The sequence below is a fragment of the Opisthorchis viverrini genome (genome assembly GCF_000715545.1).
Source record: "Opisthorchis viverrini unplaced genomic scaffold opera_v5_52, whole genome shotgun sequence".
In the NCBI taxonomy this organism is placed as follows: domain Eukaryota; kingdom Metazoa; phylum Platyhelminthes; class Trematoda; order Opisthorchiida; family Opisthorchiidae; genus Opisthorchis; species Opisthorchis viverrini.
The window spans coordinates 904,029-1,048,207 of NW_008751708.1; the positions used below are offsets into that span (position 1 = coordinate 904,029).

The window sequence follows — 144,179 nt, forward strand, 5'->3', positions numbered from 1 at the left end:
TACTGGACTTTGCACAAAACCCAAATCAATCCTAACTGACATGCAAGTAGAGCATGAAAAACCAAATGACCTTGTTGACAACTAAAGATCTGCATTAGTGAACGTGTCGATGAAAATAAAGTTGGTGAATCACGTGGTTGCATAACAACAGCAAAATTAAGAGTATTAGTTGACCTAAGTTAAATCATATTCATAAAGTCCGGTGCAGTCACTAAATACTAGCGTTTAGCCTATATATGAATCAAACCAAACTTTAAAGTGAACTTACCAATAGCGGACCAGATAACGAAGCGAAGCCAAGTTAGGGGCTCCATGCTAGTGATCAGGATGCCGTTAGCCAGAATTGTTATACACGGAGCAACGGGCATGATGGGTGTCTAAAATAAAAAGTGAAAACTGTCATCTTTCGGGAGTTTGAGACTATTTGCCGGTGAAGACTGAGCATCCAGATCTATCAACAAAGTAGTTAACTGTACCTAACTTCACACGCGCACTACTTTCCAAAAGAAGAAAACAGGACTGGAGCCCCTGCCTAGTTTAAACTGCTATGTGTGTGCAATGAACGGGATTGTTCCACATAAGCCCTGATGATATTCTGACAATTTGGACGTGGTCCGTTGTGAGTACGGAAGCAGGTCCAGCTTTCGGACTGTCTTTGAAATCATTCATTCCATCGCTCCACTGCCTATCTCGAGGTTTTCAGATGGTCGTTTATCGTTTTCTTCGGTTTCTTCGTGCGAAAGTATTGTCACATAAGCTTCCGGTTGAAACAACTGTTATAGTAGTTGGTGCAAAAAACCTGGACACTGGTGGATTGAAATAAATACAAATTTGCTTGATCTGTTGGCCAAACACCGATAAGACGAAGAATAACACCTAAAATTTCCTCACTGCTACACAAACTGGTTGATGGATACGTGGTATTCCCGTAATCAGAGAAACGCGTCTGGTCCGTTTACACTTATCCGGTGAAATGCAACAATGACCAACCACCCAAGCGACTTTTTTTAGCGGTTTTTCAAATTTCCACATTGGGCGGCGGAATAAAGTAGTAGCAGAGCTCAATATAGCAAACAGATGAATTACCCATACTGGTAGCGGTTCAAATCCCTGCATGAACGTTCAAAACAATTTCAGACGGACATTAGTGGGAAAGACGTATGAATATTTGGATAAAGGTGTATTGGATGTTCTCCTCTTGGTGACATTAAATATATCCACTTCCTCTTTTCCCAAATCAGGGTCAAATTTATCTAAGCAGTGTAATACCGTGCTTCTCCATTGGAACCACACTCAGTCCCTATATTGCAAACAGGCAGACGAATAATATGGTCACCTGAAATGTTCTGCTGTACGTTTGGCTATATGGAGTTGAAAAAACTCTGCCGATACAGAAAATGGTCCATACCAATTCAGTATAAAATGATACCAGATTGTATGATCCGATATGGAAACTGGCTTTCTGTGCCAACAAGACACAGGGTAGCATCGGTGAGAGCTCGGATTTAATAGAGCATTTAGTGGATTCAAGACCGATTTTTTGCACTGAACCCTTCCAACAGCAGTGGTAAGTTAATTAACTCAGCAGTAAACGGTAGATGCATGTCCTAATCATATTTTTTACTCGGCTATTGGACCGAGTGGACAGAACGATGGATTACCATTTTGGCAATCGGATTTACATGCCCCACAAGCCCCAACAAAGTGACCGTCTGCTTTCATCCTGATAATCCTCACAGTCCTATCAAAACTAAAAACGAAAAAAAATTAGCACAGTTCATCTCATCTACAAAGTAACCTAAACCGAATCTTGGCTGAATTCTCTGTTTGTGGTACACTTCATATGGGCCTCCTCATGTTTCAGTTACTACGACATTCGAGGTAAGAAAGTACAATTTCTTCGATGGGTGGTATTTAAGTAAAAACGGTTGGTAACTCTAGCACTGGTGTTATTCTATTCCTCGACTACCTCAGGCTGAGTTGAAGTGTTCAAGCATTCATTTCAGCATAGAATTCATGGTTGAACTGATGCTGATTTTAAGCAACGTTGAATCAGCCGTAGACAGCCTGTCGTTTTTTTCCAGCTTATTTGGACACCACTCAAAGGATCTTTGCCAGGCCAGAACCTTAGATAATAATATGTGCTATGTCGATAAACCGCCTATATGCATCCATATCTGGATGGTATAAATGAGAAATGAGAGGTCGCAAACCAGTAGGGTCTCGAAGTCAAGTACAGATTGACCTCACTGGCAATGGGGTCATGCGTTCAATTAACGGTGTTTCGAGTCCATCTCTTTCTCTATAAGAGACACTTGTCCCTATGGGGTATTGCTGCTCCGATTGGAGTTTCCTAGCCCACTCAAATCGCTGCTACCTACTTTCACGCCTACTAAGCCCTGATGTTGGTCATCGGTGCTATACAATTTATGTCATTCTGGCCTTTGTAAAAGAAAATTTCTATGAGTTAGCTTATTCACACATGTTCCAGACGGGTAGAAACCAATGCTTGAGAAATCGTTCCGTCTTATATGGTATTTTTCCACGTTCACGCTTGCGGGAAATTTACTGATTGTTGTTCAGGTAACAACTCTATCTGGTTTTCACGTAAAAAAAGGTAATAAGCAAGGGCGTGTGAGGAGAGATGAAGGCCTCCCCTGAAAAAAACAGTAATGATCTGTTGAGTTGAAGTAGACAAATGCCTGAACTATAACGTCAGACTGATGAAGCAGTTTGGTTGGTGGAGAATACGCAGTGTATAAAAAACCACGAAATGAATCCATGACCTGAACATAACCCTACGGGATAGAGACTCTACTGGGGCACGGTAGGTGAATACTAGTTTTTAGTTCTACGAATAAACTTTTGAGGATCTCTGGAAAAGCTCCTGCTGTTTGCCAGGCAACGATGTTGGCAAAGTGCTGCAGAACCTTCGGCAATGAGGGAACATTAAATCACAGTTTATGTGAATGTTTTGACTAGATCACACACGTAATGTTGTCACGAGAGAATTTATACCTGCCCGTTCACGGAGTAGCTCCAAAGTCTTTGTTCCTCAGCTTTTATCAAGCTTTTACCTTCCTGTAATAAGTGTTTGCAGGAAATTGCGGTTGTATTCCAACTAGCCGTTTCATCGAAATGACCGGATGAGATTTTCTGAGGAATTCAGTTTTTCAGCAATGATCAACGGCAAGCATATAAGGAGATTTTGAATGTACTTGGCTGATGAAATCTTCTAGGCTCAATGGTTTTGTGTGAGCTTCTGTTTAAAATCTTGCATCTTGACAATCTGTAGATTTCCCCCTGTCATGCTTAAGCTAAAGGCTCAATTTCGAACACTAACTGAATGACCCATATAAGAACGGCATCATATCCCGTAAAATCACTCGTTAATTTGGGTCACAATCTGCGTAAATGTCGTTGCGTGATATAAACGGTGGGAAGCTGCATTCTGTGAGATCTTGTGTTTTCACGTAAGCTGTGGAGAATCAACAGGAATTTCCTAAGAACACAGTGGACACAGACAGGGCGAATTCTGACAGACATGTTCTCGTTGTATGACAAAGAGACAAATCCATTTTCGGTTCTCCTTAAAATGTTAATCCTTTGTCACGAATATCGTGACAGTACCTTACTTTGTTGCATGTATCTTTCCTGCAATCGCGTTTGTTGATCACTGCGGAGCATCAGACATCTATGATTTCTGTAAGCATGCATGGTCAGCGGGGTTATGCCCCGTGTTTCAGCCGGCATGGCGGAAACATTGAGTGCAGTTTGGAAAATTCTTCAGTGATGACTAGACCGATCCTGCTAATCTGTGAAGTCAAAAATTCCACACATCCGTGACCTTCAATAAGATGAATCTGTGTACTTGAATGAAGCGCACATTGGGCATTAAGGAGACAACTAATGTAGTTGGGGTGAGTGCAACTTCGAGATACAACTTTAGATATAACGTTTAGAAGTGAAATTAGATATATTTAATGATGAACGTTTTTTGGATCAAACATATGAGAGCTGCAGAAACAGGCTGGAACAAATCACTGCCAATTTCTGCTTGCGTTATATCAAACTACAAATGTTATATTAGAAGAATAACGTGACTACGAATACTGGTTTTCCTTTGTACGTAAAGGCACCTCCGAAACAGGATGTTCCATGAGACCCACTCTCCTAATGCGTTTAGTTTCAGTATGTCTCACCAAACTGCTGTTGTGATAAGCCTGAAACGAGATTCGCCAGTATGGCTAGAACATCTGCAGCACATGTGTTACCCACCTCACCGCATGCACTGTTTCTCTTAAAAGAAAAAATATCTAGACTAAGATACGCTCACTGAAAAAGAAGCCACACCATTTATGAACATCATTTATTGTACCTATTACTCTAATTCGATCTCATCATCAACCTAATTTGTGGTCAGTTTCTGTCCTCTGTTGTTTAGTTTCAGATTAAATTCAACGCACAATGAGGGCTAGAATATAATGAGCCTGAGAGTAACGGAAGTCTCTTTCCTTCTAGATTGCCTGGCACCTCAGCGGACTGTTTTCCGAGAGCGGGAAGCAATTTAAACTAATGATTACAGTTATTGAAGAGATCCAGTAGTTTTCGACAAAGATTTTATACTGCAAGTGATGTATATTTACGCGAGAAAACAAAGAAGCAGTTTACATCTAATTTAACTTTGCTGGAAATCACCAGCAATACAAATCCCAAAAGCATCTGGAATGGTCCAAAACTGCCACATTCCTGTTGGTTGGTGAACAGTATAAAGTTGGATAAAGAGTGGCTGAGTATTGGTGTGCCTTAATTAGCCCACTTTCCGGCTACACTGTCATGCCAAAAAGGGAGATGCGAGAAGTAAGTTTGCTAGATGGAAAGACTGGTAGTTGGATGGCCCTAATCGTTTTTAGGTTGGAGATTTTGTATGTATCAACGGTGCTATCGTGGCAAAGTTCAAAGGCATTTCAGGCGGAATGGCTGTTACACCGTTCCAGTGAGTTGGCACCACGCAAACAGAGGGAAGCAAGAGGGTTGTAAATAAGAGGCCCAAATGAGAGCGTTCGAGCAGGCAAGCAGGTTGGCCTCGAGATCTGCTCTTGTCAGTGAGTAGAGCAAAATATGAAATTCTTGGTCAAGAAATAACTTGTCCTTCTGATTTCGCTTGTTTTAGGCGCCCCTCGACCTATAAACGTGCAAAAGTTGAGTAATGCATTGCCCTATGGTCGTTTCATCTTGTTCTTCATTTGCCACGGATTCTACCAAAGAAGGTACGAAGACATCTTATTCTTGTCTCCTCACCTACTGTTCAGAATCAGTGATGACGAATTCGGTGATTACTTTACCACGTTCAAAATTACCCTAGAGATTGTAGTGACATAATTGTGTTAGATTTCCTTGGACAGGAAACAATAATCAGTTGTCATCTGTGTGAACAAATTTCTTTAGACTGTTAAATTGACTAAATGAGACAAGCCTATTGAAAAATTCTGGCAAATAGTCCGGCTACGTAGACGTGAATGTTGATGTCCACCAAAATACTCCAAGTGTAGAAGTAGTTTTTTGATTTTATCACACCCAAGCCTTGTTCCAAATACATTCCTAGTGTTCAATAATTCACAGAATGCGATAAGATACCAGGCTAATTCACACGATGACACAAACTTTTGAGTTGCACTGTACTAGCTTAAGCTTACTTCGAATCCTTTTAAGTTTCTGTGTGGCTGATAGAAGCAGAGTAATACAAAAGTGAAGAAGCAGATAGCCCCGGATATTCCACACAAGATCCAGACCCAGTTGATGTGGTTTTTAACAGCGACATTTAGCGTGATTCCAACGAAAATAACGGCAGTTGTGTAGATGAGTAGTAGTGTGTTAAAATTTTTATCTGATTCGAGGTCACGTAAGCACACTGGAATATATTTGCGAAGACGCACGGTGGATGGTTTTGGATCGACCTTGAGTGATGGTTTCTCATCAAGAGAGTATTCATGTTCTGCATTCTCGACTAGAATCTCGGATCCATCATCTGTTAGGTAGTGCAGTTCACTAACCAAGTAACGTAACACCATAAGGTCGAGACCAATCACAAAGTAACAAAAGATGATCCCGACCGAGGTGAACTGCGCCAATGCTTTGACGTTGATGAAAGTGGCCAGGAGGATTGTGACAATACCGCCAATAAGTAAACTCCAGAGGGGTACACCCGTTCTCTTCTCCACAAATGCCATACATCCAAACAGCAGGCCATCATGTGCGATGGAATAGAACATACGTGGAATGACGTACATTGCGACCAGTTTTGTGGCACCTGTAGCCAAAATGGTAGCAAATGCTGCAAAACCCATCATCCCCAAATTGTCCACTTGGGCAAATCCCGACACATAAGGTGACTCGTAAGATAGGCTCTTTGGTGGTACCAGATAAGCCAAGCCAAGTGACGCAGTGATATACAGCACCGCACAAATGATCAATCCGCCAAACAAAGCTATCGGTAGATCACGGCGTGGATTACGAGCTTCTTCACTGGCGTTTGCTACTGCTTCGAAACCAGAAAATGCAAACACTGCCAGTCCGGCCCCACGCAAAAGTCCGTCGATTCCGTATGGTAGAAACCCACCGTAGTTCGTTAGGTTTGATGGACTTCCAAGCAAAAAGCAGGCGATGGTTATCACAATTAAGCTTGCAATTTGTAGGCCGGAGAGGACAGCGTTGATTGTAAGGGAAATATGCGCGCCGGTAATTGTGAGGAGAATCAAGATTAGGATGAATGCGGCAGCCACAACGTCAGGAGTAGTGTCGAACAGCTCGGTATATGACATTTTGACAAGGTGTTCTTCTGACCAATTTCGAATAGTGTTATTAGTTAGAAGGTTGATTGTGCCGGAGAGGGCTTTGGAAATGGCAGCTGTCGAGACTATGACATCAGAGATCATGGTCCATCCGATGAGAAACGCCGGTAGCTCACCAAACATCAGATAGGTATAGATGTAAGCAGAACCTGCGCGGGGGAATAAGGTTGTGAATTCTGCGTAACAAAGCGCTGTGAAGATGGAGGTCACCACAGAGATCAAGTAGGCGAGAGAGGTTGCCGGTCCTGTATAATCACGAATCAGCTGGCCCGTTAACACATATAGCCCAGCTCCGACCATGTGAGCTACACAGTAAAGGGTCAGTTGGGGGGCATTCAGACATCGTTTTAACTTTGTGTCCAACGTGGTGTCTTGTGTCACCTTCCTGGTGCGTATCAAACGTCGACCGAATTCCGAACATGTGATGCATTGATATTTCATGATGGTCTATATACATATTCTGCTTTATGAAATGTGTCCATTAATCTAGGATTATCCTGAAGTTGTGAAAGCGAAGCAGTCAACTACAAAGACCGCAACGATTGCACCATTATCACGTTCTTATCATCCTTCAAACAAATCGACCAATCACCAGCTCGACGTTACAATTGGTGCACAGAGCACAGTGAGCAGTGGCTTCAGATGAAGACATTTGGTTGTATGTAAACTTCGTAGGACGGCTGTAAGACCAACTAAGGTCAGTGGTCAAGGATACCTTATTACTCCAAAAGCACACAGTCCCTTTTATTCGTTTTACTCTCAATTTTCCAAACAATAGCACCTCTGTTTTGTATCCGTGACATGTGCAGCACTTTCTCAGGTCATTATGCTTAGTATAAGGGTGTGCTCCACTTGGGTCGAAACTAATCAATAAGTGGTATGCACATGACTGTAGGTCAATAATTTTCGCACTGTTTGTCCATTGCAGTTTATTACCTGAAAGCTCACAACGTTTTCTGTTGTAAGGGAGGGAGGATGCAAGTTAAAGCCGATCTCAAAGTAGAAACGTGGTCATAGATGATTGAGACGATTAGCTTGTGTGAGTAATTTCTTCTGTAGCTGATCAGGCACATTTAAAACAAACAAATTTTCAGTTTAATGTAATTCAGTCGATGATCTGGTCAGACAGCGGAGTGCTGCAACTTGAAGGCATTTCTGCAATATGCCATTTTGGAACAAATTTCCGTGCCCTATACACAGCTCTCAAATAATCTAGGGTAACCAGGAGTTCCCAGTTCTTTGACTTTGTGAAAATTTCTATCCTTCGAAAGGCGTATCATCGACTGAGCAACGTCAGTAGTCCATATTCCGTCACAAGAAATTGAAGCAAGACGTAGTGGAATAAGATGTCGTAGTCCGACGTTTCGATGACCAAGGGTTTCCGGAATCAGTTGAATACGAGTCAAATGCAGCGTCATTTTGTCATGATAACGGATGTGAAACGCTGAGAAATCACCTAAACCCCTCGAATTCTGTAATGGACCTGACTTGGTTTTTATTGCTGTGGACTCTCATATGGCAATCTGAGCGAAGTTCGCGAATTGTGACCCAGAACCCCATAAAATTGAAGTTTGTAGATTGGTTGTTTAGGCCAGTCGCCTCAATCCCCGTAAGGCACACATTGTTCTCCCAAAAACATTACTTTGATTTTTGAAACTGCGGAACACCCGTAAAAAGATACGTATTTCTGCAGAGTCGTATTTAGGGAGTTTGGAAGAAACTCCACGACGGTTGCGATTCAAAATAGTGCTGCACTACTTGATTGTTAATCAGTGCGCTGAGCTTGACAGCTCACAAACGTTTCAATAGCAATCTAGGTGCCATCGTCATTGAGGGGATGAATGAGCAAATTTTTTTCAGCCTGTGCAAACGTAGTTCTTAACTTGTATCTACTAAGTGCAAAGTGATTTGATGGTCCCGATGTAGTTTTCGTGTGATTTGGTTAGTCAGCTGGGTGTCTCGGTTACATTGTTATCTTATTACATTTTATCCGATAAGTTCGTTGAGCGTCTTCATTTCCACAGTTATGTTTCTAAAACTACGCTAATTCTCCGTCAAAATTTGGCTCCAAAAAAGCAGGAAAATTCCGTCAACAACTTATAAAAGTTTCATGGGAGACGTAAGAATAATCTTAAGTTGCAAGACTACCTGGTACACGAAGCATCGTTTTCTGCTACCATAGACGGTGAGTGGTTAACGGACAACTGCGGTGTCGTGTCTGAACTACACGAAGGTACGGTCAGGAAGTGGCAAAGGACATCAAGTTACAATACCGTTTTTTAGTGTGGGATATAAGCCAGATGACCAAAAATGTTCTGGTAGCATGACTGGAAAAGAGGGAACCTAAATTGAAGAGCGAATGTTTTTTCCTGGAGCTCTTTTCCGAAGCTTTGTGTAACAGATATGCACAAATCTTGGACGGCTTTGAGACCTCCAGTACCACGCTGAAAGTGTATTGAAACAGTTACGAAGATAGATAAAGAACAAAGTGCTGTGGAAATCTTGAGATAAGTGAAAGAATAATGCAGCCAAATGACGAGCTAAATCTTATCTAGCAACCACTGAGAGAGAAAAGTAGAGCAATCGTTTTGAAGGATATTATCATGGAAAAGGAGGCGTTTGGCTACCCTAGAGAAATCGATGAGTTCTGGCAGGATTTTCAAAGACACGGTAACTTTCCCGTCGAAAACGGACTCTATTCAGAACCATCACCATCTTGATGCTACACAAAACTTATTGAATTTTAATGATCACTCGCTGTCCCATCGTTCGCGTCTCACGCCAATGATTATTGGGCATGTCAGAAGTCAGTAGACAGCAGGGATCCACATGCTGCAGATGGGGCACTGCGACTACGTCTGTGTTGTACTTAGTCTGTTCAGCCGAACGAATCGCGCGATGAACTTGTACTGTTCGGTGGTTTAGCCCATTATAACGCGTGGTTAACTGTTTGCAGCGCGGAAACTGTGATTGTGACGAGACAGCTGGGTTTCTTGTCCACGTTTCTGCAAACAATAAAGCCTGCTACCGCTATATCACTGCGGTTATGGCTTGTGAACATCACCAAGCGAAAAAGCTATCTCAGGTTCAGATAGCGGTTAAACGGTGATACTACTGATAGGAGGCACGCGAGTAGTATGCGTTGTTCATGGAATTTCGCTTTGCGTCTTTTGAAAAGGGGAGATCTGCTGCGGAATTCGTAGAGTCACTTTTTAATATTTGCTTGGATTTGAGCGAGGAATGATTGGAGTCAATGAATCTGCAGGAATGTCCAAGGAGACGCGTTCATGAGAAGATGGATGTCCACTTTTTGTAAATAAGATGCAAATTAGAGTTTTGCTTCCCTGTCCAATGGTCTGTAACCGGTCAGTTGGCATTTCCCAATAAGTAACTCCGCCGGGAGGGCCTTCTCCATTTCACCCGTAGGTTCACCTCTTTTTTTACACTGGATTCCCAGTTCTTCAGTAAAAGATATATCAAGCTGGTAAGGAGTGAGTGCCAAAGTGATTTAGAGGGTCCACAATGGTTTGACTGGTATCAGCGAAGCAGACTGTTCGCTTCTATCACATCTGACAACGTACACCACGGAAAAAGCTGCAAAAGTAGTACTGTTTTGTCTTTGCCTACCACAACCCCTCTTCGATCCCACTGTGACCACCTGTTCATTTCTGCTGAATTTCTTCACCGTTTTTGCAGTCGTCTTTAGACGTCTACCTATCTCGTCTCCTCACATAAAGTACATATTTTCAACATCTATCTCACTAACACTGCGCACAAGAGTTGATAGTATAAGTCAAATGGTTACTATAGCATTGACCAGATGGCTTTTGTCCGTTACACGACAGCCTCACTATTCATTGTACTTATTTCGCGTTTCATGTCATAGGCCAAACAGATTGAGTTAAGGTCAACATGTGTATTGTATTGTATTGTATCGTTATATTAAGAGAGAAAATATTACTTTAGTTGTATTTTGTACAACAATGGCAATAGTAAATAACGGCACTAACAAAACAACACTGAGACGCCACCAAAATATCGACGTGACCAGCTCCAAATTCGCTATTTTTGTTATGACGACCAAACCGAAAATAAAGGGGCTCTGAGTGGCCAAAGAAGATGCTAATCTAGCTATCAACCAAGAAACGAACATTGACCGTTCTTATAATAAATCCCAAAGCATCTTTTCAACCAGTTTTCACCTAATGCTTTTGAACTTTCAACCCTTTAATTTGCCAAACAAAAGGGATTCGTCTAAATGCGGAGACACTAAGAAGAAACTAGAATAGACTTCAGAAAAAGCATGAATTGTCATTTTCCACAAGCTACGATGTAGCAAGTGGATTTCAATTAAATTGTGAAGGACTTAGGGACTCCTGAAATGTGGTCCGTTTGAATGAACTTTGGTTAGGCAAAGTCAGATTTGGGTAAATAATGATTCGTATCAAGGTGTGAACCAGTCCTGTCCACAAGCATCTCTCTTTAAATACTCTTCGTGGACAGCGACTATGTCAAGCTGCACAAACGCATCAGCACTAAACACAGACTGATGTAACCTATCATGCTGTTATGTTGCTTGAAGAAAGACTAGTTGAAATCTTTTTCGCCATTTTCAATTGCCCAGGGACTGACTTGATGTTGCAAAATCCTCTATCGTGAGACTTAAGCAAGTAGGAAATGAATACCATGGAGTTGTACGAAACTCACGTAAGTTCACCCTTGGAGAGAGGTCATTTAGAACACGCCGCCTGTCGTAGAGATCCGGATAGATTGTGACGCTCACTGAAAAAATATTTTTTAAACATCTCAGTGCAAAAAATCTCTAGCAAAAAATTTAAACTAGACAGAAAAATCTATGCAGTCGGTTGATTGCTTCAGTATTTTCATGGAAGTTACCTCAAGTTTTCCAACCTTACACTTGAACAAGCGAAAATTGTAGGAAATGTTTAAACGCAATATCTGAGATCGATTCTGTTTCATTGCTGGTCAAATCCTCCGAATATTCTCAACAAATTCGTTGAAATCAACTTCAGATTCATTGTTTAACTAGAAAATAACCGAAAAATCGTCCCCGTGAAATCTCCATACAATAAATAGTTGAGGCGGAATGCTAAAAGTGTCACAGTCATCGATCTGTTAACTGATTCTCGTCTTGCAACATAAATGTTGCATTTCACTTAGAAGCAGAGGGGCGTTTTTGTTATTTTCTCATCATCCATGAATTTCGCTAAAATTTAGTTATCTTTTTCGAGATCACTGGATCAAATTTTGTGCAAACATGTCTTACGGATGATGCCATCAATCCGGGGCGCAATTTACACTTTGGCAAGAAAAGGGTGGCCTTGAAATAATTCTATCGCCGAATGGATATAGCGCTGCGTCAAAGCTGTATTTGACCGGAAAAAAAACGACTGCTTTATTGTGCAAACATGTCTTACGGATGATGCCATCAATCCGGGGCGCAATTTACACTTTGGCAAGAAAAGGGTGGCCTTGAAATAATTCTATCGCCGAATGGATATAGCGCTGCGTCAAAGCTGTATTTGACCGTAAAAAAAACACAGGACTGCTTTAAAATGCCATCTCATGCTTCTTGTCATTCGTTGGGGCTGGAAACTAGCAACTCGAATTGTCTGGCTTTTAAGTGTGGTACGCATTTACCATCTGCTTGCAGATTTTGAGCTTTGTAGGTCAAGCACTCTATGCGAATTCCGAATTTTGTTTTCCTTACTCGAACCCACCCTTACGCTCACTACTAACGTCTAATCGATTAGTCACAGCGGTTACAATGCACTTGCCAGGGTCAGTGAGCAAACCACTAACCAGACACCGCACCTGATCAAACTGTGTAACGGTGGATACTACTGATGGGGGCATGCGAGTAGTGTGTTTTCCCGTAAATCCGCTTGGCATCTTTTGAAAGGTGAGATCCATTACGGAATTTGTGGAGTCGCATTTGCTTGCACTTGAGTAACACTCAATGAATATTCGGGAAAGTTCAGGAAGACGCGTTCAAAGAGAAGATGGATATTCAGTTTTTGTAAACAAGATGCATATAAGAGCTTTGCTTCCCTGTCCAGTTTTCTGACAAATAACTCCGCAGCAAAGGTTTTCTCCCTTTCACCCGTGTTTCATGACGTCACGATCGTCCTGGCCGCACGGTATGATACCCTGACCAGCTGTTGGTGAAAACTAACACTTAAAGCGTTTGGATAAGCAATGCCTAAGACAAATAATTTCCATTAACTGAAACAAACCAGCGCAAACCACAGAGCTGTTCTGACGGACTGTTTTTGAGGGGATGGTGGACGCGATCATAGTCAACCATTTACGTTATCTGGAACGTTTCCATATGGAGGGGAATAGCATCCCGAAGCTGTCTTCCTATGGATGAATGAAAACTAAGACAAGCAACAGCGGCGTGAAGTAGTTTTTCTCGAAAATCTGAGGATTACGAAGGGTGATTTGGCAAAATGAGTAGCGGAAGAACAACATTAGGTGGCACGGAGAGGAATGATACAAACCTATGTTTGCTCATTCAGCAACCAACAGACTTGACTTCGAGCGAGTGGAACGTGTGAGACGAAAATTTATCCCTGGAGCCGTTAGACTCGGAGGCAAAACAAGCTGAATATACAGCTATTGTGGTCGTGTTTGCCTTCAACTGAGTTGCTTCCAGTAGCCGAGAAGTGAGCCATAAGCGAAAGGCCGGAAGATGAAGTAATTATCAGCTAATCAGATAACCAAACCCGTGACCATGTTGGAATTGAGTTTGTGACCATAACCGTATGCAGAAAATAGAACCACACAATGGAGCATCATAGAACGAGATTTGCGTGTAAACTGGTTCCATCTTATTAGTGATGCAGGTGGACAAAATTGGTTTCTAATGCTAGGCTGCTTCCATGTAAGTCTGTGAAGACCTGCCCTACCAATCTGGACATCCTGGAGTGTTAAGCCCAAAGCGGTTCTTAAAAATGGCTTTCTGTGACCAAAGTTGTACGAATCAAGCTGATGACTGGCTAGCAAAAGCTACTCAAATGTGTTGCTTTGAGTGCGTCTCATGAGTGGTGTGGGTTGACAGGCTACCCTTCGGTACATTCCCACCCACATAAGTTGAAAACTAATGGCCACTAACTAGCTGTGTATGCTTTGAAACTGTCACCTCTATTTAAATTCCAGTATTATTCTTTAGGTTGACACAGCGTATAGGGCGTTCGACTGTTCGCACGTGAGGCTCAGCAAACTGTATATTCCACTACCTATTGTGCGCGGAAATGCATAGGCATAGTGCAAGTTGGCAGCTGAATGCAGAAATGGAGACCAACTCAAGGTGCTGTTACTTCGAAAAGGATATGTGGACACGATCCAGTTTCAACGAGTAGTGTTTTGAAGAAGTCAAGCTCGAAGGTGATGAATTCACCTCTGTCCAAAATCTCTTAAGGTCTATGACAAAAACGCACAGTCGACGTAATACGCTACCTGTGGACTGCTCAAAAACGGCAGAATTCAGGCGGGGTTTGATCAAAGCAGCTGTCAGATTTCAACTACGTGACGAAGAATTCTGCGGCAGAACGTTATTTCCTCTCTTGAGCAAGCTTTGTGGGAATGATATTGATTATTGCCAAAATTGCTAGACTATGCGTTAACTTGAAGTGGAAGACTTCCTATGGACAACCCTATTATAACTCATCGACATGGGTATAACAATCAAGTAAGAATCCCGTACCGTGACAAACGCAGGTGTCAAAAGCTAAATTTCAAAGCCTATTGTTTCTTTTACTGGAGGTAACCCTCATTTGGAGCTGAAATTTTCGAAGAGTGTACGATTTCAGAAACACTTGAAAAATAAGAGATTTAAAAAAAATTGGAATAAATTACTCGCCCTCTACCAAGATTACGGAGAATTTTACCCAACCGCCCACACCGAAGTTGATTTCACTTGCTGGCTGATTATTTGCAAAACCAAAAGCACGGAAGTTGCCGCAGGAAGGATGGCAGAACGAGCACGGTTCCCAGACCTACTTTGCGCTGTTTATTGCAACAAATCAGTAGGCCAGGATTGTAGTGCAGTCTGGCACGAAGATAATCCAGCGAAAGATCACGTGGTAACTGAAACTGATATAGTCACGTGTTGGCCGGCCCGATATTGGCCGCATAGCCTGTGAACGACAAATTAGGGTACTAGATTTCAGTCCTGATTGTTTGGGTTCCACTCCCGGCCTAACTAATTTGTCCCACCAAGGATCGTCCGCAAGCAATAAAAGTGGGAAAATGTAGATGCTTGATAATGATTCTTCATATAAAGCGTCATCCAAAATTCACCGAACAGATCGGTGAGAACGGAAACGACGTTCAACACTGTGTACGACAAGTTGACTGATCATGAGTGGCACGAGTTAACAAAATTTTTGCGCACCTTGATTCCAACGAGGAATCGGTGCCTTGGAATTTGTGTTAAAACACTCGCTGAAACCACCAGTGAATTTGAGGATGAGGTCGAATACCTGGGAAGGAAACTGATTGCTACCGATGAACGCCTGAATTAAAGTTTTCTTTGTGGGCTATATAGAAGTGGGAGTAATCATTACTGGAAATATCGAAGTATAAGCCCAAGTTTTGACCGGAAGTGATGACCGAAGTAACAGTGCATTTTCGCTTGTTAAGTGAGGTATGTGAAATATCAATAAGTGCCACCACTTTGCCAGAAAAGTGATTGCCACGAATGTGCTCAATAGACTGCTTGGGGTTAATCCATCTGTCTGTCCGTTGGCGAATCCCTCAGCAAGAAATCATGTCTAGCGTACATTTACGTACTTTTAGCCTGCATCAGCCACTGAAGTAAAACTAAAAATACCAGTCAAGGAACATTAGTGTTTTTCTATGTATTCCTCTGGTCAATACACATCGGGGAATTGTGAAACTAGAAGCGAGAGATCCATACAAGTGGAACAAGTATAGAATGGATTCTGGGGGGTAAAGGTGTGAAAACTGTTTACGCGAAGATCGACTGATTTGAGTGGGCAGCGGTCATGTGAGCAGAACATGGAAGGCTCGAAGCGTGTATGGAAGCTTTCTGGCACATTTAGAATTCAGATGCGTCCACTGTGCACCGGTGGATTAGTGGTAACACCCTCGCCTCAGATGTACGGAGTTTAAGCCCATTATGGCCAAGGATGTACACTCCTGGTGAGCTCTAATAAGAACGAAACTGTAGGCCGGTGTTTCCCCCCTTTGGTGGTTGTCGACACAACCGTTGACCCATCGCTATGCACCCTAACAACGCACTGATGATGTCACCTCGATCGATGATGAAACGTTTACAACCGAATCGCCCAGCTCAGCGAACAAACCAGTGACTATCTGCGCTACCTAAGCTACTAACATCCCCCTCTATAGCAGATTATAAAAGAACTTCATTGTGAACGTTTAGAACGCATGCAAACGGAAAAATATGTACAATATTCTCGGCTTTACAGTTTACTTCGTTTCTAGATGAGACTGACAAATTTGCATGGTATAGTATTTCTTGTACACGACAAACAACACCTACATATTTGCCAAATCATAATGAGTACTCAGAACTTGCACTTTAAGCTGTATAGGTTTAACCCTTTGGTTTGCAGCATAGTCCTTGACCAGAGATACTTCTTTGTTGAGCAGTCCACAAAAGATTGGATACAAATTTATCTCCCCTAACCTACGTCTCTGCTACTAATCAATTTATTCACACCTTTGTTTCGATTCAGTTAATGTATCTCAACGCCCTTAAGGTACTCATATTCTTGAAGTTCCAACTGTAGCTCAGGTTACGGCCGTATTTTTCAAAGGCAAAGTATGTCTAGGCGATTCAGGAGTAAATGGTAGATATCAGCCAAAAAGTAGGGCACAGGAGGGATTTCGTTATAATCCACCATGCTGACCCTAGTTGAACCTTTTAGCAAGAATTCAGTTGCGTGAACAGTGATAGACGTCTTGCATATGATAGCGTTCAATCTAAACTGCAGTGCAAAGGCTTCCTTTAGTCTCAGTTGGGCTGATACCCAAGATTCATTCTTCTGTTCTATGTCTACTGTAAATTTAAATCAAGGTAAAAGAAATGCTTACAGATGGTGAAACAGTTGAGCACGTTGTACCCAAAAAGACCGCATACCATTGTGACTTCATACTAGACACCGTCAACTTGGTAATTACACAGCAAGGAGTGTTGTGCCGTGAAAAGCCAGTGGTAATACGAACGTTGAATCTTTGCAGGAAAGTCCACTACATTTTGGTTATGTGACCACCAGGAGTGGGGGGTTGACAGCTGAATTTCGACGGATTCACATGGTCACGTAGGTCACATAGGATGTCCCATAATCGAACACCGAATGTCACAGACAAGTTTGCAAATGGATGTGGAACGAGAGGTTTGCTCACACATGGTGGGGGGTGGTTCTATGGTGTCACACGCGGCATACAGGTTGCTTATGCATGCCTCACCAGTACCGCAAGACCGAATGTCACAGACAAGTTTGCAAATGGGTGTGGAACGAGAGGTTTGGTCACACCTGGTTGGGGATGGTTCTATGGTGCCACACGCGGCATACAGGTTGCTTATCCATGTCTCACCAGTACCGCAAAGTCTTATCTAGCTTAGCATGCACACAAGCCATCCGATGCATTGTTAAACTGTTTACTGACATCTTGCAGGCAAACATCGATAACACGTCGGTGGGATGGGCATTTCAGTGGGTGATTCTCGGCCGTTACGAATATGTATATCATCGTAGGATGTGTGAAAAATTTTCAATTTGAATTGGGTCAATCAGATCCAGTTCTGTTTGACCAAATCCACCTTTCAGTACGCCAATTTGATTCGAACGGGGACTCAACACACTTGTAGCTGAATCTCTGGTTTACGGTGTTCTTCATTTGGTACGATACTCGAGATGTCGCAGTACGTTATCCAGAGGAAACACACAGATAGTGGACTGCCGATGGGCTTCAGCAATCGTGAGAGTGCGTTCGGTCTAGATTGTCGGTCAAGTGTGATGGAGTTCGTCCCCGTAATTTGCGCATTTTGCTTCTTGTTGACGTAAATCTTACTCGTCATTTTAGAGTTAAAGGATGCTCCAGATTCAAACGTACAACGGAAACTGGGCAAAATGAGACCCGGCATGCTCATGCTCAGACCGCATGTGACAGAAATAACGTTTTTAGGTCATATTCATCCGTATTTGTCGAGTTTCCAGCATAGTGAAACTGGTGCTCCAATTGGTGTACGTCATGTCTTCTTAGGTAATAATCTTTCCCTTCCAGAACTAGTCATGTTCCACTAATTAATTTCCCTTTCAAGTTGAGCAAGACCACTGTATCTTCAGTATAATTTGGTCCACTTTTAGATAATTCTCGAATAACATTAGTGAAGAAACAACATCTACCTGAGGTATAATATTCAACTTAAATTAATTATATAAGCCCATCGACAGTGCATTACCCGTTAATTAAACGTGGGTCATACCTATATATTCAGATTTTCTAATCACAGTTTTGGTACTGTTTATTTTAGGCCAGTAAAACCGATATACGGAAGCAGACTCGCTTTTTAGATTTGGCTGAAGGAACATCACAATATGAAATTTCATTTAAGTTGACCAAGAAAATGACTTCGGGTACGGATGCTTCAAACGGCATATGGTGATACTCTTTCTCGAGTCGGCAAAGCACAAAGTCAAACAAGATATTTCACTGTCCTCTTGATAGTTGGCAGGGAATTGAGGGAAGCAACTGAAGTGGAACATGCTATCCATCCAACGCAGTATGTGAAGTTTTGCATTACTGCCATAGCCCCCTCTCTAGTTTTCCAATTACCACCATCGCAGTTAGAAAAAGTATTCCATAATATTATTCCTGCACCTTCTTAAGATGATAAATTCTACCCCAACTAATATTTCTTTTCATTCGGCTCCTGAAAACCGAAATTCGCATTACCTTCTGTGTCAAATCTAAGAAAAAACAATGTCAGCCATTTTGAAAAGTGCAGCGTTCAAAAAAGTAGAACACTACACTACTACCAGTGAGAAGATCAAACCCACCTGAAATGCCCCATAAAATTCGTTTGGACGGTAAAGACAAAGCAGCGCCGCAGTGATGAGAACAAACACTTCGGATACGCCAGCTATAATCCACGCAGTAGTACCTTGAGTTAGACTGATGACACCGCCACTGACAAGAACAAGTCCTACGAACGTGGTCAAGATTCCAACGAACCAAGATTTCCCCTCCAAGCGAGTTAGAAATGTTGGTACGCCTTTTCGCATAGCACAAACGGATTTGGACGATTGGGTTTTTGTAAGTGGCTTTTTTGTCGGTAAACCATGCTCGTTGTTGTCGTTGTCGACATCGATTGCTGTTACGTCTTCTTCAAGCACATAACGAAACAGAAACAGCTGAACTCCAACTAGAAAATAAGTGAGGAGCGATGCAAAAGCTCCTGTATGTACGAAAAAAGAAAGGTTGAAAAATCCAGCTAGAACAATCGATATCACACTTCCGACAAGCAGACTCCATGAAGGTACCTTTGTTCGCCCGTCGATGGTAGCCAAACAAGGGAACAGTAGGCCTTCTGACGATATGGCGTACAGCATCCGAGAGATCGTATACATCGCCACAATTTTTGAAGGTCCAATGGCCAGAATACAACCAATCGCTGCTAATATTGAGACATATGGCTCTTTCGTTAGATTGAAGGCGTGTATCAGAGAAAGTGAGTCACTTATTTTCCAGTGTGGCAAAACGTATGCTATTCCAAATGATATTAGCAGATTTGCCATTGTGCACGTGAGAACACTCAGTACCAGGGCAATCGGTATATCTCGACGTGGATCTTTAGCTTCCTCGCTTGCGTTTGCCACATATTCAAATCCGGAAACAGTAAATATGGAAAGCATACTTCCTTCGAGCAAGCCTTTAAATCCGTAAGGTAGAAAACTGTCTTCTCCGTGAAAATTGTTCACATCTCCCAGTACAAAACAGGATACTGACAAAGCTATAAGTATGACAACCGTTAAGCCCGAAAACACAAGGCTGGCAGTCATCGAAATGTAAGCGCCACTCAAGGTGGCTAAGGCAAGTAGGATCAGGAATACCATTGCCAACAAATCAGGGGTGGAATCGACGATTTCTGAATTTCCCAGACTGGGTAGATTAGCATTGCTCCAGTGACGAATCGTGCCATTAGTTAGCCGGTTAACGGCATCGGAGAAAGCTTTTGCGGTGGCGCTTGTATTTATTATCATCACGGAGACCATAATCCATCCAGTGCAGAAGGCGGCACATTCACCAAATGTAACGTAGGTGTAGATGTACAGTGAACCCGCCCTGGGCATAAGTGTGGTCAACTCAGCTAGGCATAATGAAGTGCTCACTACTGTGATGCTGACAATTAGATAGTTGAACACAGTTGATGGTCCAGTGTACTTTCGCACAAGTTGGCCAGCTAAGTCGTACAACCCTATGCCAATGATGGACGATACACAGAAGGCAGTGAGATGTGCAAGGCTTAGGCACCTATTCAGTGGAGTCTTCAGTGTCGTTGCAGAACGCAATGGCTTTCGTCTGATTATTCGGCGAAAAAATTCCGGAAGGGAAATTATCCTGAACTTCATTGAGGCAGAAGGGCTGGTGACCTGTACGCGTACGCATTATTGCAAATATTTTTATGTTTAATTTTTTCTCGGTAGCCAATGATTACTCTCTTATTCTGATTGTGTCTGCCCCACAGCTTCGGCCTACCAGGATTACTAAATATGTTTTTTACTTGCCTACTTATGGTAGTGTTCAGCAGTATAATTTGAACGAGAAGCGCGTTCAACCCAAGGGGCAGTTTGTACCGTCGGTGAATTTAGCGTTCAGTATGGCCAGCTAACCCGTGATTTGAGGGCAACGGACGTGAGCACCTTATCTCATTTCCGGCGGCATGGGCTGTCGAGGTCGACCCTGGTCCAACGACTAATAAATAAGTCCTGTTCAAGAGCTGTTTACATACTGCAGTCTAGAAGATCGCACTCAGTTGCGCCAAGGCCCTCTCAAACAAAAGCCGAGTGACTCTAGGGACGCAAACTCTGACATACCCCCAAGAAATTCCATGAAGGGCTTCTTACCGAATACCCTTTACAAGCCAAAACCTCCCCTGTAAACGATGCACCATCAGCTTTCTAAGTGGCTGCGGTGACTGAAAAGCAGACTTGGAAACCCACTCTTGGAAAACTCGTTTATGTTGTATGTTGAAGTTTAGGGACCCTCAGAACGTAGTAACATACATCCCCTTCAAGAATGTAAGGTGGGTACAAACTGTTTGTCTAGACCCGCCATCTGGACACGTTTCTTGCAAATTAAGGTACCTAAATCAGCTAGTTCCTTCTGCCTATACCATTGACCCATAGAATATTTCTATGTAGTATGGTGAAGTCTTTGAGTCTAATACTTGAGCTCCTTGTGCGCTAATGTCACTGTAAAGTTGATTAGCTCTCTACTCAACTTCACTGTCCTAACTTTGTACACAAGAATGCAAGAAAAGTAGAAAAGATGTGTTTGATGAGAGTTTTCAAGCAGTGTTTGGTAAACACCAAAAGCTGATGTGAGAGCAGCCGCTTGTAAATAAAATACCGGCACCAAACTGTGTGATACCGCAATCAATCTTTGGTCACAATGCTCTCTAAACAGACCACACTCTAACTGGATCTAGAGAGGGCTTCAGCGTAAGGAAATCTCGTTCTTTCAGCAGCAGAAGCAGAGAGCCAAGAAGGTTCAGGTCTCACCGTCATACAAGCGAGCTCCACTCGACAACTCGTCTGGAAAAGCAGCGTTTTGAGAACTACAATGTAGTTCTTCTACAGTATGCTGCTAAGTGTGCATTTCTACCCGAAACCATTTCTGAAGGCTCCGAAGCGTGCCTTTTAGCGCCGGACGGTGTCAGTAAACACTGGATGCTGCTGCAGCAGTGTGACTCCTGTCTTATTTCGACAGAAGGACTGAATCCCACAGTGAACCACGAAGCTGTCCAGCGAGCAAAACTGCCACGCACTCTGACGGCAAGCAACCCTGCTCTCAATGGAATAGCAGAATCGCTACCGGAAGGATATGGTGACCGCTCTGAGAGCTACACCAAATGTCAGCAGCTGTGTGAAGCTACTTCTTCTTTTGTGGCTATCGTGCGGAGAACGATAAATTTGTCACTCCACTTTACGTATCTTATCTGATGTAGTCATTCCCGACACTAGCGAACCAGTTTCACGATGGGTTAAACATTTTACGTAACACATCGACTACACTCACAAATCTATGTACGTCCCACGAATCATCTTACGGCTCAAACTGTAATCATCCAGGGAAAGCACGAACAATCAAAATCGTTGATCGATTGAAGAGTTATGCCGGAACAAACAAAGAATGCTTGATCGCCATTCGCTTCTATCCCCATAATTTGTTCTGCTCACACTAGGACAGCAAAATTTTTCCAACAACTTGGAGCACATAAAATTTTTTGCTTTTCCGCAAAAGGAGAGACGGTCGGTTAAATATTACCATGGTAATACAAGTTTTTTTGCTCTTGCATATTTAACCTCCTTTCTTATGAATCACTCTGAAAGCTAAAGACACTTTCACAACAAAACAAATCAGGGGAGTTTTCGCCCAGGAGGATTTTGTGCAAACTAAATCCTTGCTTCGCGCTGTGTCCGAGAAAAAACGATGCAAATATTAACGGTGAACTGTTAGTTGGTTCTTCGGCCTTGTGGCGGCATTCGACTTTGTAGATCTGAAAGCATTGTGAACCGTATTGGAGTCGGAAGATTTTACCATGAAGATAATCAGCTGTTGGGTGAAGTGTCCGGGCTTGTGAGGAAGGATCATCAAACTTCAACTTGTTTTTGAGGTTCGATAGGGCTCTCCACTGACTCCTACGCAGTTGACCTGGCCTATGAGTGATATTATCGCCTTTCTGCCAAAGAGACTGTGGGTCCGGAATAGGAACCGTCGTTCTAAATCCCAGTGACACAAAAAACTAACCTTTTGCCTCATTAACACCCAACACTTACCGTAAATGAAAGGCACCTGAAAATGTCTGTGAGTTCAACTAGCTGCCTTAAAACTTTCCTCCAGTTCAAGGACAAGGTGACCATGCGTTTAGATAATACTCAACAAGCACTCCCAGTAAACGAAGCTTGTACTGTGACGCAGAAGAGGATTAGGTCTTAAGTTCTAGTCCCAAATCCATTCGTCTGCCATCCGATCTGTTTCATTTTACACTTGTTACAGCTAGGTAAATGACAGCCAAAACCGGGAGATATTGGTCCACTGGCGTTTGAGGCATCATTTCACATACGTGCTCATCAACGTTTAATGAATAAAAAGATTTGCTTTCTCTCAGTCCTAGCGGCTAATCCGACCAATTTCTTCCTCGATTCGGACACGTTCTTCGCTTTCCACATATGGATATCATCACAGCTGTTTTTTCTCCTAAAGTACGGCAGGAGTGGTGTTGTCTTCGAAGTTGCCGGCTACAAACCTGATTCGACAGTGTCAAGGCTGACTTCGCTCCCTGGGGTCCACGCCACTGATCTGCAACTGCCTTACAATCAACAACCCTGCATGGGAAATTACGATTCAAGCACTTAAGAAGCCGACATAATCGCGCGCAAGATGCGGTGTAGGCGGGTATTTTGTGGGTGTTCTATTAGAGTTGGTTGAAATCACTACCTAGGTGAGAAAACAGGTGCAATAATATTCAAGACATTGTCACACACCCGCCCGGTTATTTAAAGACAGATTCGGGATTATTTATCTCGAGGCATCAAGGAGAATTTCAAAGGCAGCTTGATGTCAACTGTGCCAATTTATCAGATTTGGACAGCTAGAAAAGCGCCATTATTTCTTCGTACAGCCCTACTGGAAAGTCAGAATTATTTAAAAATCTGTGTTCGCCTTCTATAGAATCTAGGAATTCGGAGACTTGACAGTAGCTGAATGTTTGTGTTTCCGTGAGAGAAGCAAGATCCGGTGGCGATAAACTCGCAGCATGACGAAATTAAGGCCGATCGATTGAATACCGCAAGCAGCACACAAAAGCGGCAATTACCCAGAGGCCCTCGTTCGCTAAAATATTACCTCTTTTTTCTGTAGTCTGACAATGTTATGCATATAACCTTCATTGGTATAATTCCACCAAAGGCAAAGATTTTATTTTGATTGCCTTGTTTTTCTGTTTTGTATAGGTCACACTGACTTATTTTTATTCGTCAGCGATGAGCTCTTTTTCCCCCGACCTTTTGTCACGCAACTTGGAATAGTAATTTCCATTGAATGTGCTGCACATGCTCCTGATTTTTCACCTTCGTCACGGCCTCCTGGTATTTACAATATCGTTTGAAAGTTACGATCCTTTGTCCTCTTGGAGTAAGATTACCGTCACATTCAGGGAGCTTGGTGGGACGGGGGATCGAAGGATTTCATCCATTCTATACAGACTGCTTACAGTGTGATAGAAATTCCAGTTGACTATTGCACATTGGTCTAGTTACTTAGCCTATTCGCTTGGTTTGGTAGTCCGTTTGCAGATGTTTCACCACTATTCGACGAAACTTAGACCGGGATGTGTTGTTTTGTCTCATGCCTTCGTTTATACTCAGTTTACCCTCGTCATAAAGGCAACGTAAAAGTTTTCGGCCAACAAGGATGTTGGTAAGATAAATCCTGCTCTCCACAACCAGTGGCTAGGAAACACAGGAGGGAAGATAGGGTTGAATGCCTAGGATTATTTAGTTCGTTTATTCTGCTTGTATAAAGGTGCTCGTACGCGCATTGTTCCACAGGCTAAGCAAGACACTTTGAGAACCCGATACTGATGTTCTGAAATCGCAGGTTTCTCAGAAGCCACGAATTCGACCAAATCTTCCAATCCCATATTTAGTCGTGTTAAGTATTTTGAGTGTTGTGCTCTTCTCTTTCATTCCAGTGAACTTCTTAGCCACTAAATTTTGCCCGGATGAGAACAGTATTGTAGGCTAGGCAACGCTGAAATTGTGGTGAATTTCAGTACCTGTGAGGGTGCTGGACTTCTGTGGCATCTTACAGTTCAATAAATTGGATGGGTCCTCCAGAGCTTATCTCTGTAGTCTATTTCACATAAGTAACATTTGACAGAATAGTCTCCTGTAATGGTATGTGAATGAGTTGCATATCCCACCGTCAGTTGGTTGAAATAAGGTGACCTTGTTAAAGGTAACATACTCTCACATAATGGCTGGCAGCAAGACTAAAATGCTGACTTGTAACATGCCTCTTCATTCCAGCTGTCTTTCTGACCAATCAAACCGCACACTGTTGACAATCCCACAAATGCTGAGACGTTTGCAAATGAATGGCTAAACTCGAGGAACAGATAAAAAGTCACTTTACTATCTAACGAGTCTCGTCATTAGCTCACACACTGAAACCGCTCGTTACGATTGCACACACGTACCACTGAAACAGCCAATCATTGATTTCGCCAGTTGGCTTGGTCATAGGGCGAAGGCATCAGACCGCAACCTTGCCTCTAAAGGAACAATGGTGCGCGGTGTGTGAAGCTTCATGTTCGGATGTCGGACACTGTGCAGAAAGAAAAATACGATAAGGAATATTTTTTCAGGAGCCTGAAGGCGCTAGTGGGCGAGGGCACTGTTCTGACCAACATCAATACTAACAGGTTAGACATGGAAACGTGACTGGATAACGTTAGGATCAGTATTCTGTTAAACGGTGATCCTTTTTTGATCTGTGTTGTCCTGCGCTGTCTTTACAGTTGCTTGTCAGCTGTTTATCGCAGGTCATCATCTTCATTGTTTTTCTCCGTGTTTTTTGAATGCTTTCGTCGATATGTGCTGTCTTCTATTCTGAAAATTGTCCCAACTGGTTATCCTGCTTCGTTCTGCTATTGGTCCACTTGACCTCTCTGGCTCCTTGTTGTCAGAAGCATGTCTCCAGGAAGTAAACGATGCCAGCTGCCTACGATATAATCGGCACTCCTGTGTTTGGGAGTGTCTGCTTTTACTAATGAGTTACTTAGTCTTGACGCATGAAAAGCACATCTGAGGCCGTAACTTGTCAAATGTGAAAATTTGTAGGTGAAAAGAATATTAGTAGCTCAGGTTGTACTGATGATCGTCAGTTTGTTCACTGAACTGGCCAGTCTGGTTGCAGAATTTCATTACAAGGCAAAGTGATAGCATCGGTGCGTTATGAGTGGAAGCGCGCTTTAGTCGGGCGCGTCACTTTCAGTCATAGCGCATCTCCAAACATAACTATGGTGATGTCACCTCGATTGGTGATGAAATGTTCGCAACCCAACTGTCCAGCTCCACGAACACATAAAGAGCCGCCATTTGTGATTGCTTCACAGGCTTGTATGTGATTTGCCAGTATGTGAAAGGAGATTTTCAATTACTGAAGATTCTTTCTATGTACTTTAATGTTCAGCAACAAATCTTCTGAGCTTACAAGAAGGGGACGTACGAGGGGATTTCGTCAAGTGTAAGGATATTTATAACTAAACCTAAATACTCCTTTTGAAAAATAGATAAGTTTATGAAGACAGCAAGCAGGTCATAGGTGACAGAACACCTGACAGTCTCCCGTAAATTTTGTGTTGTTGAACTAGTGGAGCTACAGCCAATCTAGAACAAATCTATTGATAAGTCAATCCGACTAAATCCAGTCCGGTGTGTCAAGAATACCCTCCAGTTTTTCGGGACTTGTTTATTTATATACCTGAAAGCTTAGCCAGCGTGAAGCCTTTGATGTTTTCAAAACTGATGTACAACCGGATGCAATCCTCAAAGTGGTTTTTTAGTCCAAAAGATGCAATGAACCTTTCCATGATATCCGACCATTTGGGAATTTGACCATCCACGAATAGGATCTGATAAATATGTAACCAATGAAATTTAGATTTGATGATCATAACTTTAACGGCAAGTTATCGTCAGTGCCGTTCAGAACTCATCAGGGAGGATTCGATTTGTACAGCTACAGATAACTAAAAGCGGACATTAATCACACATGCACAAATGTGAATCAAACCATTATCATCTATCTCTCCACGCAGTGAGATGTCCGGCACGTTTGGACAGGAGGTCACACGGGATGGATCTTGATACACCAGCTCGATGATTACTATTTGAGGTAGAAATTGCAGTACGTTACCTCTAGGACTAACCACTCTTTTCTATATATTCGGGGACACCATCTGTACACTTTCCATCCATGTTTCCCTTGAAAAATTAACAGGTTCACCTGAAGTGTCCATGAAATCTAGTGTCAAAATCACAAAGCACCATAAATTTGGGTGATTGTCTGTTAACATGTTCGTGGAGCCTTCACAGATACTATCGAAATTCTAACAGGGCAGGAAAAATATTTCCCGGTGTTTTTCAACCCAAAAAGGTGACTGTAATAGGCCTGTCTGGTTTAGAGTGACAAAAGTCTGGCTCAACGAAGCGCAGATGATTGGTAATTCGATTACCGGAGCCAGAGGAACACCCAGGCTCATGCACATTTGCGATTCTTTATTCCATGTTTTTTGTTTAATTCGAACCGATTTGTGGACACAGTGTGAATTCGATATCATATGTTGACATCTTGCTATAGTTATACTTCAATATTTGCCAATTTAGGACCAAAAGCAAAGTCTGTCTGGATACGAAAGGCGGACTGAGAAAAGCAAAAAATGAACGCAGTTGCTTGCACGCAATCTTGAATTATTTGTACTACACTAAACTACACGATTTACTGAAACTCCAGCAGTTGGGCCACAAGAATAGGAGGTTTGCGGATTTTTATTGGAAACTTCATCCTACGCTGAAATCCAAGAGAACTGTAAGGCGATTTGACCACCAGTAGTGCGTTCCTCATGAAACTATGGGGATTTACGAGCGTGTGAACTCCCTGCTTGTGGGTTGAACATGTAACCGTTCGGTCAAGAACGGCTTGTCAGCAGTATGATTAGCTTGCCGCTCATTCTCCTGGGCTCCTCGTGCCTATCGGCTCTTTAGCATAGGTTAATTTCACTTACACCATGAAACTTCCATGAAGAATAGAGCAGCTTCTTTGAAAGAATGAGTGAAGATTTAGGAGTAAATTAGACAGCACTCTTCTGTTCGTTGTATTGTTATCTAATTGAATTTTTAACGTTCCATGCTCACAGAACCAAGAAACAGCCAAGGTTTACGGAATTTCTTAAAAGGTGCAAAAATACGCTTCAGAATATGTCCCGGAGCAACAAGCGTTCGTAATTCCCTGGTTGCGAAAATAATCGGTCTGATAACTGCTTTACAACGGCGCAGAATATGTTTTTATGTTATTTAATGTTCTACAAAGAAACGCTTCCAAAATGATAACAGCCAGCTCATTTTGCCTGATAAGTTCTACCTGAAAGTCCAAAGGCGTAAAAAAAGGTTCATACAAGTAAAACTTTGACACGTCAGTGAAGTTGATACTGGTCATCTTATCGAAGAATTGACTTTGAAGATCCACCGAGCACCCTACCTCATTTGAGGTGCTGTCCAATACTTACAAGGGCACGCTGTATGTTTTCGCTTGTTTTAAAGAGAATGATAGGCAATGCTCACTCTAGAGGACCGTCACCCTGGATACTAAACGGTTCAGAAATAAAACTTTGTTGGATCTCTCGGCCAAAAGTCGACTGATTTAACTGATATATTTCGTGTCTTTTTTCATTACCGAAATTCACCAAAAGCAAACATTTTATGCGAACACAAAGATAATTATATTACTCGAATGATCAAGTAGATATAGCAGTAAATTCATGCCTATGTTTGGTCTTAGCGGCGCGAACTTAGTGTTAATTGGCAATCAGTCGCTCTCACCACTCAGCTGTCTTGTTCATAAAATCTGCACCGGGTCATTTAATTGGAAAACCGAGTGAAAAATTTGCAGGTGTAAAACTTTTCTATTTTGGCCAGCTCTACTTATTTATGCATGAATTTATAACCTGATAACTAATATGAAAAATATCCATTGATAGATGAGGTGTACAATAGCGAATAACGGTTTTCTCTCAGTGCTTTCATTTGAGAAGTGTGATGACTGTGGTATCGAAGCCGTCCCCAAAATGCTGTACATTTTACTACCTCGTGGTGTCTATCAGTGTGACTCGTAAGTAGCGGATGCAGGTCTGAATCTCCTAATATGATATGAAGTGGACAGATATGATTGGATCTCTCCGACCGCAAAAGCAGTTTGTGAATCAATTTACAAAAAAAATTTGATAAATTTCCCATATGAAAGAACCGTGATGTGCGTAACCCTGTAATAGGCAGATTCTTTTCTCCTCTCAAAAACAGAAAAATCTTGTGTCATCGGAAAACGGTACACACATCGTTCATGTTAGTCCTGAATGTTTAATACATACAAAGCAACTTTTACTAATTGGTATTATAAACATCCAAATAAAAAGTACCACTAACCTATGATCTTAACATCACATCAAGAACTAGAAAAAACTAATCGGTCAGAACAATAAAAAGAGGTTTTATCGTCCGATATGCTCCAAACACAACGACTTCTTCGCCTGGGAATAAAACTCGCGAATGTGTGTGGTATCCCGTCACAATGAAACCTAAACGTGGATCCGTTCAATCCTTCAAATATGTATTTTGCTTCTAATGGATTCACTCTATACTGGTATCCGAAGAACTGACAAATAAAATTATCGTTGCTGCTTCTTTTTTCACAAAATTAAATTACTTTGTGGCAGTTATCGTCTCGTTTTTTTCGCGGTGTCGTGTCAGACGTTAAAGAAACATCCAACTTGCAACCCTCACGTTACATGAACCTGATAATTCACTTTGGATGCAATTAAAAAATTGTCATACGGTGACAAAAACTGCCGAAAAGACAGGTAATTAAACACGGTTTTCTTAGGCGGATTTGAGGGATATATTACACCGATTTCGACAATCAAACTATTCAGAAAGGAACATCATTTTCAGGGGAAGCTTTTGTGCCTCAAGAAGGTTTTATTGCCAGAATGCACAAGAAGTTGACACCAGTCAAACAATGAAACCGGATTTCTGGAAATTCGTGGTAAATAGTCTAGGTTCTTGGATAGAGAATCTTGTCAAAGAAGACAAGTACCAGGAAACAGTTAAAGGTGCTTACTAAGGTTCCAAGGGAGAGCAACAAGCTCCTCCATTTTGGATTAATCAAATCTCAGACGAGACCGCTTTTAGTTTAACGATCGGATCAGGCCTCCATGATTAACAATCTCCCAAAAGAGGTCGTTTCAGTCTGCTTCAAATGTTGCCTATCATGGGAGGTCCATTGTAGTTGTTCCAAGAACAGATCTACCTCGAATACAATGAACGTATGTATCAATATTCTTTTACTACCTGTAAAAGACCCAATCATCCGACTTAAAGAGAATGAAAAGCATGGGTGTCTGATAGCAAACAATTATCAGATCGGTGTTGGTCAGATATCCTACATAAAAAGCTTACTGGGACAGCCAGGTAAGTCGCGGCTGGCAAGAAGGAAATTCTCAGCTTGCATTTGATGAACCGTTTGAATATTCATATGCGAGTTTTGGTGGCGTTGATGGTGGATTGACTCAATAACGTATAAAGACCATCAAAAAAATAGTGTGTAAGGAANGGCGTTGATGGTGGATTGACTCAATAACGTATAAAGACCATCAAAAAAATAGTAGTGTAAGGAACACGGAAAGTTTGAGAGGGAACTGTGAGTCAACCAAAAATATTTGATGGTTAATAAACTTTTTGTATGCTTGCCCATATATCTTTAAAACTGTCTCAGAGCAAAGATTCGAGTGATTATTTTTTCACCATATGAAACATACTTCGAGATTATTTTTTTTAATATTGCCATCGAGGCAAGCTCCAAACTTCTCCGTTTGTATTCTGACCCTAGTCAACAATAACAGAGTTTGTACAGGAAGTATGATATAGGAACGTAAAACAAGAAAATGGTATTGTTGAAGAAATGTGTGACCACTCGCAGTTTTTTGCACTTCGTTATGTCAAGCCCATTCGGGTCACCAGCAATGGAATTGAACAGAGTATTCTGCTTCCAGCACCGTCTGTCAGTCAAAAACATACCCATGTGTTCAAATGGAGACCGGCTTACCATAAACTTTGGCTTTGTGAAATGAAGCAACCGATTTCGATCGTTTTTACATTTATGTTTTTCTATACCTTATTTCAGGTTCTCCCATAGTTTTCAAAAAAATAGTTGAGATTTGAAAAAAGATTTAAATGAGAGATTAAGGAGCACAAATAATTTTGCCAGAATATTACCAACGCTATTCGGGTCTAATGCATCTAGACACAGATCTTCAGGTGAGGCAGGTTTTTAAAGTGGACTGTGATACGCATAGGTTTCCTTTTTTAAAAGTTTCATGCCAAGGTATTCCAAAAATTGAAAAATTTCCTACGAATCCCGGTGTCTGATAGAGGAAGGATATCTCGATTCGAAATCGATCGTTGTAAGATCGCCTTTAGTATCTGAATGGGACATCTTTACACCTAAGAAAAATAAGCAGAGTCCTTGACCTAGCACCGAGTTGAAAAAGGGTTCTTGCTGCAGCTGCTAGACTTCTGGCTTTGAAGCGACTGCATGGCATCCATCTTGAATAAATTGGATAGTAATAATGCTAAACAGTAGGTTTGTCCGCTTCGTAAGCTCTCCCCCATCCTCAACCTTGTCTGGAAGGGACCATGTGCAACAGGCCTGAAAGATAGTTGAAACAATAGAAGCTGTAATAAGAATCTGATAATTCTGGTCCCATCGCCCACCAAAGATCTCCTCCTTACTGGAATCGGTGATGGATCTGGATATTGGGGGAAAAACTTTGCTCATTGGTTATCTCTGGTTCACTTTGGGTGTGACCGAGAAAAATCGAAGCGTAGATGAGCGCTATCGTCCGCTTCATCCCTTGTAACAGACAAAAGGTGAAGTCAGGCAACAGAAGCGAAAGCAGAGTATATGGCATTTTGAACAACATCCAAGGAATATACTTTCATCGTTGTGTCATTACGTCTTTTCGGTGTTGAAAAGCTCCAAAGATGATAGAGCTAAGGTCGGTGGAATTTCAATTCCATATTCAAACGAATTAACTCAAGAGGCAAGGATGGACACCGAAAACCACCAGTTCAGTTTCTCCTTTCTTTAGCATGAGTTTGTGGGGCGCCTTGGCCCATGCAGACTGTCATCCCAATCAGCTGCATAAACTATACCGCTAAGTTACTTGTTTTGTCATCGCCTCACACTCTAACGAGACCCACATACCCACTTCACCCCAAGCCTGCACACATTATCCGGACGTCACCATACACCACTTTGTCGTCCGCTTGGTTTTTTTTCATTGTGCATGTGAATATAACTTTTAATGCCCATTGCCCTGAATTCGGATCCCATGAAGTGCACCGGTCGGCTAATACAAAAATGCCATCTTGGCAAAGTAATTTCTAATTATTAGAGTGACTGACGCACTTTCCTGTTCAACTATGAAGATTTCACTACAATCTACAAAGCAGTACCAGGCATCTCTCCTCTATCGCATCACATTTCTGGCGGATCACAGGTCTTAGCCATCCATCAAACAGCGGGCAACCTGGAATGCAAGGAAATACCGAGTCAACAGTAATAGTTCCTATTACATAAATTACAGGGAATATGACTGGTCAATAGGCAGAGAATTTGGGCAAGATATGGTTAGCGTCGCGGTCATTTGGTTGTAAGCTGATAACCAATTATATAGGCCATAGATTGATCCCGTCTGTATGCTGACATGCATAAAACTTCATCCAGACTTAGCCTTGAGTGGTTCCTTTTCTACAAGTGTCAACACCGGTACTCTTTACTTTGATTTGCCATTTATGGCCTCGAAAAGACCTAACTGAAGATGAACAAACGAATAGCCGTTACATTTCAGAGGATCGCAGGTCAACGTCAAAGTATTTGCTCCGGGAATAGCTTGGCCTATTTTGGCCAAAGTCAAATATTGTTGATGCTAGCGGCATATCTGGATTGAATACTCACAGAAATAATGCTCGAACTTAAAAATGAGGTCTATAATTTAACCCCAAATTTTTCCACAGTGAACTACCCTGGTCACCACGTGGTTTGAAGCTCATATGAAGTGTTTTACATTTGCTCAATGTGAGAGTAGTTTGCTTGCTTCTGGGGACGTTCAGCATGATTCCGTCTATGAGTAATGTAAACTTTATAAGCAGAACTAAGTTGCTGGGGGCCTGGGACAATTGAAATTCTATTTAACTTGATGGTCACTACTTTGAAGTAAATGGCCGATTGCATACGAAGATAGTGTAGAGAAATGACAGTAGGCAAACTACCCTCATGTCGGTTTTTAGTTTTGCTCGTATTCGCTGTGATATGTTTGAACATGAGGTTATTCTCTGAGTTTTGGATCGGCTTATACAAATTGTCTGGTTATTCATTCATTAAACAACTATAGTCAAAAGAGCTGATAGACACACGAGTCCAGTTGTACGTCAGCTGACTATCGTTTGAAACTGCCCAACACTAATGGGCAAATAGCAACGGTAAGACAGAGTTAGAATCTAAAGTCATTCGCGGATGACAAGAGTAGTGTGTCACAGAGAATACCGTGTGCCAACCTAGGCCCCTCATAAAGTGCCCCCTGTAACAAAAACCCATCGGTGAGTAGGGATTTGGGACGCCTATAAATCAGGTGGTAGACAAGCGACTGGAAAACAGTATTAGTTCACAAATGGGCTCATCCGTCCCCACACTACGCAGCCATCGGGATAAAAACCCTTACCTGGGTTGATTCACCCCTCTGCCCCTTTACCAGCTTGCAACTTGAGCAAATGCCACTAATGACTAACACTGGAGATTCATCTACGTTTCTGACATCGTACCTTGCTTAAGATCAATGCATTAAACCTAACTAAAAATGAATCAAGGTATTCTGACCTAGATGTAAAGTAAAAATAGTTGAATTTTCTAGGTTGCCAAGACAACCACTGGATATAAAATAGCAACCGCATGATCTGCGACGGAAAGCCCATCTGGTACTGTGTTTAAGATTCTCTGCGTGGAATGTTGATGTAGTTGATCGACTGAAATAAATTGCTCATTTGTTATAGCAGTCCCCTTGTTGGACCTCAGGCAAAATGATTTTTACTTTGCGTTTACATGTGGTTACACAATTAGCAAATCAGAGTTACATAATTTGCTTATGCTGTGGAGAAACTTCGTGAAACGGGCTCTTAGGAATGAAAAAGCTTGCTTTCAACTGAGTGAGAACAAATGAAAACGTCCAAATAGGGGACAAACATAGGAAAACAGCGTCGAAGAGCGTATTATTTGATGCGGTTAGACGAGCCATCAATGCAAAGTGAAAAACGCCTGCAACAAACATTGAATGGAGATTTTGTCCTGTAAAATAATCCAACCTGTGCTGAGAAAACCGGAAAGAAGAAATTCATTTGCAAATGCACTTGATGTTTGCAACAGACTCAACTGAAATTCACCTTAAGCTGCAACCTTCAGAACTTCATTTGAAAAGCTGCATAAACTCCGTCTCCTGTTATGATGGAATACCCGTCTCAATCCTGTTGGGTCACATCAGTTATACCTATTCAGTGGGTCTCCATCAGTCCTGCCAGCCAGATCTATCAACACCAACTTTACTTACAAAGGACTTCATCGTAACATACATATAATTTGATGTTCAAGTAAGAAAAGAGCCTTAAATCTTGCATTATCACTTTATAAATTGGCGAAAAAGCAGCTGGGATCCATAACTTGAGCGGTCTGCCGTGTAATTCTGTTACGATTCAGTTAGTCATGAAATTCCAATTCATTCCACTAAAATGCATGGTACTCTCCTACAAAGCACAGTAAATTGGGGTCCTGACTGAGGATTGCATATCTTTACACAGACTTTGATCACATTGAAATCTGATTCAAATTCAATCACCCGAAAAAAATGTTTCAGTGCCAAATGTGACGGCAAAACTTATCCAACCATCAATAGTTCCTCAATTCTTTGCCCAAGCTGAATATATTCGTTTCCCTACGGTGAATATTCCTGTACAGAAATTGATTCTGTATCATTTGAGTGGACCCAATCAAAAATTTGTACAAGGACCAATCTCGAAATTCTATTTTGACGAATATTGTCCCTTAGCTGTCTTCAATCTAGCTAGTTTGGATCTATCTGGCAGTGTGTTGTCATCACTTGCGAAACTGTTGCACGTGTCCCATCACTTTCGCAAACGATCTAACTTAACCATCTTTGATTCTGTCTTTAATTTTGACTGGACCTTCTCAACCTAGAAAACAGTTAGTGCGTTCCCCAATGATTCTCTTCTCAAACTAGGTGTACTTCATGTTAACTTTTATACTACGCGAGTCTTGTACAAGTTATATCAAAACACCAAATTCAGATGAGTAACGACAGGAATGCTGCCGTTAAGAATATGGGCAAAAACATTACGACAAATATATTCACAACTGTTAATCATGGAACGATGTATTGCCACATCACATTATCACAAAAAGTAAAAAGCTTACCTGGAATGTTCCATAAAATTTATTCGGACGGTACAGAGTGATCAATCCAAATGTGACGAGAATGAGCGGAATGAATATGCCGGATATGATCCAACCCACATCATTCTTGTAGTTCGGTAAGGCCTGTAGCCCTACACCGTAGAGCAGCACCAATAGCACAAATGCAATCAGAATACCTTTGAACCAAGTTTTATACCCAAAGCGGGCGAGGATAGCTGGAGTGCTAATTCGCAAAGGACATGTAGATGTCTTATGAGTTGCTGCGGGCAGCTTCGGGATCGGTAGAGCTTTTTCGTCAGTTTCATTGTCGACTTCGATTGCTGTTAGATCTTCGTCAAGCAAATATCGGAACACCAAAGATTGTATCCCGATTAGGATATAAACGAAGCTTACGGTCAGCGATCCTACTTTGAATACCACAGCCAGCTGGAAGATCCCACTTAATGATGACAAAATTAGACCGACAACAAACACACTCCAGATGGGCGTGTTAAACCGTGAACCAGTGGTGGCGAGGAAAGGAAATAGCAATCCATCAGACGATATGCTGTACAACAAACGAGAGATTGAGTAGACCGCCACAAGTTGGGCAGGTCCACTTGTCATAATGGATCCGAGCACAGCTACTATCGCAAAAGATGGCTGTTTGATCAAGCGGAAAGCGTTTATAATCGGAAATGAGTCGGTGAGTTTTGAATGTGGCACAATATATGCTATCCCAAAAGCTAGCAGCAGGTTTACCATTGTACAAGTAAGGATGCCCAGCACCAAAGCAATTGGGAGATCTCGTCTAGGATCGATAGCCTCTTCGCTTGCGGTTGCCAACGTTTCAAAACCAGACCCAGCAAACAAAAGGAGTGCGCATCCCTCGAGAAATTTTCCAAAACCGTACGGCAAAAAGCCATTGGCTTCCTTGAAGTTGTCTATATCTCCCAGCACGAAGCAGGATATCGCCAGTACTATCATTATGATAACTGTCAGGCATGACAGCACACCGGCAATGCTCACTGTGCTAAAAGCACCACTCAAAACAGCCAGTATGACGATGATCACGGAAAGGATTGCAACCAGATCTGGGGTGGGCTCCATAATGTCTGAATTCTCGATGTTGTAAATATTAGATTTGCTCCAAAGAAGAATCGTGTTATTACTGATGTAATTTATGACTTTGGAGAATGATTTGGCTGTAGCAGCTGTGGAGGTAGTCAGCTGAGAAACCATGATCCACCCTGTCCAAAATGCAGCACATTCACCAAGGGTAACATAGGCATATGTGTACAACGACCCAGCTCTTGGGATGAGTGTTGACAATTCGGCAAAGCACAGTGCTGTGCACACTGATGAAATAGAGACAAGTAGGTAGGCAAATGCAGTTGCAGATCCGGTGTAGTCCCGTACAAGTAAGCCAGACAAATCTTGAATTCCTATTCCGACAATGTAAGATACACAAAAAGCTGCGAGCTGAGTGAGGTTTAAGCATCTCTTGAGCGGAGTTCTCAACGAAGTCACTGAGCGCAATTGTTTACGCCTAATCGTTCGACGAAGAAATTCGCAAAGTCTCATTCCTGTACAATAACAACCGTTGTGTGTGCTTTTTTTATTCTTATATGACCTGAAGCTATTCTGTGATAATTTGTGAAGACCACCAATCACCGTCGACATCTGAGTGTCTACCATACAGCATTATTCTGTGGGAGTTACCATTTTGTTTTCCAAATTTGATCTACTGAGTGTTTGCTAGCAGTATAGTCCAGCTGCTTTTCGGTGCTATTCATAGCCGCTTTGCATCCATTGAAGTATGTTTTCGCTTTTCTGCTGAGAAGCAGCTTGTTTTTTTTTCTGGTGTTAATCCGAAATCTGCCCTCTGTACGTATCCGTATTTATCTACCGAATCTTTGGGAATAAAACCCAGTAGGACACCGAGTCATCATCTACTTTGTAAATAACTTAATGCAAAGCGGTCTTTGTGGATTCATCATATTCCTGTTGTCCATATCAAAAAGGCCACTGCACCAATGTGCATTCTCAGGCCCCGTTACAATTACAATAAGAAGTCCGGTTTTTGGAGTGACATTTGGGTTTGCAGTGTGTCCAGCCTTCTTGAACATCGTGGAATCCTACCCAGTTCAAAGTGTATCAGAACGCTGGAAGCGGGAAAAACGCAAATTTGTTTACCGATTTGATCATGTAGAAACTACGGAACTCACTCCTGCCTCCTCAGTTCTAAAAGAGTTGATTGAAATCAAACTTCTGATCTGTGGATAGACTCTCTTTCAACACAATTGAAACCTCAGTCCCCTCCCATCTAGCATACATAAAGTGATGCACCATAAAAGGGACATCGGCTAGCGAGGTCTTGCATAATTATCCTAGCGATTGCCCGAAAGGCAATCGCCACTGTACAGTTTCTTTTATTGATTGTTTTTATAGGTAGAAATCGCGTTCCAAACACCGTACACGGTCCAAGTATTGCCAGAGATAGATATCTTATATGGATTTTTTCTCTGCACCAGTGATACAGAGCGGTAGCACAAATCTATCCAAACGTAGCTGCATCCCGTATTCACGGGTATTCAACATGAGATTCGCTTGAATCAGTCACTCTCACATGAACGTGCGTGATAGACACGTAGTAGTAGTAGTCGAAATTAGATCCCTTTTATGGTTGGAACAGACTTATCCTGGTCCATTGGCTTTCAGTATCAAAACCAGGTTACGTGCGATTAAATAGAAACCACAACTGAACGAGTCGCGTCATCTACTGACCTCGACTAAACCATAGGTCAAACAGCTGAGCACTCGTCCGACTGGGAAACCTATACCAACTGATTTGAACAAACCGTAGATTTGACGACGTTCAGCCTGGAATCCGACCCTGACAATTTTCTCGCTTGGCCCTTATCCGAAGAAGGAATCCGACCCTGACAATTTTCTCGCTTGTGTTGACCTTTTGGCCCTTATCCGAAGACTACAGTCTAGGATATAAGTAAGTAAGTAAGTAGCTTTTGGACCTCTACGCATGGAAATCTTGCTCTCGGCTCTGTCGCCAACAAGCCCACCGTGGGCCTGGCCGCAGAAAGCAGATTCACTGACCTAACTAAGCCGCCATCCAGAACTTATACCAGCGAAGGCGGAACGATCTAGCGTGTGCTGTGCTCGAGGAGTCATAGATGTAACTATAAAACAAAAACCATGGCCTAACTTTGGATGCGCAACAGCTGTGGATACAAGTGCTCTATGATGCGGAACAAGTGGATAGCCGAGTCTCGCAGTTCTGTCATCGCAGTTCTGTCACTCCAGGTTGCATTCCTATTTTGAGACGTCTGTTTGATAGCTACCTCTTACACCGTGCTTCAACACTTTCATCGACTACCTCTTATTTCACATTGGCCTTTGCTGATGTCTTCAAAGCTTTTGATTCGGCTGAATCAACCGTCATATCTATCAAGAATTTTGAGGAGTACAGTTTCCTAAGGAACAGGTCCGTTTTTCAGGGGAGGCGTATACCAAAAGTCGTTTATATACTGAGTCTTTCCCAGTGGTCTTGCGAAAGAGTACAACCACTCTAAGGAGGACATATTTTCGGAAATTCCAGTGACCAAAACTGCCTACTAATAATGTTCTAAGTGTGCAACTTCTATCAATATTACAGATATGTCAAAACAATATAGCTTGTCGATAGAATGAGGAGATTTGAAAGGCCAAGTCGAGATTCCCTCCAGTAAGCGAAGCCAAGCTGTACCGAAAAGTCGAGAAGCACTGTGCAGCTGTTTCACACTTATTGTGAATCTCCAGGGTGATGCGAACCCACCACATTCGGACTGTCAGTGCTTCGTCAATCTGAGGTATCTGCTGTTGACCCGCTCCAGCGCCTAGCTGCTGGGAAAAAAGGCTCACAGAAGGGAACACAACAGCTATATTTCGAGCAAGCGAGTGCGAGATCGTGAGTGCGTGCGAGTGCGAAGAGTACAACGGTCTCAAGCTATTTATTGGAAGGACACTGAACTTAGTCCAATGCTGACGCACACGTTCTGGCTTTGGTACGAGGTTGTGACGTGCTGCATATTCCGGGGGCGTTGTCTGACCTTGATCAACGCTGACTTGCGCTGTCTGGGCTGCGACGCGCTGCATGTTGAGGGGGTGTTGTCTGTCTGGTCAACATCTAGTGGAGCTGAGTTTCGTTATATTCCGGGCATTCGGTGGTTGCCTTCGGGAAGCTGATCTTCCTGATAGCTACACACTACACCGATCGGCCGCGAGCGACTGATCAGTAATGCGATTAATTTCAACATAGACAAGATATATCCGCACTCATTCTTCAGTCAAATAGTTACATGTTCACCGGCTGCTTGAGTGGTGACTTGGCGTACAATACTCGCTCACCTTGTAATTTTAACCAGTTCGACTAGAACCGTATAAAATCTACCAGAAAGTTGAGCTATAACCAACTAATTAGCTCATTAACTGAGCATTATTCAATCTTGAGGTTCTTTGAGGTTCTAAAAAGGCTTTTTTTTACCTTCATAGTGGACTGGACTTTCGGGATGCCGGTTTCTTTATCGAGAACAGTTATCCCTCTCTGTTAAGCTTGTCTCGAATGCTCTGTTAACCTTCAGCCTGGTTTTCAGAAACCTAGTAAAAGGCCTGGACGGGTAAATACAGCCTTGTAGCTTTGTATGCAATGACATACATTTAAGCTCATCCACTTGGCTTCTTGGTCATAATCCATTCTATGTAATCGCCATTGCAAGAGACATTATTGGAGGGTTGTTGAAGGTTCAAAACATGAAGCTTTACAAAAAATCGTAATGTCCCAGCATTTTGAGAAATGGTCAGCGTTGAGGCGGTTTGTGTCAACTGGTAACCGAAGTGACTCCCGAATCATCATGGCAGATTTTGAATCTCAGCTGCTCCAACTCATACTCCAATGCTTCTTGATTTGACCATCTGCATCACCTACTGATAGCTGAAGCAGCTGCGATCCAACCAAGTGACCAACATTCAGATGTGCTTACTTGGCCAATGCGACACACCAAACCCGATGCAGCCATGATCGCACACGGCGTAGTGTAGCGCTCGACATGAATGCTGCTGCACACGTACTGTGAATGTAACAGTGATTCGTTTTGTTTCGTTTACCTAACTTTTGCTCAGGATGATTTCACTCTTTTTCTGTCGGGATTGTGGGGTCAGGAGACTCAACAGCATGCCACTCACATCTAATTTGTGAAAATACATAAAACAGGTACAACGCCCACACTGATGCGTACTCCTAACGCCGGCGCAGCCTCGATCAGGTCATCCTGCGTGTACACACATCACAACTTTACAGCACCTTGTCTATCCGACATTTCGTGTGATAATGGCCCTAACAAAACACAACGATGCGACAGGGTGAATGACGACAGGAGACCAGGCTGACGAAGCAAGGAAAAGGAGACTATTGGTAATTTGTTGCACTGCAGAAACAGACGTATTCGAATAATGCTAGTGTGCAGTTGTGGTGGATACGCATGGCATTGCTATCATCACCATAGATAACAACTCACCAGTAGTGGAAATTGGTGATTAACTGCCATGAAGGAAGGATCAAGGAAAAGCAGGGGAGCGTGGACTTACTGGAATAAGCCATAAGCCCCTTGACATAACGGTTATGATTGTGGTGCCTACACCTTCGAAAGCCGCTGAAGTAAAAAAAAAGCCTTGGCGTGTTGTTGAGTAATATGGCCTACACCTTCGAAAGCCGCTGAAGTAAAAAAAAAGCCTTGGCGTGTTGTTGGAGTAATATGCCAATAGCTAGATAGACCCAAATTTCTTTATGAATCTCATCCAGCACAGACCCAGCACACAAAGACAGACGAGCGCTGGCTAGGTAGGTCGAATTAGAGGCGGCAAAAAACCCACCAATGGGACCACCTGGGTGGCACATCCTGTAGGTTTTCCGAACACACTCAAGGAAAAGCACGTAGACCTCATCCAGGAGGGCACGAGGATCCCACAGCACTCAACTTGACAGTGGTGATTTTCGTTTCACGTTACAAGGTCAACACTTGTCCCCAGTAAACTTTCCCCGACGGCTTTGTAGTTGAAAACAAATTTTTCTTTCATAGACGGTGATCGAGCATAAGCAGTACATGCTCAAACCACCTTAATTTAATAGACCGTATCAGTTGTCCTGGCGAATTCGGCTCGTTATCTAGTGCTCGATTATGGGCCGTTTTAATACGTGCATGCTGCAGGCGGTCGACGACTGCAATATCACCGAGACGACTAATCAAACGGCTTAGGTCATATGGGGTCTTTAGTTTCACCTCCTGAAAGTAAAACTTCTCTCGTGGTAATTTTGTAGACACGGTCTTTAAGCCTCAATGGCACTTGGTTCTGACACCGAAGATGGCGTCAACTGATAAAACTGCTACATATGGGTGTTAGAATTCCTGGAGTAAGACCTTGCTGTTTGAGGGTATAAACTGCCTGCTGAAGAGGGGACCGTTTCTGGTAGTATTTCCAGGGTCGTTTGTGCAGCGCATGGTGTGAATTAACAGATAAGGTCCCTAGCATAATCTGAGTATACCGAATTTACTCCGGGTATGCTTTCTGCGTCCACATTCTCCCTCGCTTGGATAATACATTCCAAGATGATGTTGCGTGATGAGTCCTGGATAGCCCACTGTAAACTGGAATGCAACCACAGGCATGGAGGTACGCAGCACAGAGGATATTCAAGAGTGTTCAGAGGGTTTCTCGTGAGCCAAGTATGTGTAGAATAACCTGTCCATTCAAGGATTCCAAGGCTTCCTGAAATTTGAGAAATTAAGATGAAAATACAGTTGTACAACATGCACATTTTTATTTTCCCTGAGAAGAATAATCAGTGAACACGCAGCAGCTATCGATATGGTAAACTAAGATTATGATACGAGTCAACCGTGATTTGCACGCTCTGATTTCCGGGAGGGATTCTACAACACGTTTGAGCGGTGTAAGCGTTTGAAGACATTTACATTTAATCCACTAGAAGAATGTAATGGAATAAAAAAGGTCCCTGTGTGGGGGCTTACGGGTTAGGAAGAAGACGAGTTAGAAAGCTGTAATGTTGCTGTTTAGATGATACAGTCGTAAAAAAATCAATAAGTAGATACAAAACGATTACTGACCAACCGGCTACTCTGCGTTTGGTTAGTTCGTCGTTTCAGTGTGAGTCAGCACGTATCATTCGATGTGCGCGTGTGTCTAACCAACACATTCACGTGTCAGATCAAACGCCATTTGTATGAACTTTTTTAGGAATCGCATTGGAATTATTACTGGGGCTCCCATTCGCCGTAAATGTCGTGTTTCGATGGATTAAATGTTCACGTAGCGCTATTCTCTCCGCTTTAATTTCACCTGCACATGTTGGTATTTCAGACATGCGTGTCCAGAGGTAATCCACTGGTGTCTGACTTTCAGTCGTGGAATTTGAGATGCCCATTTCGTGGTTTCTTCCTTGTCGTCTGACTAAGTTCAGATAACACAGAACTTCCGCTGTGAATCAGTCTTCTCGGTGCTCAGCTACGCATGTGACCACGAAACTGAAGGACAAATTCTGGTTCATTTGGGCAGAGTTCCCGAATTTCGTCCCCATAGGGCTGGTCAAATTCGTCCACGAACCTGGCGTTATGTTAACTCACATGGGCAACAATAAACTTGGTGCTGAGGGCTGTTCCCATTCTCTGCACAAGAGAAGGCACATTTGGTGGGTAATTTAAGAAACCAGGATAAGAAAGTGATTAAAAATGATGATTACTCTTTGCAAAGCACGCGTACTTTACGCAGCAAAATGTGAGCAAACAAATTACCAATGAGCATACAACTGCATTGGACTGATTCCAAGAATCCCCAGCTAACGCGAAGTTTACTTTTTCAAGCATCCGGTGAGAGGTACAGTCATGCACCCGGTTGCTGTAGACATGTTTAAGGATACGTCTTGCTGATTCTTAGTTCTATTCCTCACAGAAGTTTACTTTCTCCGATACAGCGTAAAACAAAACTTGCTTGTTTGATGAACCAGGACTTCTTGTTAGAGAATGAAATTGTTCTAAGTCGGTCAAAATCGGTAGTTCTCTCCAGCGATTAATTGATAATGTAACCTCTTGGTAACACTACGTGAGGAAAGAAACAGCTCTGTGACAAACATCAGCTTGCATTCGGTCTAATCACAAGTCCTACCTCTGGCCTAACAATTCAGGAAATGACAACCAGAGGGATGCAAAATGAGAATCACTACTTACTTTCCAATCTGCTAGAAGTACTTCATACAAACACGACGGAGAGACGCATTCGTTCTGGTCCGAAACCGAAAAAGGCCGTCTGACGTTAAGCAATCGTTCCAACTTTCGAAACGGTTTTGCGGATTTTTTTGCAGTTAGTGAATTTGTCTGCAGCCAGCGATGAACCTGGGGTAGTTTTATATGGACATGGTGGAATTACGAAAGAATCATTACTTCATTACTTCTTCATGGTAATCGAGAAGAGTATATCGTTAGACGACTTCATGAGAAGATTACTCTGAATTTTTCCAGCAGTGTGGTCTCATCGCTACATACCTTATGGGGTGAATGATTGGGAAAGCGAAGTAAGATTGTGGCACCCCAGCATCATAGTGTGAATAGAATTGTGGGTTTTTGACTGATATAATCAAAACTATGTCGTCAGAGTGACGTAGCCTGGTTCGTGGTGGACGGACAAACTCAGTTAAGGCCTTAGTTTCAAGATTACGCATCTATGGTTGATAGTCATCAGCCCTTAGCAACATCGCCAGTTGGTTCATTGAATTCATCTTGAAATTTGAACCCAATGAGGGTTGGACACAGCTCAATACCAGTAATTACGTCAGCGGAGGATAAGATAATTGTCTGTGCTATAGATAAATCGTCATGCAAAACTACAGGACGGAAATCATAAACAATCTTTAATTGATACACTAGTATTGGCAGCTTTTACGCCAAAATTGGCTTCCATTTCTTCAATACATAGCAGATAATGTGATATCAAAATTAGTTAAGTGTTTAATGTGTTTTTATGCCACGTGTTCAGGTCTGAAATCGACTAACATAACTAGACGTCGGTTTTTGTGGAACTTTTATGGTATTTTTGTGTTTGCACTTCAAACACTGTTCTTTGCGAAAGGAGCGAACTCTTTTAATATGATCTTGTAGCTTAGAAAGCAATGGCCTTTTTAGAAAAACGTTCTCCTTTGTGTGGATATTTTTGGACTGTAACCCATTATCGAAAGGCAATACAGTCTGAAGAGGCTTTCTTGTATGATTGAAGACCTCATTCAGAAGCTGAGACTGAACAAAGCTTACTGTGTACCTCGATTTAACTTTTAAGTCGATTAAAGCCTGAACGGCCGAATACTCGCTACAGCTTTCCTAAGTTCATCAAGTGGGCGTAGTAGATCAGTCTGATTTCCTATTTGGACACCGGTTGTGAGTAACTTATGGTGACATTAACAGCTCATCCTTTTGATTCAGCTACGATACTGTGAATCTACTTTGAGAAAATGAACGCGTCTCATCCTGGTCACCGCCATTTCAGTATTGTTAAGTCGAATTTCTCTGCCTCGGGTGACTTGCATACCAAAATTGTTGTGATCCAACTGCATAAGGGGGAAACAGCCTGTGAGTTGCATTTTTGCACACCGTTTTTTGTTTATACATGCATTCAATATCCGTACCTTTGTTGAAACTATCATCCGACAAACTTCTCGTCACTGTTTTTTGTCGACTGATACATCCGTAGAATTACTGAATGAATCGTTTGATGATTTCATCTTTCATACAATAACCTACGCTGAGTTGCTTGTAACTAAGCGACTAAGTTTAACAAGTTGGTTGTGTGACAATGTTTGGTGTTTATTTTGTTACGTTTGGAAGGCAGGTCATGTGTATCCAAATTTCGCTGGCATGATCGACCGCTCATGATATTCCAAGAACCATTTCACAGACTAAACTCAAACCTACCGTGATCTGCATATGGTCTCGGCTTAAGAGCATCACCGGATATCTGTGATCAGTCGTCAGTACTTGCACGGTGGTGCTTATATGACAGTTTGATGTTTGCCTCGTTTTTTTCTCATACACAGTACTATTCCCCGCGTGAAGCTGAGGGAAACATCCAATGCTGTGCTGAGTACTTGCATTGCAAGAGTTGTAAATCAAGGCAAATCAAGGTAAATCAAGGTTATATTGGTCTAAAAAGCATTTTGCTTTACAATGACCAAAGGATATTGGTGTGTGTGTATGTATACAGATAAACGGAATGATATGACATATATGTTCTATTGTTTGTAATCTGCATCTCAAATGTTGATGAGGGAAGTTGGGTGAGATCTTATGTATTCGTCAAGCGAATGTTTGAAAGTCTCGAGGTTACCACAATCCACAACAGATGTTGGTAGTTTGTTCCACGTGACGGATACGCGGACTGAAAAAAAGTAGCGCCGACAGTTAATGCGGGAACATGGAATGTCAACGGCCAATGGATTCCGTCGGGTCTGTCGGGCCAAATTAACTGTGAACAAATGTTTTAAAGGGTGATTAGGGGTGTTTATTATCTTGAACATCAGGATGAGGTCTCCTTGTATACGCCGATAAGTTAAATCAAACAAATCGAGTTTACGTAGCCTTTCACTGTAGGGAACGTTTCGGAGGCCAATGACCAGCTTGGTCGCGCGGTGGTAGATACGCTCTAGCAGTTGTGTATCCTTTTGCAGCCATGGAGCCCAGGCTTGGATCGCGTATTCCATTGTCGGCCGGAGATATGTGTTCATGATAATAGGGAGAGCCACTGGACACATTTGCACTTTTATGATTTTTTGTACGTCTGGGTTTTTGGCATAAAATCGGCTTGCCGTCCTGGTTTCTATGTTCAACTATAGGGGCGTGTCCTATCTTCATTGTCTGAACTAATCGAACATGTGATGATAAAGATCGTCGACAGGAACTCGTTTATTGTAATAAACAGTACTTGTTTAGAGATTTGACTGCCGACCGATGAAAAGCTCAATGAACTAGGTCTGGTTATCCAGTTTTGTAACCAAGACTACCGGTGCCTTCCTAAAAGTCTCGCACTTTCGTGTCAGTCACCCCAGTGTATGAAATACGTTCATTAGCCTGTTAATCAGGAACGAGCACGTTAACTTTGAGAATTACGATATGTAGGTGCATCATCTTTCGGTGGAAAATTCTTTCAATTGACTATCAAAAACAACCTCACCAAGTCTTTCATCGTAGTGAAACACATCGAATGAGCTCACGGCGACAGGTCACATGGCCATTTGGTTGTCAGTCTCAGGTTGTTGGCAAAAGAGTTACGTGATTTCTGACCATTTTTCAAAGTTGGTGAATATGATTTGAGTGGAAACCCTCGTTGTATCAGCCGTATACTCACTGAGACACTTTGACCAACAGCAGGCACTCAAGTCTTTACTGACGGTTTTGAACTGTCGGAAATTTACCAATCCGTGGACCCGGACCGTACATTTAATTCAGCTACTTCACAGGGATTGATGAATATGAAGAGTAAGCCCCAGAGTCAAGTCTAAAATGCATAAGAAGCATCAGCTAATTGTAAGCAGTGAACTGGTTGCTTCCGACTGCTTTCATCTCGCTGGTGGTTCTGATAAATATGGTTTTGTGTTCGACAGTGAAAGCTGTGGAACTTTTCAAGGCAGTCAGTTAAAAGTTGTAGCCAACGAACAGGAGCCAAGAATTCGAAGAAATATAAAAAAACTTACCTTTTCTCCAACTGAATAACGACAATCATTAGGGAACACAAGTTGGGAATGTTGAGTGCAATTTCACGACTGGCTTTGTTTTATTTTTGAAAGGATACCGACTACGAATACCAAAGGTGTACTGTCACTAAATACATCACCGTGACGATGAACTTTGGGCGAATCGAGCGAATCTTCGAAATAGAGGCTAAGCTAGAAATTCCTTCTAGAGTTTGGTGAACGCAACAGATGTTGAAGAAAGCATAAAAGTGCGTTGGTCCGCAGTTTTAGTACATGCACTTTTAAAAAATATCCTCTAGAAACAGAGCCTTTCAAAAATACTGTATTTTGAATTATAAGCGCACACCCGAAAAATGTTTTATAAATTCACGTCCGTTGAGTCGCGTGTTTCAGGACTTGGTAGAATTGAATCCTTCTTGCTGTCAGCTTCACTGAACCATATGCCGTAACTGAAGTAGAACACGAGACCTGAAGGGAAGAGGTGGAACAAACTGACAATTCGAGGTCTGAAGTGAGTCGATCAGGCCTTACACAGCACTGCGACTTTTGGCAATAGGCAATATCTAACTTAGGTCTGCATGGAGTGTAAAACAGAACGCTGTGCAAACGATGCCGGTTGCATTCGGCCTGGGGATAAATAATGCTTACGAATTCAAAGTAATTTAAACTTAAATTATGTTTAAATTTAAATTTTAACTTCAAAGTCAATTTAAGGTCTAATGCTGTGGCATCGGATCAGTCACCTGGAGAAATCGGCTCAGGTGAGTGACAACAATCAAACTGGTACAAACCGTGCTTATTTGGGCTATATGTGCTACCATCAGGGTTACTACAAATAAGTGGTGGATCGAGGTGGCCAGATTTTGAATCCATGGAGGGAGAAATCGGCTCAGGTGAGTGACAACAATCAAACTGGTGCAAACCGTGCTTATTTGGGCCATATGTGCTACCATCGGGGTTACTACAAATAAGTGGCGGATCGAGGTGGCCAGATTTTGAATCCGGAAAAAGTAAGAAGATAGGAACAACCTGCAGATCAAGGTATATCAGGGACAACGGCTACCAAATCGGTGACATTTATTAGGTTCACTTTAATGAATATGACTTGCTAATTTACGAGATCGACTATTTTAGGTAGTTCAGTGCCACTTTCTTATGATAGGATTGTAGGTTTACACACCTTCCTCTGCAAAAGAGACTGTGGACCATTCAATATTGGAATACCCATAAAGAAGGGAGCACTCAAACCTGTATTTGTTGTGTTTATCCTTTGGCTATTTCGTCGAGGATGTTCCACAATCTGATCACGCCAGACAAATTGGTGTTTTTTTTGAAACCCATTTTACTGTGCAACCTAAGCACACGGTATCTTTCAGTGGTGTATTACATCTAGATGCCAATGTAGAGATCAGCACACTCGTTAAGATTATTTACCGTAAAATGATGCTAATTGACCTTTCGTGAAATTATTCAAACTGCTGCTTAGATAGACCTATGATCATTACGTACACTAGTTAACCATCCGCCAGAAATATCTAGTCGATAGTCACAGATGTCTTGGTGATGAGTACCGTACAGCTATCTTGTCCTCGTTGAGAGACAAGAGGATTGTGCACCTATAATCCCTTTGAAGGCCCGAACCCGCGACCTCGTGGGCATTGAAAGACGACTAAGTAGTTAGCCCACAAACAGCTGATCACTAATGTGGTCGAATCACACCCAGACAGGACATACCGCCACTCAGTCTACAGTCACGCGATTCATATTACGTCACATCTTGTTTTATCAGACCGCGTGTTGGTGTAAAAATCACTTGAGCGCAAAATGTTCGTCCGTGGAAAAACCGTGTTTGAAAAGGACTTTTAAATTTGTTATCGAATGGTGCATTTATCTAAATCGCCAAATAATAAGGTCTTGTTCATTGGCCCTTCAAGCAATAGTATGACCTTAGCTAAACTCCCTAGGAAGCCAGCCTCAATCAACTACTGAATGAAACGGATGGGGAGTTTTGACCTGATTAGATACTCTAACATCTCTGGAGCTACATTTATGAAATTGTCACTTCTCGGCCTGCTGCCTATCATACTTGTTGAGTAAAAAATTTATGCCCGTTCGTTTACAATCCTTTTTAATCTTCTTAAATCCAGGAATCTAGTACACCGATTCTTCGGCTTCTAGGTGTCCAAATTCTGTTACATTCATTCTTTGTTGTTCCTACCACGCTGGTTGGTGGTTCGTGGTGTGCTGGCCACGAACCCCCTCAGAAGGATCACACCACTAGCGCATGCATTCATTTGTAACCACAAGTGACCAAGTAGAATTAACGGAGTTAACACGAGTATGCATCGTTGCTATACCATATGGATGGTGATGCTTGAGATATTTGGCTTTGCTCTATCATACACGACCGTGAAAGTACCGTCATTCATGTTTTAAAAGTCCTACGTATGCAACAAGCTGAAGCACACGGATGCCTCGTATTATGTGGATACAGTAGAAATGAACAGAAAGTACTTTTTTTTGTGAACAGCACACAAATTCTAGTCCTGTGGCGCAAAACGTCGCTGTGCTCACAAATCCATGTAGAATAACTCACCAATGAGTGACCAGAATGCAAACTGTCCCCAGGCGTCTGCACCCATTCGGGTCATCAGTAAGATATTGGCAATAATGGCACCACATGGAGCAACTGGCATGAGGGGTGTCTGAAATAAAAATCAGGGCAATCAAAAACGATGGCTTCAGTTTCAGTTGCCTTAACGCCGAGTTAGTTTGCAAGTATTTTGTCTAAATCACGGCATCTTCATGCGTGATAAAACCCACCGAATTTGACACAAAATTCCCAACTTGCACGCTGCAGGTTTTGCCATCGGCATCCCTATCGGGACTGAGTGCTACACGCATAAATACGACAGACCAGTGCATGATAGTCTTCTGTAGGAAATAATGCCTTAACAGAAACATGCAATTAGGTTATGGTTAGGTACAGTAGACATCTTAGGATTGAGTTTAGTCATCAGCCTGTAGTGCAAAAGGCGTAAATTGTATCCATCCAGTTTCTACTAGAAGGGTTCATTGACTTGTGGGTACTGAAACTAAGCAGAAGTACGTTTGACTGAAATCCAGTTCGTTGTTTTAAAGTTGTTGAAAAAATTTACCACAATATTCGATTCAGTTAATATCCAAGCTGTCATCAAATGAGACAACACCGTAATGCTTTTCGCGTTTTGTGAACTCAGATGCATCATGAAGTAAACACTCATCCGTTGAAGGCCTGTTGTACAGTCCAATGCTATACTGAATTGCGGAGTACGATTCTCTGCAAGTGAGTCCTCCATCCATATGTGCGCCACTTCATCGTTCGATCAGCAGCAGCTCCCTTTAAGTGTCTAACTGCCATGCCTCTTGAAGAAGCACGAGGGTTGGGATAATGGCAGGTTTCCCAAGCCCAGACAGACGAGATATGGTTCGAACCACGGACCTTCCGGTCAGTGAATTTGCTTTCCAACCGCTGAGCCATCTCGCCCCTGTGCGCCACCTAGGCACAACAGTAGCGTTGCCCGTCTAAAACTTTTCCATAAATTCGTACAATAATGCGCGAATTTACATGAACACTGCACAGTAAAACGGCACTATATCTCCCTCAGTACAATCATCCTTGTATAAAGGATCACAGTTTTCCATTCAAGCCAATGTAGACTTTTATATCCGGGAGACTTGTTAGCTCTATTCATAATCGAACTTGTTGTATAGATGATGGGCTCTATCGTTGTGCAGTGTATTGGCAAATTCACTACACGGTCACTAAGACGATTCGGGATTGCCTCGTACAGCCGTTTAGTTTTTCTGACTCAAAAGTTCACTCTGAAATTAGAATTTGTGTATCAATTGGAGGTTTGGTAAGGTGTAAGTTGGAAACTACTCTCAAAAATATCGGAAAATCCTAGGCCTGCAAATCTAAAATATCCCTTGCCATCTTGTAGTCCTAACATTCTCAACAAGGGGATTTCTAAACAGTCAAAAACCACTATGCCAAAACGTCGTACTGATGTCTGTTAAATTCTAGCATTAGACGAGGATTTGTGGCCTTTTCAGAAATCGAATTCAGCCACAAGCATGCCATGGAGATGGGCTGGATATGACCCTATACCTCATATAATTCATCCACACAATTCTACACTTTTGTAATATATTCTTTGGTGCAGGCCAAGGCTTTGAAAGATGGCTTCAATCCAGGTTAGTGTGCGCTTCAATGCTGTTCCACCTAACTGACGCCGCACCACTTCAATACAGAAAACAAGCAGAAGCAAAAATGCATCCCGGACAACTGTAAGTACGCCACTTGATTTTCCTAGTGGCAAGAAAATTAATATTGAGTATATGGAGACACAAATATGCAGGGCGGCTCCACATGCGTACTAGTTGTCAGTTGCCGACAATTCATGTGAATTTTTAACGCTATGCAAACAACTGCGCTGTATTGATTCCAAGAATCCCCAGCTCACGCGAAGTTTACTTTTTCTAACAGCCGGTGAGAGACAAAGTCATCCACCCTACTGGTGTAGTAGACACGTTTAAGGATACGCCTTACTGATTCTTAGATCTACTCCTCACAGAAGTTCACTTTCTCTGATACACCGTGAAACAAATCCATCGTGTTTGATGAAACAGGACCTGTTGTTTGAGGATGAAACTTTTCTAAGTCGGTCAAAGTCAATATTCCTCTCCAGCAATGAATTGATCATATAACCTCTGAGCAGCACTACAAGGGGGAAGTAGACAGCTCTGTGACAAACATCAGCTTGCATTCGGTCTAATCACAAGTCCTACCTCTGGTCTAACAATTCAGGATATGACAACCAGATGTATGGAAAGTGAGAATCACTACTTACTTTCCAATCCGCTAGAAGGATTTCACACAAACACCACGAAGAGACGCATTCGTTCTAGTCCGAAGTCGACTAACGTCCCCCAATGTTGGACAACTATTTAAACTTCCAATGCTGTTTTCATGATTGCGTTTTTGCGAATTTTGTTGCAGTTAGTGGATCCATTTACAGATGGGGATGAAGCTGACTTAGTTTTATGAGGAGATGGCTGACTTACGAAAGAATCGCCGCTTCTTTGTGATCATACAGAAGAGTGCATCGTGAGACCACTTCGGGATATGAATACTCAATGAATCTTTCTAGAAAATTTGTTTCATTTGCCTACGAATCACATGGGTAAATAATTGGGACTGCGAAGTAAGATTGTTTTACTTTCAATCCATGGCGGTAATTGCAGGGACCAATCCGAAACTTATTCGCTCAAGGTATGTTTTGTAAGCGCTTTTTGTTAGCACATTTACTTTGTCACAAATTGCACTATGTAGCATTTGACAGTCCTCACCCTTTTTGTCTATACGATTTCCCCGCATAATACAGCGGAGGTGAGCAGTTTTCGGTAACCCTATTAGTAGTGTCTCAGGTGAAGACCGCCAAAATGATTCTCACTACTGTCCCTCTCAGTTTCGCCACGGCATGGTGAGCAAGCAGATTTCAATGTGCATCGGTTTCGCCACGGCATGGTGAGCAAGCAGATCAGATCACGGACAGTGAAATACCGTTGCCAGTGCCTATCCACTCTGCCAAATAGTCGGGCCTGCAGAGGCAGAGGAGCAAAACACCATTCCACTCCACACCCCGATTTGTGAACATTAATTCCCAATCAATAAATACTACACTACCGATTCAGCATGTCCACCAGAAGATATATCATCGCTCCGATGCCACAGATAAATCAAAGGCAGCTACCTGTTTACACCAGATAAGGTAGTAGAGATGAATAGATTGAAAGAAGCATCCTCTTCTGTATAGACCGGTATGATTTTTTGTTCAGGAGATGTTTCAATTACCATATCATCAGTTTATCAAAAGACCAGATGATGGAAGCCCTCTGATTCAATACCCGCTTCATTAAACTATGTACGATCACTTTCAATGTTGCTTACATCTGTTGATGCACTCTAAGTTTGCGCTGTCAGTAGACCTCAGTAATACGCGTCAATGGAAGCTCGCGTTGGCTACATCAGCATCGTATGTAGTATACGATGGCGCTTTGTTTCTGGTAAACTCTGACTCGCAAGTGACATCCTTCTGTTTGGTGAGGATGGTTCGCTGAATAGTTCTTCCCGAGTCTCCTCTATCATTTGGTCTATTGCAGCTCACTGTTCAGAGCTGATCGTACACCAGGACAAATAAGATTCACTCCGATTTACAGATCCCAAATGATCAAAGTTTAGAGATTGCGGAGTTATATTCTACCTGGCTTGTAGTAAAGCAGCCCGAGATTCACCTTCCTTAGGGAACTGTGTTACGATATTTACTCGATGGGGAATGTTTTCAGAAATGAGTTGCATGCATACCTCATTTTGACTTTTTTCTTGGTGAAATCTCTCTTCGCAGATGGGATGTCAGGCTGTCCAAAATCCTCCCGGCTCGTAAATTTTATCCACATGATTTCAGTGGTTCGGTTGCTACGGTATCACCAAACTCGAGCCGCGTCAGTTGCAATTTCGAAATGTCGTCATTCCATTCTCCGTGGCAGAAATTGCAACGTGACAGCACACGTGACCTTAATACGGCGCCATTTGTTTAGCACGACACCCAACAGGGAACTTTTTTACAAACTCAGTACTGTCTCTGATGTTGACTACAACAACACGGCAAAATCAGCACGGTCAATGGATTTTCGAATGAATGGTGATCAGGCGAGCAAAGCTGGCTGATGTGCCATCCCATGATAGAAACCGTGGTAGTGGTTGTAATGGTTTTGTTTGATGCCAACTGACGCTGCGCTGGATCCTAAAAAATTCATCTCATCCTGGCAGAACACTATTGGCAGACACGTTTCGATTTCATTCCGAATCATACACCCCCTAAACACTGAGCCCACGTTTGAAGCGTGAAATTATGGTGGAGTGTTTCGAGTCCCTGCTGTTGAACGGATCGTGAGACTGTAGTATACTCGAACAACACTCGGACAAAATCACTTTACAAAATCACTGTATGGGATGAACAATATCGCCACACAATCACCGGCAAAGCGGCGCTGATGACTAGCCGAAGATTGTCTCATGGCACACGAGAAACGATTCTTTTATATTTGGGTTGTTTTTGACTACACTGCCACAAACTGATGAATTGCTTGTCACAAAAGTTGACACTTGTAGTGATAGGGGTGGCGCATAGCACCCAACAGCTTACATGACCACAAGATAAGCCAATAATTGCCCGAATACAATTCAAGACCTCCCAACTAGTCGTTTCGGTATTTCGCAATGCAAGGTCAACACAAAACTACCAAAGTTGTCCGGTCAATAAACTTCATTTATTCTTTGCAAGCAATGCAGATGAACAGTGTAAGTGTTACAACACAAGCTAAAAGGTAGTCAGTGAGAAGTTGTGAAAATCATAATTCTCAGAAGTTCGAGCAACTAGTGTAGGGCTTGGAATGGCCTGCAAAAAGATTTTCTGTGATTTTGCTCAATAAAATGGGTTTCATAGGCTGACCAAGGCCGTTTTTTGGTCGATTTCCATGGTCAAGATAGCACTGGTTTTCCCTGAAATCCTAGTGAAGGCTGATACTTGTTCAGCCCAGCGTGACACTGGCTTCCGCATTAGCGTTTCCAATATTACCATAAATGTATATTTCGTCTCCTTATTCGGACAACAGAAGTGAAAGATTCGAGTTCACAGTACTTCAGGTTTGGATGCCTTTTTTTACTAAAATCATTCAAGTTTGGTAGCATCTATTTTGATTGCAGGCAGCGATAGTGTGGCCGTCTACACAATGCCACATTGAAAGGCTCGCCTGTTAAGTAGATTAGCCTGTTAAGCTTTTCTACTAGGTAGAGTGGTAGGACAAGTATGTCTGTTTTTCGTTTTTTTTCAAAATATTTATTTACAAAATCTAGATGAGCAAGCTTACTTACTTCCCAGTTACCGTGTAAACTAGAATATTTGTCCGAATGATCAAGAATTTACAGAGAAAGAGTGATTTTTTTACCCGCATTGCGCGTGCTTGAGTCCAGCTTTCGCCAAAACAACTGCCCGACGCCTAGGAAATTTTGAGCAGCAATATACAAACCAACGATCGTTCTTTCTTTGCGTGCCATTTACCCCTTCTGCATCGGGGAATGATGGGCACGCAGTTTATCACATTTTCCAGCAGTCGCACTGTTCATCTTCCATCTGAATAACCTTTTTGAATCGAAAACAGTGTAGAATTTGTCGTTACCGTCAGTCCCACAATGCATTCAGATAAAATATCACCCGCTGGGAAAAAAATTACGCTTCAGAATCAATGATAAAGGACTTACCCTGAACCCTCCAATAAATTTTCTTGGTTTGTAGGTACAGAGAACCAGGAATGTGACTACAACCAATCCACATAGTATTGCAGGTATAATCCACAAGGCGACGTGAAAATAAACCAGCTTTATGTTCACTACAATCCCCAGCATGAGGGCTGAAGCGGTGAAACCAAACAGCAAATACGCAAAACAAACACGAGACTGTAACCAGGCCAGAGAATTAGGAAGATGAATGCGCATATGGACTTCATTTACTACGCCTGTCCCACAATGCTCTAGGTCATGTTCTTCCAAGTAGGCAATATCCTCGTTGGGAATATAACGAATAACCATCACATTGAGACTGACCACAATGTAGCAAAACAATGTGAAGATCTTCATGACTTCATACAGGCACACAACTTTGACAAACGCTGCTAACAAAATAGATGGAACAGGTCCCAATAACACGCTCCACATTGGTATTCTAGTGCGTTTATTGATCTTGGATAGAAATTTGAATACCAAGCCGTCATCCGCCACAGCATAGAGGATTCGTGGTACAGTATACATAACTACCAGTTTAGTAGCTCCAGTTCCCAAGACCGTACCAATCATTGCTACAACCAAGAGCACAGGATTATGAGGCCGCTTGAAAGCAGTGATGAAAGGCAGGTCATTTGAGAGGACCTCGGTGGGTACCAAATACGCCAATCCAAATGAAGCCGTTACATAAATGAATGTACATACACCAATACTGATTAGAAAGGCAATTGGTAGGTCCCGACGAGGATTTTTGGCCTCTTCACTCAAATTCGCTAATGACTCAAAACCAGAAAGACCAAACAGGGCCACTGCAATTCCGCCAAAGAACCCGCTTGAACCTTCGGGCAGGAAACTCTCGGTGTAGTTCTTTCCACCACCAAGAGCGAAACAGGCAATCAACAAAACAAACAGACACATTAGTTGAAGAACACATAACACAGCATTTATCGTCAGTGAGAACTTAGCTCCAGTAAGAGTGAATAATCCGAGCATAATTATAAATGCGGCTGCAGTCAAATCAGGTGTTTGGTCGATGAATCGTGAGGGGCCCAAATTTACCAAGTGATTTTCACCCCAAAAACGTATTTGGTTATCACACAGTACATTGACTGTGTTGGAAAACAATTTGGCCGCCGTGGACACCGCGGTGCACATTCCAACAAACATTGCCCACGCACTTGTGAAGGCGACGAGCTCACCGAACAATAGATAGCTGTATAAATAGACCGACCCTGATCGAGGAAACAGCGTACTGAACTCAGCGTAACAAGATGCTGTCATTATAGTGGGAATAGCTGACACCAGATAGGCCAGACCCGTAGCCAGTCCTGTGAAATCCCGTATCAAACTTCCAGTAAACACATAGAGACCGTATCCAATGATGTAAGAAATACAGAAGAAGGATAAGTGTGGAATATTGAGGCATCGCCTCAAAGGTGTATCCAGTGCCGTAGCAGTAAGAACCCGCTTTCTCCTCCCTGCTCTGCGGCAGAATTCCCGGAGAGAAATACGTTCATACACCATCTTTTCTGTTGAACTTTATGGTACGTGCTACACATTTGTATCCAACTTATATAAACAACGTGACCTGATGACCAACCGCCACTTTCTGTTTGTGGAAGCAGTCAGTTCACAGACGTTCTCCGAATTCCACATGTTCTTAAGTATTTATCACGTGATTGTATGTGAACCGGAATTTCAAATTCGAAACAGCGACTGTTTTTAATACTGGAGCTGTATGTGTCAATAAAGTGGTGAATTTGGCGTCATTCTACTGTAAACTGCAACCTTTACGTTTATATATCACAGTCAATATCTTGCAATTTGGATTTAACGGGACTGAAAAAAGTAAGTATAAGGATTGGTACACAGCACATACAAACGTATGCATGGACGACTGAGTTCTATCTATAGAATTTAAGATAGAGTCATCTTAGCTACTTGCGAAGTGTCCACTGCTGATGAATACACAAAACAACAAACTAATGCACAGTCCTTGGTTTGACTGCTATAAATTGTACTACAAACCCTAAAAGGCACGCAGTCGCTTAGTTCCTGCACCTGTCTGGGACTGGCATACGGTCATACGGAATGGAAGTAATGCTTATCGGACGTATTTTGTGTGAGGTAGGCCACGAACCAAAAGTAACTGGTAAAGTGCGGGACGAAACAGGTGGAAACATGACCAACATATACTACTAACGAATCAAACGTGAATGTAGCCTGTCATGTCAAACGAACAAACGCTTGAGGCGGTCGCTGCACCACGCAAGTTTGCACGGCCTAACAGGCGGATTACGGCATTGCGTAACCGTCACAGCTGTTATTACTACAAGAACTGCGGTGTTCCTGACTTCAGTCATAGGTTGGTTTCTTTCGAAAGAAGACGTATAGTAAGGGGTGGCTAATGAAAGACGCCTTATCCGCTCTCAGGTGAAGTGCCTCGTCTTTGGATAAATCCGTATCTGACGGATAATTGTATGCAAGGGCATAACCATGTAAGTACTAATTTTCAAAGTTAAGACGCAGAGTTTTCTGCAATTGGAAGTTACTTAAGCGGTTATGTTACCGACTGGACTAAGTGACATAGAGCAACATATCCCAGAAGTCTCAAATTGGTAGGCAGAAATTTAATCCATACTGTTTTTTTGCATCATTTCAATCCATTTTGAGAAGAAATGTCGGTCCGATAAAGTAAAATCTCGCAAGTAAAGCAACTGAAATCTAGCTCAATTCAGTGCTGTTTTTGCTCTCATAGGTTACACCAATGAGCGGCGCAGAGACCTAACTAGCCAGTAAGCTTATATGTGTTCCTTCTAGTCAGTGTGCTTACAGCGTTATTTCGCTCACTGGATGATAAATCACCGACATAGTCTCCACTGTGACCAACCCACCTTGTGACCGCTTGTGTACCAGCTCCACGTTTTTTGTCTGAAGTAAATCATATTATTCCAGGCCTTCACGAGCAGACTGAAGCGCGAGTGCCTGTGACATGATTTTCAACCCAGAACGGATACAAAATCTATATCGGTTATCCGACCTGTCTGTCTGTATTTCAATCAATCAACCCAACGCGTCAGAGCACAGCTGTGTCGTACTGTGAATTTCTCGCTTGCTAGTGGTACGCGAGCACACGCAACGATCCCCCGAAGTCTGAAGTATCTAGGATGGTACGCGAGCACACGCAACGATCCCCCGAGGTCTGAAGCAGGCAGGCCATCATACAAAAAGGAGGACATGTGCAAATGGTCTTGGGTCATGCAAGACCTCTTCATCTGTTCTCACGGCTGCGTTGCCGACGCCTTACCAAAGCAGGCCACACTGGCGGGTGGGTGAACCACCGTATCGTCCGATCGGTTCAGTCGTGGATACCTGGTAGTCGATACATGGTGGACGTAGGACGAAGTCCGTCATGCGACAACTGCGGACTGCTGTCTGTTGCTTTGTTAAATCAGCCAGCCATCTGCAGGCTTGTTTGCCGGCTCTCATATGGTGACATCAGGACCCAGTTAGAGCTTACTGTCTATTGCGACGGGGCTGTTTCGCGCCACATGCAAACCGCCCAACTGACTGACATGACACCTAAAGCGAATGTGTAAAATCAGATTTGGTACCAACTCATGATAACGCAAGCTTTCAAGATCGGGCAGAGAACGTTTGACGGAAGCAAATCCCCCCAAGAACAGTTTATGAGTCCTGGTGTTTAGGTGTCAGTTTCACCCACTTCTCAATGGTCATCTGGTACTGATCCAGGAGTGTGCGATATTGTGATATCCTGTGTTTCTAAGGTGCGTTGCACCAGCCAGATTAAGCGTTAAGCTGAAGTCTGAACGAGCAGTTGTGCGATGAAAGCTAGGTATATTATTTTTATCTCCTATCCTGATTTCCTTAATTCCCTGCTGCTTTCGGGTTCTGCAAATCGGCAGTGAACTTATAGGAGATGATGGCTTTTCCCGTTGATATTGCATAGGATGTGATCTTATTCTGCTTCCGGGAGGTTAGCTGATTTTGTTGTCACACATCAATTCATTTGCACTGTGGGTTGGTCAAGGTTTTATCATTTGTGCTGTTGTTGCCAGCAATGGTCGCAACAATTCTTATTTGATATTGATAAAACCAGTCCTCGTTGGCAGCACTACTATAATCCGCATTTGGTGAGTGAATGGGAATACTGTGTTTTGAAGAAACCCTACTCACTAATAACACAAAAGAGGGATTCAACTGGGATTCAGTTGAGCCTAGGGTTAGAGCCAAACGAGTTTGAAAATGACTGTATTCCGTAAGGAGATCAAGTGTGTGTGAGTGCACTGTGTGGTGATCCTGTGAGCGGCACACGCATTCCATATGGGCATGGCTAATAGAGTAACCAACCGTGAAAACTATCGCATGGCATGTTCATTTGGTGGGTGTGGATATCTTAGCTTGTCGATTGGCTTTAACAGCTGGAACTAGGCTCAGCAGTCAACCCAGTCACAAACCCGACGCCTTGCGCTCTATTAGGTAAACCGGAACTTGATTACGAGCATATGTCCACCCTAGTGGTCACGTGTGCGCTTACGCGCATCTTTCGTGCATATCCCAGACGAACTAATCAGACTATTGTTTGTTTATGCATGTTCACAAAAATGCATGTTACCATAAGCAGGCCTGTCTTTTCGTCTTGCGGAGCTTCCATCCCTCTAAGTCCTATGGTCAAGCGATTACTATGTTCAGCCTGGCTGGGTCCTCGCAAATATCAGTTGGTTCTCAAGTCATTCTTCCCACATTCAGGGAACACAACGGTGAGTTCTCAACAAACCAACTATTGGGACACGTTACGGACAGCATGTTTTTGTGAAAAGTTCCCTTTCACGGTACCTACTGGCTGGATTGCAACCAGCTAGGTTCCTCACTCTAAACTATTCAGAGTGGTCCACATTTGGAAGCAGTAGTATGGACCCAAACTACATATTCTGGATGAACGTACATTGGCCCTGATTTGTTAACGGGGGCTCATTGGTGAAGCGGAGTTCCATAAAGCGTTCTATGCATAATTGGGGAACCAAGCATACTTGGGGCCAAGCAACCTGGGATGCTTTGTCACTGAAGGCTGTGAAGAGGTTTTAGCCCATCGGATGGCTGCCTTAGAGCAGTAAATGCTTTGGAGTATTACGTTTAGGAATTACGACGGCAATCGATGCACGAAAACAACGTGCAGAGCACCGTTTGTAACTCCGAAGGAACTCAAACCAGTAAAAGTTAACTGATAAAACGGGGACTGATGAACTGCCTACACATGACGGTCGACCACGTTCCGTTTCTTCAGAAATAACCATGGAACATTTTTAGCACAAGACACAATAAGCTGGTAGCTATCCAGTCCGTGGCAGTTTTACTCCATTCCAGCTTGCTCTGCTCATCCAGGAATACAACAGGGAACGAACCACCGATTCACGAGACAAATGGAGTCATGGATTTCCATTCTAATCTCCATTCAAGAGATCAAATTTCCTGATACTGAACAGAAGACACTTTGGTCCAACAATTTAAGAGAGACAGTCATAATGACGAGGCCCTCTGGCATATCCAAGTATGCTGCCAGGCTTTATGGAGAGGACTCCATTCAGCTCGATCACTCGTTTTGAAAGGAGACACTGGTGAGAATTCACCACACAGCTATGTCCGGTAAAGTTACCAGGGTTGCAACAGATAAATTTAATCCAGTATTTATCGAGCTCTTAGTAGCGCCGCAATGTTAAAATCTCAACCATACTAATATGCCCATTTCTGGTTATTAGTTGGGTCTGCATATTCAGTACAGAAAATAATCTTTTGTTTGAAACATTCAAAGACACCTAATCTTTTGTTAGCCAGGTACAGAAGATTTGGAAAACAGCTCACGTTTAACGTCCATCAAAACTTAGCATCTCCTGAAGATATTTGCTTATGGAGAGAGTATCACATTCTCAAGCAATTGATAAGTTGTAAATCCGGAATGTGCACAGGAACGTTTTGTTTTCAAAACGTTTGTAGTCCACCTGCGGCTTGCCGGATATTAATGACGTGTGCATTTCAGCAACTATACTACTTATACACGCAACGGAAATATAAGTCTATAACCACATGTATACACACAAATCACCGTGTGTTCATCATGTGGACCATAGTCAAGGCTTGGACACTCTTGAGATTAGAGAGTCGTGAGGGTTAGTTCATCTTCAGGATGCAAATCACCGAGTAGTGACCAAAATAAAACGGGACTTTCCAGACCTGTCTGACAAGTATTCACCTACGTCACACTTTACTAATCAGAAACATATAACATTATCGTGGTGTAACTGATTCTGCATTAACCTCGTTTTGAGGCAATAAGGGTCCTCTAAACCAGCATGATATTCCAATGCGTTCAGGCATCTGGATTCTATCTGGATTCCGTAACTATCTGAGATTGGGTAGATACATAAACCGTTTGAGAATCCCAACAAGACGAGGGACGGAATTGCACAAGGAACGTCGAATTACGTCAACAGCCTGAATGCTGACTGACAGCTTAGAAATATCTAATAACCAACATTTGCGTGCTAGACGAGAGAGTGACCTGGGTGGAACTGAACAACTCCACAGTGATGAAAATAAAGATTAACCGCCCAATACTAAAAAAATATGGGATATTTTAGCAAAAGCCAAAAGGTGAGTATTACCGAATGCATTCTATTGCTTTTCCGCGGTGATAGAAAAATTCATTTTTATCGTTCTTGTTATAGCTTTATCGCTCAGCCCGCATACTTTCGACAGGTGGTACGAGTAATTTTCCTCCAACGTTAGTAATTTATTCGCCCAGCTTCATAGTATACCAAGATATACCGGCATGATGCGATTCGTCTACCATGTACATACACCGAAAATGATCAAGTAACCTCGGATACCCGTTAACTTTAAAGAATCATTGTACCTTGGAAGATGCACCTTCGCAAAAAACAAATTGAGTGATTAATGCTCAACAACTCTATCCAACAGCGTCTTATTTTACCGTAAAACGAGGATTGATGGTAGACAAAACCTCGAAGGCTGAGTGACAGGATTGTGACTACTAAACCATACAATTATTGAAATATTTTATGAGTATACTATGCGGCTAACTGGCGAGCTGTATATCATTTGCCCTTCAGAAGTCTGGATGAGACTGAGCAATCGGAACAAACCGCGTTTGATCTATTCGATAGTTTTATCTCGTAGCAATTCCTATATTTGTTCTGCATGTTAATGTTTGTCTGTTCAATCGGCCTCTCAGTGCCGCCAGGCTTACCGAATGAAAACACACAACTGATTATATACTCTGCTAATCCAACACTTGCTATCACTTATCAAACTTTCGTTCCAAGCGACTAAAAAATGCTCTTCAAAGCTAAATTTTCGAATGCTCACAGAACCCGCCTAATGCTTTTTATTGGAGATAGAGGAATAGAATTTGTAAGGGTAGAACCATTTTAAACAGTTTTTTCAAGAAAAAACAATACAGGTCACATGGGTGGCGGAAAATACATGAAAAACTTATGGTTTTACTTTTCGAATGCTCACAGAACCCGCCTAATGCTTTTTATTGGAGATAGAGGAATAGAATTTGTAAGGGTAGAACCATTTTAAACAGTTTTTTCAAGAAAAAACAATACAGGTCACATGGGTGGCGGAAAATACATGAAAAACCTTATGGTTTTACGGCAGTGAGGCATTTGTCTGTATGTCTCCGCTGATTTTGATGGTGATGATGATGCACGAACAATTTTTTGAAAATTAAAGAATCGAATTCCAACGGAAAATCCCCAATGTTCAGTAGGATCACGTGAACTTTGGAACTTCCTCAATAGTCACTAACTAGAAGGTTTGACGGAGCTAAAAGTGAACAGTTCCGAAATCGCTTGACCAGGTATGCCAACTGTTAGCCCCTATTTTGTGTGCTTTCATGGCCGGAAGATTTACGCACATCAACAATTTAATCTTTTGTTCTAGGTAAAATGCACATGGATCGAAACATTTCGGATGTTTTTGTGTACCGGCCCTTTTTGTGCATTTTCTATCGCTTGAAATGAGCAATCGTTTTTGTGTAGATTCATTCAGTTTACAGATAAATTTTATTCCTTAGAAAAGAATGTCGTAAACCTTGAACAGCCATAGCAATCAATAGAACGAATAGTTGTTAGAGCAGTAACTTCACGTGACAGAAAGGATAAAATCGAAAGAGTTTAAAGTAAATCAATTCGTTGTCACTCAGGCGGTTGATCAGCCCCTTGGATTGGGAAAGGTTCAAAATAGTCAAATATGCTATCACAAGCTCGAGAACTGAGGATGAGCCAGTGTTAAAAGCGCGAACGCAATAATAGCAAGGTCAGTGGTTCGAAACCGGCCTCTTCATCTCGACTGATCCTGTCTAGCGTTGGCAGTATATCAGACCCCGAGCTTCCCTCTGGTGGTATGGAAGCTATGCACCAAAATGGTAGTACAACTGAAGGATTCTTATTCTTATTTATGCAATCACATGTACAGAGAGAAAACCATAGCTTACTGGTACAGCAAAAGCGTCAGGAAGTGGACAATTTTTCTATTGAACCATGGTGAATGCACCATCAGTAATAGCAGTGTACTACTAAAAAGAAGGAGATAATCAAGTGTTTGAGGGAATTTGTGCGCGGTGATGAAGAATGAGGAGTTTCAAGCAAAGTTTACGACTCCTCTTCTCTGGTCTAAAAGTAAATCTTCGCACTGAACAAGACACGTCTCAACACTTTCTAAATTCAGCTTAGAGGAGGTCTTCTTGGTTTGTGCAACATGGAAGGAACATTCCTTTCCTGATTACGAAATTCCACACCTGAATAACGTGTGAGCTCGGAACTTAGGGGAAAAACAGATGCGCCAACTGTCGGCTTCCTCGTAAAGATGTTTATGGCTTACGTAAAGAATGTGGTGTCAAATCTTTGGAATATTCTCATTAACTACGAATTTGCAACAAAAATTTCAGTTTTTTCATCCCCCGCTGACAAAAACAACCACTGATTGGTTCATCAGACTGTCATTCGAAAATCGGCAAAATTGTGCTGAAATATTTGGGACAAGTCTAGCGTGAGCCCACATTTGCATGGATAACATCTTTTCAAGCCATTTCGAGCTCCACAGTTTGGTGGTAATATGCAGATATTTCACCATAGGCTGCCGATCATTATCATGGTCGCCTGTTGCCTATAAGGCGTACGATGCTGCATGTGAGCAGAGTAGTTGCAATAGGTACCATACTACTGGTCAACTTCGAGTAGTGCTGTGCTACCAACCTGGAGTATGACATTTCATTGGAAGCCGCTGCACTGTAGTAATATGGGACCGTGGAACTTTGTTAGTAGTTTTTTCAAATATGAGAAGGCATAGGAAACTGTGATTCAATCACGCAGTGCCTTACAGACCCATACGGAGTAGTAAGTAGTGGAGTCCTTGATGACTATGATCTATTAAGAGGATGTGAATACTTATTTATACAGCACAGCAGAACCCCATTATCGTCGTTTACCCATCATACATGGATGTCGTTTGTGCTATTAACACACTGATAACTATAAAATACTAGTGCGGGTTTCATCTGCGTGTAGCCTTTTTATTGCTGAATGCATGGACGGGGTTTATTAAAAAATCAGCGGACAACAGTACCGTTTTCAATGTTTACTCTGCTTTATTCATTACCCCCTACATTGTCCGATGCAGATTTTAGTCCGAAACTGAGTTAGTATGGCGAGGTCAAACTGAATTATACCTTACTTAAATTAGAGCCTACCAAAAGTGCAAACATCTGACTTACTTATCCAAAACAACACAGTTTTACTTTACAGTTTTTTCCCATATTGCAGAGAAAGAGTGGTGTACCTGGCAAACATCACTAAGGTGTTGTATTTTAGACCAAACACAGTGCTGCGCCCTTGTAATGGTGGTCTGTCTTCAGTGCTAGACCTGTCCTGCGAGCCACACACACCGTTACTTGCGACTCAGCTTTTCAGAAAAGGTCGACCGAAAGCAACCAAATAAACGGCAGAGAGTTTTCGTACTACGCTGAATAGTACTGCGAGGCGGTCTATGGGTAAAGTCATACAGGTTGCTAGGATAGCAATGTGAGAATAATGATGCTTTGTTCCAGGCTACCAAGATCGCCGTATCTACTGGATCGGTTATGGTGTCCTCTGTCGAGGAAGGACAGGCTAGAAAAGTTGGGTTATGACCGCGCATACCCCAGTCACAGTTCAGATGACTTAGACCACCGGTGCATATCCTACTACGGTCGAAATACTTTTAAAGAACAAAACAAATCGTTCAAAGAGCATCTTCTGTGGTCAGTAGCGATAATAGTGGCAGTAAAAATCAGAATTCCATACCCTATTACGTGTTCCCATGACTTAGATCAGTCCTGCATTACCCGAGTTTGAAATTTACAGATGAGTTTTCCGAATGCTCAGGCTAAACAGTCAAATAGCTTTACTTCCCAACACACGATACGGACGGCTGGTGTTGTAAATGACCTCAGACCTTGTTGTACTTTGCGAAAGTCGGCTGAGTGAACAACAAAAGTTACGGAAGACTGACTCTAATCATACTTTCCACCGGAGTAGAACAACACAAGAAAGCCGGCTCGAACGCTAATTTTGATTCACAGTTGCATCTCACATGAATCAGAGAATAATGGACCAAACAAACTGCACCAAGCTTAAGTTGATATTCGTCTGACTGCGGCCGTAAAGAGCGAGTTTCGACATGTTCCGTATCTCTTGTGTCCTTACAGTGTTACACTCAAGTGAATAATTAACTCTTAGACCCTTATCATACCCAAATCCTCAGCTGACTCCCAGTATTGTGGCATGATTTACATTTTCGCGTTGAAGGGAGAGCTCGGTAAAACCCGTAGGCAGAAGCCGGTTCCTTTTGGATCCACATTAATAAATTACAATACTGAAAGACTACTGACAGTGTGCACTACAGTGAGACGAAAATGGTTGATTATGGGGTGGAAATAGGTTCTCATGTCCAAATCTGAGCACAGTCACCTAATAGATTGTATCATTGTGTTGCAAAAAGGTCCCAGTATGGTCCCATTTCGCAAAAGTGACGCACTGTGCTAACTGTAAACAAATCACTCTCCGGGGCACACTTGGAATGCCGGTATTTCATGTACCAGGAAAACCTACTTCAAGGTGGATGGAAGGGAAGTTAAAAAGGATGGATCTGTATTGAAACTTTGCGGAGATTTAAGGTAAATGTTGAAGGATAAGCAAGTTTCAAAAATACCCGAAAACCAGTGGTCCCGAATGCAAAGGAATTATGCCCGAGCAGCTGCCGTGGATACAGTGACACCAAACCGAGAACCGATTGAGTGACACATGAATATGATTAGGAAGGAGAACTGGATGGTCTTACGATGTACCTCTATGAGAACTTCTCATACGTCAGCCCATGAATGCAGACTCAATCTCAGTTGATAAGCCATTGCATTCCGGCGGCCTTTTCAGAAAGGTCTTCCTTTTTCGGTAATGGTTCTGGTAGTATCTTAACCAGTCACAGAGCTGCAACCCCCTAAAATTTGTACGATATGCTGCCACTGCTTATCGTATTTTTGGATATTATGAAAACAAGTTCGGATAATACGCCCCCATGGGTTTGTGACAGATGACTGCTGCACCGGAGTTCATGGCATTTTCAAGCAAGAATTCTGTAAATTCAGCTCACTTTTGAGGACGTTAATGGTTGAGCAACATTTCTGGTGGCTCATCTTCTGACTAAAGAACATATGAGACATATGGGAGGTCGAAAGAAATCGGGTTCAGTCAGGCACTTTGTTTAAGAACATCAGTCATATGACCATGCATTAGTCCTTTAAGTTTGCTTGACCGTCGCAGTCAGTGTTGCCAGACAGATTTGTCACATAATCTACCCGAATTCCACTAAACAACAAACTGGAAGAATATAAAGACAAAAAATGAAGTTCACTTAATGAGACCGAAGATAGAAAGTGACGCTCGTCGGTGTAAACAGGAGAGGCCATGGGTGCTGGCCTAATATTAACTGAGACATACTGCTACATCAGAGAATGCATCGAAACTTGAGGTTTGTGGCGTGGTAACCAAACCAAACCTACTAACTTCTCTGTTTGATGTGATGACATTTAGTCCATTTGACTATCAGGCTACAATCAGACCTGTATTCCTCACTTCCAAGCCTGACTCAATCTTTTATACGCCAAGATACTGTTGTTTATGAAATCATCAGTTATCAAAAACTTCTACGCAACATGGATGTCGTTCTGATGCTTCACTTCCCATCTTTCAAGCAAAACAAAGGAAGTATCCACAAATTTATTAAAATAACTCTGTTTCTTCCCATACAACTAGTATGAATGCGGATGGCGGAAGCAGTAAATCTTCTGTACAAATCACATTTAATTGTAAATTTGACAGGATTATGGACTGACTGTATCCTTTCGGAAATCCAGGTATTTCAATGCACGAACTCCATGCTTTTTGGCCAGGTGTGTGATGTAGTCTAATTTGATCTTGTCAACACACGATCTAAACGAACAACAAATCATGATAATAGCGATTTTTCACGTTAAAACTTGAACTGTATAAGCACATTCAGTTGCCTAAGAACAGCACAAACGAGAGATTCAGCTGTGTTCGAAGTGAGTCTCTCGAAAAACCAAATAAGTTTGCGAATGGGTGTATATTCGCTTATTTCGTGCAATTTGGTTTCATTTAGAACATAAAGTTGACGGAAACCCGGGGATTGCGCTTACCTGATGAGCCCCAAAAAGGACGAAACCGGTCGTGGGCTGTCGACGAATTTTCAGCAACCTCATGAGTAGTACATTACAATGGTGAACTGTATAACTTTATCCTCTCCTGATGCATGCGTATTGGTACGAATATTATTTTCAAATGAAAATACATTAATATTAACTGTCAATCAAAGTTGTTCCAAAATTAGGATACCATTGTCGTCAAAATATTTGTTGGAAGCAGTGGTTACGTACGATATTGACGTCAATTTATTTACGAAAACGCATTCATATTCTTTCTATTCTTGGTGTTTTTGGATAATTTTAGAACAAAAATTTCAAATGCAAAAGCTAAAAACGAATGAATTTAATTCCTTTTGGTGGAAATGGTTGCGTTACGTACACCGCCTCTGGGCGTTACTGAATTCCACATGTTACTTTATCATTTTCATGAGTATATCGAGTGAGAAACACACCCACCTACAAATTAATTTCGTCCTAGTATGAGACTTGACTGAATCTCTAACTCAGGATTTGCTGCATAAAACCGCCTCATACTTCAGTCGATACAATATTTGAGAAGTCGCAGTATATTTTCTTTAGGGTATGCACACTCAGTGAAAGAATATCGCATCAAATTTAGTTCGTTCTAGTCTTCCGATGAAACTAAAATAGTCTGTAAATGACTGTAATTCGTGCATTTCTTCCATTTTGATTCCAAACAGAAAATATGGGTGACGAAAACTACAAAACTATGGATACTTGGTGAGACCCACTGAAGGTTGAAGCCATTTACGAGCTGTCGAATTGGTATCAATGACCTGACGAGGAGAATTTCGTTACGGTGACAATTTGTTTCTTCCATCGAAATGACTTTGAAGCCAGGCAGAGCTTTCTTAGAAAAATAGTAACCGTATTGCCTTGAGAACTTCCTTTCACAAATTTGATTGGAAATAAAAAAACTATGGTCTACGCTTTTGTGCGGCTGAAGGGGCTGGACGCAATAGAAAAGGCGCCGTATTAGTTTTCTTTTTGGAATGAAGTTTGGTACAACTATTCATCTCGCGGACTTGACCCACTGTTTGATCCCAACGGACGCCCAAATTTCCTTCTGTCCGTTTCTCTTCCAAACGACATTACACTAGCAATATCTCGTAGGCAGTTGATATTCATAATTTTCTTTACACCATAGCTGCGGAGGTCCACCTCATGAGTCGGTAAAAGATAACATCCTCTTGTCTTTTACTCATTTTGTTGAAAATTCTGGTCGAAGCAGTGTTATGTAGCATGGTTTTCTTCTTGCCCGCTCATAAAGCGAATGTTAACTTAACTAATGTATCTTTGAGCCAAAGAAATTCTATAGTAACACGTATTTCAGTCAATTTTGCTTTGTTTTTTAAATGTGGACAGATAACCCTTTCTAATTAAGTCATACTGCGCTCGGTGAAGTTTACACCCAAATGGATGTCCGTTCAGTGTTTGTCCCATCCGTTCACAGTACACAAAAGTTGGGTATACATTCCACACGTGAACCTGCTGGTCATCATGAGTTCCTACCGTGTCAAACTCCTCAGATATACAGATGTTTTTTACGGTTCAAATATTTTTCCCAACTTGAGGTTAAGTATTTCAAGTTATACTAATCTGAACTAATTTCCTGCATTTCTAAATTAGAACCCACAACTTAGGTTGTATAAATACTTGGTAGAAATAAGGCATTTATGTCAAATTTTTGTTCATCTTTGTGAGAAGCGCCTTGCACAGCTTGTCGTCGACAGTGCGTACAATGTTTATGGAACTCCTGCCTTGAATATTTAGGATTGAGAAAGTGCTCCACCTTAATTTTGGGTGTTCTCCTCAAAACATTCATCCGGAAGCCAATGGAACTCCTCTTTTCTCTCGTAAAGGTGTGGTGATTTACTTATTCGCTTAAGTATGTTTTACAACCTTCTTTTCCCGCTCATCTTGTGTTGCTACACTGTCACTTTGTCTGGTTCACGCATGAAGGATGTAAAAGAAGAATCAACTTCATTCACCGGTTAACCATTAGTTCCATTTCCTCGTTGATGTTTCGCTTCTCAAATGTGTCGTTCTTGTTCATGGTTTCGTTCAGGTACACCGGACGACTCGTTCAGACCTCGCCAATCGGATCTCCCATTAGGAAGATAGTCAATTAAAACTAGTAATACCTTCAAATATAGTTACGCACATACTTTATGGACATGGAATCTACCGTTTCGTTCTCAACTGGTAGACAAACTCAATCTATGAATGATAAGAGTAGATTTCAAATAAACTTCCCCAGTTAGCTTCTCCGATGCGACTTCGCTTCGCAAGAGCAAATTATCTCATTGTTATGTAAACAACTTAACATTCTCGCGCATACACATAAATGAAAAAGCATCGGACGAGACGTCCGTCTGTAAGTCTACCTAATAACCTATCTATCTATCTATCTATCTATCTATCTATCTATCTATCTATCTATCTATCTATCTATCTATCTATCTATCTATCTATCTTGTTGGGTCTCACATTCTCCCTGGCTTTACAATTTTGGAAACATGTCTCTCATCAAAGGATGTGCAAGTACCGCAAAAGTAAGATCTTTGAAATGTTTCCTGCTGTTGATCAAAAGTTGGTCTCTATCTTGTACAACGAAAGGATGAACTTCTATTCCGTTCTCAGTACTCAGAAAAAACGAGTTTCGGAGTTTGGATCATCGCAAAATTTTTCAAAGAATTCACATACTTTTCCCAAACCCGCGTGATCAGAATTTTGTTTGAAAATGAAAATTTATCTTTCCAACTTTATCGCTTTTCTTACCTGTAAACAGAATCACTTCTGAACCGGAGTACTTCAATACTCGGCGGATGGGGAAGATGGAGAATGAATGCATTCGGAAGAACGAGAAAACGGTAGCCCAAGGCGTCCAATGCCATCACGAACGATGCTTTGTTCCATCCAAAACCGACAAAGTGTTCATCAAATTGCAAGACGTTACGTGGAATCACAATGTACGGTTCATAGTCAGCAGACCAAAAAACCTGAAACGAAATAAGTTGCTGGTCTGAATGACAATAAGTATTATTCAGCATGCTTTTACTTCTCATTAGGTTTGCATAGAGTCTATTTCAAACGGGCACAATATGCTTTTTGCTAATTTTTGACAGTCCGTTCTCTAATGGTCTACCAAGTAACAACCGATCTTCCAATATGACTTTGTGGCGGTTGACAACACTAGCAAGTTCTTGTAAGCCGTTTACCATAGCATGATTGACTGAACCTGGCTCGAAATTCCGCGGTCTGCTTTGAGCTAAAGTACAGTACTTGGCGAAGGAAACCCTTCTTTGTGCTTAAAATTTACGCTGCGTAGATAAAATCCTAAATGACTGTGAATATGCCTGTCTGCGTACACCCGCAAGATAATAGTCGGAGTTGTAATCAAGACACTTTGACAGACTCACTATGACACCTCTGGACGTGTTTTGGTGTGGCGTTGTGCATTCAAGTCATCGACAGCTGTTCTTTACTGTTCAGAACAGATTCAAGGTTAAAAGCCTGAATATAACACAAATAAGGGATACATCAGGTTGGCGCGCAGATCCAACCTCATGAATCAGGTTGGTCGTGCGCGAGTTGCATGTTACGTTAAAATTAGAACCACTGTATTCAACTGTCCTTATTAGGCGGAAGAATACTTGATGTATAAACCCATTCGCGTATGACCTCCGTAACTGGATTCAGTCGAACAAAAAACAAAGTGGTCTGTGAGCACGTAAATTGGTCACCTTACCTCGTACAAATCTGACATGTTCTTCCACTTCTCATAATCGGTAGCCATGTGGCCCGCAGTCCATATTTCATGTCTGAATGGAACCACTAGATTTTGGGCCCACTGAGCCAGCAATGCTTCTTTGGTTTCCGGTAGCTGAACATATTCTCCGAAAGTCTCAAATGCAGGCACAACCAGGCACCATCTTTCTATCTGTGTTGCCTTATCCTAAGGGAAAGCAAATAGAGCATAATTGTTTTAAAGCAGGTATTTTCTGGTAACAGTCAATAACCGTGAGTTCACCCCCCTTGAAAGTATCAGATGAACCTGTCTGCTTCAGGACCACTTTCAAAGGTGTGTTAAAGCATTAAAATTAACATTCAGAGGAGCTGGAGGAAGCTTAACAACTTATATTTATACCCGGAAGTGATTTTGTTTGCTACTGTAGATGTCAATAAAACAAAAGCTGTAAACTACTTGCTATTCACAAAGGAGCATCCTCGGACCCTCGTCGTAGACTGGCAAAGCCATTTAGTCTTTGAAAGTGCCCAACTTTTTGCCGTCACCAGACTCTTCTCTCCCATGAGACGCATTTGCACTTTAACACTTGATGGAATTGCCTGTGGTAGGATTATTATGGTGTTGCACTATTCGTAATCAAAACCGCCGGTTTATCTGAATATTGGGATGGCATTTGAACTATTTTTTGAAGCTTCATTGATTATATGGCCACCTGTATCTCTTTTTTCAATTTCACTTTTTGGATACGATCAACAATGGCCAGGGAAACTGATTGAGAGTATTCAGCTAAGAATACGAGTGCTTGATGTGGCTATGCTATGCAAGAAGGTATCAGGACTTCCAAAGCAATTTTACATACGTCTAAAAATCCCAAAATGAGGACCCCTTCAACTGAATACACCTTGCGCTTCTCAACACACTCTTCAGAAGAAATCGGAGCGCCCACTGAGCCGGACGAAGGATGGTAAGCACATCATAATGGTGAAAAACTTTCTCAAAGGAAAACGGTGGGTTATGTTTGTCCAATAATCTGTTATTCCATCTACTTGGCTCAACACTGTGCTTTAATGAGGTCTCTTAGAGATAGACTATCGGCCGAACTTTCATAACATTTCAGCTGATCCATTGTGAAATAGTTTGGTTTTGTCTGGTAGAGAAAGCATGAACGATCATCAGCTTAACTGAAATACAGTGTCTGCATTTGTGTTGGCAGTTTAATTTGCATATTCATTAGTAAAATCTAACATGTGAGGTATTAACCCTGGCATTTATTTTACCTTAAACATAGCCTAATCCAGCAATCGTTCTCTTGAGTTTTCGTGAGGTTATCCTCAACACAACCGGGTCAACAAACATCCATTTGGTTAAAGAAAAATAGTCGTATTGGTTGGAGGTAGCACCATGTCAGCCAGTCAGCTTATAATAAAAATTATCTGAAGTGAAATCTTTGAAGATAAGCTTTCTGACTGAATACAATTAGTTCACCAACACGGGGGATTACCAAGCAGCCATGGTCCATTAAGCCACCCATTCACAGCGTGCTACAGAGAGAATGAAGTCTGGGTTCTACATGCATAAAATAAGAATAAGACTCAATGCTGATAGCAAAATACGAAGAACTATAAAAATTCATCTGTCCTAATCTAGCAGATACTGAGGTTTTTGCCGCAATCCTCTAGGAGAACGCTGAGGAATGAAGTCAGATACATCAGTCTTGCTGTGAATGGTGGTTAGCTTCTTGAGAAATAAATGTATGTATAACATCAGTTGGCAAGTGTCATGCTAAAAAACGTATCGACTATTCGTCAGAAAGAGCAACTGTTCTATGCTTAGCAGGTCTGTTTTTTATTAGTACTATACAGACGAAACCAAGAAAAGCAAAATTTTCTCGTTAATGGAGGGGACTTCGCCTCTGAACATTCATGTAACCTATTGCGATTTCAGGTGGGATTCTGCTATATCACAAAGACTTCCCGCTTAACAGAATTAAAACTTAAAGTAGTCAAAATATTGACCGTTATTAAGTAGGCATCCACTCCTGCCGAATTAAAGAATCAGTAGATTTACTTATTGTATTTCACGGCCTATCAGGTCAAGGATGGGTAACTTTAACGATAAGCAGTTTCATCAAGTGGGTTACTGTAGTCGGTGAAAGACAAAACTGCCAAACTTCTAAATGATTCACCACTGTTGCTGTGAGGTACCAATAATGAGTTCCCTACGCGAACCTTTCTTGGAAATGATCTATCTCCCCAATTGCTATAGCTTCCACTAACAACCCACTGATCAATATAATAAATTCAGTGTCTTAGCTGAACAAAAACTCTCATTGATTAAAATTCCACTGTTGGATTTGGAACTGAAAAGTAGAGGAAGAAGTTGGAAGAAATTTTCCAATTCATGGCAGAATGACTAGTGTGAAATAAAAACCAGAAACTGATGTTTACAGCCCAAAGGATTCACTGTGAAATCGCGAGTTATGCCCATTGCACTCTCTCCAACAGGTATGTTTTTACAAGGGGTACCATCTATTAGTAAAGAGAGCGAAAATGAGAAAAATACAATTGTAGTAATTTCCAATATTTTTAAGGGTTAATCCGAGAACAATTGACTTACCGGTCCTCGTACCTGCCTCTCTATTGTCGTTTTTAACTCGCTGTACATATTTGGACTAGGAATAAAGTCCACATCAAGTATAAAAATGAACTTGGTCTGTGCGAACTGCATCGCCACGTTACGCAGCTTGTTGATCGGGTATAAAATCTGTGGACAGTAATAGAGAAATCAAGCGGGAGAAAGTCGATTTAGTGTACATATACATCACTCGACTGACGTTCGTCCTTAAGGGATACGAACATCGTATGATCTGACTGATAATCATTTAGAAAGTGTTTGGGACTAACTGGGTAATTATCTTTCAACAAACCTCTCTGAGACGACATGACACTGATAAATTTCTAGGTACAGCTGAGGCCATTCTTGTTCTGAAACATTTGAGTTGCTCAAACAACACAAGTCACATGCTCCAATGTTTTGCTTTCCAACATTTGCAAGTGGTAGGCATTTCAAGAAAAAAACAGAATACCCACTAGAAATTTTGATAGCCACTCTGCGATTCGCTTTACAAATAGTCGACTAAAAATTGGCCACACATCAAGCATATCATTTCTAATTCAAAACTCTTATGCTGTAAACCAATTTATTTAGGAATGTACACTTGACCGCTACTTAAGACTGGCACGCTCCTTGTGTTCTGTACGACACCACAGAAAACCTAGCATAACCCTTTTATTATCAGTCTTTTGAATAAATATTTAACACCACAAAGTTTAATTCTACATTTCAGTGTTGTAAAACCACTCCGCTTCCTCGCGCAAATGAGAAAACACACTAATCCCTCGAACGTTGCAGTTTTGTCCACTAGCTTTTCTGATAGGAGACACTTGGGGTAGCTTGGTGTTTGCGGTTAGGTTAGCTGCTCCTGGCTCCATTCGAGCCAGGAGAACAGATATTTATAGAACATGAACAACAATAAAACGAGCTCTTAGAATCCTCCTAAACGGCCATAAACTTACACCGTCAACATAAACCAGGTGAGAACATGAAGAACAATAAAACGAATTCTTAGAATCCTCCTAAACGGCCATAAACTTACACCGTCAACATAAACCAGGTGATATCCGATGTTTGTGCGGTTGACTAGCAGTTGTGATCGGCTCACAAAATCCACGAGGATCGCGGCATCTCGGTCTGTCACGTAAAGAGCCAAACTCACCGGCCCCTCCCAACGCTTTGCAATCTCTTCTACGCGATGTATTCTGAAGGCAAGCAGAGACCAGGGCATGAGTAAAATCATATACAATATTCTGTCGTCAACAACTTAGTGCGACTTTGTTACAATGGATTCTGTCCTCTGTCATGAAATTAAAAGGAACGTACGCTTTCTTTTGTTGGGTGAATAGAGCTTTTCTATACCCAGGGAAAAATGAATACAATGGTTCTTCAAATTCTTCATCTGTCTTTAATTCGCAGACAGTACTAACTATCGTTTGAGTCGTGGAGTGGTTTACACCTGCTTTTGATTAAACTTCTAGGGAAATACAAGGATACTTCTTGCATGTATTACCTTTTGGAAAGCACGGAAGTAAACTTACGCTGGTCAGCCTGGGTGTCGTTCTTTTGGAGACTGCTATCTAGATAGAAATACAGCAGCTGCCGAGATAATTTAAATAAGTATGTGTTCAGTGATACTTCATTCAGACCCTGAAGTTGTTCTAACCCATGTGCTTCGGTGGGGACGTCACAACTCCCCAACCGTGCAGCACAATAGGCTTTCTGCAGCTTACTCCGCTCACACTTAGAAAAGTAAAAAGATAATTATCTTTCGTTCAATCGCATCGTAGCTACTTTGGTCAACTGTTTTTAGCTTGTAATTTGGTTTGTGCTGACGACGTATTAATTAAAACACTAAGTGTAACGCTGCCGTTTTTATTCTGATATTTCATTTTGCTATTCTGAGGCTCTTTCTTGTGCATACACGGATTAATTTTTGTTACTGAATTCGAAACTCAGAGTTGCACAACAAGTGGTCGGTTAGTCACGGCTGCGACTATCCACGACTAATAGCGCGCTAGTAGTGACCATTTATGTAGGTGCGTCGAAAACTAAACAGACGGGGGAAGTAGTTTACTCTTGTTTCCCTGCAATCAAGCAGGGGATACAAAATATTCATCACATGATTATCCTAGACTTCATAAGCATTGCTCCAACTGAATCTCCGTACATATCATTCTGACATGTGTCGCTAACTGTACCAAACATCACAATATGTGCTGCGTGGTCAGGTGAGCCGTAAGCACCGAAATGGCTTTCTATTAGTGTTTTTAATGTGAAAGTCAAGTTAGCGAACCGGATAACCGTACTTTTTTACTGGACAAGTTCTTCATATGGGGTCTACCACCGACAAAAATCATTCGTATTTGTTGCCGTACTACTCCCCCATCGTACCAGTTTTATATACCTAAATGTCGTTGGACAGCAGTTCAACGAAAGGACGGTAAAGTGTAACATTTCTGGGGAAATAAGCTCATTTTCAGCAGATTCAGTTACCTGGAAACATCACAAACGAGAGATTAAGATGGGTTTTAGGTGAGTCTCCCGCAAAACCAAATTTTTTCCGAATGGGTGTATTCCGCTAATTTCGTGCACTTTAGTTTCAAGTAGAACATAAAGTTGACGAAAACTCGGGAAATACGCCTACATGATGAGCTACAAGATGGGCTGTCGAAGAATTTTCAGCAAACCTATGTGTAGAGTATTACGGATATACATCCAACACGTTTGCATCATTTGAGAAAAACGCATGGGTAAGACCTACTGTTGTCAAAAAACTGAGAAACTGAAACTGAAATGACGGTCTTGTTGGGATAGGTCTAGACTAAATAGTTAGTAGATGTAAAATCCTTCATCCGTTTACTGCACACAATCAATATTTATGTAGTCTGTTTCCAACCAAGACAATAATCTGTTTCAAATGTTACACCACATTAACCTTGAACTTATTTAGCCAACATCATCCGAGTTTGTCTTCACGAAATTGGCCTTTTAGGAAAGTTCATTTATTAAATGCGTTTTCTATAAAGGTAGCTTAAGTGGCGTAGATGGTCGTTGGTTTGTTCGCTGTTGCCCAGTGAACTACCCAGCACAGCGAACAAACCAACGATGATCAACTCGTTTTTGAGAATTTTTCAAGGCCATTTTTTCTTTCAGGAATAAAATTGCTGTTTGTGAAGCATTTATAACGGCCACCACAGGTCAAACTGAGAAGAAAATTTCAACCAATGGGAACAGGTTCGACTGTTCAAAAGAGTGATGTAAACGTGAATGGATCTTCCCTCGGCAAACCAAGTAACGAAGCACATTTCTTTTGTACTAAACTCTGCAGATTTGCCTCATCCATTCTCACCTGTCAAATGTAAGTTGACTGACTAGAGTGACATCCGCGTCTTGGTCAACAACACAACCTTCGGCACATTTTGTCGGTATTGCCTTTGGCTCTAGTTCACAGTGCATGTAGAAAGGATGTATCCTGTGACGAATTTGCACTTGTGAAATTAGTTCTGAACACTCTCCAGCAAGCGAGGCCTAAAAGGAATAAAAACATAATACATCTACAACTTAAGGAACTGCGATAACCTGTGCGAGCAAAGATCGACGTGACCCTACACCAAGTGGTGAATCAAACACCTTTTTTCGAGTTTGGAAGTAGTAGGTTGCAAAACAAGGTCACATTCAGACCATGCTTACTTCGTACAAATGGTGATAAAGTTATACGTGCTGATTGGGCATGGTCCTCGAATAGTTTCCGCAAATTGTGAATCTATACCTCACAGCGTCCGGTCTTCTTTGAACACCTTGGAATTAACGAGTCCAAGTTAGCGCACTACAAATAAATTCTTCAACCTCCAATTTACTAAACTTTCAAGAAGTTCATCCTTACCTAGCTGGACAGTTACCATCAGTTTATCAGGGATTCAAAACTTGAATTTTTGAGTTGTCAAATTTTTGAAGTGCAATAGCAGTTGGCAATCAGTTTGTATTAGTGACAATGCAATCTCTAACATACCAACATGCAGTAAGATGTCCTGGAATGCTAAAAAAACTACTAACTAATGCTCCTGCAATAGCATACTCATCTTATAGTCGTTCACATGAGTCCGACTGAAGCTATTTTCCCTCAGGATGAGAGATGGTGTACCCCTATGGGTTTTTATTAATATCTAGGATGAACTAGTTCACTCATGAACATCGTGAATCGTATTCGTTCGGTCCTAGCTGAGTAGCTTGCTGTCATCCTAATTGGGGCCGAAGTAAATGCAGTACGTAATAGCATTGTTGCTAAGCATTGTACAATCAAAGTTGACCGTGCACCAGCTGCATCTCCACAGCACATCATAAACAACGGATGTGAGACACCTTGATTCCTTTCATTAAAGGGTATTTACCTCCATCATTCATTGCAACAGATTTTTTTTCGTGTCCCGCTGAACTATATGCATAGCAGCTGAAATGTACTCTAGAGCTTTATATGCACTGAACGGTGACACAATATTCATTTTTATTTTCTTTCCAAAGTAGTTTATTGTCTTTTTTACTGACTTGAGTCGAGGAGGCGAGATATCAATTTAAATTCAAAGTGCGTTTTGACAGTATAGTTATTGGATTCTTTTACTGTGCGGAGTAATGTTTGATTGCTTAGCTACTTACTTATTTATGCAAATAATAATAATCGTTCAGCTGTAACATCCTTCCGGTGCCTAGCTGCCATGCCACCCGGAGGACGCACGAGGACTGGGATACTGCCAGGTCGCCCAGGTCTAGACAGGGGAAGTCGAGTGGCAGAGGTGGGATTCGAACCACGGACCTTCCGGTCAGTAAATTCGCGCCCTAACCACTTGGGCCATCTCGCCCCTTCATGTACTTACCTGCCTACTTATTTATTTGCTTATTCATTTAGTTATTTACCTGCTTGTCTGTTTGCATGCCTACATGCTTCCTTAGTTACGCTTCTAACTAAGTGATGAATTTAAACTGGCTTCTCTGGTCATTAATCCCGACTCAAGATAGGTAAGCGACACTGACCAAACCAGGACCATTTGAAATGAGCACGGTCATAAGGGGCATTCCGTCCTTACTGAAGACAAATCGTGTGTTGATAGACTGGTTCTACAGCGTGACCCTTTGGCTGGGAACTGCGAGATATATATTACAGAAGCACTTGCCCATCAGCTACGCTTGTGTATCACAGATTGATTTACGGAAGGAGTCCGATGAATCTTCTGCATATTTTTATTGATCTGGTATACAGAATACTATATGTTATCACTTGGGCCCAATTCAGGAACCCCCGAAATTCGTTCGATCGAGGGTTGGTTGACTATTTCAACATGGTTCCGCGGGTCAGATGAAAAATAAAGCCAGAATCCCATTTTATTCTTAAAATATTGTGACACTCATTTCTTCTTAAAAAATAAAAGGTAAGCAAAGGTAGCGAGCTTTGACGAGGCCTTGTGTAGATGTGTAGCTGAGGTTGATGCCTCAGACTTTACACGTCGTTGCACTATTAACAACAAAAGAACTTTTCAGTGAATATGGTCTGTTGTATGACCAAAGAATTCGGAAAACTGTACAAAACAAGCCTCTATTTTTTAATAGTATCCATCGGTTTCGTAATGCGTAACCTCCAAAATAAAACTGAAACTACAAGGCCGTAATAAGAAATTTTCAGCAAAAAGCATGTAACTTTTTGTCACCGATCCATACCCAAGCCTTCCTAAGCAAAACTACAGCCAATTTATAGCAGCCATTTTTTGGGACAGACACAGAAACTGACTGGCTAATAATAAACTGGAAAGCTCTAGTCCTGTTTTACTACCCTGTCTGATGTGCGTGAATAATTTGGTCCTGGGATCTTTCAGTTTATCGTCCTTTTGAAGGATCAAATAGAAGAAGATCCCGTCGCTTGCTTTCGTTAACGTGCGCATTCGAGGATGTGTTTGACTATAAATACACTGTATTACCGGAGGCATCAGTTGAATGTGACCGTATGTCTCCATGCAACGCCCTTGAGGTAATTATTTAAAGGGAGCTTAACTCGTAGACCACCGATAGGTTGAAGCTGAGTGTGACCACGTATTTTTGCTTCACTTAATGCAAAATACAACTTGGTTGTGTACAGCCTGATGCTTCAGTTGATGAGAAATGCATTGCTTGTTCGAATGTCTTATCGCGCCCCTAGGTTAATAAAACAATGTCATAGCTCAATCAAGACGGATTCATTCTATTGAACAGACAGTATGAATAGGGCGGTAAAATCAATACACAAAGTCACCCATAGTTCGGTATTGACAAGTGCTTGGCCCCAACACAGATGTCTATAGTCCCAATGACGTAATGGAGCCGACTGGCCTTGCAGATGGCAGGAATCAAGGAACCAAATATACGAAAGGAGAAACAATGTTGACTCCTAATGTGTAGTTTCCTGGCGGCCCACTAATGTTTGGTAAAAAAGGGAATATCTTCCTCTCTGTCGCCCAATAATACAAAATGAGTTGAAGAATCATCGCACGTCCTATTTAGTAGAATTCAAGCTCAGACCAGAATCTTTCACATTACATCGTTTTTTCAGGAATGTTGTGGATTATGAAAATAACAGTGGTAGTACCTACCTGTGCCTCGTCTGTCTCATAGCTTTCACAATTTGCTGATCGCCGTTCTCGAACACGGTGTTTGAGAATTAGGCCGTCGAAATTTTGAAAGAATCGATACTGCTGAACGAAGTTCGTCCGAAGTCTTAGTCCTTTAAATTTCATCGGAAAAGACATGGATAATGAAAAACGTAAAAAGATTTTCGAACCGTTAATAAACATGAAAAAATATTTTCATTAGGTTAATTGCATGCCATCCTTCAGGTAAAGCGATTATCAGTTGTCAGACTATTTTGCTATACCAACTTCTGAAACAAACGGTGATAATAAAGTCATAAAAAAGGCTGAAATCGGTAAATTCGGAATTGGATGGTAAATTTAAATTTGAAAAAGCACTAGCCTTCACGTTTAAAAAGACGCCAAGACTGCATCAGGTTTCCGTAGCTACTACTGCCAGAAATGTTTAAAACTGCTCATCAAATGTCATCATGTCCTGTCATGCCACTCACAAGCCCCGAACTACACTCTTGTAAAGCAGGTCATCCTAGTAGCGAGAACAAATTTGATGGCGTGATCGATCGCAATCCAACCCACCTATGCACCCAATGAGTCATTTCGCCACTTTGTCACATTTACAGTTATGCGGGCAGTTGAGACGGATAGAAAGCAATATTTTTGGCTTCACAAATCTCCGTAGAAGACCAATTTCATTTTTATTATTATTACTTTTATGGTTACACTACTGGCGATGATGTGAGTGGTATGGTTGTTTAACTATGGAACAGTGGGAGATTTCAGGTCCGATGACTACCGCTTGGTTTCATGGCAATAGCCCTCTTTATTCCTTTTTATAATGCACATTCAAGTAATAAGCTTGGCTATCTGCTCTCAGAGTATTCAATCGGATTCTGTTCTCTGCTTCGCGTGGCATTTATAAGGTTACATTGCGCTAACCGCGCGTTTTGAGCACTTTGTCACTGTTTCCCGTTGTGTTGTGCCCATAAATGTTTGATCTCGCACGGACGATCAAAGAGCTGTCTTCACTAGCCGTATGACATGCCAGGATCCTAACTACATAAGTGGGTCGCAATTTCTTTAGTCTGTATATCACAGTAGTCACCATAACAAGCGAGTTACCAAAAGGCAGTTACATTTCGATGAGGAAAACGTCTCGTGTAAATTTCGATATAGAAGCAGAACAGTGACTTGTCATAAGTTTATTTCCTTAGGTAACATGTGACGAATATGTCAGATGACTGGCCAGAGCTTTACCTAGGTTCAGGTTAATTCTGTGTTGACGAATGTTCCAAGTCTAAACTGTCCTTGCACCAGATAGTCAGAAATTTGCAATATTTGCCGACGGAAAAGATTTTTTGACTCCTGTAGATCGTCACAATAGATAGTGGGAAGAGAAATTGTTTACGTCAAATTATAGTTCTGCTACATCCTGACACAGACGCTTCAGTGACCCCTTTCACTGATGATTCGAAACTGATCTTCTGTATAAAGAATTCCATGGGATTACCTCTTCACAGGTTTCTCTGGATGAGTTACGACTAGTATCAAATTTAGTCGGTAGAATTTGTCCGAAAATCGAACCACTAGACTACTCGTTGTGGCGTAGCAAACTCCTCTAAAACGATACAGCATTACTGACTTTTCATATGATTGTTAGTTACAATTGGCAATACCGGTTAAAAACATGTCATAAAACTGACGAACCTGAGAGAGATCTCTCCGTTTGTTTTTTGATGTTCAAGCGGAATAATAAGGGTGTTTAACCGGATATTCATTGCAATAAGGCTTACAGAATACTTTTTCAACTATTTTGCTTTTCTCATGTGATCCAAGAAATGAAATGTTCCACGGCAGCTTCATCCCAATTTTTTTCGAATGAATTACTGGGATGACGTTTTCAAGGTCGCAGCACTGCACAGAATTGAGTGGTCAGTGGCTTCAATGGAGGTCTAACAAAACTCCCAACTGATTTCCCCTACCAATCGATTTCGAGATTTTTTGTGTGGACCTAGAACCCTTTCTGTATCGGTTTTTTGAGAAACGGATCTCATGATCCTGAACGAATCCTTTGATCTAATAGTATACAAAACCTTCACTTTCGGGGCACACCACCACCATACAAAATAATTCGTGCGATGATTTTTCAAACGTGTGTGTTTATAACCCAGATCACTGCACATGTACCAATAAGCTTGAATTCATTTTAAGACGTTATTCTTAAAGATGATGAGAAATGAGGTCTTGTAATAGAACTGAAAACAAAGAATGAATATGAGAGGAAAAAAGGGTGACACCAAAAATTTACGCCGATGGTTGGTTGCAGATGGAATGATGGAATTCATCCATCAGAACTGCAATACCCTAGTGTGTATAATCAAACATATTCTGACTTGTATTTTCAATTCGAATAATGGTCACTAAAATAAATCAACTAAGAGACCGCACTCAGGACTCAGTGGATCTCAAGCTTTGTGTAGCACTGCTCTCCCCAAGATGTTCGCCTTTTCTTTACAATACTCTCAGGAGATAAAAACTGTGGGTTATATAATCTTTTGTATCAGTGAGTTTCTTTTTAAATTCAGAGTAAAAATATTGAGAATCACTGTGGAAGTCCCATACTTCTCCATATTTTTAATCCTTTGCTAATTCGATTCCTATATTCCAACGTTTCAGTTACCCCGGTATGGTTCAAGAACCGGTAATTCACCAAAGCAAAAGTACATGTGTATTCTTACGTCAATTCAAAATGGCTCACATAAAACACCTAAACTAGGCGACTTACCTATGTCCCCAGGAGATGACTCGTCTTCGGCGGAAAATGCTTGGTTCATCAGCTCTGGCTTTACCGGGCTGTTGTAGTGTGCAATTTTCAGTTGACCGACGTGTGAGTTGATGCTACTCGGACTAGGATTCAGAACAGTCGGCCAGTGAACTGGACAATGCATCGGTTGAGCTCGACTGTTCAGCTGAACGTTCCACTCACAGGCAAGTTCGTTTACGGCGTCGGGTATTTGCACAAGAAGCGCGTTGATAACATCCTGTGGTACAAAATATAGACTGCTGCTTACAAAGTGAGGGTACGCTAATAACGTGTCCTTGTGCAAACAAGAGACAAGTGACTGATGGACAATACTTTCAGATTGCTGGTTGGTCGTACTCAGTGTGAAAAAGGTCAACGTCACTTAGAAGTGTAGCCAAAGGAATATCATTAATTTTGAGACAGCAACGCATCACCTTTTGCTCAGAGTGAAAATCATGAAGTGGATGAAGCACAGTCATTCTGAAATAAGGACATGACCATCAATGGTTAGCCGAGTGTTCTACAAAATTCACGTCACCCTCTGAGCTAGGAAGTAATTTTTCCTTCGAAAATGGCATACCTCTTGAAATGCACTTTTAATTTCTATAGAAATGTTGTCTAATGTGCATTCAACGATCAGTTTATAGTCTGTTGCATCCCTAATCGGTTAGCAGTAGCATTCTCACTGTCTTTACTTACAGTTTACCCAGTCTAATTACGACACAGATCAAATATACAGATAGCAAGAGCCGCATGAGTATTGCACTCATCAAAAGTGAGAGTAGTGTCCTTGCTGAGGCAGTTTGAACAGCCATCCAAAATCGCAACCTCGTGCACATTTTGACTTCTCGATATCCACAATTATGACACCAATGGAAAGGCACTCAACTGTCCATCATGGTTAATAAATCAATCTTGACAGATGGACAGTAGCCTTGAGCAGACAAGCCTAGCTCTATCTTTCAAAAATTACACCTACTCCATACTCCGCGACGAATCGGCATAATGGTCTCCGGAAGTTGCCTCTTTGGTGAAAATAGACTAATCTAAAATGCTAATGCACGGATGAACCTCTAGTGCTGTAGCGTCTATTGAATATGGATTTCCATCAAGGACTGCCTTAGTTTGCTCTCTTTCTGCCTATCTACAACATCGTCCTCAAGAAAAGTTTTCTTTGTGGAATTTCGTGGAAAATAAGCGTATAGTAACCGTGCAGGCTGAATGGAAAGAACTCATTTCACTTGGATAGTAACCGGTAACCTTTTCTCAGATCGATGTGCTACGTATTTTCAGTGTTTTCAACGTTAACAACATTCGCCACAGTAGTTATTTCTTTTACTTGTTGGGGGTTGTGTGTTTATAGTGGATAGATATCTTTATACGCAATGCACTAGTCATAAGGTTACTGAAAATTCTTCGACAACCCACGACCGGTTACGCCCTTCTTGTGGTTCATGAGTTAGGCGCACTCCCCGAGTTTCCGACAATCTTATGTTCTACTTGAAGCTAAATTGCACGAAATTAGCGAAATACACTAATTTGCAAAGAAATTCGGTTTTGCGAGACTCATTTGGAACCCACCAAAATCCCTCGTTTGTGATGTTTACAGGCAAGTGAATTTGCCTTGGTTTCAAGTAAAACACAAGGTTGATGGTAACTTGAAGAATGCGCCAACCTGATGAGCTCCAAGAAGGACGAAACCGGTCGTTCGCTGGCGAAGAATTCCCAACAAACTTATGGGTAATGCATTACGTATATACAAGTGCCGTTTTCTCCGTCTGCGTTCTGCCAGAATCTGGTAAGTTGAGTTAAGTCCCACTCTGCGCCCTGTTCGTGTTTCAAGCCCTCTGCTTATTCTAGCTGTTTGCATATAGGTGAAGGTTAACTAAGAAATTCATGGGTCGTGAATACACTTCAAGTCGGTGCCTTATTTGCGGCAGTGGCACAGGCCGCGTACATGCTTCCCCACACACTTGTGCTGCATTCTAGGTCCTTTGTAGGGGTATCTTTAGTGTCTATTTAATCAGAGTAAAAGCATCGAAAAACTTTAAGGAAGCTCACTGTAAATGTTCTTTTTCGATACTATGAATATCACTTCTGGTTTATCACCCAGCGAAGTGCCTTTCGATGAAGCAGTCATGGTATATATTTGCACGCATTATACCGTTCTGTCACTCACTATGAGTTTATCTGAGTTTCCAATCCCTCCGGAACGAGGTCATCATCAACCCATGTCTGTGCCGTAACGGAAAGAAACTCGAGTTTCACAAGCTTAACGTTCGGCCGAAAATTTTGCGCAATACGATGGTTTCGTATATTAAAGTTGCATCTAAAGCGAGCTACTATATAATTAAATCAGTAGTACGATTTTACCCCTAAATTACGCCGACTCGAGAACGTCATCAGCTACCGCATGTCATGACAAATATGTGGAAAATAGCACTTAATCTTCTTATCCTCCTTTGATACACCATTACCTGATCAGCCAAGGGGGCGTGAGGTAGATACTGCAAAGTAGACTTCGTCACACTTTGCCAAGCTTCTTTCCATCGCATCAATCTCATCCGTTGGAGATGCAGCAACATCACACCTGTGTTGTATCCGTAGCCCTAAAACGGACAGAAACAAAGTACTGGTTCGTACAGACAACTCATTTCGATTGCTGCCTGAACAATTGATTGTTTGGCCATAAGTAGCTGATCAGGAGTGTGATTGGCTCTCAGGTAGATGGGAGAAAGCAGCACCCATCCTTTGATCACGGAAACCACATCATGTGATTCAGTGGAACTATGAACAACCTCTGATACCTGGCTCATTTATCTGTCACAGGCTGCCCGATTATGGTTTACTGTTATGGAAAAAAGATCTAGCCGATATATGAATGCATCACCTAGGCAAGACAACAGACAAAGATGTAATATATCAGAACAAATTGTAAAATCAATCAAATTAATGATTTGCTAAAAGCTGTACATCAGTCAGCGGGATAATTTAGATAATCAATCCGCTTTTGTCATTTGTAAATTGTATTGATTTCATCTGTTCCGCCCACAGGATCAAGTATAGCCTCAAAAGAATTTGGATACACGAAACAGTTGGGATATTGTTTCTGACGCCTGAGGATCCATACAGAAGACTTGGTAATCACCAATCAATTGTTTCGAGGTTTTTAAGGAGATGTTATCGATCTTCCAAAAGCCAAGTGTACATATGATGTCAATCACCCGGTGGCTTTCGATCTGGAGAGTGTGGATTTTGAGCGTGCACCTGTGGCAATCCTATTCTGACCATGCATACCTTCGGAGCTCTAAGTAGCATGGGACGCGTAAGGCATGCATGGATTCTCCACAGTTGGCCACTTCCACTTTGAAATCACCATAGTTTAGCCTTTTCTGACTGAGGACTGGGGATATTTGCACACCGCTAGGTCCTTTATTCGGATCAGTTAGACTGAAAATTTAGTGCTTCTGGTGGGATGAACAACAGAGTTCCGAAGGGCTTTATCGGGGTCGTGATGATAGTACGCCACGTAAGAGATTTATAAGGTGCAAAAGATCTACCTCTTTATTTTAAAAGTCCCGATTTATCCAATATTCTGCGTGGTAAGCTTCAGAAAGATATGGGCATTTAGCTGTGCTGCTTTAATGGTAAATTCTCACAGTCTGTTGGTAAATTCATTTGCATGAACAACTTATGAACACCCGAGAGAAGTGGGAGTTTTGTGTACATAATAACTTGCATAACCTAACGCTAAGCCCGAGAACAAGAAGTTCCAATTCTGATTATCTTTTCAGTGGAGTGGGTTTGCAACACTTTCCCGGTCAACCCCAAACTTTCGTGTCATTTCCGTAGATGACTGTTTGTCCTGAATTTTGGTTCACTGAGTGTCGGTGACTGTCCCCTACCCAGTTGTTCTGACGCACTTCACGCACGAAACACTTCAATGTGATAATGACCGACTAGATTTAATGCGTTCAGTATGAACCTTACCAGTGCGGGCCACACGGTATTCTGCGCTCCCTGAAGATACCACGGACTTTGGTTCCGAACCAGTCCAATCACCTGCAACGAAAATCTCGTCAGATAGATTTAATCAAGTTGGAACACTCCACAAGACAAAACACTAGCAAGTGTTAGCACCTTACCAGACAAAGCACTAGTGCTAAGAAACACCCTACAGGTATACTGGACTCTCACCTGGATGACGGTCTCACATTACTTTGCGTTTAGTGGATATTTCATCCAGTGGGTGAGGCCAAGCTGTGCAGAAGGGCCAACAAGCACTTTGTATCTGTTTTGCCCTTATTTGGAATCATCATCAGTGCGCATCAGACGCAAAGCGGGGGAGTTTGAAATCCGCAACCTTACGACTTGTAATCTGAAAACTTAGCATGTTCTCCTTATCAGCAGTGCGATTAACTCGCACTTAGACAGGATATGGCGTTGCTCATCGTTCAGTCATGAAATCCATACACCATGGTCTCCGATCGGCCCCTCAAGTAACGACTTTCCCGATGATTATTTCACTCATTTCGTGAAAAAAATTTTCTCTCTGAACTACTTGTAGCTTGTTGGACGTGTGATGAGATCCTAAAATTGTCGATGGATATCATCTTGACAATTTTGTTTTCAAACCATCAATGTACAGAAAGAGTTCACTCGGTGGTCATATTCGCACAATGAGACCTCTACTGTTATAATCCCCATACATGAAAAGGCTAGGTTACTTAAGTTCTTGGAACCTGTTCGATGTGTGTTTGGTGGCTTTTTCCTCGAAGTAGTGTTGGAATGCAAAACGTTGCCTCGAAATGAGAGATCTAGATGAGCAGTTTCAATTTTTGCAAATGTCTATGAAACCAAACACGAGTAGTTATCAGAAAAAAATGGCTTGTCACTTACTGAACCCTTATATGATCCATACGGGTCACCGGTGTTAATTAATTTAGTAGATTAACAAGGGCCATTTTTGCCACGGACATAAATGACCTGATCTGTTTAGCGGATTACAATCACGGGTCGCTCGTTTTTCATGATTGCCCTGGTCGACTACATGAGCGAGGTGAACATGACATTGACTGAAGATTTGTTTTGTTACTTGATATGTTCCTTAGCATGTTCAGCTGACCAGAAAACCTACTTATTCTTTGTATTAGCCTATGACAAAATGTCCATTTGGTGAAAGTGGTCGCAGTAATGTGTGTGTTCAAGGGATAGCTTGGACCTCTGTTCACCGATCAGCTCCATATGTGAGATTAAAAAGGACTAGTTACATTGCCCTGGGCAGTGAAGAATGCACTCCTCAGTCGATACCATTAGGTCGTACGTTCAGTTGAGCGGTTTGCTTCTCGGATCACCTGCCGGTCAAAATTCGCTTGTATACTTATTACTGAGACATGGTCAAGATATATATTATTTTCTTTTTTTTGATGTCCTTCAGCGGAATATGAGGCGAGCAAAACGCCCGACGGCTCTCTTGGACCGGTACCCAGTTTTCCACGTAAGCAGAAACGCACATCAAATAGGTGATGAACAATAATCCAGAGAGCACGAAAAAACCAACCCTTTCGACTGACATCCAGTGGCGATTGTTCGTGAACAGCTGTCATTGTTAATAAATTCGGTGTACACTTGTTCGGTTGACTGGTTACGTGTCAGTCCGAAACGCGTGTGGGGTTTTTAAAGTCTCTCTTCCTAAATGCAACTGGACTTAAAACAGTTAGCTAGACCTTCCAAAAAGGTGTCCTATGTTGAAGCCAGCCTTATGATTGTCAGAACAACAGGGTTTCACACTTAAAACAACCGATAAAATGCATCCCAAGAATTAGGAAAACCACGAAATTATCTGTGGTTATTGTTTTCTCCACATGAACACTCCATTTTAGCTAATATGGAATAGAACGAAAAATGTCACCAGTATCCACAAAATGTATCTTTGGTGAACTTTCTATAACCTGCCTGAGAATGTGTGAAACGATCAAAACAATCCCAGAGTTCTCTGATGTCAGCATTCAGTATCAGGTCCACATCCAGTCCAATGACCTGTAACAAACGGAAATAAATTTCAACAAGTTTTAAGATACGTGGGTTATAATTTCTATTAGTTTTTCGCGCGCTGAACCGGATTTACTGCTCCTTGGGTGCAAACACGCGTACTACTTACAGAAACATGCACGATAACTGTCGACCCTCCATAGGGATTCGCAGCATACGCTGTTAACTCAGTCGGTGACAAAATGTTTAACAAATGCAAAAATTTAGATATTTTTTATTGCACTACACTGAGCAGTCGCTGTGCATTTGCGATCCGCAATCAGCAAAAGATCATATAATTTTCGCCTACTCACAAATCATAAGTAACCTCAAAGGCGGATAGAACAAGCATCTTTTTCTGAGTGTTCCGCCTAGTCTTGACTGCGTAAATTTGAAGGTCGATGATACTTAATATACAGGCGAAAATCTCAATAGAGAGCTTGCTAGAGTTTCATTAGTAACATATGTGCTATTTCAGTCAGCACTTTGAAAAATGAGTCTTAATTTACTCTTTTGGGGAAGGTTCGAATGTGGTATAGTAACATTCATTGTTCCGATTGGATGTATCTCTCGATTCCAATGAGGACTTGCATATCTTTGTTTCTTCAGCGTAGCTTGAGTGCCGGGGGTCTTGAGTGTTTCCGGTGCATCACAATCCATGAATTCCTTCAGGAAGCCGAAATGTAAATGCTCAGTTAGTTGAACAGTGGATTGAAACTTGATGTTTCATGCCTTTTGGCTAAAGTGCAAAAGCGCAAGATTGTATCTAGAATGCGATGTGTAACTTGTTGAGTCATTCTTGCTGGCCATCAAATACAGTAACCCAGTCAACACACTAATCTACGGACACGCCTTTAGAATACAGGATTTTGGTTAGAAAATTAAAAGCCAATAAGATACTAGCACAAATGTCAAAAATATACTAATGCCGCTGTGAAATGAAGCCTCGAACCATCGTACATTGGCATTGAAAAACCGAAATTTTTCATACTCAGGTACCGCAGGTGACAGATGGATCAATAGATAGATAGATAGATAGATAGATGATAGATAGATAGATAGATAGATAGATAGATAGATAGATAGATAGATAGATAGATAGATAGATAGATAGATAGATAGATAGGATAGAAGATAGATAGATAGATAGATAGATAGATAGATAGATAGATAGATAGATAGATAGATAGATAGATAGATAGATAGATAGATAGATAGATAGATAGATAGATAGATAGATAGATAGATAGATAGATAGATAGATAGATAGATAGATAGATAGATAGATAGATAGATAGATAGATAGATAGATAGATAGATAGATAGATAGATAGATAGATAGATAGATAGATAGATAGATAGATAGATAGATAGATAGATAGATAGATAGATAGATAGATAGATAGATAGATAGATAGATAGATAGATAGATAGATAGATAGATAGATAGATAGATAGATAGATAGATAGATAGATAGATAGATAGATAGATAGATAGATAGATAGATAGATAGATAGATAGATAGATAGATAGATAGATAGATAGATAGATAGATAGATAGATAGATAGATAGATAGATAGATAGATAGATAGATAGATAGATAGATAGATAGATAGATAGATAGATAGATAGATAGATAGATAGATAGATAGATAGATAGATAGATAGATAGATAGATAGATAGATAGATAGATAGATAGATAGATAGATAGATAGATAGATAGATAGATAGATAGATAGATAGATAGATAGATAGATAGATAGATAGATAGATAGATAGATAGATAGATAGATAGATAGATAGATAGATAGATAGATAGATAGATAGATAGATAGATAGATAGATAGATAGATAGATAGATAGATAGATAGATAGATAGATAGATAGATAGATAGATAGATAGATAGATAGATAGATAGATAGATAGATAGATAGATAGATAGATAGATAGATAGATAGATAGATAGATAGATAGATAGATAGATAGATAGATAGATAGATAGATAGATAGATAGATAGATAGATAGATAGATAGATAGATAGATAGATAGATAGATAGATAGATAGATAGATAGATAGATAGATAGATAGATAGATAGATAGATAGATAGATAGATAGATAGATGGATAGGTTGCTTGATTGATAGATACGGCTAACATGCTAATAAACGTCTTCAAGGTCCATCACTTTCTTCCCGTTAGGAAACTCTCTTGCATTTCAAGTTTCCGGAATACACTGTATCTTAATGACAAGGTTGTCTATTTTTAGAGGAATTTCTTCTCAAACAAATTCTTTTTGGTGTCTTTAAAAAGGTTTTAAGCCTCTTCAGTTGGACCCAAGCTCTTATAAAACAACTAGATTAATAAGGCAAGTTCGATTCAGGGTCATGCGTAACATCAAGCACAGTAGTTTTTACTGGAAGAAGAAAATGTGAATGTTGGTGAAAGGAGAAACGGCTTGAAAATCGAGCTTGAAACTATACCACTTTATACTTTCCCATGTCCACAAAGTCTGGACTCTGCAATATCTTTTTTGACTATTCCATTGAAACAACAACAAAATGAATTTCTCGGAAATCAATCCAAGTTTTTTCCAGCGAAACTGACTCATAAAAAATGCTAATATATCACCCCGTAGTTGAATGATGTCAAACACCAGTTCCGTACCTAAAAAATTCGGATACATTTATGTACCAGATGAGGGGGTTTCATTTCATTATTTTGGGTAGTTTTTGCACAAATGACTTGAATCGGACTCGGTTATGTTTTTTTATTGGCAAAACTTACCTTTTCTACCGTAGCTGGAAGAATCTCCGGAAGAAGCAGTTTACAGAGTCCGAACGTTCCGGAATAATGAGTTGTAGGTATCCAACTGACCTCCTTCTGGGATAGATAAATTGGAATATGAGGGTACAGCAACAATCATGAGTGGATGCTTTTTAAGACTTAAAATATATTTGTCGGACATCAAATGGCAAATCAAGTGATCCGAGAAAACAAACGTCCTGTGATTTGTACTTCCAGTGTATCTGAGAGCAAAACAGTCAGATCCTGCCGTATTAGGGAAGTGGCCACTGTTATCGGGAACGAACATGAGACTAATGCCATTTTTCCTGTTGTCTCCACCGGACAATTAACCGTCTGCACTGAATCGATGTTTTTCAACATTATACATTTACTTGAACGTTACAATATGTGTCATTATTAAGGATTCCACGTTCGGAAATAAAATTCCGGGGCTGTGCCTGATCGACAGGTTCCATGCACTGCAAACTATGAACTGTTGGCCATTTTCGATCCGTCCCATCATATTATTTGTAACGATTTTCGCATCCTAGCCCACAGAGTCAATCGTCATAAGTTTCAGCTTCGGACCATTTCACTGCTAAGTGTCCTATATGGCTAGACTTGCTGGTTTTCCTGTAAATCACATTCACAACCAGTGAAAGAACATTGTGAATGAAGGCAACTTTCCTCGCATTCGAATAGCTCATTAGCAAACGCCATTCGCTATTCTTACCAGTTAAACCGCTATGCTGCGTGGCATCACTTTGACTAGGTAAAGTATCGGTTCCTCTTAATGCCAACTAAATAGTCCAAGTCATTGTCACCTTTGTCCAACTCATCTTTGAAAAGGGTTAATCCCAAAGCGGCTGTGTCACGGATGATTGCTTTCATCTATCACAAACAGATATCAAAATATCCTGACCGAATTCATCCAATGTAGTTTGTCCTGACACACGAATTTAGCTGCACAAAAACATACTGTTAGGAAAGTCTTCCGGTGCACACCCAAACTTCCTAATGATTTACAGAAAGCGTATTTTATTGAGTGGCGTTATGGTTGTGATGTGATTCTGATGTGCCTACTCTGTTCCCGGGTTTCCATACATCGTTTTGTCGAGCTTGTTCATCTCATACCGTTGACGTAAGTGACTGGACACGAACCCGTTAAACAGGAGACTTAGTTAGGTCAGTGTTTTCCTGAAATACTTTACTAATGAAAGTTGCATATGAATAGTGAAAGATTTTCACCCGGATTTTCTCTCTGCATGCTTACTCTGCTATGTAACTGAAGCTTAAGCTAATGAGATGCGCCCCAATGGAAGTGAACTCAAAATTTGTTCATCACAGTTCATTTACCTTTCCCTCTCCAGTTGCTTACTGGATTTTGAAATTCCCAGATAAACTAAAGTCATCTCCACGTTGACCTTGATTCGCATTTTCAGAGTTCCTATTCTCTGGTGAAAATAAAACAAATTTATATCAGACATGTGGGCATTCATACCCTTCCGGTGGAATCTGACACCCAACCTGAATGTCGTGCGCTGGGCGGCGTTGCGCGCGGTATTTTCTTTCCAACAATGTCAACTTTAATTAGACTCGTTCCGGCAGGGTGCAGTCTTACATCTAGTTCAGTGAGGTGACAAAGTTAAAATTACGAGCATGGTTTGTTAGCTTGGGTTTGTTATGAACCGTCGAGCTTTGTAGTCGGTTTTTATTGTCTCATCATTTGTTCCATCTTAGTAACCATTTTGCATCACCAACATTTATGCTGACAAAAATATTTTCCGGAACAATCTTATTAGGTTGAGTTGGTATACAGAACATCGATGACCTCGGAGAATTGTTTTCATGAAAGAATGACTTTTATGTCTATAGGATGAACTATTCGACAAATCGTATTTGCAGGATAAAGGATTGAAGATACGTGGTCTCTTGCATGTTACATAAAAAACATCGATCCCACCTGGGGACCTTGTCTTGAGCAGAGATTTCTTCCGATTAGAGGACAACACACCCAATCAGATTTCTCTGTACCATGATAGGGTTATACTTTCGTGCCCGAATAGAGGCAAATCAATTTTACCGAAAGTACTGCTGTGGATGTCGATGTCGGGATTTCGCTCAGTTTCATTTAGTATTTGTTGGCCTGAGGAATAGGACCAAAGAGCTCTGTAGATATTTCGTCATCAGATGATAACGCGCTTCATCTGTTCACTACTCTCTTATTTTTACATTGTTGAATTGGAAGACCAAAATATTCAGTTTGTTAATACGAATGGAGGATCAAACGGAATATATATATATATATGTAAATATGTATATATGTATATGAATGTATAGGTATAATATAGGATAAGCAGCATGTAGGCGAGGACAAAAACCAGGTATCAAAATCTATTGGAAAGGCTAACGGTAAAGTACTTAATTTAGTTGGCAGATACATTAAATGGTTTGGTATTTAATTGCATTAGTGACCAACTCTCAGCGTGAAGCCAGTGGGTGCATCTCGGCAGTTCAAAGCAAATCGAGTCCGTCTGAAGCACCTACCCTTGATTTTTTAACCACCTATACCAGTACTTGCATATCATAACATAATGCCGTATAATACCGACGATTCCGTCTATGATCGTTTTTTTTGAGGTCCTGGGAAACCTCATCTTGCTCGTAGACTATACATAATCAGTGAATAAGCCCTTTGTGCAACGTAGGTCCTTCCAGCTTGGAAACCTGTCTGAGCAAGCCACCCTGTCCCACCTGCCTTCCGCTTACCTGATGTTTTTTCACATTTTTTCAGCAAGTTTTGTACACTGGGGTGTGTGAATGGCATGGCTCGAACCCACATCCCCTGGTTAGTGGCTCACTATTCAAATATGGTGGTTCCAGACTGTCAGGTATGCTAATTTTTTCGCCAGACCGATTGTTCTCCGTCAGCCAAGAATAGGAACATTCGGTTTATGGACTTACAAACAACAACAGTTTGCATGCGACTAGAGCTTCCTAGTTCGTTTGAATTTGAATCCATGTTGCTTTTCACAAACGCTTTAGAGCCTTCCTCTTAGCACTTCTGACCTGATTTCGAAACCTTGTGCCTGCAAAGTCATGAACTCTTTCGAAGAACAGTAAGTTCAACCCTGAATATATACAGACAATCAGCTGCCATGTCGTGACGACCTTGACTGAAACAGTACCAGTTACAATCCTGTCTATCTAATGACACGGTATGTTTGATTAGCGATCATTGCTGTGCGACAGACATCCAAGTGATTTGTGAATCACCAGATAATTTTAGCTATACCTAGCCCACGGATCCTGTCCTTGAAGAACGGCTGCACCGTGGACCAGGTAGTTGATCAATCTACCAAATGCAAAAAACTGAAGAAGCAAGCAACTCTAATGAGGTTTTACGGGATTACCGGCCAGGGCCAACCAGTGACTGTAGATTACCGCACTCATTACGGGCCTTTTTTTAAGAATGGGCACTATCATTAGTCCTATCCAGTTGTGTAGGGCAGCTTGCTTTTTTAAATCGAGGCGTACTGATTACGAGCTCCACGTCCATCCCTGAGCAGTGCTGAAGTAATGCAATCTGGATCAGGAGTTCGGTGGCGCTAAAGAGAGCACAAACAGTTTGAAACCTCGAAGATATTCGGGTGTGCCAATTTCATTCAGGTTTGCCCAAGGGTTCTAATGCACCACGACAAGCCGATTAAAGTGCAGCGGTCGGGTGCAGAAATCGTTCTTCAAAGTGCTCGACCCATCGGTCTAGGCGTTTTTCTTTGCCGAAGATGTTCGCGTCAGTTTGATCCATGATCGTTTCGCCACCAGGCAGTTTTGGGTGACGTCCTGTGGACTAGCCGAAATAGTCTTCTGGCATTCCCGGCTATCACCACTTCTTGCATTTTTTAGCCTTCTGTATCCACAAGGATTCTCCGCCAAAGTGCAAGCAAATCTTCACTTGATGTCTAACATTTCCTAAGACTTGATTTTTCCGGGACCTTTTGGAGTATTTCTTTGAGATCCAAGTATCGCCACTCTTCTGTCCAATATTCAGCGGTTGAGCGGACCTCAGCACAGGCATTGTTCAAGAACGTGATAGTGTCAGTCCAGTACAAACAGATATCCAACTGTATGACAGTTTTTGGACTGTGTGCACTATAAGTATTTAACCATATTTGATTCAACAGCTGTATTCCCCATCCTAAGCCTTCCTGTTCAACTGAACGATCTAGTTCCAAAGGTGGTCACAAAGAGCGCAACAGTAACATTTTCCCATGTTCTCATCAGGTGCATCACTGATAATTTGATTCTGCGGACACCACTATATAGGAAGCAGCGATGAGCAGAACCAATCGATTAAGTTTGTCGATCAATGCCAAATGTATTTTTGTGGCAAGATCGACTATCTTTGTGGTTCTGGCTGTTCTGAGTCGGAACTCAGACCATTCTTGCGCAGAGGTCCAAGGACCCCATCAGAAAGCATCTAGTTTGTTCTTCTAAACTAAGTAGTAGTATAACCACAGGCAAAACAGAAAAAACGTTAGAACACGTTAAGTCTGGTGCTTTGAAGGTATGACTTTCAGTTTGCTTACTTTAGTACTGGAGAAATGGAATGAAATCGAACGGAATGCAATTTGTCGCTGCCGCCGTATGATGTCATCCCTTGCTCCAAACGACCTTCTTTGAACTACATTTCAGGGAGTACCTCTTTCATCTTCAGTAAGGCGCATGGTTCACGCGTTTTGATGTGGACATTAAAAAGCTTCTCCTGTAGCCGGCAAAGTTTAATGCTGTTCTCCCTGTGGGCTTCAGCCAAGTCTGTTCTCATTTCAAATGCTTTTAAAATCAACCATTTTTATAAAACTCAGCTGGTGACATGACCGAAGAATCTAGTTTACCAAAACCCGGGTTTTCAGACTGCATTATTAAAAAATCGCCTAGTTTATATATATAATATTTTGCGTAATTGACTAATTAGGCTAAACCACCCGCTGGAAGTGTTACCAATTAAGGACGATTTTTTATACAAAAGATATCAGAAGATATCAACCACAATGTGTTCCACAAGCCAGCTGCTTCACCATGTTTTCTGGGACAGAAAGTGATTATCACAACAAAACGTATGTTGTCTTGTAATGGGGAAACATCAGAAAACGCTACTGTGTTTAATAAGATGGATGTGAAATGTGCAATACTGTTATTTGACTCACTTCATAGTCATGGACGGAATACAATGAGAAATGCACTCCCGGAAGTTCCCACGTTCGGAGTAGAGAATTCAAGCTGATAAGTGCATGACGGTCCACTATCATGTGAAGATGCAGCTGAGGAAACCGGTTGTTGTCGCCATCGAATTTTCGTTTGTTTCGGTCATGAGATCGATTTCTACCACTGCAGTTATGTGTCCATTGTGCGAAGTATACTATACTTTTCAACAGTGTGGATGTTTGCCGTGCAGCCTGAGCTCCTCCAACGACCATAGCTAGTTGAATCGGAAGAGAAGTAGCTATCTAGAAGAAAAACAGAAATCCGGAGTTTCGAGCAATAAATAATCAGTAACTCAACTGGGTAACGGTATTAATTCATTGTTTTTACATTGCGTTCTTGTTCTGCGCACTAGCTCGTAAATGCGGAAATTTTCCGGGCAAGGAAGGCAACTTACAATTTCTAGCAACCAGAGAATAGGAACGGTTTATGAGAGTTCGAGAAATCATTGTTTCGCCCAGTTGAAGAATGTCACCACTGGTCTAACTAGGCTTTAAATACTGATGCTTACTGCAGAAATAAAACAATCATTATGGAAGTGTAAAGTTACAAATCCATGAGCACAGCATTTCTTGGGGAAAACTGTCATCAAATTCGAAAAACTTCGGCCGTCTAAGTTCCGTATTTCTAACCCAGGCTCACGTGACCAATTCTTCTAGCCCATTGCATGAGTTCAAACAGGGACGTATTATCTTTTGTGACTGATACTTCTAGGGTTTCTCATAAATTAGCTCGTTTCTAACATGACCAAAATATTTTAATTTACAAATGAAAACAGTAGAATCCCTCTATGCCCTGTCTTTAACCAATGATCACATTTCTGTTGGTCCCGCAAGTTCTTATTCTGAACCACACAGCTGTGGCGATCACGACAACCCCTCCTTTCTTCATTCATCACTTTGGTTCGAAGCTGGGCTGTGCTTTTTCTAAAACTTTTTGGTGAATTATCAGCAACTTGTCTGTGTGATCGAAAGTTGTGTACTTTCGCGTGATCTTAGAAAGCACGCTTGCTTCCAGGTGCTCATTGCCCGTTAATTGTGTTTAGCTTCGTATCTGACTTCCGCGGCACTAACCTCAGTAGCCTGGCGATCAAACCACATTAAGTCAAATCAGGTGATAAGAGCTGCACCTATCGATCTCTAGTTCGAAGAAAAACTCCGCGTTAGCATGCAATCGGCCTTTGGAAGTTGAAGGTAATCCACGCTGATCTTCACAAAACATTGCACAGAAAATTTATTCTTGTATAAAGTGCACATCTCACAAACTTCAATCAAACCTACGACCTTATGATCAATAGTGGAAACTAACTATTCAGTTTAGCGGGTGACCAACCTGTATTTAGATTGACCACACCCTGATGTAACACTTTCTAAGATAATAAGTCAGGAGATTTTTAGGGCTTCTTTCTCTTCTACATAATGCTACTGAGAAGACTTTGAATATCTAACTGGTGATTCTTTCAGAAGATAATGAATGACGATAAAATTGACGAGGCTACTGCTACTGAAATGCGAGTGTGTAATAGCTATTCGGTGATCTTGTCGTCGACTAACAAGTAATGAGTAGTGTCAGATCCGCCGCAGTCGGGCATTCTTTTACCGTGAGCCTACCTGCTACTGGTTGCATTATTTTAAAGGACGTTTAGAAATTCCAGTCCGCATCACGTAATAACACAAACTAAGAAAATATGATGGTAACACTATTTCACTTTTGAAATGAAACTCCTTGAAGACTGGTGGAATCGCAGGGACTATAGACTCAAAGTGCCCCTAGTGGCTAGTGGTGCACAAGGTGCGGCGGACGAACTATCCGGACGTTTATTTACGACGATGCATAATGAACTTTCTTTTGTTCCTAAAGTGGGTAGTAGAGAATGATTGCTGAAAATCCGTAGATATCCCACGACCGGTTTTGGCCTGCTCAGGGCCATTTAGCTTGACGTAGTTCCCGTATTCCGAGCCTAACTTAAAAACAAGTTGATCAAGCTTTTACTTTATAACTCATGTTCAAGAAGAAAACCCGGAGCTGAGGACTCGATGGAGTTCCTCGTGGAAAACACCACACCGAAGTCCTATTGCATAATGCTCAGAACAGGGAAAAACTTGAGGCTTTATCGAGAGGACATTAAATGGAGTTCATTTTGTTTTCGAATGAAGTAACATGCAGCGATTTCTCAAGATGGGTAGGCAACCAGCTACCAGTTAATCCCTGGTTGTGGCTCACGAGGAAGGCGCAGTCAACGGATATTGACCAAACATCTCATCCTACTTAATTTGAATAAACGGACTTCATTGAGTATCTCCGCGGCAAAACCTCTGGGGAGCCTGTGTGCTGGACATCATGCGAAAAAATATGAGGTGCTATTGATCATGATGGAATTTATCGAGTCTCCAGGTCCTTAAATTTTACTGTGGAAATGAGGTTTAGAGTATAATTTTGGTCGAAGTTCTAATTTAATTGGACACAGGTAAAAATAGAGTCATGAAAAACAGCATGAGCCATCAGTCTGTGTTTGTTTGCAAAAGAACAAACCGGATTCCATAGGGGAGAAGTCGACGGAGTAAAACCAACGTTATGAAACGCTCTACACTTTAACCAACTCCGAAGTCATAAACCAGCAACAACTTCATCACATGGGTATAAGCCAGTAGTAAGACAAACCTGCCTCTGCTGTACAGTAGCTAAAGAATAAGTTCCTTCTTCGAATCAGACTGCACAGCGTCTAAAACCGCTTGTCCTCCTATCCCTGCTCATATACTGCAGGTCAAATTTACACAACCTACAGATTTTTGTCAAAAATCGTCAATAACATACGTAGTGATATATCATGTTACGTGCGAAATGATAATACGATAAAAATAGGGTGAGTAGAAGAATGATCACTTATCTGCAGAGTAAATTCTGCTTTCCTCTGGATTACTGAAACGGCTCGCTTTACCAAATGCAGTGATCGCAGTTATTAGCGTCAGGTTGACCCTTATTTGCTGGGGGGATCGATGAAACCCCAGATACGGAGGACGGCCGAATGAAAAGTAAGTTTTTTTATAGATACTTTTTTAAAGTGCAGAACATAAACTATTCTGCCAAGTTGGCTCTGTCTGAAATGCGGTCCTCCCACCGTGGACAATAAACTTGGAATTCTACGAGGGGGCTTGGTGCCAAATTCGTTCGTAGGATTCCTTTTGGTGAAGCAGAAACCTTGCATATTTTGCACTTCACATCGAATTAAATTCACCATGATTTTAATCTGTATGGTGATCTATCATCAGATCTAAGTCAGGTAAGGAAAATTACTCCATCAAAGCAGTTTACCTGATAAACAGAGGCCCGCATATCCCATGCATTCTAGCGAAGTCAAACAATGGGGGAATGACCTTCACAACGCTATCAGATGTGTCGATAAAAATCACGGTCGGTGTATGAGGCAGGTTGGATCTACCTGAACTGTCAACATCAAGGTGCTCTTCCATGCTTAAACTATCAGAATGATCAAGTTACACAGCTTTGTGAAAGATTTGCATAGCCTCAGAGGCAAAGAAACTCCACTTTAAGTCTAGAAATATGCTTTGAAGCATCACAAAACTGAAACATACATGATCTACAAAATCAGTTTCAGGAAATAGTAAGTGGAAAGTTCTCCGGCTCTACTGTTTTTCGATGGTACTGCAAAGTTTAAACTGATAATCGTCAACAAGCTAAGTATAGCTCGGTAATGTGTTGAAATATTGGTAGCTTGGGTGAGTTTATTGGTTGTTGATCAGGCGGCTGTTGATCTATTGGCCGCTATTGGCTTTCAGACGTTTCGTTACTATATTAGGAGACATCATCAGTGCGCTCCTGAGTGGGGACTTCTTCCTTACCTGCGTGCGTTTATATAGCATTCGAAGGCTATCTGTAATCTGCTGACGTGTTTGGCCTCTTGAAGTGTAACAACACAAGGGAACGCAGACCACAGCGCGACAGAGATCACAAACGGACCAATAGATTCACGAAAGTAGCCACTCGACTGCGCACTTATGAGGTCTTCTCGTATGGTGACGGAACGTTTGCAAGCCATCAGCCAAGCTCGGTGAACAACAACGATCAACAGCCACCTGATCCACAACCAACAAGTGTAGCTGGGCACTGCCCCGTGAAATTCTCCCAATGAATCTAATGACCATCAATTTCCCATCTAGAGAAGAGAATATTTTATCTACCACGCAGTGGTCATCTTAGGACCTGGATTAGGTAACTGGATTACCAACTGCACGTAGACGATACCGCTACACTTGTGAGTGACTGAACTTGATTAGAGAAACCACACTTACCACCGAAAAGGTGATGCTCTAGGGTAGATCTCATGAGGATTGCACACAAGTCATGGGATTATTACTTAGTGTGGAAAATCCAGAGTTGAAGCTCGTTAGCCAGACACAGGATTGTCCATCGAAGATACCAAGTAGCACTAAAGATGGGTTTAGAGTGTCCTTTCTCACCATTGCTAAACAAAAATCATTTATATGCATCCGTATTCCTCGGTTTTCGAAAAGAGAAGAAATGATGGGGTAAGGGTTGTCGAAATCTAAAGGACCATTCTGGGGAAGTTGTTAGCTATTTGCCTGTCAATATAATAGTAACGTTTGGAGGGTGGGAATGACCTGGTCCCTTCGAGGGGTTCCGTGTTTGTGCCAAATTAAACTTTAAAAAAATTTCCGGGTCTTCATCTAGTTATCACTATTCCTCTGTAAGTTCGTCCTTAAATCCTCGAGTGTATGAGAGTTGCGTTTGATCTCATTCATTCTTCTTGCAATGAGCACTGATTTCATGTCCGGACTATGAGTCGGCCACTGTAAAAGACGAGTATACTGATATAATAACCATGATATTCTGGGTTAGACAGAGCACCAATAAGATGTCGCACTAAAAATGTCGCAACAGTAAATGATATTCTGCTTTGAAATTGAACTGCGCACGGTGGAATTATCTATTGCGCTGGGTGTGGCTCCTCAAGTCTACGGCACCAAAAACACCGGGTAAATAAGACGGAAATCTGAACTACTGAATACCCTGAAAGAGCGTTATTATCACGTACCGCCGAGAACGAATGAGTGGTTGAATTACCGCTTGGCTTGACAAGTCACTTCTTCTTAAGCTCCTTAAACCAATACAAAACCGTCAGGTAATCTCGGCCACCGGAAAATCCCACTTTATGTCTTTGCGTTAGCCAGCTTAGCCACATACACCCAGTAAATTGTATTTTTCCATCAATGAATATTGCACATTCTACCGTCTCTCAGGTGGGCGGATCTTCTCCCAGTTTGCTCTTCATATCGACCCAAACAAGCATTCATCGTCGTGCATGATACATTTGCTTAAAAGATTTTTTCCTTACACAGAAACTGGGAAAGTTTGTCACCTTCGATGCAATCTCCATCTGATTAGAGGTGGCGTCTCAGAAATTACGTCTAAGTATTTCTATTCTGATTCTTCTTACTTTTTAAGCAGAGTCCAAAATTTTGGCAAGAAATGCAATAATTTTCTTTTTGAACCATTTCGTTCGGCTGCAATCCATTTAGTTCTCATTCTCGTGTATTTTCCCTCGTTCAAGCCCCAACACAGCCGTGTGAAATTCCCTAACTGAGTCAACCGGGCTGTTGTTAAGCCCGTCTCGAAGTTATCTATTCCTGGTGATCATTGCTCGATGCTGATCACAAGATAGAAATCATTATGAGGCCTAAAAACACTCTTTGAAGCACATCTGTCCATTCACTTGATGCCAGTGATGATAGTACCCACTTACTGTCAACTTGACTTGTTTTGGCCGTGATAGCATTGCTCATATGGCGATTTTGGATGACATTCCTACGGGTTTGTATTTTTAAGCTCAATGGCCCACGTATGCTTTTGGTGAAGGGGTGGATATATGCAAAAATAACGCAGTGGTGGTTCGCGCGTTTTATGGAATAAAGTGTCAGGCTACTTTGCATAAAGCTGCATTTGCTGACTGGTGAAATCTAATGACAGAATGGAATGAACCAATACTGCTTCACGAATTAACGAACTATTTTGCAAAAATCACAGTTTCACCAGAAGTCTAACCCAAATGACAAAACAAAATCGTTTGAAACTCTGGGCTGACAAGTCAGCCGTGTGCAGTTCGTTTGACAGTAGTGACATTTCTGGATTTTTAGCTGGTATATTCAAAAATGGTGAGGCATCATTAAGGCTCCGCTTTATCATCAAAAAAATACAACCGAGTTTGTGGAAAATGAGGTATCTTCAATCAGTTTAGGTGATGCAAATTTGTTTCTAAACGTTTGACAGCTCTGAGCTTCCCCACCATAAGAGTAGTCTTGGTGAGTAGTGTTTCTAAGGGCCATATGTTGTGTCCATAGAGAGAATTTTGGAACATTGCAAGCAGAATCTAACGAGTGACTATTTTTAACTAAGAAAAGCAGATTTAACAGGGAATGGCTTCAAAATCTGAGGTGTACTCAGAACCCCCTACTGATGCATTAAATGGACAACTATGCAAGTTCGCAAGGAATTTTGCTGTTTTCAACACCTCTGCTCTGCAGGGTTGCTGCGTAACGTTGTGACTTCAAAGATGGCAAAAGATCGATTGAACTCCAACAATCGACGTTAATGTTAAATGTTGTAGTGGCTGTCGATATGTGGATACTGTGGTTTCCTCTCTACTCCATCCTTCACTCAGATAAAATGTCCTTGGTTGCGGAGTGAGTGCACGAGACATATACATCTCAGTTCAAAAAGGCGATTATAGTTACCCGTGAAGCTTGATTTTATATCTCTGCTGATAATCATAAAAAAGGACACCGGGTATCACGATCGAAATTAAGGCAAGAGCAGCTTAAACGACGTCGTTGGTCAAGAACGTGGAGCAAATGAATCTAGAGTGCACTGTGCGAAGTGCGCACACTCCCACCACCAACGTAAGGAAGAAAGCCCTTGGCCGCGAATTCGTTCATAAGCATACACCAGCTAAACAGTTACAAACGGTTCGACAGAAATGTAAATGTCTTGTATGCATATAATTTTTAAAACTGAGCATTCTCACACGTCTTCTTGAACTTTCGTGGATATTCACTGACTATCATGCAATCGTAAACGAACGGTGCATAGCAGTTTCACAAGTTCCGTAGTAAAACTCATTTGCCATTGGACACGGGGTAGAGCTTCGAGGAACCCACAACCTACACGCTCGCCTTACCAGTAGCATCGTCAGCTACACCAATATTAGGATAAAACGCACTCGACCCCATTCCGTCAGATCATCCTGGACACACTCTCTGCTGATAACCATGTGTTGATGTTGTCCTACTGACTTGTATCATACTGGTTTGGGTTACCGTGAGCTTCAGGTAAGTTGGGCAATCATAAGTCACGTGACTGGAGGTGGTAAGCAGGTACAATTGTGTGATATGGAAGCTTTGTAACAGATAGAGAGCTCAACTAAGCACCGACTCAACAGTCGTGATGTGCAACATCACAACATTAAGGGGCAGCTTTACGTCTTCTGTTGACTCTTTACACAGTTAACCACAGTTTTCTTTACGAGAAAATGTTACTCGTATCGCAAATACTTTTCTTTCAGGGCAAGTTGGCCATACCCTACCTGAAGACACTACTCTTGAGGATCGCCTATTCGGTTTTAATGTATGGAAGGCCATTGGAGACTGGTACAGAAACTTATTTGAATGAAACTGTTCACGGCTGCAAAATGTATGGTCTTAATTTCTTCTAGCAATTGAAGATGCCCACAGATTTCAAGAATGGGAGAAAAACTGGTGAACATTGATTCGTTTTTGCAGTCAGTCCCCTTACCTTATGAATCACAAGTCTGGTGAATTCTGTTTAAAATTACTTTGCAACGAGCAAGTGAAAATTATGCATTTGCAAGAAGCAGTACAAATCTCGGTGAATACTGCCCCCCGATATCAGTGGCATGCCAGTTTCTGGAATATCACACCATCAACGCATGCATTTCATTCCCCAGTTGTTAACCAAATAACTCAGAGTTCAATCCATCTGTTGCCATCCATCTGTTCTTACATGTTATATGGGTGAATCGTGTGTTGACTTAGAGGATAAGGTGGAATACAAACTTTGCTTCTTTTCACGGTGCCAATTACGGAAAAGTGCCCTAAATTTTTTGTAAGGCTGACCAAATCACACAGATAAACAGGTGTCCGTAGTTTGTTAGAAAGAACGTTAACCTACTTGCTTTAATCGATGGTCGTCTTTGTCCAATTCCGAAGACAGCCTTGACGGTTCTGCGCTTTCTTCCCTTTCAGCATTCTCCGTGCACCCCTTAAGCAATAGGCTTCCGTCTCGCAGCACAAATATGAATGCCGCCAACAACAGCAACAATAGAACCTGACCGAAACGTCTTTGCAATTTGTTTTTGCGCGCTTTTCGCCACAACATAAGGAGGTTCTGACTTTGAAATCAACTGTGCTGCAGATGAGAGTTCTTCATCTCTGTAAACGAAATTAAATCAAACAGCATCCGTTTTATTCCAATACTGTAAGTGGCAACTTAAACGGCACTTACGGTAAGTAATACTTCATTTAGTACTTTACAAATTGTACGTTGTGACAATCACTTGCAAATTTAGTTGGTGTTAACCGGCTGCCAACCTAAAACTCACCAGGCTGTCTCGTTTATAGAAAACAGGATTGATGGAAATTCATGGATTAAGCCTATGTTGCGAGCCCCAAGAAGGGCAAAATCGATGGTGAGCTGTTCCAAGGTCTCGTTGAACCTGTGGCCAGTAGTGAAAAGTGAATTTGTTCAGGATTTCTAATGCTCTCACTGGACTGTGTACACCTCAACGTTACTTTCAGCTCATTGCATAACGAATAACATCTTGCTAACCGTGCTGTACTGAAGTCTCAGGGACAAAGCTTACAAGTTTGTGAGACATTTTAATTTATCTGCGATCCAAAACAGTGGCGGAAGCACTAGCCCAATACTTAGCTCAGATTTGGGCGACAATATACTCAACCTATTTAAACCAAATCCATCAGTATCATATTTGTGGTAGTAGTTACGAAAGTCGTACCGGTTTCTTGTGTTGCCTTTTTTCCGGTTGTCCGTGAATTTACTTAGTTCCAAACTTTTGAAGCGGAGATTAGACATCTGTTACAGAAGACTTTCCAGGTTGATCTCACAAGGAATGACAAACCTGTTTGCCAGGTATACCTGTTCCTGCTATGTGCGGTGTCGAACTAAGTTTCTGGCAGGTAAAGTTTGAAGTTCCGCTCAAACATGAATGCGATAACTTGACTCAGATGCAACTAGAACGCGATGAACTAAGGAAGACTGCTAACGGTTGAGGCACTTGGTCTCGGTTGGTTGCGATGCTTGGACATGCATTCAAATACTTCCGTCATCCGTGCTTTCGGAGCCGATGAACGATTAAGATTTCATTGGAACTCAGCACTAGTCCCTCAATAAATCCCGAGATTGGTGACGCCATTGACGCCCCTCTGGGTTAACGATAATACTCTCCAATGAATCTGAACAAAGTTTCTTAAGCATAGATAAAATATCTTCTAGACAACTCCTCTTCTCAGTCTCCCGCTTATTGTTCCCCAGCTGTCCGGAAGTTCAGCAACCAGTGTCCTTGCAGTATCCAAATCAATCCAAGCGCACAATAGAGTTATGTTGTAAAAAGCGCCAGTACTTTGTCTTCTTCGACGTTTTCGTTTCTTAGTCCTTCCCGAAATTGTCATGAATTGTTTACTGAATACCGATACTTACTAGTAAGTTGTTTTACCTGCTTCCACGATTCTCTTGAAATATTGTTCTGGCGATAAAACGACTGGGTGTAGTATTGCTGTGTTTGAAAACATCTAGAGGCCCATACACCCAGGCAGCTTCCGAGTAGCGAATCTTTATCGCCCCATACTTCTCTCCTTTACTTTGTGAGAATTCCTGAGTTGTTCAATGGTTGTATTTATTCCGTTTTTGAGTTCTGCGGTTTAGTGATTCTGAAGACAGTGCGGAGCCTTAAATTTGTCTGACTTCCGCGTCTGCCGGTCGGTAAAGCAATGATAGTTTTGTCCGCTTAGTGCTGTTTACTGCTCTTTTTATGCAGTAGACAGGGTGTTGGGTGTCCTGCTTTGTGAGTTAGCTGGGGCGATACTCTGACGCACTGTTGACTGCGGCGATCCCTTCGAGTCTGGTCAGATAATCTCGAGTGCCGGCATCCTTGAAGCTATAACTGAGTCCGTTGGTAAGTCAGTCCGCCATTGTTGTCATTGCCTACTGGGCATGTCGCATATCTATGCTTTGCTTTTGTCTTGGTTGACCATTTCGACTTGCCTCTATTCAGTCGAACATTGCATAGTACGACTGCAATTCCGTTCTACAAGTGCGGATCTTACTGTTCTCACACGTCTCCTTTTTTGTTCGTAGTGGGTCCTCTCAAGCTAGTCTGTTGTAAGCATCCAAGCTTATCAACCGTTCACTATTCTGCCCAGCGAGTTTTCATGCTTTAGAATGGCTAAGTGATGTTTGGTCGGAAAAGCTACTTGGCAAAGAGCTTGGTTGCAAGCATTCGTGAGGACGAAAAAGTTACTGTCGAGTGTAATTCAGCTAGTATGTTAGTCCTCCACCGACAAGCTGTTTCAAAAGTTGGGTGCCCCAATTTGTTTGTAAGGTTGGGGATAATGGTTACTTCGGCCACACCGGTTGGATGACGATTTGCTGATTAAGATTGGTAGTTGGGTTGCTAACATCTCCACAGCAGCCAAGAAGATATCGTCAGTGCAAGTTTGGCTGGGTAGTTTTTCTCCCTACGCTTTGGCCTCTAAGCAGTTCCTGGACAGTATTCAACAACTTCACTGTGAGTCAAATAATTTGTTCAGTAGGCTGATTACAAACATTTGAACTATTTCGAATCATACAGGAATATTGTAAGAATATCTATTTGTGAGAATTTTCTGTGCATCCATTCTGCGCTGGCGAAAGAGATACGCTTGCTGGTCATGTTGAATATCCCTTGTTGAAGTCATGCTAGTTGAATTGGATTTCCAATTGTTTAGACAGTGCATAGAAGCCATGTGTGTACACATAGATCGAGGTCGCATTCTGTCCAACCCCGAGCACCTACAATTCCGAGTAGATCGCACTGCTTATAATGCAATTCCCATTAAACCGAACTCTGCTCTAACATTTCACCAAAAATCTTGGTTAACTACTCATTCGATCCGTCATAAACGAAGAGACAGTTCTTCTAGTAAACATTTGGCTAGCTGACAAAGCGGTTTACCCGTGTGTTTTCAAGTTAAATGACCGGAATTTCGCGCAAAGCAATTGTCACAATTGGAGAATTTAAATTTAACCCTGAATCTACGGAGAGTGCGAATAGGAAATGTCAAAAAGCGTAGATGATCTTTCTGTAATGTGCTGCGCCTGCATTTTTTGACATAGCAGTGATTGGGCGGGAAGGAATTACAAACAGAGTCGGCTGTCGCCTGGCAAAACACAATCAGGCCGGCTAAAATTGATTAATTCGCACTACCGAAACTTCCGCTGTTTGTACAGAAGGGAGCAAAACATCGAGAATATTTCGTTTAACGTTTCACATCACAGATTAAGTCAACGTGAGCATAAAAACTAAGATTAGCTGTGCAGCTGTCTCATGCTTTTGGGAATAATTGGGGGGGGGGGGGAACCCACAACCACCCGTCTAGTAATTGAAGATTCTACCGTTTAGTCATGAGTAGCCAATCAACTGTGTGAGCGAATTGCATCTACTTAGAATACAGCACCACCTTAGAGTACCTTAGACGAAACCGCATATTTCTGGTCTTTGCAAAGCAGAATGACCTATTCCTTAGACTGATGGAAAAATAAGCAGAGATTTTCTGTTCTATCTGTTAAGTTTAATTGAAGATTCTACCGTTTAGTCATGAGTAGCCAATCAACTGTGTGAGCGAATTGCATCTACTTAGAATACAGCACCACCTTAGAGTACCTTAGACGAAACCGCATATTTCTGGTCTTTGCAAAGCAGAATGACCTATTCCTTAGACTGATGGAAAAATAAGCAGAGATTTTCTGTTCTATCTGTTAAGTTCCATGCTCATTTGACAACAGCAAACGACAGAAGCTACTCTCCGACATCTCACATTCGCGAAATACACTTTTCTGCAAACAAATATCGTCTTAAGGGAAGACTGAACTCATTTCCAGATGAATTGCTGTTTCGTGATAATTTTCAACTGAGTGTGCTGCGCACACCTGGTCTCATGTTTTACTCGGTTGGGTACTCGAGATGTCGAAACACATCCTGTCAGCAATCCTATGGGTAGTGTGGTCTGTCAAGAACAAGAAAGCATCCTCAACAATCCATGATGGGCTTCCACATTTTTCTGGTGAACAACCCTTCAACGCTCATTTGAATTTCATTGACTGGGCCATTGAAATGTCAGGGGTACCGATTGAATGGACCGTGGTGGCATTATCACGGTTGAAGTTTGAATTTCGCTTGGTGGAGCAGCATATCAAGACCGTACATGTTCTCTGGGTAAAATCTGCTGTTTGTTATACACGCCTCGCAGCCGCCGGATAAGGACTATGCTTCCCTCTGGATAAAATGACGGTAAGGGATCATGCTTGGCTCACACATCCGACTAGCCGTTGGTCGGAGTGACTTATACCAGCGAGCGCGTTCGTCAGGGGCGACAGTTAAGTTATGCTCATAACTGGCGCACCTAGTTAGGCAGTATCGTGACAGCGAATCTCACCAGCTCTCTGGCCGTGATGTTTAGAGTTAGAAAGCGATTGAACAAATATCTATAATCCAGGCAAACAGTAACCATTATATTCAGCCCACTGACTTGATTGGCTGTTGTAATGCTCGGTGAACAAGTCCCTCTGCGCTCTTAGTTAATCAAAACGAGCAGGTAATTTGCTCTGTATTCTTTGCCTACTGAGAATCTACAGGATTACGGCACGAATACATTGGGTCTTCATAGTGGGCAGAGTTTTTCTGCTTATTGCTGCCGTCTTGATTCCAGGCCCTGTGATGCACCTCACCATAATGTAAGTGCCTAAACTAAAACTCTTCTCCAAGACCCTTTGGATTAGGGCGACAAGCTGGTCAGTCCCATAACAACGCGACGTAACAGAGAATCTAAATGTTGGTTGCTTGAGACGTGTAAACTACTGAGTTGTCTTGCTTGGAGATCTTATCTTGCTGTCTATCTGTGCTGAAGAGTAACACTAATGAGTGCTCAACCCTCAAAATACGAGAATCTGACTTCATTATCTGGTCAGCGCTGCTAACTCGCCAGAGAATGAGCGACAAACAAAATGGTCTCAAATGTTCTCAAATGTCCCCCTATAAGTGCATAAGTCCGATCCACTGTTAAACATTTTTTCACAGAAAAAAATGCATCCTTAAATCCGACTACAAGTGAAGGTAACTCGAGACCGTATATGCCTCAGTGATTCTAAAACTGCTTCAAAATGTGCTTTTGATTCATTTTCTCTTTGTTCAGAACTGCCTCTATTCTGTATTCCGTTAAAACAGGCCTGGCGACGTCGTTAAAAAGAGGCCACGGTCTGATGCACTCTCAGCTTGATTTAGGAAACGTCCACTTTACTGCGGTAGTATTAATCAGAGTGAAAGCGCATTAAGGATACCAACGAAGGAAAGTAGCGGTAGCTCCTAGATAGAAGTGGGAGAGCCCCGGTCATCTTAAAGCGCATTGAAGTGGCTTGTGGGAAGTTCGAGACCGGACGACAGGGACAGATAATAAAAGGCAAAAGACAAATCGGGCCTGTCAAATAGTTCACTTACGCCCGCCTTCCAATTTTTGGTTTTTTACGCTAGTTCATGCCTTATACCTATGATATTCATTTGTTTCGTAACCGAAAACCACTAAATGAAAGTCAGGATATTTCATTGCCTAGGAATGATCTTTTGTTCCCACAAATTTGCTCTCACGTATGTTGAATTCACAGAGGGGTTATTTACTCAGGTGATATGGTCTCATTTCTAAATTTTATATCTGTAGCAGTCATGGTACACAAAACTGAGCTGTATGGTGCCTGCGGAGCAGTAAGACAAAGTAGATCTCCATGCGCACGATGGTATGTCCTTCGGAAAGCCCTCAATCACCGCGTTGTGGACAAATTCGCAGCGCAAACATGAATAAAATCATATGACACTGTCCGTACAGAAGGCGACAGATCAGCTGAAAACCTTCCAACAATAAACTACTGGATCCCATACACCTTCAACTTGGGTAGAAGGGCAGATACATAGTTGTTGATTGGTGATCAACCAATACTGAGACCACTGAAACCGTAACTCAAAGGAAAGTCCGTTCGTTCGAAGTATTCGAATCTATATCATTTTGCATCTGGTAACTTATGGGGAACCTTCAGGCCACTGCAACAGCGGATCGAACAGATGACTTCCTCAGATTGTCTCAGAGATAGTTTCACTCCGAGGATCTACTCCCTTCGGAAACTTATTGCAAACACCGTTATTCTCCCTTTCGAAGAAAACAACCTTTTTTTACCTCCTAAGACCTAAATTTTTGGATGAAATCATCTTACGGCAAGATTTGGGATACTCTATACAATTCTTCAGAATCTGAGGCATTTCGGTCCTGATCACAATATATGGTGGCTTATTACGCATCCGTATTGGTTGCTTACCGAGAGTAGATATATTTCCCGTCATTTTCATCTTTTGAAAAAAATAAGGCAACACGAAATCAAACCTACTGCTTTGTTAATTTCAAAAAAGCGAGTCAAGTCGTTAGAGTGACTGTAGAACCACGAAAAAACTTTCAACACTTCAAATGCTATTCGCTCACGAGATAATTTATTTGCTTGCATGTAAAATTATGGATGGTCACGAACCACGGAAATCAAGACAGCTTTAGTTCCTGTCATAATTTTGTCGTGCTTTTGGTCATAAAACATATTGCGGGTAGTGAAATGTTTTTTGCCAAGTAGAGGAGCGCGTTTCTACAGGCAATATTTCCAGTAGTATAGTTTTGTGGTTTTGTGACGTGCGAAAACCCAATTGAACACAGTCGAGTGCAGCTTTCGAAACAAATGAACCAGCAAAACTGGCCATCCAGCATGGTTTTTCCTACAAGGCTAGTGAGAAGATATTGCTGGTAGGACAAATAACCAGTTATTAGAATAAGAAAACTGATCCGGTTGTGTTATATCCTGATTGAAGGCAACCGATACCCGGGATTGTAAGGTACGCTAGAGCGAAAAAATTGCACACTAAGAATAGGTTACTGGTCGTCTGTTTGAGTAAATTTATTTGCCTATTAAAGGATATTTAGTTTGATGGCTACGGCTATCCTAATTGGATTTCATTATTTCTGAACTGTTGAATAATTTGGGAGATTTCCTTGACTTCTGTGAAGATGTAGTTTTGTCATGTTTATTTCGAACACCGGCGAGTAGTCCTCTAGGCTCACCTGCTGAAAAAAGCACATCAAAACTCAATCAAAGGTCACAAACCTGCTCGAGTCTCTGTCTGTCGTCATTTTGGAAGCCAGCAAGATTTTGCAAAATCTGCCTATCGTGAGGGAGATTAAACCTTGGTTCCTGGCTAGTCCGAGATTGTGAGAAACTTATTCCTCCCATAATGCTGTTCGGGTGAGTTTGAGTAAACAGAAACTTTTTTACGCGGAGATTCCAATGACTAAACCGATAGTTGGTGTTGCGAGCTTATGAAGGGTCTAGTACCCCTGCATAGGAGCTAGCTTGTGCAGAATTACAGTTTGACACAACTTCATATCGAAAGATTGCAAGACAGTTTTCAAGCCTACTTTTATAGCTTTGTTAGAAGTAAACTTCGTGGAACGCGAGTATGAACGTATTCACCTTAAACTTCACAACAATTTGTTAGAAAAGTGTCAAAAACTTATGCGGATCATGGAAAGAGCAACAGACGGGGAACCCATCTGCCGCATTTGATGAATACTACAGGCAAAATCAAACCAGGTTTATAGCAGCCCTTGGTCATTATCACAAGGACAAAGTACTTTGCTTCAAAACTGACTGAGTTTGTCACAAAACGTTTCATACAAACCATGATCACTAAGTTAGCTAGGCTGTCAACTGAAATTCGACCGTCTAATAGCAATCACTTTCACAGGTGAAAAGTTACAGAGCATCTATGCGCTGTCCCCAGAGCCTCTTCACAGAGTGAGTTGTCGGTTGAATTTGTTATCAACAAGTTAGCGGAACATAGAACGCGTAATAACGAAGCTACTCTACTAGGTATGAAATTCAGGTACTGGAATTCAAAACAACCAATGGTTTTCCCGGTGAAGGTCATAGCTAAATTGTACCTATCGGTATATGTGCTCATTAAAAATTACCGAACATTTTTAACCAAAATTAGCACCGGGAATTTGCGTGTGTATTCATAAATAGTTGAAGTAAAAAACGGTGGGGTTGATTACTTTTCCTCTTGGCATCAGTTGATCAAGAAGTCTCTGCCGCCTATTGCGTAAGATGACCGTTGGGTGGGAAAATTGTATCATATTTCATCCGGATTTTTTTCTACAATCGTTTAACAGCATGCTTTTTAACAAACACACCAGAAAACCTAAAAACTAAGGGCCGGTCTCTTGTGGGGTCGGCGGTAACCTTGTACACAAGTCGTTCTCCTCAAAATGGACACCACCTTTTTCATAAAGGCACTTTTTTCGAGTATCGAGATATCCTACACATCACTCTGTTTTTGGGATATTTTTGCATTTTTGGACAGCTGTGTTCTGCTTGAAGCCTTGACCTGGAAATAATTAATCATTAGAATGAAGACTCCCGTGCTTTTGGGGGATATCGTACATCATTTTGTGACTAAGGACTGACGCTATCGGTGACGTTCCAAGAGTATCCTTCGTCAACAAGGCTTTTTTCACTACGTAGATTATTTTGGCGACATCATTTGTGCGTAAGCTACATGACAACTGCTTATAAATAGCGGTGTCTACTCACAAAAATAAAACATAGGTGAGAGTGAGTAAAATAGCCCTGCGTAAAACTAACTATTCAAAGCCTTCGTCTCTATACTTTTAAGCTAATCATTCGTCTTGACAGTGAAGCCTAACTATACTAAAAAGCCAATACCTGTCACCTACCGTGTTCCGCTCAGCAACAGGGCAAAACACGCTAACGTCAATTAATGTACTTCAGGTAAAGTTGTCACTGTAGGCTGGAAATTGACAAAAAACAGATCAACAGTGTACGACATTCCCCAGGCACTCAAACATTCTGTTCATCCAAATAGTTTGATTGGTGTTTCTGAACAACTTACGGAAATGTATTAAAATCCAACCCACACGGAACAGCGCCGTTTGATTGTCTGCTTAGGACGTCGGACGTGACAAAATCTTCTCTCCACTCCCGGCTGAAATATGCTTTTCGCAGTGTGTTTTGATTGGTTATGTGGGACCCAAATTGGAGTTGTTTGAATTCAAAACATCGTCAACGGATTATTGGTGCGTGTTCAGGCAAGAACGCCAATGTAAACTGAATGAATGAACACCATTAGATTTGAGCAGGAACCAAGTGATTGGATTTTTATTACCTAACGCGACAATGAGACTTTGGAATATGGACTACAATAAATCTCAAAATATCCGCAGAACATTCACCGGTACTGGTATTTTCACAGGATGAAGTGTTATCAAGATACGTTAATGGTCGTAATTCTCTTCGTGGTCTCATCTGAGAGATTATTTTTTCTGTTTGGAACCACCAAAAATTTCAAGAAAAATTTATTTCTATTACCTTCTGTAGTATGGACTTTCGTCCAAAAATCTGCGTTACTTATGCTGAATTACCGGAATCGGCTTCCATACAGACGGTGGTGGTTTCTGATTCCCTTTTAGAAATGATTCAATACTGTTACTCCCTCCGTTGTCCCGTCAACTGTTATTGCTTTGGGGATATAATTAGCCCGATTTCTCGTGGAAACTCCCCAGTGCACGCAAATTTCCCTCCTGGCTTGATGGAAATTTGGCAAACCTAATTGGCGACAACGCTGTGAATAAATAATACGCCATCTCTACAGTGGAGATATGGTCGGATTATGAAGGTCGTCGCTACGCCAGGCTAATCTTTCTTAATAGGCGGGAGGTGTTTGAACTAGTCATAGATAATGGGCTATGCACTGCAATGAGCGATTGCAAGACGGGGCCAATCAACATCAACTGTCTTGTGTTCAAGTATAATACAGTACTTTTCCCACACAATACCATACAACTATATCCGCCTGGGCTTTCCAGAATAAACCATTCTGGTTTCCGTGGATAGACAGACGGTAAATATGCCTCTGTGGCAATATATCAATGTCATAATCAACTTCAATGCTTGTCCACCTTACGTTTTCTTTGCTATTGTGAAAACAGTTGCACAGTTCACCAGTCACGTGACTTGATGCACCAGTTGCCTCACCTAAGGAGGATTCATTGTTCAGAGTTTCATTATAAAGCATTTGGGTGCTGAAGGGATGCACAGTGGTGAAAAAACAACCAATGGTTGCGTCGTACCCAACGCACATAGCACACTTCTGTTTTAAAGATCAATTTTTTATTTATTTATTTATTTTCGCACTGCTCCCTCACTATCCCCACCAGACACTCGAGTTACCCCACAGACGACGAGGTTCGGCTGCGGGACGTAGTCGAATCTTCCGGAAAAGTGAAGAAGTGCCACCTGGACCGGCGCTTTGTACTCTGACCCTTTCATAGATCGTCCAAGCTATATCAGATTGGCAAATACCATTTCGCCTTCGGGGTACAGGAGCTTGTCTCAGATATCACTTCACAGCCAGTAGGATTAACATATTCAATATACACGGAGCAAATCACGACTTTAAGCTGAATGCCAGATTGGGCCTGACTCCAGATCATCCATATTCAACGGTTGTGAGCTTGGATAGTCAGAACTATTGTCCGTATCTGTAAACACACCACCTAAGATCCTGAAGAAATGCTTTAGCGGCATTGGGATATATGTCCCCGTAAACCCACGCCCTGGGTCTGTCTGGCACGCAGAAACGGTAGTTTTTGAGTAAACACAGGGTTTCACATGCCGCTTTCTTAGTAGGCAATTAAGTTGCGACGAAGCACGCAAGCAATGAAGGAGCTGAAATGCTCAGCGAACAGCAGTCAGTCGGCTGAACTGATACTAAAAGGGCTTGACCTTGTGACTCTTATGTTGGAGAAGGTTCCGCCGGGATCCACAATCATTCTCATAATTTTTTTCGGCAGCCTACAAATCTGAACGAGCACACAGACAAGAATGTCTAGACCATTTTTCTTGCTTTGGCCTGCCTTGATCTTATGAAAGGCCTAATATAATGGGAGTTTTGTGGCCTGCTCCGGCTGTAGTCCTGTAGGATGGTCCCTTGGAGGCTCATTAGCTGCGTAGGGCTACTGGAAACTCACGAATTGAGTAAAGTGGAACACGAATACAGCGCTATGCCCGGCGTGTTTTACTGACAGTCGGTGCGCTATAAGGCGGTAGACTTAGCAAGCAGTAGTTGAACCACAAGCTTACTTTATAAAGATGTTGTAACAACTGGTTTTACTGACCTGGTTGTGTTTGCGATTCATTCTTGTGAATCTCATATTTCTTGACGAGATGGCGAGGATAAGTTTTAGAAGGATCAACAGTCTATGACACAAATCTTCTATCTGAGACTGACAGCTAAGTTATCCGTTGTGGTCCAATGTGAGAAAGTCGATTGTAAAGTTTATATTAGAGATTTAGGTTAAAGATCCGAATGAATTTACTAAGAAATGTGTTAAGATCTGAAGCAGTGCTTGAGGATCCACGGACGAACAACCAACAATAGAGACCATCAAAGACAGGTGACGTTTCCCCACCAGAGCCTAGGGACTCACGTGGTCTCATGGGGGCTGGCTCAATCCGACGATTTCCTTTGTAAGCCTGTTATAAGAATGAAGAGTTTGGACTGAGATTTTCTCTGCATTTTGCATGAGTATTCCAAAGTTTATCCAACTAGAGCCATTTGAATGGTCATGGATTATGCCCAATTCCGAAAACACGCCAGTATTTTCTAGAATACCATTTTGGAATTTAGCTCATACTCAATGTTCGGTATAACTTTACGCAAAGAAGGAATTTCCAAATAGAGATCTGTGTGGGGAAGAGTTGTTTTCCTACACACTTGCATGAGTTTCTTCTTCGGATCGACCTTGCTCTGCAACTATTTTTTGGGCGTCCTTATTGAGATAGTCCCTCTTTTACAGAAGTTTGCGCATCAAAATGAATGTTGATATTGCGAGGAGATTTGAGGAATTTGCACCAACGAACGACCTACCGTTGTTCATGTACCCAGTTAAGATTAGAGGTCCGAATGCATTTACTAATAAATATGCTAAGATCTGTAACAGTAGTTGAGTATCAACGGAGTAACAATTCTATGCCAAACAGTCGAGAATCATTGTACACCAGTTTTATTCCCACTTAGAATCACCAGTAATGCGAATCTCCAGGGAGATACGAACTTGTGAGCCCCCAGTCGATAAGTGAAGCTAAAACCGTTCGGTCAAGAGCGGCAAATCAGTAATGTGGTCAACTTGCACTTGCCACTCATCTTCAATCACAATTCACATCACGTGGTCACTGAAGGAGCAAGTAAGCGGTGACTAAGTAAGACTCAACTGAATCCCTCATTTATGCTATTCCGTAGTTTGGTCTCCCTTTAGAGCTAATCTACCGTGCAAATGAGCGTGTTGCATATTAATTGACTTGCAAGTAGAACACAAATTGATAGAACCTGGGGACTATGCTTACCTGAACCAAAGAAGGCTGAAACTGGTGGTGGGCTAGCGAGGAGTTTTCACTAACTCTATGGTGTTCTGTTCTGCAGCTTCTCGAATGTCGTGCCAACTGGAAGATGAAGCTACCCACAAGCAGCTTATTCAGTTGAACAGTACCATAAACGGTGACCCATCAGTGGCAGCATTCAAAACTCGCAGCCATCCTATCCAGCTTTCTTGGGCCAAGAAGTAATGTTTGACATTAGTAATTTAAGGCAGCTCCTTATGGTGCAGTAAGCTTTTGACTGTCTGGTGAATAACGTTCGTTGTCTTGCCACAGTAGCTACTGATGAAGGAATGTCGTCGAAAAGCGGATTTTCTGACACCTCATTGAAATCGGGTTTCTCCTAAGAGGATCACACACCACGCCTTGGTTGAAACGGAACTTTGATGCAGCCTGCAGCGATTTCCATCTGATGGAAACTCTTTTGAGAAGGGTTTACAGTGTTCACTTCATACTCATGGTTGCGACATCCTGGTTTTGATGATCATATGGGTACCTAATTAAGGTATGACACTCCACATTACATAAACCTCTGGGCTGTGGATGGAACGGATTCCAGAAATTGTGTGCCTGCGCGTTTTATGTCTTTGTCCTGCTACCCAATTTAAAACTGTTCATATTTGAGACCTTCATTTCGAATCAATCCTGCATGTACAAGCATTCATCGATTCTTGATGGCGTCAACTTGGTAACATTTGAGATAAGGGTAGGAAATTATCTTTTCAGTAAGGCCCTAAGACTGTAAATGCTAAGTTTATTCTGATCTGCTCTTAATTTTCACAAAATGACAGAACAAACTCGGAACTTTCAGTGGTCTATTGATTTTTCTAACGTGTCGTCTTTATGGCCGTAATGACCAGCTTCAGTGCATCAAACTTCCACCAAAACAATGAACAGCCTCATGGCCGAAAGAAACCGTTTACTTCCATCATACGTTCATTCTTCTGAGTAAGCCACCCCTTTATCATCTCGACGAGGGAATTGTTAACATAGAGAACCCTTTTTTCCCGGACATTCTGCTTTTTTTCGAAAGTCACAATAATGGGTGTGAAGCTAATGGCGCCAGGGGCACTGGAAAGCTGCAACTTTTTATCGACTAATATCGGTTGAGTCTAACCGGTTGGATATTTTTAAGGTCTATCGTAACTGAGAAGACCTACGGATAGCAGAAAGAGTAACATTGTCACTCGACGAAAGACCTAACTGGACGATTGAGTAAAACCTGGACTGATTTGCAAATTCCCATTGAAGACTGAAACAGAACTTTAAAACAATTAAATAACTGTTCTGAAAGTCGATTGTTTCACTGCAAAGTAAGTGATACCTTCCCAGTTACACTGTGTAGTACAAAAACAGAATGGAATGGATCAATAATACTAGTGTTTTCGATGACCCTCCGTTGGGTCGTAAAATATCGGGGCATTTTTACAATATGCAACGAAACGGTCACTGGTGAATGCAACCAAGTTAAAAGTAATAAAAGTTGTCACTGAACCAAAACATTTGAACCTCATTCACTTGCCTTCGCGGACGCTCTTGTCTCACGAACCGAAAACAAGGGAATATTCGTGAATCAAGCAGTGCTTTTGAAGTAGCACAAACAACATGGATCAGTGAACTCATTTTGAGGCTGTTTTGGAGCTGTCCACAGAGCATTCACCAGTCTACCGATGATCATCCGTTTCGTTGTCTAGTGATGGTTGCGGTCATATTGAGTGGTTTACGAGACCTCTTACAGTGCATTCAGAAAACGTTTTTACCGAGTTCCGATATTTCTCCGGAATTCTACTCATGTGACTGCTGGAAAGCCCGACTAGTTAAACCCCACGGTTTTGATCCATGTACAGTATTTAATGTCTTTGGGTTTCTTATATGCACGACATTGTCATGAATCGTAAGAATAAGCTGGATACGTTATAGCATTGAGGAAAGGCCACGAAAACTATAATGTCCTTTAGGAAGTGCTGTTGGTTTATAAACAGCTAAGAGTAAATCCAGAATGATCTCTAGGAGACTTGGTAAATCCTAAGACATGACTGATATTAGTCCCCAAATGAGATTTCTTCCTTTCGGTGAAGCCAATCGATGTTGAAAAGCCTAGGAGCACCGATGACTAGTCAGTGTGTGAACACATATCGTGATTTCCGTGAGTGAAGGTTGAGCGGTACCGCATTCTGCTCAAGTGCAACAGTGCTTTTCTGCGATTCAGCATAGATTGGCCTGTTAAGACGAAATATCAATTGGAAACAACCGAATTTCCTCATACTAAGATAGTAATTTTACCTACAAAATCCTCACATTGGAAAGTTGTAGCCAGTTATCCCTCCTTGTCTTCTATTCGCCATAAATGTCAGTTTCCCCATGATGCCAGGAAAAGCCCTCCCTCCAAATGCCATCCACACAGGTCCATAAATTTTTAAACAATACTGTACATAAGGAGATGCTAAAAGTGTTTCCGGGTTTTCTGTTTGGCGCCTCCGAGGATTACTATATTGTTTGAAGTTCTCAGTATCCAGGTTATGTGGGGTAATACGCGAGCAACGTTAGCTGAATAGGAATGTTGAGGGAGATAATCGTTCTACGGTACCCCATCAGATTGTTCTTGTGGGTTGCTACTAGCCTATGCTGACCAGCGGGACCCATAAGCGGCTTGCAACCATCCGGGTGGGATAAAAATTACTCGCGAAACCTTTTTATTCATCAGACTTACAGCGTGAATAGTTTCTGAAGCTTTAGAAATCTCTCCAACCTTTGATTTGCACACCATTCGTGAAGTCTTACTCAAACAACTTCCAGCAATAAAAGGAGATGGTGCCCGAACACTGCGCTACCCTTTGAAATAGTTGCTTCTCAGCGGTTTGGAATTAGCAGACAAGAATAGAGAACAGAACAATCATACGGCATACAGTACCATTGACTTAAATTGTGTTTTGGCTTTTACTTTTACTGATGACCTTAAAATTCTCTTTATACCAGTGAGCATCAATTGCTTACAGCTAGTTTTGCAAGTTACGAACTCAATAGTTTGGTAAACAGATTCGCCTTTGAATCTTTTGAACTACTTGTTATCTGGTTGCTATCCCACACATGCTACGAGGAGTGCTCACCTTCCAACTAGCGCCAACGCCACTCGAAGATTCCTTGGGTTACAGAGGCTTAGGTTCTACAGCCGGTTTGGAGGTTTAAGCGACTGAACAGAGAAGAATGTCTTATTGAATTATGTTTGATATAACATTTCATCTACCCGCCAACCACATTTGGGTTTTCACAGGGAATTCAGCCTTTTTCTACATAAATTTTGTATTTATCGTCTAGCTAAGAGCAGTGAACAAAAAGTCCACTTCTGGTTGGAGCCACTAGGAAATCGCAAGTTTTCCTGAACGAAAAGAGGACCGGTTGTTTTCAAGTACTTTTTGGTTGGCATTCTTCGTACTGAAGTGAACACTTGACTCACCTCCCTCGGTGGACTTGCACAAGAGACTCACGATTGTCCGCTTAATGAAAAGGTTGTTGTCATACAACAGATGAGAGTGAGTCCGCGGTATGTGTCGGCTGCCTTCCGGTCTTGATGTCGTGTGGGTTGGCTGGCCATCAAAAGAAGTTCAGGAATGTAATTGGTTAAATGTACCCTTCCTCTATCGTTATCGAACGAAAGACTCCATCATTGGCGAAAATTCTCTTTGACTATGGGCTTAGAATAGCGAGTTCCGTGGCCAGTCTGGGACGTAGCTTCTTTCAGTCAAATTAGTGGATATACCTGGGTAAAATCCATGTATGAATTGTGTTGGCACATTACCTCGACCAATGTTGGTCGGTAGGCAGGCGTTTGATTTTAAGCAGTTTGTGGTGGTGGTCAGTTCTTTCGATTCAGGTTTGTGAGGCAAAGACAGATGAACTAAAACCACAATGAATATTCCAGAGCAGGAAGACGGCTGTTCAAACGAACGTGATGTGAGCGTAAATTCTTCAGATCTACAACACCTACAACTCTCCCAGAGTTTGTCCAGCAAGTTTAAGGTGTCTGCAGCGCTGCCTGACAGGTAAGTTCTGACAGGCAGGCCATTCGATCGACGCAAGCAGGACAGTTACTGGGTCACCGTTCGAGCCGTCAGACAAACCACTCACATCACTCGAGCATGAACATGAGTAATGTATTACGAATATATATGTATCGCGATATCTCGTAGTAAGTGAAACATGAGGCGGCCTGGTGCAGCACATTCAGTTGCCTGGAGACATCACAAACGAGAGTATCAGCTGGGTTCCAGGCGAATCTTTCGCAAAACTAAATTAGTTTGCAAATGAAAGTATTCAGCTAACATGCTCGCCTGTTCAGACATGAAAGTTCAGATGCGTCGTGTGCGCTGTTGAAGTAGTGGTGATCTGCTCGCCACGCATGTCAGACGTACAGAGTTTAAACACTTAAGCCTATGCACTGCTGATGAGCTCTAATGAGAACGAAGCTCGAGTTCGATACCATCCCCCTTTGGTGTGGCCTCACTAGAATAATTGCACCAGGACAAGAGGACGACTATTCAAACAAGAGTGATACGAACAAGAATCCTACAAAACCGCCAACAACCACATAAAACTTTTCTGTGTTACGTCTGTTGTAGGCTGAAGATAACCAAGTTGTCCAATATTTTTCCTTCTCGTCTTATTCTAGATCAGCACACGTCCAAAGGTTCGTTAAGAATCATGTTTATCCTGCATGCACTGGTTGGGACATGATAGATTCGTCCCAAAAGATAACTATTTGCCCGTAGAGTAATCAATACTGGTGTGTATGTGTGTGTGTGTGCAATTATATGTTCAGTCATCTGCAGAATGATTAATGAAAATGTAGTTATTTCCTGCAGACAAATAGTGAAACATCGGCGCCTTGCGAAAAATTTATTTTTCTGTTTTATTACTTTGTCTGACAGTCCACCAGAAATCTGAGTGCAGCCCTGTCAATTTATAGCTAGGGTTCACATGCTAAATATGTCTCTATCCCTGTCTTGGTGTGAGGGGATTCTAGCTGTTCCACAGTGTTTGGTTATCGATCGTTAAGATCATATATCCCGTAGATTTTGTATCGTGTACATCCTGTGGATGGCTGGTAATGAGCTATTCTGGTCTGATCTGTGGATACACACTCTGGAAAATCATATCAAAAAGCTGAAAACTGTACGTTCGTTTCCAAAGGGGAGATGAACAAAATTCAATGACGATATTGACGTGGTTTGAGACAGTGTCTTGATTAATATTCCTGATCGCAACCAAACTGAATGACAAGCGTGACACACTCGATACGAAACGTTATGAGGTCATAACACACTCTTGCGGAAGCATAGCATTTAAATAAACTAGTTGAGTTCTTCTCTGCAGACACAACTGTTACTGAGCGATCCTGGGCAAAGTTAGCCGGATAAGACGCTTGCACTTCGGTCAAACGGAAAACGCTTTTCACGAGACAGTTTTCTTGTGAAAAGAGTGACTAAGGAACCAAGTGGTGGAATTTTACCCGTATGTGGTAGGGTACGATTGCGTCTTTTAATGTTCGAACCCATCCCGTTTACCAGTACACTTGGCCTAACCGCTAAAACTCCGCGAATCTCACAACATACACGTAAAGGTCATAAAGGTTCTGGAGATATCTAACGAGATGAATATCGCAGCCACGTTTTTTAAACAACAATATGAGAGTAAAAATGACCCCCCCCTGGTTAATTAGGCCTGAATTTTGATTTGAAGCCGAAATATTTCTAAAGGTTAAGCATCCAAGTGTTTTCTAGACAGAAAAATTAGTTTATTGTTGTGCAAAGGGGTTAGCCAATCAACAATCGAGATTCCATCCTGTAAATGAAACCAGTCGATGCTTAAAAACGGAGAAGCACTGTACAGCCATTTCGTCATCACTGGGAATTAGGAGCTGTACGCATCTCACGATACTCGTGACCTCCCAGTTAACGGTCGACGCTTACAGGACAGAATCTAATTTGAAGTTTACCAAATCGCCTCTCGATAACACCAGTCGATAAGTCGTCCAAAGATGGTTTTACGAGGATGCTGAGGCCTCTTCTTGAGGATTCGTCACTCTAGAAGCCAACCAGTACGTGATCAAGTAAAGTGGTTTTCTTTGGCTGAAGGTTGATACCATTTCAAAAGCGTCTTCATCAGTAGGTAATCAGTGAACAAAATCTGTAAAGACAGCTCGCCAACAAGTATAAACTCTCATTAAATCCTTTTCCATTTATTGAGCGATGCTAACATTTTACGGTTCGCTATGCCTAATGAAGGAATATACCTATCGAAGTTAGTTGTACGATGATAACCTACTAGCTTTTTCCACTTTAAAGCTCTATGAATCAAATTTATTGAGTTGTTGAGTACGGTGTAAAGCCAGATCGATGCAAGCATTTTCAACAAACTGAGCCAAGTTTTTTCACTTTTTGTTTCTTTTATATGTTTGATCTTGACGGCAAAACGCCAGACGTGTTGGGTTATTCTCATCACTGTTTTTTAGCTGATTTGGCCAGTTGCTGAGATTTCTTCCGAAATGAGATGATACAACTCGATCTTAATGGTCACTACCTCAAAACTCGGAGAGTGTTCATCAAGAATATATACCCGGAATTTGGAGTTGGCTATTGGTCTTTAAATTGTGTAACTAGATGTGTATAATGTCTAAGCACATAAGTCATAAATGCAAAGATGGACATTTCTATGTATTTTGGCAAGTTGCTAAGCGAAGCCAGCGGAACGTAGTATTAGGCGGAGCATGATAAGGAGGGTCTACCAATTACTGTTACCCAACTGCACAATAAAGTGTGATTACCTGAACTTTGGACGGAAAAAAGAGTAAGCGGAGTGTACCCAGGATTTGGGGATGCCGAAATCGACCCAAAGCTGCATTGTATTCAACTTCTTAAAGCGGCATGATCATTTAGTTCAGTGCAATTTCCAAGTTCACCAGCCGTGTGCCGAAGTGCAGTAGGTCCGGTTGTTACAGCTTGCTCAACAAACATAAGAAGAGTAGTGGATTGAGAGCTACACGTTTGAAAGCAGTGGCGCAACATGGGCACTGACGACCGCTGGATCTGGTTGCCTAGTATGCCAGGATGTGAGAGCTACGCAGTGAAGGCGATAGCTTAGATGCAAGAGCACCATTGGCCGCTGAACACAGTCATATCTGTCAGAGCCACCTAACATTGGTTTGCTTAGTCTCCGGGTTTCCGTACGGGGGGATGACGGCTACAAAAGCAGCTCAGTTGATCGGTAAGGACTTCCGCGCTTCGGTACCAAGCTACCAACTGACCACCTCTCTATCGTCTCCGCCCGATACAAGCCTAGGTGAGGAAAATTTTACGAGGCAATCCTCTAGTATACGATGAACATAGGGTAAAAGGCGTAACCGGTGAAGTGTAACCAGCTTTTCTGCCGAGGGGGAATGAACTTTGCCGGTCATACGGTTTCAAAATGAAACATGCGTGACAGGTACGTACTGTTCACAGCTTACTCCTTCGAATAGGTGTGCTGCACCAGAAGAGTTGTCCTTCATATTCGGTTCAAAGTGCTTTCCAGTGTTATTAAAAAATTAATTCTGCATTCGAACGGAGTTTCTGCACGGAATTTTCGCCCGATACAGACATGTGTTGTTAATGATGCTTTTACACTAACCCATCCAGGTCAAAATGGTGTAATATAAATAAATCAGACTCCACGGACATCTAAGTCGAGAAAGTTTGGCCTTATTGCGATGACCAGATATAATATGCAATGAATATATAATGAATTGATACATATTTCGCGTTATTTAAATAGATGAGCCTTAATCTCCGCTAGCACCATATCGTTCCCTCATTTTTGTGGGAGCCACATTTCAGGGCTTCCCAAAAATACATTGACACGGCTAAATGGCATTGAAAAGCTTGTATTTCAACACTGATGTTGTGATCGAGAGATGGTGAAAAGGATTATGGCAAGGGTGAAAAGGATGATAACGAAAAGGATGAAACTGGTTGTGATGATGACCCCAGAAGCTCTTCCTGGTGATGAAGGTGGGGAAAATGTTTGTGATGACGATGAGGACAGTGATAGTGGAAAGTATGCGAAGGATCTAGTGATAATGGCGATGATGATGGTGATGATGATGATGATGATGATGATGATGATGATGATGATGATGATGATGATGATCGTACTGGTGATGATTTTGACGATAAGGATGATGAAGAGACGGACGCTGATGGTGATTCTGACGACGGCGATAAAGAAGAGGATGGCGATGATGGGAGGAGGATGGGAAGGTTAAACGTGAAAAAGGATACGAACGGGTTCGCCGTGCTTCAAAAACTACATATTTCCTTACATTCACCAATTTCAGCAGGGATGATGCAGAGTTCCCAGTCTTGCATAGTTCGTGTTTAGCGTGCCGCGTACTGAAAACAATCAACTCAACTCATAACTGGTAGGAATAAGGAGTGAACGAAACCAACCGGTCCCATTTTTCTACCAAAACGTTAAGGCATTTGTGCATTTAACGGTCCTCTGAGCGCGTAAACTCCGTTGGTCTTGATTTGTCAGCACTCTCCCACTGAATAGGCAAAGTTTCGGACTGACCTTTCGGTGAAAAATAACAGAAGACTTTCTTGCATCAACCCGGTGGCTTGAATGTGTTTCGTGAGTAATCAGGCGGATTTCTGAATCCGAACTAGTCACCTAATTTAAGCATCGAGACGTATCTGGAGGCATGCTCCCGTCCTACCTGTCAGTCTTGGTACCACCGCAGAACAAATGAGGTTGGGGGGTAGGAGTACTACGTTCCGAATTGCCTAGCCTAATTTACTTCGGTTCGGATAATAGAATCGAATGTGTGGCTGGGCAGATTCCAACTTATTCTCATTGTATTCATCACATTAGATACCTGCAGAGATGGGTCGAAAAATATATGGGCTGTTGTGCAAAACTACCACGCTTTGTCTTTGTTCAGGTTAACATTCAGCCTACCACTATAGATTGGGTGGTCATCCAGCTAACCGTTGATCAATGAACCGTTTCGACATTGATTGTTATTCTCAAACAGATAGTATTCCTTCACGACGACTGCTAAGTGGAAATTACCTTATAAATTGCTGGTGTATATGACAAGAAGAAAACAATATTGTGAAATGGTTTACACAGACACCAGAACGTCTCATCGAGGACAGTGTATCCTGCTTTGATGTCTTGTTGCTGTTTACTCAAAGTAGGTGGGTGGGACATGTATTTGATAGTCTTGATTTTGAGTGATGAAGAGACATACCTGTGTAAAAGGGGAACAACCTACACTATGGCTTTCATCTCTGATTGCTATATCTTTCTAAACAGGTATTCTACATCCCACCGTGTGATGCCAAAATTGGACAAAAGGAAAGCCCGTGATGATCTGTCACAAAATTATCATCATGAATTCGCCACATATCGCGCTTCAGTATGCTGCGTCATCCTCTGAGCTCCTTTCAATAGTTTTAGCACGCACTACACTTGTTCGGCATGCCTAACCTACTTTATGGCGAGCTGCAAAAGGATAAGAGCCGTTGGAAACGTATTCTCGAAAACTGATGTTCAAAACTGCAGAACTACCCAGTCGATTCAGCCCATTTTCAATTTAAAGAGGGTTCGCTAATCCAATGGGTTAGTATAATAAGATTTTGGCTACTTTCGCTTCATCCAATAGAGAAAGACATTGCCACTGCTGTTTTTCCTTTAAACAAAAAACTAGTCATTTCGAAAATAATGAATTTATATGGACTTTGGTATGTCTCTGTTAGTAAAATTGAAGGAGAGAATTTATGAGTTATAAAAGTCATTTTCGTGACAGCACTTCTTTCTCATCTTTGTAAGGAAAAAAGGGTGTATCCCCCAGATTATCCGGCAGTTCATCAGTCAATAAACATCTAAAGTCATGATATCATGTCCTTCTTGAAGACTTTAGTCAAGATTCCCCTACAGGTTTCCAGGAATGGGCATTGATAATCATCTCCAATAAACTTCCTCGATTCTTCAATACTTTCGTTTTTCCTTCTTCTTGTAACAAGTAAAATGGAGTGTCAGACAAGGAGCACCATTTAAAGATAAAAATATCGAAATGGTGCCTGCTGGATGGAAGCCTGCCCAAAGGAGACGTTCCAAATCATTTTAGTGATTTGTTCTAAAGAGAATGAAACAGTATTGTCAGCTGGCATACCGAGAAAAATGCCTAGCTCTGCAATCGTGAGAATGACTGCCTGATCAGGGTGATATATCTTTGCTCGAAAATTCCGCTGAAATACAGGTTGAGATTGAAGATGAGGCGACCAAGCGTCATCAACATTAAGCGCTTCCGAATTCCCAGTAAACTGGATGGGTAAGTATTGAAAAAAACATCATGTGACGAAGAATGCACAATTTTTTGTTCCAAGAACAGGACCGGTTTAACACTTCTATTTCCATGCACCTTTATCCCACCCGCAGAATCTCCCTACAAAAAGGTAATCTCAGTATAAATGAGGACTAGATCCCAAAAGATTTTAACAAAACAAGACATTCCTTTCTTTGCATGAGATTTGCGTGAATGGTTTCCTCGCTCCATTCCTTGGGGAGATTCTGTTTCTTACCCATACTGTTCCTTTTTCTCAAACTAATTAACACGACGTTCCGGTTTACATGAATTATTCCAATACTGGTCGTAATTATCAGTATCTTGACAACGGTGTATGTTCCTTTGATACACAAAGCTAGGGAAAAGAACAAAATGTTCACCATAAGCTCGAAATTTGACCCGAATGAGAGTCGCCTGGAAAACAGTCATTTGAGGTAGGATGTTCGTGTGCATTGGGTTAGATAGCTGTTCCCATTTCTAGCCAGGTGCGAGAGAATTAATTTCCGGCTGTTGTGTAAACACGCAGCCGCAACATTTTCCGAGGGCAGATGACTCGATTTCAGCCGCTGATCGCCAAAATGATTAGAAGGGGGTCACAGGAACGAATGGAGGACGGGAGCCAACCGGAAACCCTGCGCCATTGAACAGGAGTGCTGATTCACAGTCGCTTCCACACACCTAACAGTGGCAAGCTTGTATCCAGCAGAGGCTCCATTTGATTAGTGTTTCCTGTTATTGGCACCACACTTGGTCATCGTTCGTGCGCAAAGCGGTTTAGCTAGTTTATTTATGCCTTGGTAATGAGTTGATCGATATGGAGTGGATTTCTGTCACCAAAGAGGTACTGCAACGTTCACCCATAATTGTCCAGAAACCCGCAATGTTAAGATAAATCCCGCACCGCTGCACAAATCGGATTCATCTCAAAAGAGAACCTTCATACAGACACGCGGTAGTCTCAAAATTACAGCTGGAGGAACACTGAAACGATAAATTTAACCCGAAGACCAACGTCCGAAATTAGATACCTTTTAAGTATAAGCCCTCGGCAATGGTGGATCAAATACGGCGAGCGATGTGGAGCCAGGAAATATTTTCAAGTTTAAAAATTAGTCCAAAATTAGCCTGAGAACATCATAAACGAGATATTCACCTGGGTTCCAGGTGAGTCTCTCGAAAAAAAAAACAAATTAGTTTGCAAATGAGTGTATATTCGCCAATTTTGTGCAGTTTGGTTTCAAGTAGAACATAAAGTTGACGGAAACCCGGGGACTGGGCCCACCTGATGAGCCCCAAAAAGGACGAAACCGGTAGTGGGCTCTCGACGGAGTTTCAGCAACCTTATGAGTAGTACATTACAAAGATAGTCCAAACTTTCTTTTAATTAGCCACGCTAAGTTGTTGGACAGTACCGGTGGGATATTTTTACACAAGTAAAGCGTGGCCAGCAGCGGAATAAAACATAACATTTGGATCAAATCTGAAGATTCACTGGTTATTTCGGGTTAGACACTTCGCATCGATTTGTGAGATCAGCTACGGTGTACCGGTCTAAGCACAGCTATACAGCACGATTTGGTGAGCTCAGTTACCTTGCAGCATGATCGTGGCTTCTTAGCAATGGACCCTTGTGCTTTGACTCGACCGGCCACTTTCGTTTCCACTATGAAACTTCAAACCCGTCTTTGTGCTTCGTCGAATTTCAAAACTCGGTGCTTATTTACCTAGAGCAAACAAGAACTCCTTTAGTGTATCCGGTTAAATGGTGGGAAATGGAACAACACTTGTGTTTAGGTGACTGTTCACTGCACTCAACTCATTTTCCTTAAAAATGGCGAATATGCCAAATTTACTTACAGTCTCGCGAGGTATACGGTTAGCCACCCTGAGAATGAATCGATTTTGACTACTAAGGCGATTAGCACTGGAGAATATTACTGGGTTTAAACGAATTTGTGGGGAATTTTGTCTTGTTTAAACGGCTGTTCGAGTGCCTCGACCTTATCCACTTCGTAATTCATTCCAGTGGTATATGGTATGGTATATTTCCAGGCAGAACCGGAGTTGAAACTTCAGTCACCCAAAATCGGATCGGCGGCGTTCTACGGGAACACGCCTGATTTTTTCCTTCTGAACAAAAGTTAAATCTTGGAGAAAATCAGAAAAGTAACTCTGGTTGAAAGCGGTAACATAGTTTCATTCTGCGTCAACTGTCCCGCTACAAACAGGACATTCAGTAAGCCTATCTGTTCAATGTGGACACTGTTTTGTAATTTCACATTAAGGAGCAGCAAACCGGCTGAAGGCGGACGGAACGATACTGCTTTTAGCACTAACGCCGTGTAGATCCAAACCAGCCAGAAGTTAGTTGAATGGTTTTGCTTCATTGAAGCATTAGAATGACACAACTGTCATGCTCAAACATTGTGTTTCCCATACCAGGACGTCATAATAGAAGAGGTAATTAGTATAGTATTCTACAGCGAACAAAAATCCCCAGAGAAATTCACAACCTGTAGGTAACTTGAACGGCAAAATTATTCCTCACTCAGAGAGAAGAACCTTCTCTCCAGCAATTTCTGAACCCTTAAAAAAAGAGAAGCTTGTCGGCAATACATTTTAAGACTGGTTTAAATCAGGCAGTCAGCAATCACACAAAATCAGCCTATACCGCTGATGATTGAAAGTTCTCTTTCAACCTCAACACACTTCCACTCACTGATGATATCACCTCGACTGATGACGAAACGTTTGCAACAACTCAGAGAAGAAAACAATGGCGATCAGTACAACATGAGCTACCAATATATTCCCTTCAGTTGGAAATGCTTTACCTAATCATCTCAATAGTTGGTTCCTTATGTCTCAACCGATATTTTAGAAAGTCGGAAGATGGAAATAGGTAATGAAAATTTCGTCCTGTAAGTGATGCCACTCTATGCGGAAAAGCCAAGAAGCACTGTACGGCTGTTTCATCCTTTTTGGATTCATCAGCACAGAGCACCTCACAAGACTCCGGCGAGTACCGAACTGAAATATACTTTAAGGTTTCACTGTAAAACGAAGGTACAAAGGCAGAAGAGAAGATTAGGTGAAACATGGTAAACCACTATTTGTCACATTTTTTACTCTTATTATCTAAACTACAGGTCATGAAATTGACTTCTCCCATGGTTCGCCTTATGTGCAGATGGTTTCATATGTGCTGTTGTCCTAGTCCATTGGTCTTGCGTTAATTCTGGATAGCATGTTGGACCGAAAAACTCGAATGTTAAACGGATGGCTTTATTCACATTCAGAATTATTTACCAAGTTTTCAGAGCACAGCCCAATCAAAGCAGAATAGTAAATCTCATCTAAAGAAACTTCAATGACTACGTTCGCGTACAACAAGGATTTGCGTACTAAATATACAGAGCGTCAGAGATAGCGTACATTACTAGCACCGAGAAACACCCAAAACAAGGAGACGTTCTAGTCAATGTAACAACTTTTTTGGAGTGACTCTTAATAGAACTTCTTGGACCCCAGTTTTCAGATTGAAAACACGCTGACGTTTTTGTACACACTTTCCAAGTGTAATATCAATATCCAGTAGGATGGCAAAAGAATATTCCTCCATGGTAACCATCTCTTTAAGCCATTTGGTTTGCCTACTTATCACTGACAAATTCCAACTGGTGTTCAGAACAATACAGTCGACGCGCCTCTGATGTCTTTCCTCATCTGGTTCCACCTGGTCCCCAGGAAGATTTGACCAATGCACTGAAATGAATTTCACAGTCAACACTGTTCTAGACAGATGTGAATTAAAATTTCCAACATTCTTCCATTGCGATGCGCTTGCGAGCAAACCTAGTACCGTCTGAATCAGCTGACAGGATGCTTACTCTTTCAAGTTAGCTTTCAACTAAACGTGATTAGCTCAACAAGCACGGTGGATGGCATCGCCAATGAACCGAAAATGGGCAGCCATGTTTGCCGTAAAACGAGAAAATTGATCCAATCAACTCGTTTGCACCTCACTGAACTTGGAGGATTCGACATGCTTGTTGGCGGGCAGATTCCAGAAAGCACACAAAAGATAAATGATTCTAAACATAACACATATTTTGAAACGTCGTCGCCGTGGCGCTTTGTATCCTTGGGCTGATATTTTGTCCACCGTTCAGTCGGTTCGTTTGATAAACTAATTTGGTGCGACAGAATATATGTCTCGCTCTGAATCGTGTGCGCAGAGGATTTTCGCGCTGACTTGGGGCCTTAAATTGGGCCCCAATAATAACAAATTTATTCTTCCGAATAATTTAATAGGCGAGTGTATTAAGTGATTTACTGTTTTAATGGAGATTTCGAACTGTATGTGATGCTAATCTATACTGAAAAACCGAGAAGCATCATATAACTTTTTCATCCTTCTTGAGAAATAACAACAGTGCGTGTCACTGGAAAGTCCGGGGAATTTCAAACCCAAGACCTCTCGGCTAGCACTTGGAGACTAAGCCGGCTGAACGGTAATGTGACTCACTCACACATTTACAGGGTACAAGCCCACTCATCCTTCAACCACGAATCCACACGACATGGTCGCGTGTCGACTGGCTTCTCCAGTAACGACTTTTCAGATGAAAGGTAAAGCCACCACTTGAATTATTCTTCCTTCTGGACCACCTATTGTTTGTTCGTAGTGTTAGCAGATTTGGAAGTTCTCAATGGAGATTTCGTCTGTACTTTATTCTACATCATTTGCTGTGATCCGTACAGTGGGTTCAACTTTGCTGTCAGTGCCTCCTGTTCAATTTGTGGTCATAAGGTTCTAAAAACAGAATGCTTTATAGAGTAAATGTAATGTTTGGAACTACGTCTTCGATGTTCATTCTTCCTCCACAGTGAACAGAGTGTTCTCCTGACACCATACAGGGAAGTAAAAGAACATTTTGCGACAAATACACTTGTTTGCAAATGGGTTTGTTATTTGCGGGAGACCTAAGTGAATCTCTCGTTTATGATGTTCTTCAACTGAACGTGCTGCACACAGGCCGCCTTATGTGTCAGTTGCTACGATATTCGAGATATCCCAGTATATTTTCATAGGGAGAACTACTCACAAGTTTGCTGAAAACCTTTCGACAGCTCCCCACCGGCTTCGCCCTTCTTGGGGCTCATCAGGTAGGCACAGTCCCCGAGTTTCCTGCAACCTTATGTTCTACTTGAACCCGGAGTGGAATTATTTCGAGAAATGCACTCAGTTGCAAATCAATTTGATTTTCACAAGCGACTCAACTGAATCCCTCTTTTCTTCTCTCTCTCTCCAACTCAATATGCTGTGTGTGTTTGTTTCGAAACAACCGGCATAGTCTACGAAGACGAGGGCTGCAGCCAACCTGAATGTATTATTGGAGAGTCGAATGTGATTAACTGGAATGGTAATCAACAGTTTCACCCTATCGACCACCAGGAACAGTCCTGCAAAGTATACTCCTTAGCCTATCCAAAAAAGAACTAGGAAATCTACGATACGCACGGTCCCTGATCTGCAGTACGACCCGGGTGAAAAAAAAAACATTTTGCAGTGGTTAGGAAACAAAACTTTTGACCGGAAAGACAGCGGTTCGAACCCGACCCCGGCATCTCGACTGCTCCCGTCTAGACCTGAGCATCTCAGCCCTCCCTCTTCCTTCGAATTGCAAGGCAGCTAGTCACCACTGGAATGTCACATCTGAACGAACATTATTTATTTTGTTACTGTGGCAGCTACTTAATCCGATACGCCACACAGCTGTATGTTTGTGTCTCCATATTCATTCAATGTGAGAAGTTGTCCACATCAATCATGTCCGTGCTTGACCTGTACCCGTTATGTGGTATTGTGCTTTGTTTGGATCATGCTTGTCAATTTCATCATTACTGTACACACCAGTTTCTCAGCCGGAACCAGTCAGACAGCTGTCAGCAGCTCACTGACAGCTATGACAACTAATAACATTGGAACAGAAACCAAACCTGTGTCCCGGATACTATCAGATACCACGTGGTAGTGATACATACCAGATGACTTCACTGTCTACCAGTAATCACGTTAACCATTGAATTCACCGTAGAGTCTGGACATATCAAGACTTCTAAGTTCATGATATGTTGAACAAAAATGGCCTGTACTTCGCGAACTTCGCAAAACATAGGTTCAAGTAGAACGTAAACGCGGGGTCTCTTCCCACCAGAGGAGCTCCAAGAAGAGTGAAGCCGCGGTTGTGGGCCGTCAAAAAGTTTTCAGCAACCTTATGAGTAGTCTTCTTCGCACTCATGTTTTAAATGCAGTGGAAACCAGGAACTCCTTTGAAATGGAATTGATCTGAACGGTGTCGTCAAGCTATTGGTCCGAATGTGAGGTTCATCGCACTGTAAAACAATATGGTCCGCTAAGTGCAGAGAAAACCTGAAGCACTTGTTCAGTTGTTTGGAACTGGTTGATGGAAAACAAACAGGTGTTTATGTATACTTGGATACAGCGGGGGCACCTAGTTCCAAAACAGTACCCACAGTTAAGCATATTTAAACGATTGAAATTCCCATGTGTCCGTGGTGTATACCGTCGCACCCCTATCCGACTGGAATGTGTTCATCATGAGAACATGGCCCATTTAACTAAACATACTTTCTCCAATCTGATAACTGTTTCTTGCAAAATGGATACTCTTTGTTTTCGGATTGGTTCAACTCTCTTACTGTATCGGAGTAAATAGGCTGCGAAAGTGGAACTCTTTTTCAGTTTGGTGCACTGTATCGTACCTGCAGTTCACCAGAGAACTTGTTGATGACAAGTGACCTTCATACATTGATAAATGACGTGAATTGAGCTGGAGGAAAAATTAGACTAAACAGTCTTCGTTGGCCTATGCGAATTGTGTTCTTCAGACTAATCCTTTTTGCAAACTTCTCCCTCTGTTTATCAACGAATACCACGGCTCCAAAGGGGAATCTCCTGTCGTGACCTTGAACGCTTCACAGTTTGGCTAGCTTGACAAAAAATGCTGAGTTGTCAAACCCACTCAAAGGCAATATCAGAAATAAAGACATGCGATAGCCAGAAGGCGGTGCATTACGTCCAAATTGCGTCAGCTGCATCCTACATTCTACGATGTGCTTTGTATTTTTTTAAAATGTATCGATGCGATGCAGTTTTATGGACGAATACCAATCTCGTGATGAAACAATAGTCGTATATATACGATGAGACCTCGCGGTCCCACATCACTGAAAGTGTACCCTTGGTCGAAGCCGCGTCCCTACATGGGATCGTTTCCTATTAATTGATCTGGAATGAAACTATCTCAAAATTCTCTGCACGAAACCAGCTGTCATATAATTCGAAGTGACTAGTAACTAACCGTATTCAGTGACCACAGCTGCCTCTCCCACGCTGCCATGCCGAAGAGTACAGCCACCGTCAATTAATGAGCCAAGTATCACGCCTACTGGCTGAAAAAAATATCCAGTGGTTGACGAACCTGTGGAATAATTCATTGCGGAATTGCGTGTGCTACGACAGCTTGGGAAATTAGGTAGTAAGGTTGGAAAGACGTTATGGCGTATGAAACCGAGGTTCAGCTGGTTTGTATGGAAAGTAGTCTTGCATTCGAGAATATCTACTTGTCATCAACTATAGTGGTTAGAAAGTCTGCAAAGGAGGGGACTGTTGGCGGAATTGCGTATACCTAGCTACCTCTTCTTCCGTAAAATTGTTTCATGAATCTCAAAATCTCAAATCTCTCAACACCAATCTACACAGGGCTCACTTCGTTCATAATTCTGAACGAGAACAAAGAACCTTATGCCTGTACGCCGGTCATATCATACTACGATAGTAGACAGACCGAGATGGGCTGGAAGTATGCGTTTTGCAAGCCATACTACAAATTATGGCAAAATACAAGATCAACAGGAAATGAAGCAGTTCAGAATTGCTAAACGCCTACCATTCAAAAATTTGCACACTCATACTGATGACTATGATATTTTGTGGTCAGGTACGCCCAGAGGGAAAAGCTTCTAGTATATAAATCGGCTGGACAATATATTTGCGCAGTACATGTTCGATGACCCGCTCAACAGAGGCCTATTCAACAAAAGACCATTCTTCTTGGCAATCCCCAGCAGCATTCCCAGTAGGGGTAGAATAATCCCAAACAAAAGCCATCCTTCTAAGAGAGATCAGATGTGCATCACTTCCGTGATGGCTTCTCGCATAGTGCAGTGTGGTAAACCATAGTATAGTATAGCAAGGGCATACCAAAGGGTCCGTGGAGTCCCTATGAACTAGCTAACCGGGAAAGATCTATAATCTTGCTACTTACAATTCCCGTTAAGTTTATACGGTCCCATGCGAAAGTCAAAGCCCAACTGGATGGATAGCATTTGCAAAATTCGAGGTAACTCAACCGTATTTCGATTTCTCTTAGCTGATATGGAGTGCAAAAAGGTAGTACGCTTGTCATTTGCATGTCAACGACATGCTAAACTTTCAAATCTGTTTTCCGATCGTCCAGAAGTAGCCTTAACTAACAATTTGAAATTTGCTTTATCATCCATGTACCAAACTTGGTGGGAATGTTCGTGGATATGTCACCTAAATCGTGGATTTTCGGGTGAGCTCCGTTTTTCTTTCCACTAACTTATGAAGAACTACAAAGATGTACTATTCCGTTCAAATAACCAGCAGATCATTCTCCCCAAACGAGGCAATTTGCAAGTATTACTTTTATTTGATTTATCACAGACAATCAGAATTGTATTTTACTCCCTTTTCCTTACCACACTACTTTTACGTGTGTTTCCCTTTTGTGTTTGCTTGAGAGGACATGGAGCAGTTGTCGTCTTATCAAGAAGAACGGAAATTCATGTCTGTGACAAAGTCGATGTCAGTTCAATTGCTTCCGGTGCCGCTGGTGCTGGGTCCTGCGTTGATCAACCATTCTTTACTCAACAGTTGGATCTAATGCGACAAGGAACGAGTTCTAATTCCGGTATGTTCCTCCTGACTTATGCTGACAGATTCCCAGCAGATCCCTGGGCTTGGTGTTATAAGGAACCAAAGAACCCTGTATCCATAATGAATCCCGCTGGGAATTTCCACAGTTCTCCTACCATCCTACGATCTTCCATTCAGATGGAAGCTTTTTTGGCCATTTGGAATTTTCCTTCTGGAATTATGGGCGGGCGTACCCTGTTGTTAAATTACACGGTAAACGTTTAAGGTCTAAGCGTCGTCACCTAACCGAACTGGTACATACAACATCCAGTAAAGTGATAATTGGACAGTAAACTTATTCAAAATTTTGGGATTGTGTCGAACTACTGGTGGTTCACATCCGTCAACTGGTTGTTGAACAGATATCGTTTCATCTGTTCGGAAATCGGTGAGCTTGCGTGACGAAGCGCCTTATAAAAGCAGAGAGCTGTGATTTAATATTGTGACCAAGGTCTCATAGACGTAGGAGGACGTGTTTGACCAATCAGTCAGAAACTTAAAGTTGAATAGCTCATCTCAAGTGAGCTTTCCTTCGTCTAAATTGGATGAACCGAAAAGTTGTTCATGTTTGGCTGTTGCTTGTAAGGAGAGTCCCTCAGGTAAGATGACCAAAGTGTGTTACTTTCTCAGGGCGATTCTGTACGACGATGGATGCAAGAAATTGAGGGCAGTTGGCTTATTATCTCGGCTATTGATGGTACCATTCTGTTGTGCACAGGTATGTCTGTTTGGGCGTAAGGATTAGGATCCTTCCATTGTGTGTAGATTAAGGGACAGAAAATTACCCGCCCCGAAGGTCAGATAACTGCACCTTAAACTTTATTTACGGTTGAAAATGGGAGGAAAACTCAATTTTGGCGCTCCTCTTTGGTGAGAATAACGAACGGAACTGTGTCAAAAGGAATCGCTGGGTAGGGCTGGCAAGACTGGCGGATACCGCAAAGTGGTTGTAAAAAGCACTAGAGACCATGAAGGACACCTGGTTTACCCAGAAAATCATGGTGATATTATTGCTCACGTAAGCAGTTTAACCAGAAGAGGTCTGGGCGTCTATGAAAAGAAAATAAAAATCATAGGGTGTGGACAAAAATGGTCATGATAAGAGTACAAGGTTAAACCAACTACCTGGATAAACTGAGGGTCATTTTTCTGTTTAAGGGTTCGGCATGGTGAGTTGCATACTACGCTATATGTGTACTTTCAACCGCGTGGAACGGCTGCTGTACAATATCTAAAGGTGTCTCTATCGCTATATCCAAACGCAGCGTATCTGTCCACACGGAGTTGACTGAACTTACGGTGGCTAATTACGTAAGGTTCAGAAGTGCGCTCAGTGAAATGCTGCGCATTTGTTTCGGGTCTCGTTTGAGACAATGATTCGGTCTCCGTTTTAGTCCTCCAGACGTTTAGCAGCTGTCTAAACCGCTTATGTTCCACGTCCACAACCACCTGTGTTTGTCCACTCGTCATTTAAGCGATCGAAACTATGCACAGCCTTGATGACTTTTTCCGCCCACCATTGGTATAGTTTGGTTTGAGAAAAAACAGAATATAGAGGAAATGTTAGGGTGTCACGTATGCTTCTAATGATTCCTTGAGTTCACAGCGCTCCAATGGGAAAAGAGTGTTTCTTGCGACAGATGGTGTCCGATGAATAATAATCTGATAGATGCGGGCTTCCCTACCTTTAATGTGTACATTTCCCCTGAGCTACCTGTAATAGGCGAGTACTGCTCAGCTGGACAAATCAAACAGTTTATGACAAGTCTAACCCGACGTTGGATTTTCAAGCATTTTTGTCCAACAGGGTACTTAGAGATCTCCGAGACCCCTTTTTGTGGCCGATCCGCCTATCGACCGGGTCACCTGATGATCGAACGGCTGTAACACCCCTTCGGTGCCTAGATATCATGACACCTGAAGAAAGCACGAGGGCTGAGATACTGCCAGGATGGCCGATCCTTGGCAGGAGCATTTGAGGTACCGAGGTCGGACTCGAACCTATCCGTCTGCAATGATGGAACGAATTGGTGTTTTATATATGGATCTTTGGAACTTGTGGGTGTCTGATAGAATTATCGCAGTGCGGTCACAAAACACTGACAGCTTGTGTTTTATCGAGTGCGATGCACTATGTCGGTCCGGATAGCCGAGCAGTCCACATCCTGGATTATCATTTCAACTACGGTCGTCCTCAAATCCGCTGTGCATCTAATTTAGTCCAAACGAGGATGCGATACTACTATTCATACCGGGCATCATATCGTGCCAAATCGTTCACACGTTGCGATAAGCGCTGAGTTTCAAATTAGTTTGAGGCTAATGGAAGATTCAGGCGAAATTCAGCTGAGTCTTTCATTTATGATCTTCTCATCCTTGTGCCGCACATTCATTTAGGCCGCCAAAATTTTCTTAAAAACGGCCATCAAGACAGCATACCAAATGTTATTTCCTAAAGGGAGCCTAAAAAGCATCGCATCACAAGCTCTTCTTTCCTGTTTGAGGAGAGAATTTTCGTATTATACGAGCATGGGCTTTGATGTTTACCGCAAACGCCTTGTATTCAGGTTAGCACTTTAGAACAGTCCTTGGACATACTGTCCCATCTTTTACACTGTTTTCAGCCAGTGCTTCAGAGAATGCATTCAGGCATGCCGACCCATTGTCCCCATCAGATTAACCGAAAAAGTCGACAGATGGTCTTATGTGATAGGATTTTTCGTGAAATTTTGCCATAGAAACAACAAACACTCAAACGGTTATCCCATAGCCGTTTTCTCTGCCTACTTTCGTCCTGCCTAGCCTCGTAGCAGTGTGTTCCGGAAATGTCATGAAAAACACTTCAACTCGGATTGTGCCCACCCCCGTCCAGTCCACTCACAACATCCGTACCTTTACAACGGAAGTGAAAACGTACTCAACGCACTTACGTGTATAAACATTATATTGTCTTGTCTTAGAGACGGTCACAGTCGAATTGAACAGCGACTCACATTTGGTATTGATTTTTCAACTGCTGGTATGCTGTTTCCTAATCCTACCTGGTAGCCAGCGTGGCAGCAACGCCGTTAGGAGACGCGTCCAGTTGTTTTGTGTACGTGAATGCGCGCGTCTATGCGTATTCCTCATTTCCGGATTCCAACTTGCAGGCTAAAATATTGTACCACGTGGAGAAAGGTGATTGGGACAGTACAGCTTGGGAAATAATTTGTGGGCAGCAAGGAAGCCACACTACATACAGGCCGACCTTCTTATGCACTCCACGTACAGTAGGGAGAATTGTCTTGGATAACTGAGTTAAAGTAAAGTGTATTGCTTAAATCTGTAATAACACACTGTGTACAACATCTAACTACGGAGCAGGTTGAAGGTGCCCATGTGGAGATTCTAACTCGGGCCGTCAGGTGGTTGGATCCTTTGGGCTACCGGGTCAACCCTCGTTGCTGCTTAAAACTGCCCACGAGACACAACTCTAATCGGCTATGGCTCAAAGGCGAAGGTCCGTCATTGAGATCCGACGTTCCTATTTAAATTTATTGCTCAATAGTGCAAAAAATGGTGTTTTTCAAAGATCGAGAGATCGCTTGTCATCAGAACCTTGCAACGAATTCGACTCATTAGACGAAGTTGTATGCGACTGGCGAGAACTAAAATGAAAGATTCGTCAGCAGAAACCGATATGTCTAAATCGTTAGATATCTACTCTTCATCTGATACTATTCCCGAATCCGATAAAACTATGGCTGATCAAGTGCGATTCACCCTTCTTGAGGTTTATCACGTAGGTCTGGTTCCCAAACTATGAAAAATCTTATTCCACACTTGAAAACCGAAACGAACAAACTTGGCGATAGGTAGTTTGCGAAATGTTTGCTGGTTATTTTGTTTCTGTTGAGCTTCCCGTTAACAAAAACTTAGACGGTGAGTGAGTTTTGATCGCTGTATACGGCTATCCGCTAAAGTTTCGTTGCCGTTTCATTTACAGCGACCAGTCCTAGCCAAAATGTGCACATCACATGTGACCCAGAAATGTCTGTTACGCTGGATGTTTGGAGACGAGGCAAAGCAAGAAAACGACGACCGCCACGTACTGGAAGATAAGATGAATCATCATAATCGAGCTTTTACATTTCCGTCGAATCGAGGATCGCCAAACTCGCTGTTTACAGCGCTCTGAGTAAGGTAAGGAAAATGGTGTTACTTCTGAAAAACCTATTCACAGGACGGATTCACTGCCAAACACGTTATTCAAACGGACATCCTGCCACTCAGGTGAACAAACTAACACCTACTGCTTGTGAGAAATCGGTCTTTAGCTTGCAAGGGAAGCTTTCAAAACCGTGCAGCAAATCAAGAAGCAATATGCTGGAATGTTTGTGATCCATGTGAACCAAAAATAAACCAGCTCATCCCCTTAAGTTGCACAAGTTAGAAAACGTGACTCAGACCTTCATGATTCGCACGCTGACTGTGAATCCCCGCACGCGATCAGTAGCCAGGACCTCAGCAATGTGACCTTATGGCCTGCGGATACAGAGCGCACGTCAAACGAGAAATTCCATCCGAGAACGCCCAGACATTCTTAGTCCTTCGGATGACCAGCACAATGTGATCTGCATGCTGTATCGAGGTTAGCAACAGCGAACTGATGAGCGCTGAGAACTTCATGACCCTCAGCCATCAAAAATAAAACCACACAGAAATTCAGAACTGTGGGGTCCATCTAGAAAAAGAATAGAACTTGCAGACAGCCTCTCTACTCAAAACGAAGCAATCACGAATCTGTGATACTAAAAGAACGCGCCATACTCACAGACTTACTTTGTCGAGCAAATATTTAGAAAAGCGTATGGGTCAATCAAATAAACTGCCCTTGTCTAGATGATATAAAAATCCAGACAGAAGCCGTGCAAAATCTACGTACCCTGCAGTGATTTAATTTTAAATACCTCCCTACCTTTTTTTAAATAAAACCCTCTTCCCTGCTCTAAAATGCATCCCAACCACTCGTAAACCAATGACCTAACAGAAGCTGAAATCTAACCACCGATAGTTTGAGAGCAGCTGCCCTAGGGCAACTTCCCCTCAGCAAGTCACTCTCTACTCTGACCGCCTCACATTCTTCCCAAATTGCCCAAACCATTCTTCAAAATGATGAGGGTGGGATGCTGGGAAAATTGCTGTCACCGGTATTCTCAAGCGAATTGAGCTGTGGTCAGTTGGTTTGATAAAAAAATTTATGAGAAAAACAATTAAAACCAGTTTGATCCCACGGTTATCATCATCGTCCAGTCGCTTCCTCGGCTTGCCTGCCTGAGTTCCTAATGACACAAATGCTTTCAGTTAAAACAGCCTGTCTGCATATTTAAATTTAGCAAAAAACTGAAGCTTAATTTAGGTTGCCATACAACCATACAGCAACGAACGGCAACAAAGTAAAACAGGGCAAGGTCTTTAGCAGCTCCAAAAGAGAGCTGAAGAATTACCCGGAATGAGAAATTAGGCGATAATTAATGCATAGATCAACCGCGGATTCTCCCACCGCTCATTTACATCACTTCCAAACTGGGGGCGTGTAAAGGGGGCAGTATT

General features: G+C 41.8%; 5 protein-coding genes across 5 annotated transcripts in view; 1 reads left to right on the forward strand and 4 right to left on the reverse strand.

The window, feature by feature from the left end:
* The window catches only part of T265_03579 (hypothetical protein), a gene marked incomplete at both ends in the record, with an annotated part of 22,569 nt that extends 2,069 nt beyond the window's left edge, over positions 1 to 20,500 (reverse strand). The window contains 2 exons of the mRNA XM_009168098.1: positions 5,697 to 7,298; positions 18,908 to 20,500. Of these exons, the coding sequence (XP_009166362.1) occupies positions 5,697 to 7,298; positions 18,908 to 20,500 (3,195 nt within the window). The remainder of the gene's footprint in view (positions 1 to 5,696; positions 7,299 to 18,907) is intronic.
* Positions 20,501 to 49,850: 29,350 nt separating this feature from the next.
* On the reverse strand, positions 49,851 to 57,154 carry T265_13285 (hypothetical protein; the record flags this gene model as incomplete). The annotated part of the gene is made up of 2 exons (XM_009168126.1): positions 49,851 to 49,958; positions 55,616 to 57,154. Coding segments are annotated over 2 exons (1,647 nt in total), but the record flags the coding sequence as incomplete, so codon positions are not given.
* A 10,939-nt stretch (positions 57,155 to 68,093) lies between these two features.
* T265_03580 (hypothetical protein) lies at positions 68,094 to 96,859 on the reverse strand (the record flags this gene model as incomplete). The annotated part of the gene is made up of 13 exons (XM_009168099.1): positions 68,094 to 68,202; positions 71,238 to 71,476; positions 72,208 to 72,414; positions 74,824 to 74,970; positions 75,863 to 76,025; positions 78,173 to 78,351; positions 81,435 to 81,565; positions 84,214 to 84,526; positions 85,839 to 85,964; positions 86,709 to 86,840; positions 88,222 to 88,293; positions 93,052 to 93,147; positions 96,806 to 96,859. The coding sequence occupies 13 exons, from the start codon at positions 96,857 to 96,859 to the stop codon at positions 68,094 to 68,096; spliced, it is 1,968 nt and encodes a 655-aa protein (XP_009166363.1).
* Positions 96,860 to 96,934: 75 nt separating this feature from the next.
* Positions 96,935 to 106,743, reverse strand: T265_03581 (hypothetical protein; the record flags this gene model as incomplete). The annotated part of the gene is made up of 3 exons (XM_009168100.1): positions 96,935 to 97,087; positions 98,259 to 98,558; positions 106,537 to 106,743. The coding sequence occupies 3 exons, from the start codon at positions 106,741 to 106,743 to the stop codon at positions 96,935 to 96,937; spliced, it is 660 nt and encodes a 219-aa protein (XP_009166364.1).
* A 14,517-nt stretch (positions 106,744 to 121,260) lies between these two features.
* On the forward strand, positions 121,261 to 127,587 carry T265_03582 (hypothetical protein; the record flags this gene model as incomplete). The annotated part of the gene is made up of 3 exons (XM_009168101.1): positions 121,261 to 121,321; positions 123,095 to 123,215; positions 127,281 to 127,587. The coding sequence occupies 3 exons, from the start codon at positions 121,261 to 121,263 to the stop codon at positions 127,585 to 127,587; spliced, it is 489 nt and encodes a 162-aa protein (XP_009166365.1).
* Positions 127,588 to 144,179: the final 16,592 nt, after the last annotated feature.